General features: G+C 41.5%; 1 protein-coding gene across 1 annotated transcript; it reads right to left on the bottom strand.

Annotated features, from left to right (window-relative positions):
* Positions 1-21,735: 21,735 nt before the first annotated feature.
* ralyl (RALY RNA binding protein like) lies at positions 21,736-74,691 on the bottom strand. Its single transcript, XM_084566366.1, has 7 exons — positions 74,306-74,691; positions 37,445-37,520; positions 36,361-36,408; positions 33,882-34,060; positions 28,315-28,428; positions 26,449-26,618; positions 21,736-23,378 (listed from the first exon to the last, which is right to left on the bottom strand). The coding sequence occupies exons 1-7, from the start codon at positions 74,559-74,561 to the stop codon at positions 23,346-23,348; spliced, it is 876 nt and encodes a 291-aa protein (XP_084422492.1). The 5' UTR covers positions 74,562-74,691; the 3' UTR covers positions 21,736-23,345.
* Between the last annotated feature and the right edge of the window lie 69,488 nt (positions 74,692-144,179).

Consider the following 144,179-nt stretch of genomic DNA (forward strand, 5'->3'; position numbering starts at 1 on the left):
CGAAACAAGAGAGCGATGCAAAAAGAAAGAAAATGGTGACTGAAAATGAAAGAGCACTAATCCCAAAACGGTTACTCAAACCCCAGGTGAAGGTCCTGCCTGTGACTGGAGCCACCCTACACATCTCCAACCTCCTAATGTAGATTTCTGTTGGCCTTTCAAACCAGCTGGTACTGCAGCCTCATTCAAGTCAGGTCAATGTGATTATTTAAATAATGTGACTGTTTCACAAACTGCACTGAGGCTTGACTGCCTTTCAAATAAGATGCTACCGTAGAAATGCATAGTTATTATTATATATGCTGTATATTTGTGTCCACCATGTTTAGGGGATACTTTAAGTTCAAACTAAGTTCAAAAATAAGAGACTAGAGGGCCCTTCCCCAAATTTCCAAGTCTGCTCTGATTGGTCAGCTCCTGTGGCCTCAGCAGTCACTGTCTGTACACTTTGGCACCAAAATCGGCAGTGCTGCAGGCGAAGGAGTGAAGTAGGTGTGAGAGGGAAATGGATAATAAAAATAATACATTTTATTTATAGACACCTTTCAAAACCTTAGAGGAAAGGTAGAGGTGGGTGTCATCCGCATAGCAGTGAAAGCGAATATTGTATTTATGGAATATGTGACCAAGGGGGAGGAGGTAAATGATGAAGAGAACTGGACTGAGGACAGAACCTTGTGGTACACCAGAGGAGACGGGCCATGGCTGGGATGCAAAAGTTTTTAATTGAATGAAGTACAGGATGAGTCATGGACATTCTTCAAATTATTTGCAGGACAAGACAAACTCTGCAAACATTTTTTTTTTTTTTTTGTCATGTATAACATAGAAAAACCTTTAACGTCTGATGCATGATACAATAAAACCCATCACATATGTGCTTTTAAAAAGAACAGGTGGTTGCCAGGTTGAGAAGAGCCCTTCACAATGTTGTTTGCCCTTTGAGAGGTAACGGGCATCTGCGACATATTAGAGTGAGGGTAGAGGGCAGCTGGTAATCCTCTGGGCTGTAGGAAGAGATGCTGGCGTATAGGTGACACATACAGTAAAGTGCAAGGCATCGTATCCATCCACTTTTCAAGAAAAGTAAAGAAACATTTAGCATTCACGTCCAGTGCTCTTTCCATCAATTTATGGCCTGAGTTCTGAAGCTGAAATTCCTGTGGGTTACATTTTGATAGAAAGGAGGCTTCTGGGAACATAATATATATATGTGTGAAGAGTGAACAGTTTTTTAATTTCTTATTAATGACTGCTTCTCCCTTCGAGGAGAAAGGTGAACACATATCTGAAACTCGGCATTTCCATTTCTGAATAAGTAGTAGAGTTTCCAGAAGTGGGCGGCAGAGTGGCATGGTGGTTAGCACTGATGCCTCACAGCAAGAAGGTTCTGGGTTTGAATCCAGGCCATCTGGGGCCTTTCAGTGTGGAGTTTCTGTGTTCTCCCTGTGTCAGTGTGGGTTCTTGGGTTAATTGGTGATTAATTGGTGGTGTGCATGTGAGTGTGAGTGGTTGTCTGTCTCTCTGTGTTAGCCCTGCGATGGACTGGAGACCTGTCCAGGTTGTACCCCGCCTCTTGGCCGATGACAGCTGGGATAGGCTCCAGCCCCAAGAAAATACAATATAAGAAATAGGAAAGCGTACAATATGACTTGGTGTGTAATTAACAAAGAAACATAAATGCTCTTCCTCTTATCAATGCCAACTTTCATTTAAAGACATTTAAACTTTTGGAACACTTTTGGATTTCCTTTTATTTCACATTTTAGACTGTGTTCAATACCTGCGTCATACCATCCCCAAGAATATGAAGCTGTTGAATACACAGGTTTCTTTTTTTTTTCATTCAATGTTGTAAGTAAAATACTGATATTGAATTAGTAATGCATTTTTGATTTGCACCCCCGCAGGATGTGCTTTAGGAGCCTGCTGCCATCGATCAATGTTCCACCTAAAATGTGAGAATCAACAGGACATCTATTGGTGAATCGATTGACTTCACAGTGCAGATGATTCATTATTTAACCGTGTAAATTCTTCCGCGGATGTGCAACAATGAGGAGAAAAAGCTCCTCCGCTGGTGTTACACTGCAGGCTCCAGGACTGCCTCGCTGCCTCACAGCGATCCATCTGTGGTGTTCAGAGCCACAGCGCGGAGTTGTTTTTTGCCCGTACGCTGCAAGACTCCTCAGTGCACGCACACTGTATTTCCACATTTCTCAGAAGGCAGTCTAAGTAATGAACTGTGCGAAAAGCCATCTGTGTTCCATTTTCATCTTCACATCTGCAGAGCTATTAATGATCTCGCAGACACATTTGTATGCAACGTGAGTTTGCCGTGTAGCATCTTTTCACCGCACACAATTTATTGATGTATTTGAGTCACGGGATTGGATTTGGGGCAAAGTAGAATGGGGTGTAATATCGTCACGGACAAGACATTTAGAAGCCATTTTCAACACGGTGAAACGGTTGAAAACAATGAAATTACTTATGATATGAACTGTTCTAATAGCTTCATTTATTAACAAAGACAAAAAAAAACAGTTAAAGTATTGGAGTAAATATCATCAACAATATTTAGGATCCACGGTGTAAAGCTTCTGCAGAAATGGTGCCCTTTGTGGCGTCTTTAAAAGCAGCACAGTGTTTTATTTGAGTAATACAGTATTTTAGTTTGTGTCAGGAAATGATAAACAGCACCACCTACAGGCAGCAAATCCAAGGAAAAACCCTTCAAAAAGAGAGAAATGGAGTGTAAAAGACCGCATGCCAATAAAAAGCTCATTATAACACATAATAAAACACAGCTCTGGGTCTCTTAGTCAACCAAACCGAGCCTGTTGGGACTGCTGAAAGTAATCCAAAGCCGACTGCCTGGCATTGATTTGTTTATCTCCAGCCGGTTCAAGGGGGTGTTTCTGTTAAACTTGATCTTTAATGATGACAGAAAATCAATCAAAGGAAAAAAAAATAACATAATCAAGTTTTTATTTACTCCACATGGAGCATCAGGGGTTGTAACATTAACGTTTTCTGGAGGAATGACTGAATAAATGTCAGGTTATCTAAACCTAATGGGCAGAAAACCTAACATCCTGGTGGTGTGTGTGTGTGTGTGTGTGTGTGGTTGAGGTTTGGGGGCAGTGGCGTGCAAGCTGTAAACACAAGACTGGTCTTGTAAGGTTGTAGCGGAGGATGTTTTAGCTCACCTGTTTTGACTTTACACATCCAACAAAACGAGGCGACATTAGTATTCATTTGGAGTTGCGCTTCTGGTGCAGTTCAGGTGAGGTTTCCTAGAAACACAGTTAGAGAGCTAAGGCCTGGACACCGAACCCGGAGCAAAGAACTGCCGACTGTGGCGTCACCTATGTCTGAACAAAAAAGTTGTGCTTGAACGCACCCCAAAGACTACAGCCAACGACCAGCAGGCACATTCTACTATGCCTGCATGAGAGGAAATAACTCTCCATACCAGCAGGTGGCAGTAGTCTATATTCCTCATTCAAACTGCAAAACTGGAGGAGCCACGACTAGTTAGGAAGCTACCATTTTCTTTCCATTCCTGATGTTGTCAAGCTAAATAACTAATCAGAGTAATTTCTCTCACCAACATGCGTCACAGCGATTTGTTGGGTGTGTCATGGCCCCTTTAATGAATCGTAAACACTCTCTAGAAACTGCCAGTTTGGTTGATAAATCTGTAGATTCATGAGAAAGTCTTTCACCTTAGAAAACAGTTACTATTTGACCCACTATTAATTTAAAATAACAATTGGTTTAGTTTTAAAGGAGCTCTCAGGGCTTTTACATACAATCAGCAATTTGGCGGTGTCGGACTGGCTGTGGGCGTCTGTGACCCAAGTTTTGGCAATGTGTCCCGGACCCTGACTGCTTTCCAATCGAATCAGTATGTTGAATCAGAGGAGGAAAGAGTTGCTCGGAGAAGATCACTCTGACTGGCTGTTAAACTTGTCAACCCCATTCACGAGAAGAGAAACGAAATTGATGAAATTAGTTTTAATAATACACAGGGCTCTTCTTGTTTTTCAGCTTCATTACGTCTGAACATTCAGATATGCAAATGTTTTCACAACAATACGAGGAATAAATGAAAGAATAAACTGTAGAACAACTGATCAGCTTGATTCAGGAGAACAGTAGCTCTTCCTGTTTCAAATTTTGAATGAAGAATACAGACTACTGCCACCTGCTGGTATGGAGAGGCATTTCCTCTCATCCGTGTATGTTGATCATTGGCTGTAGACTTTGTGGTGTGTTCAAGTGCAATTTTTAGGTACATACAAGTCACAGTCTGTCTTTGTTGCCCGTAATAAATAGCTTCTAAAATAAGCTCAAGCCTAGCCTCACTTCGGAGAAACACGCGTTCTGTTTTCTTTCAAACTGACACCGTCTCGTTTCAGAACCAACCTTCTCAAAGTATTTTTCCACAAGGTGTTTTTCAAACGTGGCACCGCGCATTCGCAAGTTAAAAACAAACCCCATCACTCCCCGTGACACTGCAGAGTGATTGCAGGTGTGTTTGTTTTGAAGTTTGGAGGGTAATGTGAGCATTTGACTTGCAGCATTCAGTGATTGCGGCTACAGAGGTTTAATCCTATCTCGTTTAAAACAGCCCCGTTTTTCATCAAAACTGGAGCAGCTGCGTTATGCAGACAGACGTGTGAACTGATCACACGGCACCGCGGCAGTACTCGTCAAGCTGTAGGCCAACACCTGGATTTCTCTTCCCTTGTTCTCCAGAACTCACTCCATCACCTCCCCGTGAAGTCCTCCACATTACCCTGAGCAGCTGTTTGGGGGAAATCTAATTATGCATGGAGATATCATTTAAATTCAGAGGAACAACCTCAGTGCAACTCATGATTTATGGATACTTCGGAGCAGACGTTAATATTGTTGTCATGATTAAGACTCATGTGACACAGTTTATGATCGGCACCCATTTTGATATCTTTATCGCCTGCCCTTCGGTTTGCAGGGAGGTCAATCTCGCGTTGGGGGCTGCACTGATTGTCAGACATTGGTAGTTTGTACAGTTGGGCTTCCCTTGTTATGCCTAACCTTTTTGAAAAGGTTGCAGCGTTTCATTTGACATTTCAGAAACGGCCCATTTGCTTCGACGGGCACACCCTCACTGGTGAGCCGACTTCTTTCCTTGACCTGCTGCAAAACCTTGGAAACAAGAAACGCCGTGAAATGTTTTCAAAGCAGTAATTTGTTAATTAATGGTCTCCAATGATTAAATACTTTATTTCAAGAATTTACTAAATGCAATAAATATTAAGGTGACAAAAACATCTTGATAAACATGTTTTTTTTCCCCCTCAGTGCTCTACATCTACCCACTTTACACCATTTCTCAATGACAGCTTTTTACAGACTCTTCCTAATTGCGCTTGTTTGAACTCTGATGATTTTTCAGAAGGCTTATGAGTAGTCTAGTCGGGAAAAAAACATCTTTTAAATGAAGGAGAAAACATTTCCCGCACAAAATATATAAGTGCCATCACAGCAACAGAAAATATGAAACATGAACACCCACACCACGCTATTCAGTAAAACTTTGATTAAATGGTCGAATAACTGCACTTATACAGGGATTAGCCACGACATTAAAACCACTGACAGGAGAAGTAAATAACATAGCAATAACACTCCTTGATGGCAGCAGCCATTGCCAGCAGGATGCAGCCTGACACAGACACACAAAAACGGTTTAGGAACTAAAAAAACATGAAGAACGTACAGCACAAGGTGTTGACCTGGATCCCAAACTGATCAAGTATCTGTGGGATGCACTGGAACAAGCCTGATCCACAGAGACTCACATCACAGGACACCCTCATAAAGCCCATGTCCATTCTCTGATGAGAAGATCAGAAACTCTGGCTGTGATGATGTACTGTACTGAGCCTCGGGTTCACCCAAGGACACTCTGCTTCATTACCTGAGTCACAGCTGCCCTCAGATGAATTGTTAGCAACAAGCTAAATACAGTGGAGCACTGACAGCCAAGAATCTTGCTCAGGAGTTGGTGCAGACCAAAACAGAGCAAAAACTGTTACGGATTATTAATCAGCTGTCAAGGTCTAATCCTGTCTCCATGTGACTTCATTCAACCTGCTGTATTTCCCAGAAACAAGGAGTCTAAGGTGTACGAGTAGTCTCCAAATCATGCACAAATAACGAGTGGGAAAACTGTCTGAAGGTTCTCAGTCATCCTGTTCATGTTTTATCCAAAAAGCAAGCTGAAAGGAGGACAACTCATAAAGTGCTTGAAGACATTTTGCCACTAATTTAAGTAGCTTCTTCAGTTTTATGAGACTGGTGGGAAGCTGGAGTTCCTATTTAAACTACCCAGCTCTTCTAGGGGAAGAGGAAAGCAACATTAAACTGATGGTTATATTGTTGTTGGTGATCAAGTGAAACCTGTAAACAGAAAGTGCAGCGCTAAGGCTGGACGAGAGGGTGCTGTTAACACAAAGATATTAGTAAAACAAAACTAAACACGTAGACCGAGTCCTCTTCTGAAACCAAAGGAAAGAACCTTACTCCTCACCCAAATTCAAAACACCCCAAACCTGAATGTGTCTATTCAAAAAAAACGATCAAGAGTGAGAAAGTGCTTAAGAGCACAGCACACCTCTTAGGCCACAAGCCAAATCTAAATTGTCACTAACTAAATACTTCAGCTAGTGTTTGACAATAAGTACAGTGCACAACATACACACAACTCAGTCGATAAGTATCAGGAAAACTGTTCAAGTTAAATTCCAGTGGTGGTAGGGTGATGTCGGCAGGGCGTTTAAATAGGGTGCCTGGGCTTTTTTTTTTTTTTTCCAAAGGAAGCTACTTGAATGAAACGTCTTCAAGAGACCCTACAAGTCCACTTACCCCTTTTTGTCACCTTGCTTTTTGAATAAAAACGTGGTACAAGAGAAAAGGAACTGTTCCTGCTCGGGGTGCACAAAGGTGAGCCTCAGGAGCACAGGGCTAGCTTGACACTCCTGTTCCTGATCTACCATCTGAATAATCAACACAAGCTGCTTTAACATAGCCAGAAGTCAATATTAAGGTGACACTAACAAAAATCATCATACTCTCTGGGTACAGCTTACAGAAGGCATTCAGCAGCAGGGACGCGACTTGCCACGCAGCATCCTGGAATCCTGATATATAGTCTAACATGACCTGATCATTTTGTTGAGCTAACGATGAATTGCAAGGGATGATAGAAGATTGATTAGACCACTTGCACATAATAACAAAGAGTAAAAGAATAATACTAACAGCTCTCCCTGTGGCACTTGCACTGGCCTTGACTGTCTAACAGTGTGCATTGGCTCTACATTTTTTTCATAGCAGTTGCAGTTTTTCATCAATATCCTGATACAGTCATTAAAAAGAGTGCCAGACAGTGAGAGACAGGCCACAGACTGTGCGTCTGTCAGAACAGAGAAGTCGCAAGCTTGTGGAGACGGTCACAGATGATCCTTTGGAAGGATGGTTTACTATTACAGATAACATTGTGTGTGCTTGAGTTTGAGACACGAAACAGTGTTCTCCCTCCCAAAACTCTCTGCAATGTATGTGGAGAGTCTAAACATTGCGTGACCCATGGAGCCTATTCTGGCTTTGCGGCTCCACATTAACTGGAAATTATGGTGGGCTGAAATAAAGCAAAAGTATCTCATTATGTAGAAAAATTATCCTAATTGCAATATTATTTATGATGTATAAAAGTGCAAATAGCATTTTATTGATAAAGCCGGTTGAGGTTTATTTGCTCTGATAGTTTAATCCACAGCATCGTATTTTGTAAAGTGATTTTAAGAAACAATTTATAATCTTCATTAGCAAAGTAGGGAGCGACTGCAGCTGTATTACCCTCTGAATGGTGTGGAATAAAAATAAAAAAGCAAGTATGTTTAAAGTGCTTTAAAAAAAAAAAAATGTACTGGAGGTAATGTGCCTGCAAATACCAGGCGCTTTCTGTAATAGACTTCATAATTGAGTCACGTCGCATTAACCACACAGAAAACAGAAAAAAAATAGTGAAATGAAATTGAGATTTGATGTTATCCAGCGCCATTAAATATTTAATAAACACAAGTTAATTCCGTTAACTCCTTAGAGTGCAGTCTTGAAAGCTTGAAGCCTTCCCCTGTAACCTCGCCAGCAGTAATGTCACGAAATCGACGTGTTGTGAAATCCCTGTTCATGCAGTCACACGTCCAAATCTGTCCGATGGTTAGATTTGAACCAAAAAAAACAGTAGCTTTAAGTTCAGAGGGATTTGCGGAAATCAATCGCTTCTTATTCAAACCAGCGAAAGCCACGAGGCACAGATGAAAACTCTTTCAGAGAAAAAAGCAATCAAAGCGGCTGTTGTTCTCTCACTGGGTCGCAGTAGGGGGATTTTCCTTTCTTCTTCTTCCTTATACAATGCCACAGCCTAAATCCTTGCACCGCCTTAGTCACTGCTCCATCACTCCATTCTGGCACTATTGATTACATCAAGGCCCTCGAAATGAATGAGTGGAATAACCTTCCTCTCTGTATCCATTTCAACCGATGGCAGAAACACAGAGGCTGCGGTGAGGCCAAGGAAACGAGGCAAAAAAAGGATGGGTCTGTGCGGATTCCTGCTCTGCTGATCACGTGCATCGACTGCCAGGCTGACAGTAACCTCAGACAATCATCCTCATCCCCTTTCCCATCAACCTTGGTTTGGCTCGGCCAGCCGCGGCTCGCACAGAATCAATCAGCATTGAGATATGGGCAGCCGTCACGGCGGTGACCAATTTTGGCATGCAAGGCTCTCCCTTAATAGACAAAGAGACGGAGATCAATAGCCAATTTGGCCTTGGAATGAGGCTGGAATGGATCAAGGAAAACTCATTTTATTCTCCTCTTCTTGTCCTGGAGAAGTCGGGAAAAGTGTGATGAACATTTACGACCTGTACAGTAAAGAAGGGAATCACTCACCGGCTCGTGTATTACCAACCTTGGCAATGCGGGCAAAGATTGTGAGATTACTTTTTTTTGTGATCTGAGCTTTTGGTACGCGCTGAGAAAAGGCCATACAGAGTTTAACGCTAATTTCATCTGGCGCCTTTTGTCGTCTAGATTGGCAGATTTTTCCCTCCATGCAAAGTGAAAAAATGCTGTAAAAATGCTGTATTTAAAGGGGAACTACTGTTTTTTTTTGACATAAAATGCGATCTTTTACTCACCCATATAACTTTTGTGTAATTTGCAGTCGTTTGAGATATTTAGATCAGCGTATATCCATATAGTGGGAGTGACTGGGGCACCGAAACGCAGCCTATAAATAACGCATTATCTGCCGCGAAACTCACCAATTTCACCAATATTTTGTTATCGTACGCTAGTGCCATTCCCCGTTGAGTTCGGAGTTACCTGTTATCATCATCTGGGTCTGTACATTGACCCTGTCTTCTGACCTGGATGATGTCATCTCTGAGCGGTACCCACACCCGCGACGGTCGGCTTGTTTACCTGTAATTTCCTACTGCTAGTTTTTTTGCAACATGGCTGAATATTTTTCTGATTCTGAGGTTGTGGACGAACCATAGCAGTAGCAAATTACAGGTCAACAAACCGACCTTTGAGGGTGTGCGTGGCGGTTGGAGATGACATCTTTCAGGTCAGAAGACATCATCGGGGGTCTGTAGGTCAATCTACAGACCCCGGATTATGATAACAGGTATCTCTGGACTCGATGGAGAACAGCACTAGCGTACAATAACAAAATATTGGTGAAATGAACGGGTTTCGCGGCAGATAATGCGTTATTTAGAGCTGCGTTTCGGTGCCCCAGTCACTCCCACTATATGGATATATGCGGATCTAATTATCTGCTAAGTGACTACAAATTACACAAAAGTTATATGGGTGAGTAAACGATCGCATTTTACGCCAGAAATAAGGTCCAGGTTGTAAAAAATAGTAGTTCCCCTTTAAGCACTTAAGCTTATAAAACACGGCTCCTTTAAATATATATAAAAAACACTATATCTGGTTATGACCCCTTGTTCAAGTTTTAGATGTTTGTTGAGACATGTTAGCTGGTCCAGCTCAGGGCCTGGAAAACCAGAGGTGCGACTGTTGTTTTAGATATCAGAGCATTTTCAGACGATCTCTCCTGAGAAGCCGGCGTGAGAGAGAAGTTCAAACCCTGCATACATTACGGTATCACCTCCGCACAGCTGGTCGGTCGCAGTGAAAAGTGGCGTGAGGTCACCAAAGCAGTTCCACGCCATCCCACACTCTGCTTCTGATCAGATTGTTTGACTTAATTCATATATTCACATATTTAGGTGATAACAGTTGTGTACTTTTGCTCAAGCAGAAATCTGAATGCAGAACTTTTACTGATACTGGAGTTTTTTTGTTTTTTTATTAATTTTTTTGTCCACAACAGTATTATAGCATTTAGGCAAGAAAAAGGTCCCAGTGCTCTACCCAGCAGCTCTTATTTACACATTTTAATTAAGGGTTCAATCCACAGTTGTGGATTTGGAAACACCATCATTATCTTCCTCACCTTATTTGAAAGTTTTGTCACACTGTGAATTATAATCATGACAGTTGGGACCGAAATGACAGTAATTTGTGGCTGTGCATGAATGGACAGCGGGCCTCTTGAGAGCGTAATTGGAGCAGGAGCGGATTCAGTCAGGAAACCTGAAGGGTTCCTTTTCTACCCATTCACTGCCCGTAATCATAATGTGACAATTCTCTCCACTATGTTATAATTTCCCTATCGAGATGCATAATAACTTGTTTCCATTAGGAGCCTGTCGCCATGGAGAGTTATCAGGTGGCAATACTGCTCATATCCCGTCTTATCAGCGGGGGGAAACCGTGGCCAGCAGGCCCTGGAGGCGTTCAGGCCGTCGTCCTCGGGCTGTCCTCGAGCCTCCGCGGCCTTGCAAACATTACAAAGGAAGGGATTCAATTATGAAGTGACACCTTGGGGCATGTGTAGCAAAATCTTGCTGCTTCAAAGGGGATCACTCAAAATGTATCCTCTCTCTGTTTCCTCCTGTCTGCCCGCCTGTCTCACCCGCTCCCTCTCAAGTCAGCGATTCCTAATGCGTTCGTCTGGGAAGCATGAAACACAGATAAATGAGTCTCTCGTACGCAAGGGGCTTTCCAAGGTCACGATGCCCTGAATGTGACTGAGAACTTTTATTTTGGATTAAACAGTTTTATTGATTCAGAGCAATTAGTGCAGAACTGAAGGGATAACTCAGCCCACACAGCTGCATAGGTAATGAGGATTACTCCCTTCTTATTTCCAGCAGTCACATCTCCTACTGCACGGGGAGATAGAGATGTGTTTCATCCTCTGTCTTCCTCTTTTTTTTGTACGGGCTGTTTTCCATTTATTTTGAGTTTCTTTTTTTTTTAAATTTTGAGTTTGTGCAGTTTTACATTCTGCATTATTTAATTCCCAAATAGTCTGCTGTAACCATATACACCGATCAGCCACAACATTAAAACCACTGACAGGAGAACTAAATAACATTGTCCATCTTGTGACAATATAACGTTCTGCTGGGAAACTTTTGGACCTGGCATTGGTGTGGATGTTACTTAGACATGTACCACCCACCTAGACCAGACCACACACCCCCACCCCATAGCAATGACACTCCTTGATGGCAGCAGCCATCCCCAGCAGGATGCAACCTGACACAGATGAAAAACAGCACTAGGTGTTGACCTGACCTCCACATTCTCTAGATCCCAAACTGATCAAGTATCTGTTGGATGCACTGGAACAAGCCTGAACCACAGAGGCCCCTCTCCTCAACCCATAGCACCCAAAGGCCCCCACTAACAACACTCTGTTACCAGACACCACAGGACACCCTCAGAAGGTTAATGTTGCTCCATGTCTCCTGGATGTGTAAACAAATGCAAATACAATACCCTTAGGGTCAAAGTGCAAAAAATATGTTACTGTGGCTTTATTTTAAAAAACAAAAAAAAAAAACGTAAATAGGAAATAGGGGTGGATAAAATGAGCCCAAAGTTGGTGAATGCTTTGTTTTAGATTGACATATATTGTATTTATTCTATGTAATGTTCGGTCTTCAGCCTTGATTTTTTTTATTTATTTTTTTTATTGAGGAAGGTCAGATCGTGTTGCAGCAGTTTCAATTTTATTGTATAATCTTCCATTGTTTGCGAGCCATTCAGTGACAAAAACGAAATACAGTTGACGCAACAAGAACATTGACAAATGCCACAAGATTGTGAAGCTTTAATCTGGGGTCTGACGGTTAACTTATGACGAGAAAGTTTTCTTATCTGGTCTCCAAATGTCTTTAAAAATACAAAATAGTCTTTGCACAAATGAACACTGAAATATGATATTAGCAAAGAAGACATTAAAGGTGCCCTTTAGATTTTTTAACCACTGGCAGCGCTGTTGAGTAATGCCTTAGAACGTAAAGAACTGCTTTTCAGGTTTGAAGGATCTGATGAATGTAATTAGAAACATTCATTTTGTGGAAAAAAACCCTCCACCGCAGTGAACCTTTAAACTTACGGGATACAGTTTTTTTTTTTTTAACTAAACTTTAGTCTTAAATTTCTTGGTGTCCTATAGGTGTGATGGTAATTTATTTACTAGAAGTTTCTAAGCCCTGCTGCGTTCGCTCTTCTGCAGAAGGATCAATAAAGTTTCAGCTTTTCATCTCGTCCTTGTGATTTCCAGTTCCCATGTGACATTAAATTTCTGCAGAAACTGTAAATCCAAACCTCACCCAGCGCGTCCTCTCCGTCTTTTCCTGACTTTCCCGATCTAACAGGATTAACCTTTTAAATTCAACGTGTTCTCCACTCTGCCTTCCCCATGCATCACCCTGTCATGTTTTCAATTTTAAATTACCCCGTGATTGATTTCATCTGAACATCCTGATGACTTCTGAATCTCCGGCCAGGAGGAATTATTGTTCTTCCCCTGCTCCTGGATCAATGTCATCCAATTGGGCTAAAATGGCAAAGGCAATAAAACAATTTGGGAAGATGTACTGCAGCATTCAAATGATTTCATCCTTCACCAAAGCTAGAGCATCTACACCTTGTACACGTTCATACGGATTCTCATTAGTTCGTAATCATTCTAAATATATTATTTGATAAATAACTAACAATGTACACACTGCCAGATGTTTATCTATGCAGAGCTAAGGGCTAGCTAGGTTAGCGTCCTGTCTGCCAACTAAACTCAATGACTTAGCAGCACCCCATTTGTCACTGCTGTCAGAAATGCTACAGATTTCATTAAAGCCTCTGCAGAGATAAAAATTGGGACACTTCATTCCCGCTTTTTGCAGCCTGACACATTCCTGGCAACACACGCAGATTCATTTGAATATTTTTCAAATCAAACCTAGAAAATATGCTCATCCTGCCCCCCTAAGCTAATACAATATAAATGTTAATTAAGATTTGTGTAGCGGACTAGGGAGAACCGGATATTTCCGGGAAAAAAAAAAGCAAACGCTCTCCAACTTGTGAAATGGAATACTGAATCAGGGGCTTTTATATTGTATTTGATCAACTTTGACTGAGAAAACATGTTTCGATAAAAGGATAAAAAGGAGGCGGTCAGTGCGGAGCACGAGTTATCACCCAAATGCTGCTTCTGAATTCCTGATTTGGCTCTGAAAGGTGTTTACTTTCCATCACAGTAATCCACGTGGAGGCTGTTGTAGAGCTAATTCAGAGATGCAAATCTATACGCGGACTCTTGAGATGGAGCTTGAAAGTGAACTGATCGCGCAGTCGGAGAGAGACGGGTTAAAATCAGCTGTCACTTTGTGTAAACACGTGCGAGCTGATGGTTGTGAGCCAGGCCGAGTAATAAACTTTAAAATTAACAATATATACACACACGTTTCCAGAGATGCCTGCATTTTTAAACTGATGTAACGGGCAACTGTCCAGCAGCAGGAGCCCCAGCAACATTTTAATATATGTTTTACTTCTACAAAAAAATTCAATATTTCAGAAGCTTAACAGCTCCAGCGGAATTAAAATCGTGTAGTCGATTTCATCCTCAGGCTGGCTATCATGGCTGAATTAATATTATTTTTTTCCCCGCTCAGCTTCAAAAGCTTCAGTCATTTCTGTATAAATGAATATAGTCCGGCACATTAGGCAGGGGTGAAACATTTTCCCGCGGAAAGCTTACGAGAGGACAGTTGCGTGTGGTCGTGCCGGCCGCTGATGGCGCGGACTTGATACAGCGGGCTAATTGTGTGTGGCGTTGAAGTTGGCCCTCATTAACCTCACTGCGTTACCTTTTACTGTGGATAAATGGAGGCCCTTAAATCGGCCATCTGTTTCCACCCAGCTACCTTTACGGACTCGCTGGCGGAGTGGAAGTGACACGGCGAAACCTTTCAAGGACATTAGTGCTGCCGTCTAACAAGGAAGGAAGCTCTAATCAGGCGCAAAATCCCTGCAGAGCTCAGACCGGTTGAACTCTTACCAACTTTTAACTGGCTGCAAACGCTTGCTTATGAAAGGACTTGCTTTAAAGCGATGAGTTTGTTTTTTTTCTCCCCAGTGTGAAACATTTCATGCTTTCTATTGCAGCAGATGTTAATTTTATGTTTCGGAGCATTTGCAGAGCACCATATATTATGAAAAACACCCCATAAAAATTTGTTTTTATAAACTGTATGTGTTACTTTTTAGAGTCCCCAGAGATAGGAGGGCTGGACTGGAATGTTGGTGGTTTGATTTCAGCAAGAAAAAAAATGTAGACACAATCAAACCGGGGCAGTCCATGTGGACTGAAAATCTCCTCCAACTGGGGAAAAGGCTGTCATAGAGAACAGAGAGATTTCAGTGGATATTGTTGTTTACTCAACAAAGTTAAAAAAGAAAAAAAAGTGCTTCCCAGCTGTGACATTTCACAGTCAGAAGATGAGCGGCGCGATAATGTCAGTCGGCAGTCCACGACGCTCCGCTGAGTTTTGCGCGGTCACATACTCGCGGAGATCTTAAAAAGCGAGGGGCCAGATCAGGGTCATGATCAGCCTTAAAATCACGTCGTGCGTTCCCAAGTGGAGCCCGACAACCGGATTGTTTTGTCAATGTGACCGAGGGCGAGCGTAACGAGTTCGGAAGCCGGAGCAGAGGACACGAGTTTGAGTCTCATGCGTCCTGCTGGAGTGCCGTTGAGCATGACAATCACTATGTTTACATGCACAAAATATTCAACAGAAAGGGCTTCATGAACCTACGGAGCCGGCGGCTAATGAAATGTAATGCTCCTGCTTAGATGCAGCACTATTTTTCCACCGCCCACCGCAGCCTTGACCTTTCATTCCTTCGTTCTGGGAAAGTTTGGCTTTACAACAGTTGCACACATCCAAAAAAATTTTTAATTTCCAGGTCTTTCATATTGTTTAAAAGTCTATGTGTTTCTCCCTCTCACCAGAAATGTTAGTTTTGGGCACTGAGCTTTGCTTCAGGCTAGCAAACTGTTGACAAGTTGGTGTGTGTTCAAGGCACAGAGCCGTCCGTACACAGGGAGGAGGCTGTATAAATGTCCCAAGAATACCTCTAAAACGCAACTAACAAAAGCATCTGCTACACGTCTTAATGGGAAAACGCAACATTTGGGGAAAAAAAATCCAGATTTGGGATGTCAAAATAATAAAGGCAGAAATTCTGAAATATCGTTTTATGTGGAATAATATTGTAACACGAGTGTGCATGGAGGTATTGAATGACTCTCCAGCAGCTCCAGAATCACTACTGTGACCTTCTGAAAAGGATCCCTCAAAAACTATTTTCCTTCACAGGCCAATAGATCTCCCACATTATTAACTCACTCAAGGGTAATGATTTTATCCACCTGCTTTTCAGACATGAATGGATTTTTATTATTTCCATATGCCATCTGTTTTCTATATTTCTCTCTTTATTATATATATTTTTATATCCATCTTTGCCAAAAGAAATATCGGCCTGGGAAATGGCAGTTTTCAGTGAGAGTAGATGTAAAGGAACACTTAGATCAGAGAGATCACTCTGGTTGGCCTTTCGACTTAGAGAGACGGGGAAGAAGAAGTGGAAGGGATGAAAGTAAACAAATCAATGGAGTTCAATGGGAGCACACAGAAGGCTTTTGTCATTTTTCATCTTCCTCTAAACTGAGCATTCAAGTACACAAATATTTTCACATCAGTATGAATAAACTGTAGATCATCTGATCAGCATGATTCAGGAGTGGCCAACCCTTTACGACGGTTTATAAATCTTTCTAGCTTCCTAGCTAACCGTAGTTTTTACGCTTTTCTACGATAAATACAGACTACTGCCACCTGCTGGTATGAAGAGTTATTGCACAGTGGATATGTGCCTGCTGGCCCTTGGCTGTAGTCTTTGTGGTGTGTTCAAGTGCAGCTTTTTGGTTTCTGTTCCATGTTGCTCCTTGATGTTGGTTTGGCATGTCCGTACCTTAATATGGATAGTTCAGGAGGACAATAAATTTACATGTTTTACAAATAGTTTTAAATTAACCCCTTAAAAAGACTGGTTCTTCGCATATTTTAGTCACTTTTGCAAATTCAAATGTGCCATATGTTTTTAGGGATTTTTTCGTAGTCTGCCTGCATCAGTTATGGGTCAAGCCTTCAACACTGAAGAAATATAAAACGCTTAACTACACAAATATCCTATTTTCTTTCAGTTCTGAACCTGAGGAACCAAACTGGTTGAGTAGTACATGTCAAAAAAAAAAAAAAAAAAGACATGTCAGAGGTGGACGATTAGCTCCCAGCTGAAGGGTGCACGGTGACATAACCTGGCAGCCAACAAGACTGTCGCCATGGGTGAAACACAACGTGAAAAACTCCCATTACGGTGTCCAGTTTTCTGCTGACTGACACCGATTTGACGTGAGTTCAAACGCCATTCATTCCGACGGCAGCTGCGGCACACGCGTGCCGCCTCATCAGCCATACATCACACAAATGAGCAATCTCAGCCGAAGGAAGACGCGTGCTAACGAATGCAGAGAATGGATTTTTAAGTGGCACATCTTAATGATGCACCAAATATTTACACGAAACCATCTGTACGCCACCGCTCAGAATATATATCTGCAATAGACTCAAAAGGTTTCTTTGTCCTTCAGTTCATATTTATTTGTAAAATAAAGCAGCGATCGTTGAAACAGTTAAATATATGACACAAACATTTTCATTGACTGATAAGAACACAAAGAGGTTTTCTACAGTGGCGATGAGCTCTCTAGCCTTACAACAGTGAGAATATTTTTTTTTTTGTACATGAACTGAAAATACAAAGTTACAGTAAACATGCCTTTTGATAAAAATCTCTTTACAAAAAAATGTACATTTCTCTAACAGTTGTCAGTTATCGCACGATTGTGGTTTGAACCTGCAATGACTCCAACAAACTGTCAGTGTATTAGTCCGGTGTTATTTTCAACTTAATAAAAGTCTTAAGTCTAGCGTTTCTGAAATAAACATGATAAAGACTATTTACAGAGCCAGAAATGTTCTAAGTGACCCAGATAAGATACGACAGTTAAAAGCAATGAGGGTTATAATCTTTTTTTTTTTTTTGGCAAAATAAATCGACACATCACCATACTGCTCATTAAATAACAGGCTACCAGCAACAAAAAAAAAATTATAATAACAAAAAGATAAACATGTAGCAGAGCCATTTCCTTTAAACATGTTTCTGGATACAAAAATAGTGCTAAATATTACACATTATCATCATTCACCAGACACGTAGTTTGAATGAGCTGCAGGACAGTCTTTTTTTATTTTTTATTATTTGATGGGTTTTTGTTTTTTTGTTTTTTTTTCAGGCAGTATCGCCAGTATTGACTGGTGTGTTCAAGAAACTGAGCGGGGTGATGTTTCCTTCACATTTGAGAGATTCTCCGTTTAAAGGGTCAGTTTGTCAAAAATTACAAAACAAAAATTTCTTGCTTAGACCTGGTGAGATGGTTTTATTAATGGTTACACGACAGAGCAGGGCTGGATGGATTTATACAAATTCATCAATGACAACAACAACAATGACAACTCATAAACTGGTAGCAGATTTCATGGGAACTATTTGAGGTCAAAGAAAACAGTGACATACACTGATCAGGCATAACATTATGTGAATAACATTGATGTTCTACTGGGAAACCTTTGGACCTGGCATTCGTGTGGATGTTACTTAGACATGTAGCAGCCACCTAAACCAGACCAGACCAGACACCCCCAACCCATAGCAAGGACACTCCTTGATGGCAGCAGCCATCCCCAGCAGGATGCAGGCTGACACAGAGATACAAACAAAAACATGAAGAACAGCACAAGGTGTTGACCTGGCCTCCAAATTCATTGATCCCAAACTGATCAAGTATCTGTGGGATGATCCACAGAGCCTCCCCTCAACCCATAGGACCCAACGGCCCCCACCAACAACATCATGTTGCCAGACACTACAGGACACCCTCAGAAGGCCCATGTCCACTCTCTGATGAGTCTGACGAGACAACTGATTTGGAGGCCCAAAGGAGACCTACACAATATTAAGAAGGTGGTCATAATGTTATGCCTGATCTGATCTCTCAACAGGGGCATGTATGGACTTAATAGTTCAAGCAACTTAAACTTCTATTGATTGAACTGTGTAGTATTAAACCAACATCAGCAATGTAACCAACACTCATATTCAGCACTGCCCCATTTACATGGACAATATTTCCTCGACCTGTTTGGAATCATTCTGATTATAGAGTCCAGCTTTACTGTTAACAAGAACTCTAAAAAAAATAATTGAATTATTGAATTCCCCAAAATACCAGTCAGATAATGAGTTGAGAATGGCAAGAGTAAAGTGGTTCTGCTCACCGTGGAGCGTTAAGTCTGCTGGAAACAAACTATATATGAACATTGACTTCAATATTCAATATAATATGATGACCAACATGGAGCCACATTATCAACACCGCTGGCCACGTCGACTCCAGCTTTTTTCATCTTTTCGAACTCTAGTTTAAACAGCTGTCTGCTTGGTTTGCCACCTTCATGTTTCTGTAAACATGCACAGGCAGATTGGATCTATTCCAACCAGAGATAAATCATCAGATCAAGTGTTTACATGATCACTAAGAGCTATTATCAGGTCGGCCCATTCTTACTGAGGTGGTCACGTGAGGCCTTTGTGAGAGGATTACTAGCGTCCATGTAAATGCAGCGTCTGTCTGAACCCCGTTTGCTTCCGTGTTACTTTCAAAGAGGAGGACGGCGCACGGCAAATGGAAACCAGGTGTGTCAGCTAATTAGCCCCGGTTAGGCTGATGTTGCAGCGGGCGGCTGGCTGGCTACGTGACGATTTTAACAACTAACAGGTGATTCAGAGCAACATCACATGATAATGCTCAACTGAGAAGGAATTAGTTTCAGTTTTCTGATTATTCAGGTCAGAGTTTAGACTGCAATTAAGTTATCACAAATGCATATTTTTGTCTCATTTAATACTAATTTAAAAGCCAATTGCAGAATTGTATTGGGTCCGTATACTAATATTAACTCTTCTCATTTGGGGGGAATTGTTCAAGCACAGTTTGTACTTGTAGTTGTTGGTAGACCGTGTATGCGTCTCCAGCTTTAACATCTGCTTCCCAACGCCGACCTCCTCCCGATGAACTTGAATGAACTTAAGTACAGGGGATACGTCGGAACAGTGGGGAAAGGAAAACGGGAGCGAACGTGATTTGAATGATTAACAGCAGCACATTCTGACATCCAATCACTGGTGGTGACATAATTCAATTTGCAGCAATTTCTTTCTAATCAAGGTTAATTATAATTGCTCAGCTGAAGCTCCGGCTGCATTGAATTTATTTTTGTATGGCGGGAGATATGTAAATGATGGATGGGAAGTTCAACAAGAGAGAAATCACCTTCCGTCTTTGTCGGTAAACTGCACCACTGTTGAAATTTATAAAAGTCGAATCGTGGTTTCAGTACTTTGGAGGTATAATTTAAAATATAACAACTTCCACCATTTTGATAAACCTTGCCTCGCTCCCTCAGACTACGTGAGACTGAATCAATGCAGAAGGAGAAAGGCTCCTGAACAGCAGCAGCCCATGTTGGGATGCACGGGCCGAGCAGGGAGGAGTGCACCGAGACGTTAGGGCACTGCTCCCTGGCAGGAGGCCTGTGCCAGCGCTGGCTCTCTACCACAGGAAGCCCTTTCTGCTTCTGAAACTTGGCAGGAGTTGGAATATACGATGGAACAGCCCCACAGGGCATTTGTGTGATAAATGGGATAAAGCTGGATAACGTTGTGCTCACAGCGATTGGCTTATGTATGAGTCAAATCGGAAGCAGACGGCGGAGATGTCTCATTCATTTTCTGAGTTTCATACAGCGGCCGCAGATTGCTCTGACTGTCATCTATTCATCAGATATTTGAAAGGGAAGAAAATGACTGAAAGACAGTTTTACAGCGCAAGCACGTTTCATAAAAGCAGCGACAATTGATCAATAACTGTCTTTCAACATAATATAATTTAGAAATCAAAATAAAACCCTGTATTCCCTTCCCCTCAGTTTATTTTTTCTTCTTTCAGGATTCACGTATGATACTGTTGGCTTCTTCTTGTAAGTTAATATAAGCTGCATATGAAGTAAGTTCAGACCAATGTATTAAAATGGATATTTCTTTAGAGAGCACATCATATTTGGTTTGTGCTGCACAGTTCGGCTTCTAAACATGACTCGGCATCTCTTGAACACAACTTACAGTCCTGAATGGGTGTCTTGATCCCTCAGAGATCCGTTTCTGTCTCTGAAGGTGATGATGAATTCTAATGCCACCGACAGCGCGTGTCTGCCTCCTCACCCTGAAACGATAAGGAAGGAAACTTACGAAAAACACATTATAGCGCCGCGTCTCCTCCTCAAACTTGGTGACTGCTCATAATGCCGTAAATCTGATGAGGATTAGGCTGAGATTTAAGACTTGTCCATTCAGAATGGCCTTAGAAATATCTTGGGAAGTGCAGAAATATTTAATTTTTTTCTGGTAGCTGGAGCTGCTACTCTAATCCCTCTGGACATGACTTTTTCAGGTCCTTTCTCGCTGTGATTTTCCATCCTTGGTAGGCCTGCAAGCAAAACATATTTCACAACCTCGAGTGGGATTTTCAGGCTTTTAAACGTATGTGCTGGGAGGAGATTTTGTGAAATGGGCACTGATAGAATTTTAAAAAGACAGACATATGGAAAGGAAATGGAAAATTCAAGTGTAACGTGGTATCTCAAGAAGTGGGGCAACAGCTGCCTGGAAAGGAATATAAGGGGGGGGAAATGGTGTGGGGAAAGCTGTGAACAATTTTTTGCACATTTGGACATACATACTTTGAGCAATGCAAATGTTACTACAGAGTAGTTACTCTGTATAAGAGCTTTATGGCAAAAGTGTACTACCAATCAGGAAAACAACAGCAGTTGTCTAATTTGTAAGGCGACTGAACCGGCTGGTGTCAAGGAAGCTATGCACCTTCCTGTAGTGGTGTGAAAAAGCGGGGCAAAGTCATGGCAAGGGAAAACAGCTAAGAAGCTTACTGATTGGAGAAGTTTGTTATTTAACTTCGTGCAGGTGTCATTTTTAATGCAAACCATGATTATTTTTAAACCGAATTAAGTAGATCTGGAGGCTGACTCCAAAAAAAATAGTATCTGAAAACAACAGAAATATTCAAAAACTATCACATGTCGTTTCTGAGAAGAATTATACATGTTGTCATTGGCAGTCGACCTATGTTGTTGTTTTTTTACATACGAGGATGCCACTAGAAATCAATCACGAAGCAGCGTAAGTGGATAATCCACAATGTTAATAAGCTAAGCTAATGCTAACACTGCAACATCAAGCGCTGCTGATGTTGAGATAACTTCTAAGTCGATAGGAATGAGCACAGAAGTACACTCTTAAGCTGTCAACCGCAAAAACCTTCTATAAGTTCAAGAAAAATTGTGAAAACTATTCTCTGTTTTTTATACATAGCTAGAGCAGAAGAAAGGGAAAACATCTACAGGGGGATTCTGCTGAAGCTTGAAATCAATCTACCAGTTTGTAGGTCTAAATATTGCTACTTCTAATTAACATGTTATTTAACTTATATATTAGTAGCGGTTTTACTATAGACTTAAGTACCAAGTTGTAGTTATATAGGATACCATGTGGATGTATTAACAAGAAGTGGATACTGGTCTCACAAAAAAAATGTCAAGTTTGTTGGACTGTTCACTATGCTGCCTTCAAATGGAACTTGTGAGCTTGTGGCTACAACATGGGACATGTACACACTCATGTCATGTACACAAACTGCTTAGTGTTTAGGTGGTACCATCAGCCGTAAGTCACGTGAACACAACTGGAGACTGTTTGCACGTAGAAGCCACCAGGGCTAACACTTTAGCAAGCTAACTACGGTTAATGTAATGCAGTAAATGCAATGTATGCATGTTTTCCTCAGACATATAATTCAATTACAAAGGTAATGTAACCAACCACAGTTCAATCTGTGAGCTTGGACCTTTAAGAATGTTGCCCTTACGAGGTTGTGAATACCACAAGAGGCAACTAAAAGACATTTGCCTCAAACTAAAACAAAGCTAGGTATGAAGGATGTCAGTACTTTGCAGTCTCTAGATTTCCTTTACTAGTCCAGCAGCGGAAGAAGGCTTCCCCAAATCTTAACTCAATGTTATATCAACAGTCTGTGACTGTACACACTCCCAGGCACCCCTGCTATGAAGGACAAGCCAGTGCCAAGCCAGCTGATGATGTGGCTGCATCATTACCCACACCCTGAGAGGCAAGAGGCAGGAAACCCTTTACCTAAGGCCACACCATTCATACCCCCTTCCACACAGTTCAATTAGATGAATGTTGTTTATGGGCAGTTCTGGCCCATTGAAATGCCATTATTGGCCTCTCTGTCGAACTTGGTATTAGCCGCCCTCCAGTGAAGCTGCTCTTCCAAATGTCATGAAGCTTATGACTGATGATTAACGAATATTTAGAAATGCTAAAGCCACAGATCAGTGGCTACGGTTTTTAATGAGGACTGGATGTAAGGACTTTAATGAGGACAGGCTGTAAGAGCCCCGAGAACCCTTCGCAAACTTGTACAACAACCTCACAGCTGCTGTTATCCAAAATGACACTGGGATTAAACAGAAATCCAAAGCCCTTACCTGATCTCAGTTGTCAATATCCGATACATGGTTTTCTATCTGAAACAGAGAGCACACAGAGGAAGTTGGAAATTACAGATGTGATACGGGCTTTTTAACTGAGCACACAGATTGCATTTAATCTTTTCTAAAGGTCACTGCGGATATACGCTCAACAAGAGCAGCCATGCCAACCTGCGGAACAGTCTTTCTGGTACATTATCACAAAGTGTGATCAATGTGACCTTCAGGAAACAAATAAATCTCTTCCCCTGCGTCTCTGAAGAATAACCTCTTCCATTAGCGAGCACACAAATCTTTCATCAAGGATAGCACGGCCATGCTCACCTGGTTAATGGCTAATAAATATAGCATAATAAAGAAAAGCATGGGCCACACTGCACGGCTTGAACCAGATGAAACTGAGGATAATTGCTCTGATGTCACTACCTCAAAGTGAGATGTCAAATAAAATACTTAAATTTATACTTTTGAAGAAAAAAAATATGTTTAATATGTTCTGACTGCTGTATGATATAAAGCACCGTGGGTGTTATTAAGCTAAAGTATTATTCATGTTAAAAGGCCAGCCATTTGAACACATCAGTGTATAGATCTTTTAGTTTAAATGCACCCTTGACATTTGGCTTTTAATATTCCGAGCACAGGACTGGATGAATAACAGACTCTTCAATTAAAAGTAAATACAACATTCATGCTTTTGTGTCTGGAAGACCTTCAACAGACAGCGCTCGATTTGTATAGTTTATTTTTCCACTGAAATCGTTCATGTAAAAAATGTGAGCCCAAGCCACAGCTGACTGAGATCAACCGGCTGATTGAACACAATCAATGTAAGCTTTGTGGGAACCCTGCTTCTCTGAAATGTACTGGTTTCAGTTCTGCTGCAAGAAACAGTCGTACTTCATCTATAAGAGGCATAACAATACTTTGCGCACTAAAGATTCGTCAACACATGATTTACTCATCGCCTATCGTTTTGTAGCCGACTGTTGGTCGCTAGTGGATGCTCCAGGCTCTGGTTGCCTTAGTAACCCTCTTAAGTTTCAATCAGAACATAAACTGACATTACTGATCACCAAGGACCAGCTTTTCTCGCATCACTGGTCCGTATCTGAGAAGAAGACGCCGCTCCATCACCCAATGGTGGTAGCTACCAGAGACGTGGATGGTGTTAACATTTAGGGAACTATTTGTGTCACGTCTAAATTAGTGGTATCAGTTGCTCCCATTGGTCATCACCTCAAAGTTGAGACTTGTTCAACTTGGTACCCAATTGGTACTTGGTGTTGCCGAAGCTTCAACTCGCTGAATTTCATTTAAATTCCATGGTATCTAGTCACCACGTTGCTGCTATTGGGACGTGAGAGTTTAGAGCCCAAGTCATGAATTTTGTATTTGGTAAATCACAGATCCCTGACAGATTAATGATTAAAGATGCAAATATATTCATCAATATGTCTGTCATCCAAAAAGATTCTTTGCAAAATGTCATGGCTGAATTCAATTGAACTAGACAATTTCTAACGTTAGTACAAAAACATTAAACTTGCTTATTTGACTTCATCAGGATTTCCTGCTTCCAGCTGACGCGAGAATCTTCTGTTCCGCTTGATTTAATTGGATAACCTTTGGAGGTTTTTGATGCTTTGTTGGACAAAACAAGCAATTTACAGAAAGTATGCTGAGAATTTGATATTTTCTAAAGTATTATTTAACAAAATCACAACAACGGAATCCCTTTGACGGTTCAGCTTTTGTCGGCTGCTTCTTCACTGGCCTTGTGAAATAAAAGCCCCTTCTGTACTGCCCTAAATCCACCACTTCACAGTAAATCCACACCAGTTCATGTAGAGTCTGGCCTTAAATGTTCTCCTATGTGTCTTGAGTTCACTGTGCTTTAATTACAGCCCGTAAGTACACTACACTATATTGCCAAAAGTATGCTCTCGCCCATCCAGACAATTGAATTCAGGTGATCTGATCACCTCCATGGCCACAGGTGTATAAACTCAAGCACCTAGTCATTCAGACTGCTTCTACAAACATTTGTGAAAGAATGGGTCGCTCTCAGGTGCTCAGTGAATTCCAGCGTGGTACAGTGATAGGATGCCACCTGTGTGACAAGTCCAGTCGTGAAATTTCACGTGACTAAATATTCCACAGTCAACTGTCAGTGGTATTATAACAAAGCAATTGGGAACGACAGCAACTCAGCCACGAAGTGTCAGGCCACGTAAAATGACAGGGCGGGGTCAGTGGATGGCGCAGAGGTCGCCAACTTTCTGCAGAGTCAATTGCTACAGACCTCCAAACTTCATGTGGTCTTCAGATTAGCATAAGAACAGTATGTAGAGAGCTTCATGGAATGGGTTTCCATGGCCGAGCAGCTGCATCCAAGCCAGACATCACCAAGTGCAATGTAAAGCGTGGAGACGCGTTCTCTGGAGTGACGAATCACACTTCTTCATCTGACAATATGACAAATCTGGGTTTGGCGCTTGCCAGGAGAACAGTAGCCTACTTATCTGACTGCATTGTGCCAAGTGTGAACTTCGATGGACGGGGGATAATGGGTTGTTTTTCAGGACCTGGGCTTGGCCCCTTAGTTCCAGTGAAAGGAACTCTGAAGCCAGGCCTTCTCGTCCAACATCAGTGTCTGACCTTACAAATGCGCTTCTGGAACAACGGTCAAAAATTCCCATAAACACACTCCTAAACCTTGTGGAAAGCCTTCCCAGAAGAGTTAAAGCTGTTCTAGCTCCAAAGGGTAAGCCGATGTCATATTAAACCATATGGATTAAGAATGTCACTTAAGTTCATATGTGTGTAAAGGCAGATGACCACCTTTGGCAATTGTGCACGTGTATGTGTGTGGACCTGCAAAGAGTTATGCTTCCACTGTTTCAGCCAGGGTCGACGGGGAGAAACTGTCAGTCCGGGCGCCCTCACCATTCACTCATGTGAAGCCCTGCTCTCTCAGATATGTGGCCATGAATAATTCTGGAAAATTAACTTTCAGAAGGCAAAGACTTGTCTGCCCACTTGAGATCTCCCAGAGTGCCTTGCTCTCTCGTTCCCTGTCAGCCTTGTCAGCCGTTTCTCTTACCAGATGGTGGCTGCCCTCTTCGTCGTAGTCGTCCTCGCCCCCATCGGTCATCTCCCCCGCCTCCACGTCCAGCGCCCCTTCGCCGGCCTCCTCCCCAGAGTTTTCTGCTGTCTCTGACACAGACTCCTCATGAAGGGAGTCACAATTGTCCTCATACTTTCTTTGAGCCTCTGAGAAAAGGACACAGAGACAGAAGTCAGAAGGTGATCACGGTTTGCAGTTTTCTTTGGTGCACACAGTGGTAGCAAAATTTACAAGGCTGCCTTTTTCCTGTTGTGTTTCCAGTTGTGCAGTGAGTGATGCCCTAGAGACTTTTTCTTGCCCTGAACTGGACAGAGGCAATTTATACTGAACATACAATCAAGTGACTCTCATTCTGTCTACACCGGTCCCTTTTTAGATGTATTTTACAGGACAGCTATTTCATTCTTAGCTTCACAAAATTCAACAAGGATCTTCTTTTTCTTTCCACTTAACGCTAGTGCATAATTGAAAGCTGCAAGTGTAGACACTGCCGGGGGACTGCAATTGTTGCTAGCATGATGCTATTTTTGTCCGTGTGTACACAATGTGTTAGCACTCAAGCTGTGAAGGATAAAACGTTTGAAAACAATTGACTTTTGTCCAGACTGAAAGGGAAGCTAATTTTACTGCTGTACAGTTTACAGTATTTGTGCCAAAAAGCCAATATAGTGACTACACTTTTGCTAGCCAGCTAGCACCAACCAATCAACCATGTTAGTGGGAGTCAGACTGTAATTCAGGTTAGACTTCCTCTTTTTATCTCAGTTAAGTTTAAGAAGCAGATTCATAAAGTCTTGCGACACATGTTTGCGTCAAATCATGCTGCATTGCTGCACCTGGTGGATTAGCATTAGCATTAACATTAACCTTCAAAGGTAAATTCAAATAGCCTGAGCTAGGCTGATTTTCTTTTTTCCAAGCAATAAATTATAACATACTTATGGCTCTTCTCTTGATTTAAACAAATAATAAGTGTCAAAATTGCTGCTTAAAGTTCAGTCTTCTTAGTTTGATATCAGATTTACTGTTTGACTGTCACCGGCTAACGGTATTCCTCTTCTTTCTCTAGTGATTTCTCATTTTACAGTTTGTCATTTTTAAATATCACACGTCGATGGATGGTGACAATTATAGAACTGCTTTGCTGAAGAGAAATCATCATTCTTGGACTCGTCTTTGACTGCCGCCCCGGCGTAGATAAACACATTAAACGTAATCAATAATTTTCAAGCGTTTCAAAGATTAGATGGTTGGGTGTGATCTTGCAAATTTATCTTAGTTTTTAACAGAAACAAATGAACCATTGTTATTGTAATTTATTACTAAATCTTATAAATTACATTAATGGCCCTGAGTGTGACAAGTTGTATTTAAAAACAGATAAAGAGTCATCAAAAGTCAAAAATTTAAAGCCAAAGATGGTGTCGTTACAGTGCATGGCCACATTCTGTCTGCCCTTTATCTGTTTAAATTGTTATTCTCATTTCTAACAAACCCCACAGCAGTTTGCCCGAGCTTGGTGGGATTTGTTTGATGTTCAGTTGTAATGGAGGTAAAAAAAGAGCAAACTGTGGCATGTAGTCAAAACGACCTTCAGAGTGAGCAGCCCTCTGAGGTCGTCCTCTAGTGTAGGGCATCTATAAAGACCTCTCATATAAACTGAGTCAGCGTGGTGTTGACACCTGTCTGCTGCTATGACAGAGAGCTCTGCCGCTCTTATCTCCCACAGTGTCACTAAGACGTATGGCCGTTGTGTGTGCTCTTAATTTCCCTCCCACAGTGGTCCGTGTCCTTTTCCCTTCCTCCCCTGTCTGCCTCGTATTCTGCCGTTTGGTTTCTCACCGGACTCGGCTCGCTGCTGCTTCTCGATCTTCTCAAGGCGTCCCAGCAAAGAGTCGATCTTCATCTTGATCTGAGTGAGCTCTCGTTTAATAGTCTGGAGCTGGTCCGTCTTCACTGCTGAGGCACAGAAACACAAAGAGAAATGTCTGCATTTGTGGCTCCTTTAGGTTGGGTTCAGCCTGTAGTAATTCCATTCAACGACACACAGATTCTAAGCTGTCATCTGTTAATACTCTTATTTGGATATCGTAAGCATGAGTCATGTTTCCCTCAGGATAAAACATCTCAATCTGGCCAACTGAAAAGTTATGCAGCTAAAACTGTAGACCTGCTGCTTTCAATTAGAGGATTAGTGCACGGCTTACGCCCACCACGCCATGCAGTGCTGCTCAAGTTTTTCACAGTGGTGCCAAATTCCCAACAAACTGTGTGCTATCTTTCAGTTGGTATTAGAAGATTCTGTAGCCATGCATCTATCACACCTCATTAAGAGTGCACATACTGACATTTGGTTACAGAAAAAGAGCATCATTAGAGCTTTTATCCAATCATATTTCAGCCACAATGTGCTGCCGGAGTCAAAGAAAGCTGCCTGGGCCTTCACAATTAAAACTGCAGGCGGCTGAAGCTTGAAACACATTGAAACACACTGTAATGACGCTGTTCCTTTAACCAGTCACATTTCAAGTTTGAATTCTTAGGCCTTCTCCGTGGAATACACCAACGTTTTCGTGTCTTCTGATTGGAAGGTCAGAGAGCTGCTCCATTTTAGCCAAGCTAGCGGTTCATGTTCATCCGTTGCAAGCTGCACAACCAAATTGTCCCCGTTAACGTTTTGATAGCTATTTTTTTAACCCACGATGGTGAGAGGAGGAGAGGCCATCGATGCGGTTGCAGATCTTCTTAGAAAGCCATCTTCACAACGGACTTTGAAGGAAAAGCTGGCTAGCTAGCCCAATCTCGGAGCTAGCTAGCCTGACCCAGCCGGGGAAAGGGTGTATCCGCCACTTTCAAGTAAGCAACTATGAGCGCTATGAGGAGAACTCTAAATTGTTTCTTAAGTTCTGGTGAGTAAAATGAATTATATTTAAATCTTTTATGTATAGTTTTACCATTTTATTGGGTCGACATTGATGCTTCTGCTAGATTTTACGTATGTGGCGGTGGTGCGCAGCTGCAGTGAGAGAGGGGAGACTTTCTGAAGTGTTCTAAGTGAGTTTCTTGCTCTAGTAATGGCATTCATCTCGATAACGAGTTGCCTGTCTACGATTCAACGTCCTATTTTATTGCGTATCCGTATGATGTTGATGGTTTCTATCGCACTGGTGTCATAATGATCGTATTAGGAGGGGTTTTTGAATTAGGTTGGAGAGCGCTGAAGGCCTAGGTGGAAAATGCACGGCCCGCCACTGTTACATAGTTAGTTATAATAAGCTTTCTATCAAAGTAATACATTATCAAATTGCCCTGGAGAAAAGTAAAAAATTGTGTGATCCATAGAGTACAGGCAAATTGACTTTGAAACTTTGTCAATGAAACAGTAACTACATTCATTCATTCTATATTACCGCAGATTTCTTGAGGTTCATCGGGGAGAGGATCTGATCATTCAAGGCATTCACAAAATGTAATATTAACAAACTTAATATTAACACATTTAACAACGCATGTTTTTTTTTTCTGTCAATAACGCAGGATACGTTTTAAATTTCATTATTACTATGTGCATATTAAGCTGTATTGAAAAGACATCAATCCCAAATACATCCTCGCGTTCCTGTCTCATTGTTACATCTCATACACTTGCCTGATCATTGCCTTACGAACAGAAACCGCAGGAGAAACGCAAGGAACAATTTTCCCTCCCACAGCTTCTGTTTACTGCCTCATGAATAATTGCTCTCCCCTTCCCGCTTCGCACTGGCTCTCACTCAACAATATATTTCTGAGGTCTGGGTAAATGAAGCGTAACCCCATCATGTCAAAGTTTGAGTCTTAACCTTAATATGTCATATGCATATAACAGCCGCTGAAAGAAAAGTATTTACGTGAGGGACGTCACCATTAATTCAATCTGGCTTGTCTCACGGCTGCTAAAATGAGGGCGTACTCCTCAGAAGCTCGAACTGAGCAGATTAAAGAATTTAGACTATAAAGTAATAAGATAATCTTCTTCCTTAACCCTCGGCAGCCGGAGTGTGTCATCTTTTGAGATGATGGGTGGAAAAACAGACGAGCAGAAGTTGAGAAGAAAACATAAAATCCTCTTTGACACCTATCAGACTGTGTCAGGGATGGAGAGAGGACAGATGAGCACTCGGTAAACAAACCCACGAGTTCTTGCAAAGCTTCGGCTGGAAAAAAAAACAAAAAAAACAGGACACACGCACGGAAATCTAAACATTACTTGTCTGGGTGACGTGCCTCCGTGTGGCTCTTTAAGATTCTTTGATGTATATTTACACCCACATCACAATGCGGAGCCCCGTCCAACTTTGCATGATCTAAACCGCTGCATAAAACATAAACATCTACATTTAGACAAGGTGTCAATGTGTGATGTAACATTTCTGACATATTACCCCGCAGTAAACCAGATTCCCCAAATGGACGTTTTAATCTTTCACCAGAATTCATGCTGAAAAATAACAGCGGCCCCAGTAGGACGCAAGGTATTTGTCAATGCATGACGATGATTAATGCGTCCGTGGATAGTAGATGGGGGAAAAGCAGCATATAATGCCACACTGAAGGCAACATGCCGGTAATATGTGCATGGTAATGAGAAGACCTACTTTGATGTTGCGCTGTAAAGCAGCCATCAACCCCAAATCTGTAGAGAAGCAGGAAATTGACCTTACTGGAGGCGAAGGCGGGGGAAAACAGCGGATGTATAATAACATCTCGATGGGGGACACACCGAAGTGTTTCTATCTCCCGCTTCCATTTGCCGCGAACCAACATCCGCGAATGGGCACACGTGCACCACTTCCTCATTCCAACGCTCCCCGAGCTCATTCTGGGCAGCTTACTAGTCGTCCTTTGATGATAAGAACGCGTGGAACAGTTTCTAATTTATCAAAGCCTCCAGGCCTTTCTTCCTTTTGTGCTATCAGCCGCGTAAGCCGCGGAGAGGAAAATAAAAAACGTACACACCCTAATCCGACATCGTTTCATCGACGCAGCGTCTTTAGATAGCTCGGGCTGAAGCAAAAGAGCGGAGGAGACGAAAAAAAAAGGCCATTGTTATTTAATAAGCATTAGGAAAGATTTAGGGAATGAGTAATAGATCTAATTTTAGGACCTCGCGATGAAGCAGACATTTTATCTTGAGGATAGCGATGCTCTCTCGAGTCACTGGCCTTAGGTTTAAACTGGGCAAACGGGGCTGTTGATGCCGATGTCATTCAGGCTCTAGCAGTTGTTGAAAAGCTACCAGTTTGGATATTAAGTATGGACACCACAGGGGTTTTCTTTTCACTCATATATATATAACAAAACATACATTATTTATTTGTATTTCTCTTTCCAAATTTTTAGTTTAGTGCTGGAAAACATCTCATCACACAGGACGTGCCCTTAGGCATTAGTTCAACCGCATATTTGTAAGTATTCGATAAAAATGATGCGAATACGCCCCTATATGGATCTAAACTGGGTTTGTTAAATTATTTACAGCGGTATAAGGTAAAGTCTTCATCCAACCTTGACAAACTACTTGAAAGTTTGAAAGTTCTCGCTCGAGTAGCTTTAAGATCCCAGCATCACCGATACAGAGGTAACGCGTGCATGCAAAGCAGTGAGAAAGAGAGGAGGATGAGTCATTTGTTCTTCAAAATGTTGGGAGCAAAGTGAGAAAACGCCTGCATCCTAGAGGTCGCGGTGACACTCTTGACCGTCTGCCGCCCGAAGATGATTAGTTTGTTTTTGAAATGTTTCCCATCTGAGCAGCTGGATTCAGTGAGTTTGATCACGACTTTGTAAATGTAGTGTTGATGGGACAGTCAGTTAATCGACCAATGGTTTCAGCCTAAGATCACAGTGGGACAGAAAGACGGAAGGGAAGAAAGACAATGAATAAAAGACAGAAAAAAAGACACAAAGAACAGAGACAGAGAGAAGAAATGTCGGAAAGAAGGAAGGAAAGAAAGACAGATAAAAGAAAGGAAGAACACACATAAAGACAAAAAAGAAAGATTGAGAATGGAAGAAATACAGATGAAACGAAAGAAAAAAAGAAAAATTAAGCAAGCAAAAAGAAAAAGACACAAAGAACAGGCAGAGAATAAATGTTGGAAGGAAGGAAAGACAAATAAAAGAAAGGAAGAACACACAGATGAAAAGACAAAAAAGAAAGGGTGAAAATGGAAGAAATACAGTAAACTGCAAGTCAGAAACAGAGATGGAAAGAAAGAAAAAAGAAAACGTGAGCAAGATAGAAAGAAAGGGACAGAGAGATAGAAAAAAGAAAGGGAGAAAGAAAGGAAAGAAAAAAGGGAGAAACAACATCAGGAAAGAACATCTGAATGAAAGGCAGAAAGATGGAAAAATAAAAAGGAAGAAAGACCAAAAGACAAAAACTGAGGCAAAGAAAGAACGACGGGAAGGTTGAAAACGACTGAAAAGAAAGACAAAAAAAGAACGAAAGAAACAAAGACAAAAAGACAGAAAGACAGAAAGACAGAAAATGAACTGACAACGAGGGTTTCGGTTTATCCGTCCTCATCCGATCCGTGCATCCGACGGCCGTTTCTGTGAAGTCAATTATTACGTGTGCAGCCCGGTGCGGCTCCAACAACCTGCGCTAGCCCGCCCCGTTGTTTGGACAAGCTAACCTTATTTTGCTGTCCAATCTATCTAGGCCAAAGTCAATACAAACAGTGATTTTTCATGGTCCTGGCAGGGCCAAATTAGTCTCCCAAACATACAGCGGCACTGCTTAGACAGAGAAGAGAATTCATTGACTCTGTCCAAAAAGAGGACGGGCGATGGGATTTTTTTTTTTCCCTCCCCTTCTCAGTAATACTGCAGCTGGGTCCTCCTGACAGACCTCACCAAGCTGCTCACGCTGATAACACCGGCCTAGACGGGCAACAATGAAACAAACACTGTAACCAATTACACAGGCTACAGATAGAGACCAACGTTTAGGAAAACACAGCTGACCACAGCTCCACTGAGATGCTCCCAATCTCACATTAATTACATTTAGGACGTTCTAATGCTTCGCCAGTTAATCAGAGGACCAAATGAGATCCAGATGGATGCTGGGTGACAAGAACAGTGCCGCTTGCCGAACGGGCGCAGCTCGGATTATATCTGCGATTTAGTGTTTTTTGCTCTACATTGCAGCGCCGCTTGAGTGAATTAAATAGACGTTTTGGTTTTTTTTTTCATGTTTGTTTTCCGTCTCCGAGCTTTCGAGATTTGCATTAGGCTTTCAGTTTTTGAAAAAAGGACAGAACGCCATTAGCGTAATTAGGCCTTTGAAAAGTAAAAATGAAATAAAAAGCAGAATGTGACGGGTCCGGTGTAAACACAAGTAAAAAGCAACTCGTTGTACATACGTTTGAGGCCGGCGGAGGAGGATGTGGGAGGTCTGGAGGATGAAGAGGAGGAAGAGGAGGACGTTTTGAGGGGGAAGGAGGTCTTCCCGCGGCGGGAGGAGGGAGCCAGCACCCTGGAGCGTTTCAGGGGGATCACAGCTCTGGGTGGGGGGGCCACTCTGCCGTGGTAGTCAAAAAGCCTCAAGAAAAGAAAAAAATGATAATATTACACTTCAATTTTTACACTTTCTCTTTAAGCCACCATGTTTTATAAGAGAGACTATAGCATTCAGAAGCTGTCCGTCTACTGGAGATAAAAGGGTTTTCGGTTGATCTCACCATCACCTTTTCTCTAAATCCTCCTCTCTGTTCCCTGTATTGTATTTCACGATGGATTTTCTATGGATTTCTCTCTCCTCTCAAACGGCACACACAGAACAAAAAATTTACCAATATCCCTCCTTCGGTATCCAGGCCCTTACATGGGAACAACCCCGCCGCATGTCCTTTAAAAGTAAAGAGGATGAAAAGAAGAGGGTGCTAAATGTCAAACGAAGGTGTCAGCTTTGACTGTTCTCGGTGACACAGAGACTGTCACAGCTCTCAACAAGTTTGACATTTAGAAAATAGAAAATGTCCCCGCAGATAAGCGCTCTGATCGCTGGGGGATAAATGAGAGAGAAAACGAGTGTTCCTTCATCAGCATGTTTCGAGTTGCTTGATCTGCTCCGCCATTTTGACAAGTTGACTGTTTCGATGTACCTCTGCGGGATGGCGGCTGAATTGGAAGTGACAAGCGAGACTTTTAATGAGGATGAGTCAATCACAATCGTTCCTATGTACCATTTGCTGAAACACGTCCCTAAACAGACACCGTTTTATTTATTATACAGCTCTGTTGGCCTGTACAGGTTTGGATTTCTCTACGTAAGTAAGAATAATACTATGCATTCAATGACTATGGAGGGTTTTGCTTCAACACATGATTAAAAGTGTAGTCACCGTAATGTTGCTCATTTGCTTCTGGGCTACTACTGATCTGAAGCCTCACGTCTGGCTGTTTGGCCGGCGCCATCTTGTTTTTTTGGTAAAAAAGAGTGAAACTGCAGAGGATTTGATTTTTCTTACAGATTTCTATCCAGATGAAGTTCTTTTTGCAACCATAGGCCTCCTGCTACGTCCACGCAGAGTCTGCGTCCCTATGCGTCCATGTATCGTGTTTCATGCGTTGATTAGAAAACTCCATATGAACTTGTTTTATTGAACACAAACAACAGAAAGTGAAGTGTGTTTGAAGATAATGTATTAGTATACGTAGTATTAATATAATAAAGGACAAATTCCTTTAAACCAAATAAATTGTTTTATTTACGACTTTCAGGACAAAAAACGGCAATTGGCCAAAAGGGACCCCTTGAACAGAGATGGTCATTGGCTGCATTCATTAGCTTCTGTGTTTCTAGGAGGTTCAGACTGAACATACAGACAGCAGACGTGTGTGTACATTTACATGGCGGTTAAAAACAGAAATTCAATTAATTTAAGCCTTCTTAAATAGCCCCATCTAACCATAACCGTCCAAAGCTGTTTTAATAAGATAAAAATGATCCATAAAGCAAACATCCTGCATAGTTCCTCGACTTTAATAAGCAGCAATTGTAAAAAAATAATAAATTAAGTGAAGAAGTGATTACACGCTTGCGGGCTTTCTTCTTTGATGTGTGCATGCAATCGTAGCATTCGCGTGGTTACGGCGCTACTATTTCACCTGGCAACGAGAAATACTATTTTCTGATTGGCTGATAGGTCGGCGATTCAAGCAGAGGAGTCTGCTTTCGCCGCATCCATTCATAGATTACTTATCTCTTTTTTTAAACAGTATATGTTAATAATGTGCGGCGAATTTTATCACTTCTCAGCGCGAGAAATGTCATGTCTGGCGTGTTAGCGTGTGAACTTATTGAAATGTGTGAGACTTGAGAGCCCTGGAACAATATAATAAAATGCATGAAAGACACAAAAAACATAAAGAAAGAACATTGCGTAACATACGTAACATAAGCACAGTAATAGTACAATAATATATGACATATATGGCATAATATAAAAGTGCTAGTTATTATGGTATTAGTATAATAACCATGATGATAATATGAATACAGGTAGGTAATGACTGATTTGTGTGCTATGCACATACATATACAAACATAGAAACATCTTGGGAGGTGGATGACAAGTTAATAAATCGTAAAGTCTTATAGACTTTTCTTTGACTTTATAATTCGTCTGAGGGAAACGTTAATATTCCCAACAGTCTCGTCTTTTCATTATATTATAGCCTCGATTGCTTCTAGGTGTCAGCCGTTGCCAATGGTTTTCTCACCACTTAAAGCTGACGTTAGCATCTGAATGCCAAGCTTTTCGTGTACAGGACCTCGCACATCAACACTAGTTCACAAGTCTCCTTTAATAATGTTGGAATAATGTGAGTGATACATACCTGCTGTAGAAATCATCCCTGTAGTACTCGTAATCAAATTCATAACCGCTGAGAGTGAGGCAGAAGGGGATGAAGGCGCAGACAGAGACAAAGATAACAAAAAAAAGAGAGATGGATCGTATTAGGAGGAGCCATTTCAGATCTGTCAAAAGTAAACAGATCAAACTCAAGCCGCTTCGACTCGAACGGACACGCTCTGGTTTACGCCTAAAGCTTGTTGCAGGTTAAGCAGCGGGCCGCGCCGGCGAGCCGACACCTCAGATCTGGGAAGATCAACAGAAAAGTTTCAGAGGGCAAACGCACTCGGAAAATGAAAGAAAAAAAAACATTCTTAGACCCCGGAGAGGAAAATCAATGTTCCACGCTCAGGATGGCAACCGATTTAGAATTCAGAGAGAGGAATAAAATAAAGAGAAGAGGGGCAAAGAAGGATGTGTTTTTGAAATGCTGCTGGTCTCACAGGAATTTTAATTAGGATTAATGTATTACTATTTCAATTTAGCACAGTGTAATGTTGGTTCTCGCCTCTCCTGTTCCTGTTCCATAATCACCATATTACATCGAGGCTGTATTCAGTTGCAGCAATAAAATGCAAATGAGGGTCTATAATAACACAGCGCACAAACTAATAAATTAGTAAAATAAGACGTGTCATGAAACAAACCAACAATTCAGACAGGAGTAAATTGGTGGGAATATAAACTTTAAATGAACATACGACCACGGGAAAGTATCCGTAGAAAAACATGAGTAGACCTCTCGTCACACCGGACTGCGGTAAACACACGCTGCTTTGATCAGTTTGTGACCAGGATGTGTGTACGGGGCAGAAAATCAGGGTCATGCTTAATGAAGCTTACACAACATCATCTCCACTGAGATTTAAAGGCTTGTGTCGAATAAATTCCAGCGAAGGCACGGGAATGTGGATTGCATCGCATTAAAAACTCAATTAGAAATTCAAGGTTCAAACTTAATAGGAATATTCTAAAAATTGCCGCACATTTACGTCAGCGGGAGCAGCGGGATGGGAGCGCTGGTTAATATTAATGACAAACATGATGGAAAGAGGGCAAACTCTTACCTGTATACGGCTGAGAGCGGCCGTTTGGAGCCAGCTTTGGGCCTGTATGGTTTGGGCTCGCCGGCCATGTTTATGTCTGTGAAAACACACACAGGAACAAAGCACAGTTTTGTTAAGTGAAGTGGGTTTACGTGAAACAGGCATGAGCAAAGATCAAGTGGCAGCCTCCAGGGCTAAAACAATGACACCAATGTGAAGTAGGGAAAGCTGCAGTTCCTCAAATGACCACTTGATCCAAATGAGTCAATCCCAACAGATCTCCATTTTCAAACGTCTGACTTTAAATTGCATCAAGGCAGAAATATGCACACTTAAAAGTGTGTCTACTTTGAGTGTCAAGTGGGTGCCTTACGGGTTGCTAGCTCAACGCCTCCACCTGTTTGCTCAGTTTTGAATTAGGCAAGACTCAACATGGATAAGACACTGCCAAGATGGCAGCCACCAGAGACACCAACATTGAGCTTCGCAATCATTTTTCAGGAATTCTCAGGAACACTTTTTGCACAGTCGGTGACAAAGATATATCTGTAACACTATAGACATAATGGGTTATAACACACTGAAATGTCTTTGAATATAATTTTAAAGGGGATCTACCGTTTTTTACAAGCTAGACCTTATTTCTGGCATAAAATATGATCGTTTACTCACCCATATAACTCTGGTGTCATCTGGAGTTGTTCGGACCATATTCGAACCATATTTAGATCTGTGTATATCCATATAGTAGGAGTGACTGGGGCACCGAAACGCAGCCTCTAAATAACGCATTATCTGCCGCGAAACTTGTTCATTTCACCAATATTTTGTTATGACACGCTAGTGCTATACCCTGTTGGGTCCGGAGTTACCTGTTATCATCTTCCGAGGTCTGTAGATTGACCTACTAACCTCTGACCTGGATGATGTCATCTCTGAGCTTGTTTACCTGTAATTTGCAACTGCTAGTTTTTCGTAACATGGCTGAATATTTTTCTGATTCTGAGGTTGTGGACGACGACTTTGTTTATGATGCACGTCCTTACCGTATTGAGCCAGAGTATACGGATGAGGAGCTCCTTGAAAGGAGGATGCGGAGGCAGAGAGAGGAACAGCTGGCCAAAGAACAACAAACTGCTGCACACGTCCGCGAATAGTTAACGGGTAACTCCGGACTCAACAGGGAATAGCACTAGCGTATCATAACAAAATATTGGTGAAATGAACGAGTTTCGCAGCAGATAATGCGTTATTTAGAGGCTGCGTTTCGGTGCCCCAGTCACTGCCACTATATGGATATACGTGGATCTAAATATGATCCGAAACAACTCCAGATGACACCACAAGTTATATGGGTGAGTAAACGACTGTATTTTATGCCAGAAATAAGGTCCAGGTTGTAAAAAATGGTAATTTCCCTTTAACCACTAATGGAAATGTAACGTTGAAATTCTCTTTAGGTCTGAATATATGTAGCTGCAAGTGTCCAGCCAGCGTTGCTCATGAGAACCTCTCTTTACGGATGATTGAGTTGGACATTTTCAACTTGAACGAGGTTTCTGAATTTCAACAATCCAGTCTGAGCAACTTGATTTGATTGACCTTCAGTGCATGCTTTTGAAATGTTTAAATCTGAAATTCTGAATATATACAACATATTATGACTAAACTGTAAACATATTAGTCATTTGTAATAATTAATGTGCAGTTCTATATCTATATTTACTAGTGGACTACCTCAATCTTATTTTATAATTCAGTCACGCATCAAGTCAGAAACACCCTTAATGACAAAAAGGAAGACCATGAGATGTGTTCATTAGAACGTCAATGCAATTAAGTGCTTATGAAAGATAAATTGAGAGGTTAATAAAGTGTTAAGGTTAATATTGTGTACAACACAAACATCTTTCAATGAAAGAGACTTTTTTTCTTCACAAGTCCTCACACGGAAAAACGTCTCACAATGGCAGCATTGGTACTGTATGGAGTTGAAAGCAGTGCAGAGGCACAGAGAGCATAAAAGTACTACTTCACAATAAAATACCAATTCATGATCCGTGCCGCTTCTGCTTCAAAACTGAACTTTTTAAAGGGACGTTTACAGCTGCAACACACAAAGCTGCAGTACCGCAGGACACATTGACTAAAGTCGAGGTGCACCGCGAGAGCCAATTTTCTAAAGGCAAGACTGGAGACCTTGCTACGGTGAGCTGGAAAGATTACAAAATGAAATTCTCATCGCGAGGAGGGAGAGAATCCTTGAAAACGTAAAGACAATAAGAAGGAATTAGCATATAACAAAAAGCTCCCCAACAAAAGCAGGATGCTCGGGAAGCTTAGATTTATAGCTGGCTCTTCATTCTTTGTGGAAAAAATACGTTCTTGTCAGGCGTTCGGATTTGAAATCCAGTCAGAATTTTATATATATATATACATTTTATATCTGCTATCTACGCATTGCCAAGGGTGTTGCAAGGTCCTCCTATTTTGTGCATAGTCTGAGTGGATTCCGGGCGAGCAGCCAGTCGGTCAAAATCGGCACCAAAGTACTCGAAAGGCGAGAAAGACCAGCCAGCAGCGATATAGATACGAGCCTGAGGTTATATAGCCCCTTGCTTGCTTAAATGGAGCATTGTGCTTCGAAATAGCACCTTCAACCGAGCTTTACTATAAGAAAAAAACATTCTTATTCTTATCTGAGGTATATAAAGTATAAGCAAATAACATAAAAATTAATAAACAATGCAAGCTGAAGGAAATCACTGGAGGCAAAAAAATACTTTCTGCATAGTCTGACCTGAAGGCAGTGTAAAATCCCACTATCATCACAATCTCTTGCTTGCAGCTGCACGCTTAAAAAAAAACAGCAATTCACAAGAAAGATTTCATGACAGGCAGGATACGAGTTTTAAGACTGAGCCAATCAACAAGGTGTCCTTGAGGGAATAAGCCCAAACCTCCCAGTCTAAATAAGAGCCTCACAGATGTATAGATCACTTTAAAGGCTTCTTGTTTTTTTTAGTTTTTTTTATATGTGGCCGTGTTCTCACATCATTTTGTCCCTTCCTGCTACACACATTTACTTAATAATTTATGCATCTACTCTGTGCCCCCTTCACCCTCTCCAACAGCAAACAAGTGAGAGCACCACCATCCCCAATCGTGTGTGTTGCATCGGGGTGAAAATAATCCGCTGGCAAACTCCCGCCTCCTTCTCCCAGTGGCTGCTCTCAGGAGAAACAGGATTAAAACCCAGCCTGTTTGTATACTACCTACTTAGACATGCTAAAACACGGACTTTATTTTTTTTAACGCAGAGCCGTGTGACCAAATGAGTGTATGCACACTTTGCAGCGTATGTTGGGGTCGACCATGATGCCGACTTAGGAGATAATTACAGTTTTGCTCATTAACCTGAAGGATTATTTACGAATATATCTGCGCAGAACCCTTAATTAGCCCCAACTAAATATAATTGCCGTCCAAAACCTCTCCACGCAACCAGAAAATCTCAGAAAGAACCACCACTCTGGGAGCTGTTGTTTATATCCAGTGCGGTTTAAACAGAGTACGGCCGAAAGACTTGGTATTCCGTCCTGGCACTCTACCTAAACCTGGCACGTACTGCCTCTGCTAAAAAGTAACGAGAGCCTCAGCCGACTTTGACTGAAGCTGTCAGGATAAGTCTGGTTCAAGAGTCGAGTTCAGTGAAGCGATCAGCTCCACATTTTTATTCATTTTCACTAAATCTAGGCGTGGAGCCGAAACAATTAGTCAATTAGTCACTGACAGAACGTACTCTGATTAAACGCCGGTAAAGGCCAAACATTTGCCATCAACAGCTTCTTAAATACGACTTTATATTTAGTACACATCAGATATTTTGTAGATGAAACGACCGTCAGAATAATTAATAGCTACAGCTCTACCACAGCTTAAAAATATTGCACCCATGTGGCAGACAGGTTCTTTAGCAGTGCCTCAAGTTCAGGGTTTTCTTCCAGGAAGCTGTTCAGACGAGGCTGTGAGCCCTGCAAGTCTTGATGAATCCCGTCTTATTAGCGAATACAAAACTCAGTAAATATAAGGCATTTACAGTTTATTTTATTAATTAGTTTACTTTTCTAGAATTTTGTTAAATACCCAATACGGATGGACTACTTTAAACCAATGTAGAAAACCGTGCAGCTTCTCTGCTGTTGCGGTTTTGCCAGATATGTGTCAATTATATCTTTATCTGTAATAAATGGACTCTTTTGTTGAGCTTTTGATTGGTCTGCTGACCACCAATCAGAGGACTCCTAGCCTTCGTCTGGATTTCCTATGTTACTGTTGCTAGGTTAGACAAACAGTAACAAGGTCGGGGTCCATTCCCATAGAATAACCTAGAAACCTGTAATAATATAATCTAGAGCTAGCATAGAGGCAAGACTGCCAATGCAGTTAGCAACCATGCTAACATTAGCCGACATAGGAAAAAATGATCAGTGTTTAATGATACTTATTATATATATCACAATTTCTTGAAGTTTTAAAGCTAGCTGAGTCTACACGATTTCAGTGTTTTTCTACTTGTTGCTAGATTACACAAACGGTAGCCATGCGGGGGTCCATACCATAGATTGTATAAATATGGACGTGTCACCACTTCCTTGCATTGGCCAAATTGATGCTATTTTCACGGGGATACGGGCAGCGCCATCTTGCGAGTTTGGCGCCAGAGTCTGCGCAGTACGGCCCAAGAGTGGAGCCACGCAGAGCCACGATATCGATGACCCGACCACTTACTCACGTTTTCATTTAATTAATACTACACTCTGCTTCACCTCCACCAGTTACAAGGAAATGTTGGATTATACACTGTACATATTTTTAATTTTTTACAGCTCTGACCGGACCGTTTTCCAGAGCACTTGGCATGGCAACTGGTGGTCACCATCATGTCACGTCCTGTTTCTATAGCGTCAAATAACTAAAACGAAACTTATCCAAATAAATGACACTTGAACATTCATTAACATTACATTGACTACTTAAAATGACAGAAACCATCCTTGAAAATGTATTTGACGTATATTTTAGTGTTTTAGTTCGGCCCAAGTCCCTCCACGAACATGGAGGGGGTGGAGCTTATGACCTATATTGGAACCAGCCACCAGGGGGAGCTCTACTTAGTTTTGCTTCACTTTTGAGGAGCAGTTCCCTGTCTATGGTCCATACCCAAAGTTTAAGCCATGACTTAAAGGCACCATCTGGTTGGTTATCAGCAGACCAATCAGAAAGCCAACAAAGAGTCAATTGTTGCATCAATTACATTAATCTGAAAAAGGACTTGATAATAACAATATTTCTTTCATACAAAAGAAATAATCTTTTTTGCCTATTAAAGTATTTAAATCTATGAGTAGAGATAAAGTTTGTATCAAACTGCCACGTTTTCATACTACACTCACTTCTGTTTGTGTGAAATACGCTTGAGAGGAACTAATTGCAGTTCACGGTGTTAAGAATAATCTCCGATGCCATTTTGGGTCAGTGAAGCACTCAAATCTCATTTTGGTATGAATGAGATGTTCACCGGGTCAGGGACAGATATCTAGAGTGTTTTTGGTTTGTGCCGTTGGCTTGTTTTCTCGCTCTCTCTGCAGCGGGGTCAGCCAGGGACTGGGGTGGAGCTGTCCGTGGTGCTGAATGAGTTACAGAGGTGTTTTAAGGTCGGCCGCTCCTCTCGGTCTCGGGTAGAGAATAAAACAAAAAAAAAAAAAAAAAAGGGGCTCGACCTGGCAGCCGTGTGAATGAACACATGATTCAATTTGAATTTTGCAGCATTGGAATTATTTATACATACGTTTGAGCTTGCTGCCTATTGTGTGTGTTTCTCAGAGAAAGAGGGTGTCTGCGTCTGCAGATGCTGAAACGAGCACAACCCCGGCCATGAATAAATACTTAAGGTGACGTTGTTATTGGCTGAGGAATCGGGTCGAGAAACAAGGTTCTCGAGGTAAACGAGCGGAAAGACAGAGGCACAAAGCATAAGTAATCACTGAAGACAGACCTGTGTTCCTCTGTCAAGAAAACAAGGATCCGTGACTCCCTGAAGGAACCCGCCTGTGTGTTTTATTGGTCTCATTTGCCGCCTTACATCTCTGTCTCCCTCAGAATACTCCTGCTCATGCATCCTGTTCCGCCCTCGGCCCTCACCCTATCCCTCAACGTCTCTTCCTCCGTCTCCATCCCCCTCACTTTCACTCCCTCCCTTTTCTCGCACTTGCGCTCACACAAGACGTCGTCTAACCCTCCTCGCCATCCGTCACTCTCTCTCTCTCAGATCCCGTATTTCTTGCCGTGTCTCAGCGCGGCGAGGAAGCTCATTATGGGACATTTCAGTGCCGAGCATCACCTGTGGGGCCCCTTTCTATATGACACCTGTGCCGCCAACAAAAGCTTTGCAAGTCTCTTTTCTCCCCTTCCCTTATTAGCGAGGGATGAATAACAGCAGAGCAGGGGAAAGCAAGGCTTTGAATAAATCAAGGCTATAAACTGCCATATGGCGACACATTGCACGGGAATCACTGGAAATGAGAAAGTACTCTTGTGAAAATTGACAAAAGGGGGGGATAGGAGAGGGTTAGTCATGTGAGAATGCAGGGAGACAGGAAGACGCCTTTGTGTTCCAGGAAGGAATATGAATGTACTAATCGAGCAGGCACAAAACCTACCGGCCCGGTTAAAGCCACAACTAATCAGACTGTAATCTTTTTTTTTTTCCATTCTCCTCCATAAAGAGATCGATCCACCTTTTCTCAAATAGAGGGAGAGGGGGACTAGCGAATAGCTGATGCTTCAGACGAGAGCTAAAAATGTGGGTAGCAGGGGTCAACGCAAGGTCAGGAGGAGGAGGGAGAGACAGGCTGTGGCTCAGTGAGCCAACAAACCTTTTTGTATTAGCAGTAAAGATTCATCTTTTTTTCTGTTTTTTTTTCCCCTGCACCTTTTACAATGATGATAACTGACTCACTTGGCTTTAAATAGCTCATTCTGCACAGGATTTTCTTTAAAAGGTGGGGAAAAAGACTGTTGTCTAAAGATGTCGCAAATCTCATCCATCAATGTAAGAAGTCCTAATCAAGATAAACCAAAAATCCAGTTTTTAAAATACGGGCTCAATACACGTAGAGCAAAAGTCCGGTGCAAGCTCTTACGACCAGTATCCACTTAAAATGACTCATGCCCTCGTTCTGAATAACACTCCATTGAATGGCCAAAAACCCACCAAAAGCAGCAATTTGCATGTCAAACTACCTTGTCTTTACGCAAAATTTCCTTTCAGCGGTGGCGGCAAACCCGGCAACCCAAAACACAGTCAATTTCGTCGGCTTGTGCAGCTGCAAATGACCTGTTTGGACACCTGCTGCGGTGCAGCACAGAAGCTATAATTGAGGGGGAAAAAAAACAATTGATATGAGCCAGTTATTATACGTGTGAGCCATCATACAGAGGGCAGGAAATAAACAAGTCTTTTCCTTAAAGACGTATGACCTCACAAACGTGCCATTTACAAACTGCTCTGGTAGAGCTGCTGGATTTTTTTTTTTTTGACAATATATGATTTGTTTGAGAGTATACCTCAATAAAGAGACAATATTTTAGGCATGATGACTTTTCCAGATACTGTCTATATGCTGTTTCAAAGTCTACAATTAGGTCCAACACTTGTTCATTTTATGCATACAGACGATGTTAGCTGGAGGACTTCCAAGACCATTTGGCGAGAAAGCCAGTCCAGTTGAGTCATCGGCAGAAACGATCACAGCTGGATGAGAAAATACCTTTAACAAAGCTAATGCTTCAACCCTGTTTGAGTACACAAAGGGAGAGAAGTCAACTGAATTTCCCAAGGCACATTTCTTTAAAAAGAATCCAATAGTTGATCTTAAAATTCTTGGCTTTGAAAGTAAAGCGGTGGCATGTTGCGCTTAATGGTGACACCAAGATGTTAATTACATGGTTAGCTACCATCTTAGTCGAGTTAGCTCACTATTGTTTGTCAAGTAGTAGCAAAAGCAGAGGCATTAGGGTACATTTTCCGTACTTGCATGAGTGCAGATTTGTGCCAAAGCATCCAGTAGGAGTGAAGGTAATGTCAGTAATTCACCAAGTTTAGACTCCAACCTCTGGGAACCACACACTGATGAGTTGTTTCAGCAGAATCACTTTACCATTTCTAGAGCCACCCAACTAGTGTGTCTAAATCTAGTACATTAGAATCTGCTGCTTAAATTATTCACTGTGGGTTATTCTGCAACTGTACGACTATATTTTGGTACCCAAATACTTAGAGTTTGCTTTAGAACCGATTTGCAGACTGGCTTCTTCTCCATAGCAACAGTGTCCAAGGCTCACGGGTGCGGTAGTATTTTGAGACGCTGGCCGTGGCAGGAGGAGAGCTGCACGTCAAACCACCTTTATGCTACGTGTAAAATAACCTCGACGACCAGTAACAGCATGCAGCGTAACGATACACGGAGGCATCTTGAGGCAATTTTTCTGTTACCGGTGCTGTCTGAATGAACTTGAACTGAACTCGTGGAAACCTACAGTGGCGCTACGTCATCAAAAAACTAATCACTTATCCGTTGTCATTGTACACCCTGAGAGTGAAATCTGGTTTTATTCGATTCACGTGGCCGTCTCTAAACTAACTCCCTGCTGCCATCGAGGTACAAAAGGTCTTTTCCCCTCCTGATTATCTAAAAAGCTTTGGCGTCGGCTATTGAGTCACGGTGCAGATGAGCAGCACAGGTGACTGACTGCAATAAACTCCCCGCAAAAACCTCACGTTCTCCCTTTTTGCGCGTTCCTTCATTTCGCTCCCCTGTTCTCGCAAACGGCAACCGCCTATTTGATGAGATAAACATTAAACGCAGAAGGCGAGAGAGAGAAAGAGGAAGGCTGAGCGGGACGCGGAGGGAGCTGCCGATCATCTCCTCACGGAATGAGCCACCGTGGCGCCTATCTCCCCGATGACTTAATTAATTGAACAAAGTAACTAATCATGCAAATTGTTCCTCAGCAGGAGCGACATGAGCAAAGACAAAGAGGCAAGGGAAGGAGCTGAATCATGCAGGTGATGGACGTGCAGAAGGGACAGGTAGGGATGGGAGGGGGGCGTTGCAACTCAGCACCAGATTCGGCTCGGCTGCCTTTGACATGCAATCCTGGCTGAGTTGTGAAGCTTCATCTGTCTGTAAGGAAGGCAGGAGGTCTGAGATTAAAAAAAAAAAAATGCTGCATCTAACGCCCAACACTGCACCACCATGACCTGTAGGCTGGTGAGGACATCTTAAAACTACAGATGCCCCTTTCATCTTCGCTCCTCTGAACGATTTCCAAGGGCTGATCAAGGCCACATCGCAAGTAGAGACTGACAACTTATAATTGACAGATTTCCTCAAAAATCTCACACTGAATTACAATCAAATTTGCCATCAGAGTGGATCCTCAATGTGCCCCGGACAGGCTTTGATTTTTACAAAGGACTTCCAGCTTCGTTCTGAATCAGGCCGCACATTTCATTTGCTTAATGCTCAGACATTAGCCCTGTTCGCATTTCCCCGCGCCCGTTGAGCCGTCCATCAAGGTCACAAGGAGCCGCAGTCCCTTCCAAGCGAAATAACCATTTACCTTTTTCCCTTCCTCGGCGCCGCGGACGATTTAAGCACGGGCAGGAAAACTGCCTGTTTACCGACACCTCTCAACAGCGGGAGGAGTCGCGGGAGGGCTAACGCTGCGGACGAGTGTTGTCTAATTACATGGAAAAAGAGTGGCGAGGAGACTGAGGGAATATCTGCATATCAAAGGTGCTACTCTAGGAACCTTTGAAGATCAAACATCAAACGTGGCTATTCAGGGGGAACCGTGAATCAAAGTTCAAGGTGAGGTAATGTGGCTCGCTACAGTTTTCTGTTTGAACTCACAATCGCTCTTGACATATTGTATTCTTTCACATCCGGTTTGTTTCAAAAATAAAACATCCTATGGGGCAGTTTAATTAGTTGATGTTGACGATCTGACGTTTTTTCCTCCGCTACTTGAATCAAGGCGGTTATTCAAGGGGGTTTCTTCTTAAAGAAGCATATTTAAATGAAACACACTTCTAGCCGTCATCTTAAGCTCTGTGACTTCATAATGTGCATCTTGCATTTTTTATAGACCTGATAATTAATCAGGAGCAGATTAATCTTGAAGATTCGCTGCACCCGCAACAGGAATAGACTCTTTCTCTATTTGCTAGTTAATTCAGATCTGTTCCATGCGTCATGAGTCACATTTTGAAATGTATTGCAAGAATAAGTACAAAATTAGCATTCACGACATTATATAAAGGCTAAACATTTTCTAATTAAAAAATACAAAGTACAATGAATGTTTTTGGACAAATTTAGAGTTTGACCTAAAGACGACGGGGAAATGCAAAAAAAAAAACAAAAAAAAAAAAACTGCAGTTCCACACATGGCCACTTGGGGGTGGCCTTGAAAGTGAGTCAGTCTCAACAGAACTTTACATCCTAAAGAAACATGTTTACAGCCAGATACAGGGAATGATTTCGGTCATTATAGTCAGTTTTCCCTATTCACAACAACTGTAGGTGGTGAATTAGTACGTAACTCACCTGTTTACATGGTATCAAGGCTTAAAGTTGTGCATAAATTAGGGCTCGGCCGCTTAGAAGTGTCGTCTCAGGTTGCCAGCTAAGTGCCTGAGCATCACGTGCCCACCTCAGATCAATCAGCTTCAAGTATTTCTGAGTTAGCTGGGAGTTAGGCAGAGTCACAAGATGGCGACGGCTGAAGCCCCCACGCTGTGCTTCAAGACCACTCTCCAGGAAACCGAATGGTTATGTCAAGAAGGGTTCGTCCATCTTTCTACTGTAGTTTCAGGACGCTGGTGCATATTTTTAAGCTGCAAGGCCCAACACAACAAGCTTTTATCCCAGTGAGCAAATACTATTATCTGAAGACAAATATTATCTGCGTTTGTGCACAATGTGATAGAAATTGTAAAGCCGACTGCTTCCCTGATATACAGAATAAACAAAGTGATTATTCTCAGATACAAAAGTAAGGATTGTTCAATTTTGTCTTGATTTTAGATGCTGAAAGCAGCAAATCTTTGCTCACAAATGCAAACAAATAATTTGTTGGTTTCTATTTCTGTGTAACCCCAACATATTCCCTTCCTCCGCTTGACAGCAACGACCAGTGTTTGGTGAACACCCCTTTTATTACATTTGACTGCCGCATCCGAGTGAACATGCCATCACAAATGGGAGCATCTCTCCTTCTGTAAACACTCCAGTGTGACTTTCAGTCTGCCGGCCTGCCTCAGTGCCCCTCTCAGCGGCTGCAGGGACCAAAGTCCAAGGGGATCAGCTCATAATCCCCGGCCCCTTCAGGGGCGCCGGCGGAACAGATAAAGGCACGGCGTTGGTTTGAGATCACATCCCTCTGCGTGACCTGTAAACCCAGCGAGCTGTCTCACGCAAGTCAACAGCGATGCACTTCAAAAAGCGGGCGATTCGGGCCGCTGGACAGATGAGCACGCGGCTTAGCGGTGGGGAGCGAGGCGTGAAAACAAACACCGAGCGGTTATTCGCGAACGCATTTAGAGCAAGTGTTTCCTCTGAGAAACAGACACGGCAGTCGTTGATAATCGCGTTATTGCCATGGACTTTCCTCGCCACTAAAAATAGCGTTAAACCCGAGAACAGAAATCTTTGACTTGCGCTGGCATCATGCTGCTTTGAAATTCCCACACAGCCATCTACACTCCATTTTAGACAAGAAATTAGAAATATTGCAGGCCTACATGCATGAGAATGTAATTCTGCGCTCGCCTTTCAAATGTCATCTCTATATAGGTGCGCAAGAAAGAATGAGAGCGACAAATGCTGCAGAAAGAGAGAAAGAGTGAGACATTACAAGTCCTCTAATTATTTCAGCGCGCGTGCAATGACACTTGACAAGCATTAATTTCATTATTTGTCAGGCTGGTACACGCAGGCTGTCAACTGTACACCAAGATTCAATATGAATATACGCCATTCACTGAAGCCTGTTGCTCCAAAGACTCTGCTTCGTCACAATAAGAAAAAAATCTTCCATTTTTGCAAAGTGTCCCCCAAAACCTGATTTTTTTATTTATTTTTTGCACACAGGAATGTAGATAATAAGGTGTCATTGACTTGTGAGCATCCGTGTTTTCTCCATATGTCAGCCAGCACCCATGAAATGTGCAGATGCCAGTGCGTGTGTGTGTGTCGCCGCTGAACGCTCGTCTTTATGTCACGGTGATTGGTTTTTCTCTGCTGCAGGTGGGAGAGACAAGGACCCCCGGGGGGGGGGGGGGGGGGGCGACACCTTGTGACAACTCTGTCACGTTATTTCATCATCGGTACAGGAGTCTCATTAGGTCCTTTCTGACAGATAAAAATCACAGTTCCAGGACAGGGTGGAGCATGATGCTGCTGCTCGTCCATACACGGAGCAGGCATAACATTACGACCACCTTCCAAATATTGTGTAGGTCTTCCTTGCGCCTCCATAACAGTTGTGACTCATCAGGGAATGGACTTGGGCCTTCTGAGGTTGTCCTCTGGTGGGTGTCTGGCAACAGAATATTGTTAGTGGGGGCCTTTGGGTCCTGTGGGTTGAGGGGAGGGGCTTCTGTAGATCAGGCTTGCTCCAGTGCATCCCACAGTTTGGGATCTAGGGAATTTCGAGGCCAGGTCAACACCTTGTGCTGTTCTTCATGTTTTTGAGTCGGTCCTAGATCGTTTTTGCGTGCGTGCCTGTGTCAGGCTGCATCCTGCTGGGAATGACTGCTGCCATCGAGGAGTGTCATTGCTATGGGGTGGGGGTGCCTGGTCTGGTCTAGGTGGGTGCTACATGTCTAAGTAACTCCCACACAAATGGCAGGTCCATAAGTTTCCCAGCAGAACACAAGATGTCACAAGATGGTTGATGTTATTTACTTCTCCTGTCAGTGGTTTTAATGTTGTGGCTGATTGGTGTATATATACTATATATACACACACACAGTCACAGTCCTGTTGCCAGACACCACAGGACACCCTCAGAAGTGAATTTAAACTGTTGCCACTAAAGTATCTGGAACAGATTATGTTCTGTAATTGCTGTTGATTTATTCAAGAGAAGCAGAGCAGCGGACTCTAAAAAGCTCCACCAAGGATTGTGTTGTGCATGATTTGTATTCCTTCCCATGGACACGCAAACTGAAATTTCTGGGCAAAATGGAGCTAAGCCGAAAAGAAGTGCAGTCACGGAGGCAGCGAAAACACTCTTCCACACGCAAACTCACACACTACTGCCCTTGACACATGTCTTGAGATACACGGGAAGACGTCTGACAGAGGACGTAACAGCCCGGACCGCTCGCCTCGCCTCGCCTCCCTCCGCACGCAAACATCCACAGAGCAGCAACCGCGGCACACAGAAGACACACTCGCTGCGGCACCCGCTTGCGACGGGAACCGCAACCGAAACGTGGCGCGCGAAAAGGGCCGCAGAGAAAAGTTTCTCTGCATGATCGATTTCCACTAACACGTATCGGACATCTAAGTTTCCCATCGCATGTTGTATATATAGATGAACATGCATGCACACACACACACACACACACACACACATACATGCACAGAAGACAAATCTCTGAGGTTCAGAGGGCCAAAGCCGCATTTGATCTCCAAAGATCTTCCTGGCCTGCGAGAGCTTAAATATTTATGGGATTCAACTCAAATGCTCCAATATTTGTGTCAGGCCTGGCAAGAAAAAGAGACTTTCTTTCTTTAAGTATCACATCAGGCAACACCATGAGTTCAGTTCTCGACACAGTTCTCCAGTGGACATTGATCTTGTACATCTTAATTAATTACGCGAACAATGCACAATAGAATCTTTCACATTTATTTCCACAGAGCACATTTCAAAAGTCAGGTGCCGGGGCATGAATAATCAATCTCAAGCTAAGTGATTCCATAGAAGTTACCCCTACACAAACCTCTTCACAGCTGCATGCCACCAACACATCCATTGTTGGAGAATGTGCTGTATGTTGTTATTGCCAAATGGAAGCCCCCTTTTTAGGAACACATTTTTATTCATCACTTACAGAAGGCTTTCAGCAGTTTTCTGATCATCCCTCCCGGACATCAACGCTTCATAGTGCCCATCCTTCAACCAACTGCTCCTATGTATTCACAGTCTCCTCCACCATCTCTGCAGAGAGGTCTGATAAAGTCGTTTTTTCATTTCAGGAACATCAGGTTTCCCGTCTGTCATCCGCCTCAGACCAAACTCAAATATAGCAGCACAGGAGAACATCTCCATGCTGTGGTCTGTAGCTGCTGGCAGTCTATCTCTGGCCTAATAGCTGGCAGATAATGTTCAGAACAACCTCTTAAACTATCTCTTCACCAATTTGAGCCCACGCGCAGATTCACTGGCTTCTTCTTCTTCTTTTTTTTTTTTTAACTGTCTCCTTCGCTCTTTTGCTTGGGAGCTCCTGGATTTCTTTGCCTGCTCTGTCTCTTGACACGTCTGTGCTCGCCGTCCAAATTTGGGTTTCCTCCCACATTGTCGATGCACAAGCTGCAAATCCGGAAAGTTGTGCGGCGGGGATCTATTTCTATGCGGTGCACATTACATTATTTCCATTTCCTTTGTTGAGGAGAGAAAGCAGACGTTCCTCTAAAGCAGCACTTTAAAACCTTTATCACACTCTACAGATGCCTGGGAGACGGAGAGAGGGGGGCGTCATTGTATACCTGACTGTGGAATATTGTGCCAGCAACAGGTGCCAAGTGGTAATTAGCAAACCAGCGGTTTTACACATCTCCTCTGTTAAAGGCATCTTTTCAGTCGCAGCGTGGCGCGATCACAAATAGTATCAGAGCTCGCTTTAGGGCAGGATCTTTTCAGGGCTCTGTTCAGTACGAACAATTGTCATTATTATTTAATTTGCTGATTATTTACCCAATAATTTGTATCATCAGCCACGAGAAAGATCACATTAAAGCACCTTAACACAATATCTTCTAACATCTTGCTTTCTTTTCTGATGCACAGCCCATATTCACTTTACGTCGCATTAAAGCAGCAAAAACTCGCAATTAAGAGGCTCCAAATGGGTAATTAGTGACCTTTTTTTGAATGAAATTACCCAATTAGCTTTTAAAATTTCTATATTTTTTGGCTAAGTCAAGTTTCTCATGAGAGGACACATTTTTTTTTTTTTTTACACCCAGGCTATACATTACTACTACTGCATATGAAGTGGACCCCAATTATAAATAGCTGCCTCGTAGCCTCGATAAGTCACACCATCTCCCGGTAATGTGTGCCCACTTCAGCAGAATAAACAGATTACAGCGGAGCAGGTGCGAGGCTGGCGTTGCAAAGTAAAACACTGATGCAAACAGAAAAAGGATAAAATAAATACATTTAAAAAAAAGGCTTACAAAGATTTAACCGGAAATTGAATGCAAACGATAACAAGTTAAACAGGCATGCGCCCGGCCGTTTTTTTTTTTAAAAGCGACCGGACTGCAACCTTGCATGCACGACTCAGTTATTTTGCAACTTAGTATTTTATGCAAAGCGCAGGGCGACATCAGCGCAAATAAAGCGCCCTCGGTGAGTCACAGAGCCCCCCCCCCCCCGTACTAACGCCGTGTGAACTTACATCGATGGTTGCGACGCTTCCCCTTGTACATGGTCATTGTGTACGGGTCCAGCTTTGCGCTCTTTCACACACTACAGACACGGAGAGAGCGTCAAGGGTTCGGCGAGCGGCGGGTACTTTCTGACTGGGAATAAATGAGCCCTTCAGACGGGGGAATCGGAGGCACTTCTTGAGCGAGGAGCGTACCATGCTCGGAGACCGAGGAGGGGGGGATGCCGGCTCGCCCACCCCACAGACACCAGGACAGTGCCAGTAACGGGCAAAGGATACATATTTTTCCCAAAGTTAAATTAATACACCTTTGAATATTCAAGCTGAACTGTTTACTCGCTGTAAATAATTTATTTTATTGGGGGATAAAATATGAAATATCCCTTAGTACAAAAAAAAGAGTCCGCATGAAAAATGAAGTGATAAATGGTTGCCTACTAAAGAGAGATAAAAGATCAATCCATTGGTTTAATGGTGCAATAACTGTTGCGGATAATTACTGAATGGATACCAACTGCTTTAGTTTGATTTAATTTATACTGTATTCGTGCTGTATGAATTAACAAGAGATGTTCCAGGAGTTTTAGAGTTTGCTGTTTTACCCAGTGGTGGTCGTAGATTCTGTGCTATGCCCCCAATTCAAACTAGCAAAATCTGTAATAAGGTAGATGAGGTGCACTGTTGGTCCTTTGTAGGTTTAAGTGGGTTTATAGTTGTTATTGTAAAATAAGCCAAAAAGTAACCATCTGAAGGCCCAGTTTCTACTTTCATTTAATAGTGTCCCGAACTTTGCTTGGTTAGCTTCTCGTGACAACGCGCCGTTGCTTTCAGCTCTGTCCCACTCCTTTTAATTTAAAAGGTGTCTCAACATGTCCATGTTAACTCTCCGTGCTAGTGTGTGACCATAGGGCTAATGTCTTATCTTAAACTATGTGAGGGATATACATGGTGTCCGTGTGTGCTAAATGCTAACACTAGTGACCTTCTCGAAAAGGTACACCGAAAGTTTCTAATTAACCCTGAACAAGGAATACAGATGAGACTGATTAGCAAAGGTTTTGACACATTTAGAACACTGCTCTTCAGGTGAAGGTGCCATGTTTCAATTATGTGGCAGCCTCGGGGGCTAAAACATGAAACTGGCGCTGACGTGCTAAAAACTGCAGTTCCACAAATGGCCACTTGAGGGTGGCTCCAAAAGCGAGTCAATCCCCATATACCTACATGGTGAAATGACCAACTTTACAGCAGAAACAGACATGTTCACAGCCTGGCACCAAAAAAGCTTAAATTATCCATTAATGGAACCTTTTTTTTTTTAATAATTCCCTTGTTTAACTTATATCGATGCTTAACATTATGCATGAGGGCATGGCCACTACAAGTGACAGGAGGGTGCCCTCACAGGTCACTAGTTGCATGTTTCAGTTTGGGTTATCTGTACTTATGTTCTTGTGGACTGCAAAAGGAGGTAAGTTGTGTGGATCTGGTTCTGCCAGGTATCCCAGGATGCATTTTGCAAGTGTCATCAAGCGCGGTTGTTCCATTTACACAATGGCTGAGTCCTCCCGTCCTGTACTTCAGATTCGACCTCAAAACTGAGCTACCAAGGATGCAAGTCCCAAGTTTGCTTACTTACTGAGACTATTTAGAGAAACCCGAGCTGTCAGCTTTGGTGTCATCTGCCTGCCTCAGCTCCACTCATGCTCCACCTCTTTTCCCATTTTTAAATTTTCCGAAAATTTGAAGGAGAAGACGAGAGCCATCACACTTAGCTTCAAAACTTCAGAATTATAGTGGATAATCCACCTTCATACTTTATATAGTCAGTAAATTCAATCTATTGGGTTGAGATATTTTCTTCATTTCAACAACCTTAGAAGAGAAAGTAAACTGTCTGTTTTAGAGATATACAAGGCTGGACTAAACTGCCGGACTGGCATTGCCAGCTTTATTTTTAGCTTAGTTATAAATGCAAATTCAATTCAAGATTATTTTTCTACTTAATATTCTTCTCGGGAATAATTTTATTCAGATTTATTCACACTGCACACAGTTTGTAACCTCTGAATGAGGACCAAACACAGAAGTCCTATCCTGTCTGTGACCTTTGTGGTGACATGTTCCCGCCCATTTTAGCAGCAACGTATCCTTTTCTAAATTAAGACAAGAATCCAGTCGCTAACACTGAGCATTATTATTATTATTATTATTATTATTATTATTATTATCTTCTTACACATGTGCGTTCAGTGTCATTGGCACAAAAATAATATTACTCTCCCTCCACTACCTCTGGGCACACACGAGAAAAGGTGCATCTCATCTTACTTGCAAAGGGGATTGTGTTGCTAAGGAGACAAGGATAAGGAAGCAGGATGGATGTTGATTTCATGCGATTTATTCCACTATATTACATTATTGTTGTGTGGGTTGAATAACAACATTTTTTGGGGGCGGGCGTAGGGGGGCTCAAAATGACTTTTGCGGTGGAAACAAACAACTCTGAAAGCCAAGCGCATAGGAGCAGGAATTCAATCAATACGGCTCTCCTCTGAAACTGTAGCTGCTGCTCTCACATGCTCCAGAATGACAAATGGTCTTCTTTATGCTTTCACTTTGAGACTTGGATGAAACAATGAAAACCCCCAAAGTGGATTCTGTGAAAATGGCCAAATCAAATAAATCAATATGGAGGATGTGATTACTGGTTCGCACACCGGCCTGTAGGTCAAAGTCATTTCTCGTAAACACTTCTGTGAAATATTTTCCTCCTCTCATTTAAAACTGTATTTAAATAGAGGAGGATGGAAAAAAATATCTGGTGATGCTATTTTCAAATGCAGCCAGCCGCGAGTCGAATCTGTGTTTAAAAGTGTAACAGGGACATCTGCTGTCCGTCGTGGATTAATACAACAAGAAGCCTAAAGAAAACGTAAGGAAGCAAGTGCTACAAAATTAGTACATTTGAATTAATTACAGTGAATCTCATGATTTGCTTCGTTTTGGAACTTATTTCTCTTTGATTTATTTTTTACACAGCACGAGCTGTGTTTAATACCCGACTCAAGGCCTTTATAATAACTGCCTGAAAGGATCCCCGAGCAAAACTAGATTTCGCATTTAATACATTTTTTTTTTCATTTTAAGAAATATACACGTCGCAGTTTTCTTTATAAAACAGTCTTGTCGACCTTGTTGGTTGATTGAAAGGGCAGAAACTCCATTTTTTTTTTCAGAACAGTCACTACATTTGCAGTTTGAAGTGATTTTGGAAAGTGCTGCCGAAAAAGGTCGACCAGAACGACTGCAGCCAAACTGGATGAGGCGTTAATTGTCCTTCACTACTGTCGCATCATTTTTTAATTTTTTTATTTTTGGAACTGGTTCAAATTATTGAATTTAGGGGCTAGAGTGGGTTGTTGACAAACCAGAGGGTGAGCGGTTTGACCCCTGGTACATAGACCACACGCGGAAGTGTCCTTGGGCAAGCCACTGAACCTAGAGTTGCTCTCAGTGTGTGAATGTGTGAACAAATGCGTAGACGTGTCACTGTGACTGTAAATCGCATTTGGCCACTGATAGATGCTATGTAAATACAAGACAATTTACTAAATGCTTCTGATCAGAGATTCCAACTTAGTTTTTTGTGTCTTACACAGTCTTTTTTGACATTACAAAGAGGTTCATCCCGGTGTAGAGTGTTGAGTCTGCCAGAAATATGATGGAAGAAGAAGAAGAAGCCGAAAGAATATTTACATGGTTACTAGGGGCCGGTATTTTCCTACCGAATGGATCATCTAAGGTTTATTCCACCACCCCTCTTGAAAGTCTATCTGATCAGGTCAGTCTGTTCTGATTGAGGTGGCTACATGAGACATTTGTATTGTGGTTGGGCTGTTGTTCTGATTCCTATAAATCGTCTGCACGGTACTATCCTTCCATATGTAGATTCATATGAGGCTGGTATTTACTCACTAACTCACTGTTTTGATTGAAGTGTAAAATGTATGATTTGTGTTTTCAAATCCTTTCAGATCTTAGTTTGGTGACGAGGCCAAGGAGTCTTAATGTTTTTAAAAATCACCACTGTCTCTTATTCAGTGTGGTTAAGGGTTTAAATGAATGTGAAGGATTTCCACAAGGTTACTATAGCAGTTATACTTGGCAAATTTATACACAATCAATGAAAATGTTTGTGTTTAATGTAAAAGGAGTTAGACAAATCAATTAAACTGATCTGCTAACAGTTTTTTTTTTCCAGTTGGCAGCTTTATCAACTTGTTTCCCCCCTCATTGATCTCTCTGAGTTATTATCAGCCGTGGGGCATTTAGTAGCTAGAGTCCGATGTTTCTTTCAGGATCTAGCAGAGAGCAACAACATCACTAGGGGAGTGAATATTTTATTTAAATGCATCATGGGGCCAGAAGCGTGACTTTGAATGAATACTAATAATTCTCTAATCTGCAACTCTAAAAACTTTGTCCACACTCGGTTTAAACTCTTTGATAGAAGATCCAAGCATTACGTTGTTTAAATGTCCAGTACTTTGAGAAAAGAGAAAAACCTTAACATATACTGTACATCTTCCAAATGCCCCCAGTGCTGCCAGACATCCACAGCAGTGACTATCCATCTCTGCTGATATTAAATCACAGCCACTGTTCTTTCCTATGTTCTCCTGCACCATGGGCCTGGTTAAATCCAGTTAAAGTGATTTCATTCAACCGGCGGAGACAGTTTTTTCTGCATACGACGGACAGATTAATGCGATCAACAGCAGATGAAATTGGATGTGGCGACTTCCTAAAGAAGAAGAATATACTCTGTTTCTGGGAACATCATAAAAGTCCTCAACGCACTTAGCACACCATTACCCTTTTAAAGATGCAGAGAGCTCTGCAGAATATGTGCATGCGTCAACTTCATGCAAAGTGCTTCACAGACGATCTCTGCCCACATCTGAAACACACAGCCTGTTAACAAATGACCCTCATTTGTGGACGAGTCGGGAGAGAAGCCGAGGACGCCCAGGGGGAAGATTTTCTACATGATGGATATAAATCTGCTCAAGCCATCACATCTCATTGGCCTGTGACTTACAGCCTCTCTTAGCTCATTAGACAGGCACTGCTTCTGGCACAAAGTAATTGCAAACGTATCTAGTGTGTCAACTCAGAAAACTACTTAGCAGTCCATGGAAAGTATCCCTCTTTGCCCACGCTATGCTTACAAAGCCTGAACAGCTCATTTGTTTGGATTCAGTCCAGCTTGACAAACTTGTGTTAAGCGAATGTGTCCGCGGTTAAAACCACTTCCATATTACCGACAGTGCTTTCCTCACTTCTCCTTCTACAAGTCCATGCATGCAGATTAACCTCCTTTACTGATTTCCATTTTGGAAGGATTAATGGAGGATTAATGGTTTTAAGATATATTTCAAAACTGAGATTACAAGCTTTACAGGGACAAATCAGGCATGCTGTTGCATGTTGTCAACTGTTACTGAAAACATCCCCACTGCAAACAAAAACGGTAGGAAACGTCCCAACAGGTTTTCTGCTTCCAGTGCTGATTGCTACAAAAAGGGTAAGTTGCACCCCCTAGTGGATAGTAAACAGTATGACAGTGGCGGTTGCTTCTAGCTGATAGACTTAAAGGGAACATCAGCCTCTAAAAACAGAATTCAGCATACACTGATCATCAAGTAAATAACATTGACCATCTTGAGACAATACAATGTTCTGCTGGGAAACTTTTAGACCTGTCATTCATGTGGATGTTACTTAGACATGTACCGCCCGCCTAGACCAGACCAGACCAGACACCCCCACCCCATAGCAGTGACACTCCTTAATGGCAGCAGCCATCCCCAGTAGGATGCAGCCTGACACAGACACACACACATAAACAGTTTAGGAGCAACTAAAAACAGCACAAAGTGTTGACCTGGCCTCTAAATTCACTAGATCCCAAACTGATCAAGTATCTGTGGGATGCACTGGAATAAGCCTGATCCACAGAGGCCCCTCCCCTCAACCCATAGGACCCAAAGTCCCCCACTAACAACATTCTGCTGCCAGACACCACAGGACACCCTCAGAAGGACCATGTCCATTCTCTGATGAGTCACAACTGTTTTGGAGGCACAAGGGAGACCTACACAATTCTCGACAGGCAATTTTAATGTTGTGGCTGATGCACGAGTGTGTTTTCCCATTCGGCTGATTAAGTCCTAATTTAAATAAACTTGGCTTGGGACACTGTTTTAGATAGATAGATAGATAGACAACTTTATTGATCCGTTTGGGAGGTTCCCTAGAGAACCCTAGAGAAACTCAAGTGATAGTCAGGAATATTTTCACAAAGACGTACGTATTGTACGTGCCCGCTGGTTGTAGTCTTTGTGGTGTGCTCAAGGGCAATTTTTTTGGTCCAGACCTGGGCAACATGAGACAACATCACAGTTGGCGTTCGTTGCCAACAGCTTGGTGTATCAGAACATTTAAAAGAATCACTCAGGAAATCAATTCCCAACCTAATATTATTCTCTGATTTCTAGTTGCTATTGTAGTTTAAGGCAATAATATAATAGTACATAATGGCATTGTACTCTCAAATCCCATGAAGTGGACAGAATACATTCTGGGAGGATTTTGCTTAATATCTCCTAGTTTTTCCTTAATTGACATGAACAAATGTTGACCTGTCCATCAGTTTAAAGTATTTGCATTTTCATCATGCAGCGACTCGAGTATATCCCAGAATTCCTCAGGCCAAACGTAGGAAAAGTTGTTATGGAGTCAGAAAGACACTGTATGATACATTGGAAACCATAATGAGTGTGGGGAGCAAATCCAGAAAAATCTTTTATTACATAACACTGGTTATTACTAGTCCAACTTGACAGATCAGTATCTCATAAATAAGTAGACTGTTCCTATAAATCCCATTTGTAACTAAATATTTTATTGTCTTAGTAAAGCTGACTAAACCTCTGAATTCCTAAATCCTCAGCATATAGTTTAATCCTTTTTTTTTTATTATTTACTAAATTGAGGGATTATTTTCTAAAGCTTTTCCACAGACAAGCAGTTCCGCCCATTTGATGTACCTCAGATTAATCATGCATAGATTCATCTATTCATACACTACATGATTTACATTTATCTAGCCGTATCCTCTAGTAAAAACGCATTTGGTTTTTATTTAGGCTCTAATCTGCATTATCCCCTCCTTCCCACTTCCTTCCTTTCCCACATTTCCCTCTCTCTCTTCCCCCATCTCTCTCCATCTGTCAGGGTCAGCAGAGTGCAAAGAATCACATTAAGAAGTATTCAAATGTTGAACTAGTCGCAATTGGTATTCATACAAGCATTAAAGGCTGACAAATCTAATTCGGCTCTGACGCTATCAGTGGCAGGGCCGTTCACCCAGTCAGCGGAGATAATGCAAACCACACAGGGTGGCGGGGGGTTAGAAAAATCCAATACACAGACAATAAAGTCTCTTGGATGTAATGGAGCCACAACCGACTGAACCATTGGCCACGGAATGATTTTAACCAGAGGGTGGCAAAGGGAGAAAGCCCGGCCGATGGATTTCTCTTCATTTCTCCATCTATCTGCTTCATCTGAGATTAACAAGGCTGTAAATTCTTGGAAAGTGGGCGATAAGTGCAAGGTTGCCGGGTTTGCTTCTCAGTAAAGACCTTTACCCAAAGACAGAGCACAGTTCAGACGTGGGGTTGCGACTGCTAGATGAAATGTGCACGGAGGTGTTCTACATCTGTCATGTAACTTCTCAGAAGATTGAACGTTAATGCTGTTGTCACTACTAACTTTTGTGTTGCCAACCCCACATCCGATTTATATAATCTAACAAGACATTTCCAGGGCAGAAACAATCATGCCGCCGAGGCTGCGTGAACTGACAGCTCGCAAAACGCAGCAGCAAACGCAGCAAACATTTGGACTCCAAAATGTCACGTTTCTAAGCCAAATAAGTATGTTATCAAAATCTAAATACCTCCCAAGACATTAGCAACATTTTTTTTCCTAAGAGGTAGATATGATCATGATTAAAACTACTAATGTCATAAAAAAAAACACATTTGAGTCTCTTGAACATGTAGAAAATACCATCCACACACAGTCATGTACGGTATATAAGTCACATAATATATTGTGACCTTAACCTTAACCCAGCAGAGTTATGCATCAAATTAAACTGAAAATCTCCTTTTGGTACATTTCATCTGTGATTCTTGAGGTAAAAGTAAAATCTAAAAGCTTGTCTCTTTGTGAGGTCAAAGAAAACGCAACGGGAGGTAAGGTCACGAAAAGAGGTAAGGACGACATCACTAGATGACTTTGAAATAAGGTTTGCAAACACGTGTGAGGTGAAATTTATCTTTTGGAGACGAGTTTGAATTTTTGTTAAAACAAAATGCAGCGATGTGGTCCAAAACACTGACAAAAGCATTCACAAGTTTCCATCTGAATTCTGCTAGCTAGCGTCTGGTAACTTAAGACTAGCTAGCCTTAGCTACCAGAAGACAAGTGAGCCATCTACTAGGGAGACAAAAACAGAGTGTGCGTGGCGCGTATTAATTCTACATTTCATTTACAAGAGAAGAAACATGATTTTTTTTGTTTCGGATGTTATATATTTCTGTATCACCCAGTGGGCTGCCGGTTAATTTTAACCTCAAAGTCTAAACTCTAAAACAGTCTTTTGGAAAAGTGAAGCAGAAATCTCACTTCTCAAACATCTACACTTAGCCACACGTATGACCACAGCACTTTGACATTAGAACAATGTGTTTTAATGATTTATAATGAATAATACCGTTCAAAAAGTACCAAGAAACAGAACAGAGTTAGCTAAACAGGGCTAACATCACAGACGGCGTGACAGCAGACAAAGGGAAAGGCAGAGTTATGTAGACAGTCACACACACACAAGGGCTGATGGAATAACTAGAGACAGGTGAGAGCAATGAGGGGAGGAGTGCACAAGGAGAAAGCAGTCCAACACACAAGTAAAGCCAGACAACACACACCAAGGATGAAGCTTACACTATAAAAACAGGAAACACAAGAAAAAACAGTTACACAAAACATTCAAAATTCAAAACCATGACATAAAGTACATGCACATAAAGTCACTCTAAAAACCGTAAGAATCCATTTACTCCATTTTTCCTCTCTCACAAAAAGGCAATTTATCAAACTGAAAACAATCGCAATTCAATACAATTCAACCTCCTCGTATATCTTATTGGATTGTGATGTCAGGCACAAGTGGTAATAACTGCAGAGCACCACAGTGTGGAGCTCAGTGACCACGGAGTTAAAAAAAACAAGGAGCCTTTCCAGTTCCTCACTCCCCTCTCCACAATCTCCACGCGCTCCACACACACGCAAGGAGACGAAAATTACGCTGTCTTGACCCATCATCTCAAACCAAATCGACACCTGATGAATTTCCCCTCTTTTGTCGTGACGAGCGCTCGTCTCGGGCCGCGGCTCAAATTTGCTTTGACAGGCCGGCACCCGCAACTCAGAGGGATGAAGGCGGCCCATCTTCCCTTGTTAGATGAGGTGCATAAATACAGACACAGTTCATTAATAATTCTGTCACACAGGTAGGCTACAGAGACAATGGTGACACACTTTGCAGCTCGAGTCCCTGAACTCATCGGCTGCAAAGGCCCACTTAGATGTAGATATATACCTGAAAACTAAGAGGCTTTATGTTGTCACTACAGACTAAGGACTTACTTATCATCCATCGTGTATTACATTTAAAGTCTTCTGAACATCATCTCCTTGCATTTACCGCCTGTTACATACAACGGCCGTTCCTGATTGTATATAATCATTAGTTGTGCAACTTGTTTATCACTTCTCCACCAAGGCTACAGGCTAATAAGGATGTGTGAAGAAGCTACAAGGAGTCGTCAAGGTCAGGATTGCTCTCCCTACCAGCTGCTATCTATTTAAAACAGACCCAGCCCACCCAGACATGTATAAAGCTCGCGTTAGTCATTCTCTCCTTGGAGACACAGAGCAAACATCTGTGTGTTATGCCTCCCTCCCCCTCCGCAGATGCAACGGTCATCCTGTCAGCCCAAGTACACCGTCAACCTATTAATGAGCGCGTCTCCGAGTTTCTAACAACCGAACTCTTGTCCGACGCAAGTTTCTCCGAGCAGGCGGTTGAGTGTCTTAATCAAATCTTGTGCGAAATATTCAGGACACTTTTTGCAGAAGAGGTCGATTCAGGTAGAAGTCATTATCTCGCACTGATTTTTCTAATTAAATCTATACCAGACTCAAAGGAAGAGGGACACTGATAAAGAAGAAGAGAGAGCTGAGTTGGAGACTTTTAAGCTTTGAGATAGGAGCGCAAAGACGCGCTTCGACAATCACTTTCTATTGAATCAGATGACTGTTTTTCAGTGGACCTGAAAAAGAAAAAAGAAAAAATCAGTGCCCTCTCAGTCGAAGAGTAATCCTTGTTTCCTCACTCCTCAAAATAGCAAAAGCTTGAGGTCTGAGAAGGCCAAGTGGCCAGTTTTGTCACGCACCGCTGCTCTAAATAGTGCTCCGAGTACCTTGGGACAGTTATGGCCTGACTGTAAACTGTGACTGGATGGTGTCAGTGAGGTTTCTCCTGGCTACGGAGAATGCAAAGTGTTGACTACAATAAACTTGCGGTAGTAATCCGCCATCGTTTTCAGTGCGACCTTTAGTGGCTAGTGGAGCCCAAGGCGGGGTCCCTAAGAATTCCTTACAACAACTGGATGCCATGAGTCACAAAGCCCTCAGTGTAATTAGGATGAAGGAAGAGTGGAAGCAAACTGGCATGAGCGAGCAAAGAGATGGAGGGAGAGTAATTGCTAAGTCAAATAAGGAAATCAGAGAGTAGGAGTAAACAGATGAGAGAGCAAGACATCGCTCGGGGCGAGGTTCGGGGCTGTTTTTAATGTTATTTTGTTTGTACTGTCCATCTTCATTCAGAGGGGCGAAGTCCCCAGCGAGTCTGTCACAGCCATTCTTAATTCATGCACTAAGCAGGGGCAGTCAGAGGGGTTACGCTGCGGAGCCCTGCGAGCGCGTGTCCACAGAAACGCTCCGGGGTCGCGGTAATTATCACTGCATGTGTAATCACAAGTCATGAACCATTACCCGCACAATACGTCACCTTTTATCGCATGGATTTCTCCTTTGTCGCTCAGCCCGAGGTGCACATCGACAATTACGGTGCGAATTAAGCGGCAGACATGACTGACTGGATCAATTATTATGAAGTGTTAAAGGGCAGATTTTCCATTCGAGGGGGACCGTGTCAGGCCTGGTGTAGGAGTCTGTCTGTTTGGCTGACGCTCTGTGTAAAGGTTGCACTGCAGTGGTCTCTGTCAAGACTGTACCTGCTGCAAACACACAGCTTTCTTCTTGAAGCATTATCTCTCAGCGTGCACAAGCAGAGCAGCTGCAAGAACACTAATCCTACACAAAACGCTAATTACTCTTGATACATGATGCTGAGACTCTATTAGATCAAGTCAGAGTGAAGTCTCTTCAGTTAATGTGCGCATTCCAAATCTAATCACAATGAACATGCAGGCCTATTGTACGATATCACCGTTTTCTCCGTTTCAGGAAAAGATCCATTCACGCAAGCCCATCCTGTCTGCATCAGCATGGACTAAATCTGAACCTGAACTCTAAATAGTACACAGTACACATCTTTAATTGTGTATGGAGAACAATTATCCAACTATTCACCCTTTCCTTCCTTTTTTCTCCAGATGTAATGTTAATGAACACATTCAGGGTGCTTGCTAGGCTTTTCATTAATAATCACTGTCCACATTGCTCATCTCAAAGCGTGCCCCCATGGTGGCTCTGTTTACTAACCGAGTATTGGCTAAAGAAAGGGACAGGAACTTCAGAGAAAAGGAGACGCGTGGCCTCAGAATCCGAGGTTGGTCAGCTGGAAGATATGAAGACAGGAATGAAAACTGATGTGTCTTCTGCTGACTAATGTCATCATCAACTTTATACTTTATATCATGGCATGACCTGAAGTCATCCTCCAGACTGAATACGTCGACGCGTTTGTTTTGTTGAGGTTGGTTTTATCTCATTCAAACCTATGATATAGAAAACTGTCCGAGTCCCACCTTTGCCTTTGCCGTGAACTGGTCCAACCAAAATGCGTTTAAGCAGTTGGTGCAGTGTTTAATGCTGTCGCCTCACAGGTAGAAATTTAATTTTGCATTTTCTCCCCGCGCATTTGTTTATTTTCTTCAGGGGCTACCACTTCCTTCCACCATCCAGAGATATGCATGTTAGGTTAATTGGTAATTCTAAATAGGCCGCAGGTGTGCACAGTGAGTGAATGATTGTCTCTTTGTGTTATCCCTGTAATAGACTAGTGGCAAGTCCAGGGTATACCCTACACCCTCTGTGCCATTGACAGCTGGGATGTCTCTGGACCATAGACAGTATAAATATGGACGACGGAACTGCTCCTCAAAAGTGAAGCCAAAGCAAGTAGAGCTCCCCCTAGTGGCTGGCTGCAGTATAGGTCATAAGCTCCGCCTCCTCCATGTTAACGGATGAGACTTGGGCTTACCTGAAACGCTAAAATACACATCAAATAAAATTTTTTTCAAGGATTGTTTCTGTCATGTTAGGTAGTTAATATAATGTTGATGCATGTTCAAGTGTCAATTTGTTGGCTAAGTTTCGTTTTAGTCAGTTACTTGACGCTACAGAAACAGGATGTGACATAATGGCGACCACCAGTTGCCATGCCAACTGCTCCGTAAAGCGGTCTGGCTCCAAAGTCGCAAGATGGCGCTGCCCATATCCACGGGAAAATAGCGTCAGTTTGGCCAATGCTAGGAAGCGGCGACACATTGTCCATATTTATGCAGTCTATGGTCTGGAAGCAATTGCACTTGAACACACCACAGAGACTGGTGGCACATATATTCTACACCTGCGTGAAAGGAAATAACTCTCAAACACAATCTGGCCTGTAGATATAATACTTTACCCATCTTCATCATCTATAATCTATATCATACGTAGCCGTAACTACACAGTATGATAATTACAGTTCAGACATTTGCAGAAGAAACATGCAGAAACACAGAGAAAAGCTTGATTCCTTGTGCATGTGAGCATATGCACACATACACACACACATTTGCCCACACAGCTTGCGAGATCCCACCGAGCCCTGTGCTCTGACTCTGATTCACAGCTCTGTGTTTCTCTGCCTTCTGAACCCAGGTTTCTAATCAGAGAATTAGCCGCAGTTTCCCCCTGCCAAAATCCACACGGGAATCCATCTCACTTTGCCCACACAGTGGCTCAAGCCGCACACCAGCATTTGTCGGTATGTATGACAGAAAGAGAGAGAGACAGAGAGAGAGGGGGAAAGGGACAGATTTACAGACAGGAAGATCCTGGCAGCTAGTATCCAGGCTGGCTTTATTAAAGCCTATTAAGTGCACAATGACAACTACTAAATTTCCACGGTGTTGTTTCCACAAAGAATCATGATCTTTTATTTATGTATCAGACACATCCTTGGCCATACTGCTGGTGTTACTGCATGAATGTGAGCGTGTGTGCTGCTCTGTACCTGCTGTTATGGATGCTTCGGCTGAGAGCTGGGTTAGGCCAACTGTGCATTCAGCGTCGAGCCCAGTCTCTCAGAGCGTGATTAATGAGCGAGGAGATGGACGACCAGGGTGCATTCTAATCACCCACAAGGACAAGGGAAGATATGGAAGGGAAGACGGAGAGAGACTAAGAGAGGAAAGTAATAGATTATGTATTGATATTGCAATTTGCGTGAAGTGTTTTTGCTCACTTTAAAACCCCTCAGGGGAGCGCAAACCTGAATTCGCTAATGTTTTCACATGGTCACACAGGCTGAATATTCGTACAGCCTCAGAAGCGAAACACAGCGACATGAAAATAAGGAGAGGGCCTTACGGGTTTAGCTCTGGCAAGGCTCAGTCCAGTGGATCAGGAGGAATTGGCCCATGCAGTCGCATACTGCAACACCCACAGGGCCTCCCGCTTGCGCTTCCAAACCTGGCTCTCGAAATAAATTTGGTGAACTGTGCCGTTATTGTGGGGATAGTTGGAATTATCTATGCAAATTTGAAAGTGAGAGTGAGCTCCGTGAATGCTAATGGTGAGTGATGGAGAGAATTACAGCAGCCAGGTGGAGAAAAAAGCAGGAGGATTTGTTTGGATAGACTTTAAAGAAAAAAATTAAATAAATCCAACGTGGATGTTCACTTACAACGTTAAGTCTGTGATATTCAGTGCGTTCAAGGAGTCAGGTATTATGTATGGAAGTGTTGCAGTTAGGCTTATAATCTCATCTGCCTAATATTTGTCGAAGTAAGTTACATATTTCCTTTATTTCTGGATTAATGAATATATTTTAAAGCCAGGCACTGACACCAACATTTAAACTGAGGAGCCGATAGATTGACATTTTATTTGACATAGGCTTTTATGTGAGAAGGCTCTAATTCGGATACAATCTTAATCAGACTGTCAATTATAAGTTTTAGGCATGTGAAATCAAGTAGTGAACATCTGCTGAACCATAGGATGACCACACACACTGACAGGAGAAGTAAATAACATTGACCATCTTGTGACAATTCATTGTTCTGCTGGGAAACCTTTGGACCTGGCATTCATGTGGATGTTACTTATGCTGCATTCCAGAAAGCTGGGATGTCGGATTTATCTCACTTGGAGTGTACTAGGTGCGGCCTCAAAGCGTTCCAGGAGAACGAAGTTGAACATAAACAACAAACATGGCCGACTGCGATAAGATAATTTGTTTTGTTTCAGAAGTTACTGACAATGATCGAAATTGAGGTCTCCCAAATTTTTAGGTAAATAGGTAAAATACTTTCTCTCTGTGCTGAAAGCTAACGGTAGACGCTCAACAAACCTCCTCTTTTTTTGTCAGACTCGTTCGTTGCTGTTTTGTTACGTTACGTTAGGCTACACTTCATCTTCAACTTTATGCAGAGAGATTATAGTGACATATCTTCACGCAAAAGTCATGTTGTGTAATAGGACGATAGCTATTATGACCAAAAACAAACAGATAAATGCATTTTGTTGTCTAGTAAATTATGTTTTAACATTCACGGTGTGCATGTCCGTGGGCGCCGCCATTGTTCTGTGACGTCAGGCTGCTACATCTCGTAGCTCTTCAAGTGGCATTCCAGAGCACTTTTCCTAGTAGGAGGTTGGAAATTTCCATTTTCTGGAACGCAGCATTAGACATGTACCACCCACCTAGACCAGACCAGACACCCTCACCCCATAGCAATGACACTCCTTGATGGCAGCAGCCATCCCCAGCAATACACACACACAAAATGGTTTAGGAACAACTCAAAAAAACATGAAGGTGTTGACCTGGCCTCCAAATTCACTAGACACCACAGGACACCCTCAGAAGGCCCATGTCCATTCTCTGATGAGTCACAACTGTTTTGGAGGCACAAGGGAGACCTACACAATATTAAGAAGGTGGTCATAATGTTATGAGGAGATTAAGAAGCCGATCATTGGCTGGGAAAAAAATAAAATGCTGTCTTTGCAAAGTGTGTTCAAAGTATGTTTGTTTTTAGTGTTATGTTAATTATGTCCCATTCTTGTCTTTCCAGCAGCTCCAAGTCGGCCTTCAACAGACTCACAGTACGATTTCACTCACAAATATCAACTTTTGTTATGTAAACCGTAAAATTGTAAAGGGCCTTTAAAACAAAATTTTATATCAAGAAATTCCACTGTATTAATGTTTCATGCACTGCTGTGAAAGTAAACAAATATATAAACCTGACATGGAGCCAGAAAAACAACATATATCTCCAATATTTGCGGCTTCACTTTAAGCCGTGCTCCATCTACCTGTCCCTACTCATTCGTCTCCTTCTTACCACTACACTTTACTTTCTGTGTCCTGTGCTGCTTGCTATGCATCATGCTGGCCCAAAATGACGATTGATTGCAGTGCCACTGCCTTTGTAATCCGCTTAGGATGGATTTTGCATCTAAATCACTTTATTATTTATGTGCCTAACTCTTGCCAATGCCATTTGGAGGCAGTATGATTGGTGATCCATCACACATTATCCTTCACCGTGGTCATTAAAATTGTAATGGGATGGACCTTCACTATGAAACTTCCAGGTGGAAGGGAATGCAGATCTCTTGAGGGAGGGTCAAGCTCCTCAAAATAGGAGTCAACAGAAAAAGATTATCAGGTGTGTTTGCAAGCAGACAGGCTCTCCAGAGATGTTGTTAGTTTGCCCTCTCCCAGCTATCATCCTCTCTCTGCCGTTCTCCTCCTCCTCCTCTCTCCTCCTCTGCTGCAGAGTTGCACAGCAGCTTGTATCTTCATACATGGCCCCTCTTAGAAAAATACAGGATGTTATTCTTTCATTGTCCTTTTCCATCAGGGCTTCAATCACCAACTGCCAATCACACACACAGCTGCTGCCTCCTAGCAGACACTCATAAGGACACTGTGCCACATCAGGACAAAGTTGAAACAACCACCCCTGTAGATGAGAATATCAAGAAAAGATAGATACTCATCTTACCACGTAAAGGGAAAGAGTGACATGCATTGCAAATATTTGTTGTGACTACATCAGAGGAGTCTTAGGCAATCAACGTTTCATAAAAGCTCTGAGAAGCTTTTTTAAAAAAAAAAAAAAATCTGAGTTTGATTTTAACTGACGGCTATACAAAGTGCTGGATGGTAAGACAGGTTATTTATAGTCGACTCTATAGATACGGAGACTCGGCATCGACATGATCGGGAGGCTGCTGGGACAGCTCAGGGCAAAAAGTCTGTCACTCTTTGTCGCCATGGCAGCCCACTGAGGCCGCCGAAGAGCGAGGCCATAGAGATGCAGCAAATAGATCTCAGCGGGTGAAGAGGGAAACTGCTCACATGCGTTTGAGGTTCACGGATGCCAGCAATCATCATGTCACCGTGTCAAAAGGAATCCCCCCTGTCAGCCTTTCGCCAGAGGGAAGGGAACGCAACAAATGAGACATAGAGATATTTGCACTTCATGTGCCTCATCCTACAATACAGCAGCTGACCTCAGACGACTAATACTTGTCTGGTTGTGAGGGACTAATGTCATTCAAACATTTTTGGGAGGCCGTGGAGAGACTGAGGCATTGCACTGACTACAGACAATTCAATACTTGCGAGCAGGATTTGACTATGTTAGGCATTCACCCCTTTTAAAGCTGCAATAGTCAATAGATGAAATGTCTTTTTCTAAAGGCTAATATTGGCAAAGCCACGGCTAATTATCATTGTCTCTGCAGTTTCTCTCCATTCTGTGGAGCAATTTAGCGTTGTTTAACTCGTTGTTTATTTACTCATTTATTACCCACAACTTTACCGTCTTTGTTCGGTCTCAGTGCTCTTCTCTGGGTCGTTTTCAGCAACAGCAGGCAGCTGTATTCAGTGGAAACTACTAGCACCACCACTAGCATCAAGCAGAAGAATGATGCGCTAAGTAACCGGCTGGTGAAACATAGTGGAGCGTTTTGCAGCTAGTGGGCCAGATGTTTCCCTCGGGAGGTGGTGGAGACCAAAAACAGAGCTAAAAGAGCGTGAATTTAAGATGTACATTTGGAAGGTGGACAGAAACATGACTCGTTGTATAATAGCTACTAAAGCCAAATGCTATATACATTTTAATGCTTAGGTACCATGGTGAGACACATAAAAAATGAAATGATGGACTTTAGTGGTCTTTCCAGAAATAATTACTTGCAAACTAACTGCCAGAAAAACAAGTGTACTATAGCTATTCTTGAGACTTAAGTATACTAAAATGCTTGGTTCCACATACAGTAGGCAGAGGACACACTACTCACAGTTGAAAAATATACTATTCATTTTTTTTTATTATTTTTTTTGGGATGGTAATGAGACATATCCATGTGAAAAAAATTAAACATTTAAAGAAACATTTAGTTTTTCCCTCAAGTTTCTGCAGGAACCTTCCAAAACCACATGCTTGATGGGAACAAATTTAGTATCACTGCCAAAACTGTTTTCCCTGCAGGTTTTCTGTGTTTTATAGTGTTTATCGGGACACGTTTTAAATGTTTCAGCGCCACTGAAAGAGCGACAAGAGGGGGGAGAAAAAATGTCTGCTCCCATTCAACATTCAACATCTGTGCTCATGTGAAGTGCTTTCAGAGAAATGCCTTCGTGCTTGTAACTCTGAATTGCACAGAGATACAGATTCAGAATAGCATCGCACATACTGTTATTTAGTAATGATTGCCTGTGCTCACAATCCTAGATATGATCTCATGAACTCCTATTCATATTTGATAGGGTAATAGAGCATCCATTTTTCATTCAGCAGCGAGGGGAGGAAGGTGCTGCCAGCTGTGTCATTATAGAATTTTTGCATTTGTTTTGCAGCTGTTTGCATAGGCACACATACACAGCACATACAGTGACAGTTTCATCTTGAGTGTTGGCAGCATGCTAGGACCTTTGACCTGTGTGTATTACGGAGTACACGGATTAGTCATCGCCAGTGTGTCTGAGCAACTGAAGTGTATCTGTGCGGCAGCAGCAGCAGCAGCAGTATGATGTGATTATTCCAGTGACCTCTTTTCCAGCGACCATTGCCTTTTGTAAAGCATGCTTTTCAAAGGTTTCTCTGCCTCCACAACAACATGTTTTGGAGGAGGACAATCACAGTAAACACAGTCAGCGCCGGGCTAAAACACTAACATATATGAACGCTTTTCCTCCTGCACCACGGCAATACGAGCTTACCTCTGAAACCGGTGTGCAATCACCTTGCAGGTAATAACACTTTAATGAAACGTTTTCGAAGAGGAAGCCACATCCTTTGCGGAGGTCATTCCTCAACTCCAAATCATTATGTGGCTGATTCATTTCTCTGCCATGTTAATATAAAAAGCATCAGCTTGGGAGGATGAGACCGAGGGTGGGCCTTAATTGTCAATTAAGGATGTATCTCCCAGTCCGGCTCCCGCCACATGACTTGCAGATTGAGTGATAGCGGTGAGGGCCGGGTCGCCTCGCTCCGAGGTTGGTGTGAAATGAACTCTGAAGTAATGAAAATACTTTCCATTATGTTTGCCTTCTCAACCAAAAACAAGCAATCGCACATGAAGAGAGTCAAACAATTTGCAGAGAAGTCACAAATAAATCACCGACACTCTCTCCACGGATATGGCAGAGTGCTCCGTGATGGGCTTGGCTCTGTCTGGTGATGGACCTGGTTGTGAAGTGTTTTTAATAACGGATGTGTTTTTTCTGCTTATGCGCTGATTGCGGCATCCATAACACCAGATAGCAAACTAATGAGCGACTGCGCAAGCAAAAACACATTAGCCCCCATTAATCAAAAAAGGGGAGATTATCATTATCAGCTATTGATGTTTTGATAGAGAAACTGTAAAATGTAAAAATATCTTAATTTCTTCGGCAATCACAAGAGGTAATATCCAAGAACAAACCCAACAAACAGGTCTTAATTAACAGCAAAAAATCTCTTGGAAGGACGAAGAGTCAAGTCTAGTTTGGTGTTTACGATCATACTATATGCCGTGTAGAAACAGGAGACAGACCATCAACTCATCGTGTTGAGGAGGAGGCGGAGGAACCAAAGCAACCTCGCAACAATTTGCTCTCTTTTAACATTTTTATTCTGCACATAAATTACGTTTCATGTAACGTTCATCAACGAGTAGGCAGCCGTCTAGGCGATCTTATCCTCTCGGAGCAGTGCCTCAAAGTGATTGCTTATCTTTGTTGTCCTCATTATGTTATATTCAATAAAACAATTTCTTTCAATGCCAAACCTAACCCAGAAAGCTGCCCTGAGGATATTATTCTTTCACTACCAAACCTAACCCCAGAATCTGCCCCGAGGATACTATGCAATGGTGTATGAGCAGTTAGAAACATCTACTTCAGACTTAAGTTGACAAAAACATGTTTTCCGAATTGTCCAAAAGGACTCTCAGCAAAAAACCACGACCGAACTCCGTAACTTCTTAACAGACTCAATAACTCCATATGGCTGTTGCGCATTGCTTTCTCTGATCATCTGCTGCTGATGTTCATGCTACAAAAGGAGCATCTCACTTGAATCAAAGGTGGCCATATGTAGTATTATCCATTCATGATCAGTTTAAAATTAGCATAGCATAGCAGCAGTGTCTAGGAGCATGCTCTGCAGAAGCTTCGCAATTCATCCCTAGGCTTCACAAAGATGTTTTACTTCACAAAGATATGGCCCCAGACAATGGCCTTCACATACAAAACGAATTCTACATTCAAACTTCAGTGGTAGCTTTGTTTCCTTCTGCTGGTGAAGTCGCAAAACTGTGTAAGCCGAACGCTTTCCTAAATTTCCTCAAATTGTCTAGAAAGTTACCTTCTGACTCATCTCTTTCATTCTCTCAAACATTTCGCCTCCCAGCCACGAGCGAAGCAAATGTGAGCAAAGAAAAACTTTTCACAGCCAACATCCACAAAAAACAACCCGCTACAAAGTGCCCGCAGTGGAGAAAATCAATGCTTGCACAGCATATTGTAGCTGCATCCCAGGCCACTTACCATATTCTGTTCTGCTCTAAATAGTGTGTCACAAGAAGTTTGACATACTTTTCGCAAGTTGCTGCTCAGTGAATGTTAAAATCAAACTGTGCTTACATCCACTAGTGGATCAGTTAACGGATTCAACAGGGATTTTCTCCAAAACAGCGTGACAACAAACGCAGACACTTCAGCATTTAGGAGCCGAGGGAAGGTCTAAACTAAAACTCTGAGAGATGCCCGAGGCATTTTGTGTTCCCGAGAGAGACAATCCATTCCTCCAGCAAAGATCAGGCTTTAACAAAACATTCTGTATTTCAAGTAGAAAGTTTTTGAGCAGTGTCCTAAGACGGTCTCTTAAAATGGAATCTGCAATCCAAGTGACACAGAAATATCTCACAATAGGGAGAAAAAGACAAAGATGACTCACCAAGAGGCTGTCCAGCGATGATGCGGGCGTTTTCTCCCGCCACGGCCGCTCTGGCATTCCTTTCGTTCACGTACTGTACGAAGGCGTAACCCTTGTGCACGGAGCAACCCACTATCTTGCCATACTTGGCGAAGATGACCTCTATGTCGGTCTTCTTGACGATGGCTGTGTTGAGGTTGCCAATAAAAACTCTTGAGTTGAGGGAACGAGGGTCATTCTTGTTGGTCACGTTGCTGGTCTGGGTTTTACCAGTCATTCTCCTCCAGTTGCCCTCCTGGGACACAGACAGAAGGGGGGAGGATGGGAATAGCTTTAGAGGTTGGACAGGCCAACGCCGGCTAATTCTGCTCCTAAAGAAAGTCCCTAAGTATTCAATATTAAACTGATAAATGTAAAACTACTAAACTGTGTTTGATGTGAACTGTATTGAGAGAAATGCAATTAACCGGTAAACTATCCAGTCTTTCAAAATGCCACTTTTCTAGAGTCTTTTCTTGACAGTGGAGTCTTCAACAAGTGACCACTCTGTCTGTGAAGGTTCTCCGTCATCCAGGTCATGGTATATCCAACAAAGGTTCAAAAAAGGCAACTGGACTTGTAGAGTTTTTCTGAGAAGACGTTTCACCACTCATTCGAGTAGCTTCTTCAGTTCTAGGGGACTGGTGGGAAGTGTGAGGTTGAAGGAGGTTTGAGGAGTTCCTATTTAAACCTCAGACTTCCCACCAGTCCCCTAGAACTGAAGAAGCTACTCGGATGAGTGGTGAAATGTCTTCTCAGAAAAACTCTACAAGTCCAGTTGCCTTTTTTGAACCTTTGTTGGATAAGTGACCACTCACCACCTGCTTTTTAGCTAACTACCTAGCTCCTGTTAAACAAACCAGATGTTTACTTCACTTCCAGGGTTATATCCTATTCTGGAAAAATAGGAATCCCTTTACTGCCACACAGGTCCATAATGCCATCCATTGCCTTGTGTGGATGAATCTGAAAAAACGTTTGTGCTTATATGCCAGTTAGGATATGTAAAAAACAACTGCTAGCACAGTTAGCCACTTAGCTTCTACTAGCTTTCCTACTCAATAGGAAAGCTAATTTTGAATGCGCTGTTAGCTGTTGCGCACAAACTGCTAACCTTTATTTTTTAACTACTTTTAAAGCCTAAAAGGCTCCACATGCTAGTCATGTAGCCAGCTTAGTAGCTATGTTGGCTTGTGACACTGGATTATTTGCTTAATTCAGTTAAATTGTTCACTTTAAATATGTTTTTAGGCTCACTGTGGTTTGTATAGCAGTTAGAGCTAGCTTAATAGCTAGCTGACGGCCACTACAAATGGATGTATTACTGGGCCTGTTAAGTGGCTAGGTGCGTGTGACTGACCATTTTCACAGCAGACATTTTGACTTATCACAGCAGGGAATAGCAGAGGTGTAGGCAATTTATGATGGCTGCGTTCCACTAAGGGGAGACCTTGCTTTTGAGCATGCTGCTTCGCTATCATGGCTTACCCTGACATTTAATAGAACTTAGCTGCGCTTTCCCTACTGTGACAAGTCAAAATGTCCACCATGAAAAAAGGTCTATTACCTTATGACAAATCCACTGTCATGAAAAGTGACATTATGGAACAAAATGCAGCATGAATAAAAACAGGCATAAGGAAATAAAAACAGACTTTTGAAAAAGGAACACACATTTGTTAATACAAGATGCATTTGAAGTGGTCATAAATTAATAAAGTGAACCATGTTTTATAAAATTAAGATGATATCTGTTGATTTATTTCATGATTAATGTTTTTATTTATTTAATATTGAACACCCGGAGCATAAAAGTACAAGGTTAGTGATTTTTCTACTTCCCTGTTTTATGATGGAGGCTTTTGTTGTTGAAGGCTTACTTTACAGTGTGTAACCAATGTATTGAAAAGTGCAAGGTCACTGGGCAGTCAACTGCTTACCTAAGTCACATTTTTCATGGTTGAAATGCTACCGCCGGATGGCTGAGGCGGGGGAGAATTAGAAAGAGCAACAATATGTGAATGTCGCAGTAGTTTCCTCTCGCTTTGTGAGAAACCAACTACAGTGGCTGTCAGAGAGACTGCTTTGCTATCTCAATACCCATATTGTTGCATCCCTAATGCTTTGTGTGCCATTTCACTGATCAGAGAATGCGTAGGTTGTAATTCGTGTTACAGTTTTATTCAGACTTTTTTTTTTGTGCTGTCATGTTATCAGCATACATTAGCATCAGCTTTTGTAGGCCTCCCCTGCAATTATTTCTAAGTGACCTTTTCATTGCGTGAAAGTTGTTTTTTATGAAAGATGAGTGGCTGCAGGATCAGGGAATTCCTTCCCAAGGAAAGGATGTACAATTATAACTGTTTATTTAACTACCATTATCATGAAGTAGACAGGCACACAAATACATAGATATATCCTACATATTTACGTTTGATTTGCTTTTCACTCCAAGTGCATGATTTTTGTCTTTATAGCTGTATAAATCCAGGTTTTCATTACAGTTCATGTTCCAAAATGGATTACACTTAGTGCATTAAATACTGTGAAATATTGTGAAGAAAACACTGAATATTCAATATTCGCCTGCTCTGAGCCTCTGTCTCTGACACACGGTGATAACAACTATTCAGCTTTGAGACGAAGAACCTGAATAATGGATCCAATCCTCAGTAAATAGGATTAGTAACCAAGGTAACACTGATGTTGTTGGAATATCGCACATGCACACACATTTTCTCACTGGCAGTCCCCCCACCCCAACCCTTTATCCAACATTATTTTCCACTGCAGATTCCTACAGCTCAGCCACTTTGACACAGCGTAGCCGCGGTCTCTTCACAAACACACAATGTGGTTTTATTGTGGAGAGCTATCCTGTAATGGGTTTGCTCAGCTAATTATATGGCGTGAGATTATGCTTAAAATACAGAGAAGGGATGTAATTCACAAACTGAACGATGATGACATTCTGTCTTGAGGTTGCCTAATCTAAACCTACAGGAGAAGAAGAGAGCTGCCCAGTCATCCAGAAAACTAGAGCAGCCAAGTGATTTACAGAAGAGATATTCTCTGCCAGACATCCTTTACCCCTGAGCCTTAGATCATATGAAATATTCTGCTGCTCTTTCAATCATTTCACTTGGAAAGCACCAAAATCGTAATGGTATTTTCTTGTCTATTAACACCCACTACGTCCATGTGACGATTCATGTATACAGCGCTGCATCACTGTGTTGTTTCTGCATGTGGGCTGCTGCTCGCCATCGCTCAAGTGGCCTTGACATTTATCAGCAGCAGCCACTGGAAATTAATGTGTTGCAGGCGCGCAGACGTACAGTACATGCGCCAACTCGAATGAGCTCCACAATGACCACCTAACAGTGGTTTAAATCCCCAGTCTGACACCCGTCCCATATTGATGTGCGCGGACAGGTCACGGGGAACATGACAAATCAGTGCACAAGCGTTAGATTGCCTCTCCTGTCAGATAAATCAGGTCATGGAGTCTTTTTACAGCTCCTCGCTGTTGTATTTCATGTTGTCTTCTCACTTGTTTTCTTTGGACCAGGACACTAATTTATTCCATCAGTGGCTTTCCTGCTGACCTTGCCTTTTCGCAAATTTACAGCCTCCATTAAGCTTCTCATCCTATGAGGTGATAGCGTCATGAGGAGAAACACGGGAAAGCCGGACAGGAAGAGATAGGGAACGTAATTGGCAAAAGAATTGTTTTAGAGGACTTGACATTTGTTATCAAAAAAGAGGAGCACAAAGAAGAGCTCCAACCCAGAAATGCAGTCTGCAAACTGCTTTTAGAGAAAAAAAAAAAAAAAAAAAAAAGATGACCCAGTGTTCAAAGCCCACTCTTTAAAAATGATTACAGCTTCTACGGTGCTGCCTTTTGTCAGTTAAGAGCAGAAGACAAATTCATTTTCACTTTCATGCCGGTGTGGTCATGTCAGAATAGGTGACACATTTTTCAAAAGGGGGATGTCTCCTTTCGGAACGAAACACTTTGCTGCTCTGGCATTACAGAAAAGACTGGCAAGCTTTGACTTTAATACGCCACGGGGCAGAATTCCCAATCTCATGCCACTGATGAATAAATATGGATAAGGTCAGCGGAAAAAGCAACAAGGTCACAGGTTTGAGAGCATTGCCGTGTTGAGATAATGGTTGAGTGAAAAAAAAGGAAGGATTTAGTGCAGGAGCAGCCATATTACTGAGTCCTCCCTGGCTCTGTAATGCATTGTGCCTTGGTAGACAGGCTCTTAAAAGGTTGTTGTTTGGGTCTGGCCACCTGCCTGATTTATAGACATTTTTTCATGGAGGGAGGGAACTCATTGAATTGATTCCTTTTGTAATTTCCTACCACTCCACCACTGTACATTTCTCTTCGCCATGCCTCAGCCACTCTGCTCTGATTGTTGCCTAGGCAGCTTGACGGGCTGAGAAAAGGCTGGAGAAGCTGCTCACTGAAACAGAACCGAGAAAGGTAACCTGATACACCTTTTCCAATGGTGTTGCTGCCATGTACCGCAGAGTTGGAATAATTGCTTCACGGATTCCTTCCATTTATATCTTGTCTTAAAATGTGTCTGCCTGTGAAAGCAACGGCAACAACTGAGGAAAAAAAAAAATCTCTCCGTTTGTATATCAATGCAACTATTTGTATTGGGGGCTGCAGAGCATTCCAGTGGTGCAGCCAGCCATACATTTGTGCCCTTCTGTGAATTGTGGTCAGAGGCTGAAACTGTTCCCCCCCGCAAAGACAAACTGCAGTCACAACATTTTGTCTGATCTTAAGGTAAGAGAACAGTCGCGGAAATTAAATTTAATATGAAGAGAATAGAGGCCATAAACAAATTAAATGTCATATAGGACGTTCCACGTTTCTGCCTGCCTCTTGAAAAATGACTCCAGCCTCCAAGATAGAGAGACATAAACCTAATTTCCCCCACATTTTCAATCAGCTGCTGCCCTTTGGCTTTATGAGGCAGGGTACACAGTGCCAGGCTGGAATTCAATTCAGAATTCACAGACAGCAAAGATGGTCTATAAAAAAGAGGATGAGGAGGAGGAAGAAGAAGAGCTCTAATTGAGCCAGCCAAATGAGTTTAAAGTGCTGTAAACGCAAATTATATTTTGGTCAATGGGACGTTTACACAGCTTCATTATTTATGGCTATCACATGACATTATTGAGGATTCGTTTCCTCAATAGCTGCACAGAGCAAGAGAGTAAAATGCTTTTGAGGTAGTAGTTATTAATAAAGTTACTATCAGTGTTGATTACTATTTTATGACAAGCATTTATACATGTATTCAAACAGTTTTATAGCCATTTTCAGCTGTGTTCAGCTTTTAATGTTGTTTTTTAGAGCAGCAACATTACTGTTTTAGCTTGCTGTCAAATCTGTGGTCTGTTTTCACACCCACCTAGCCCCTGTATATCCGGCATCCACCATATATATCCAGCATCTAAACAGAAGACAAATGAAGGTGATGACGAGCTGCCAAACAAAGTGAAGTATTTAGAAAATGCCAGAAATTCCCTCAGGAGATGTTGGAGATCAAAACTGAGCTACAGGAGAGTGAATGCTGGACTTGCAAGCATTCACGGAGAATCTGTACCAAGACTATATTGTGACTGAAACTGTTGCAGTGATAATTATCAATTTATGTCGAAGTTTTCATCAGCTTGACTGACCGTTTTAGCTTTTCAGCTAATTGTTTTGGTTTGACAAACAGCAACTTTTCTGTTTTAGTACTCTCTAAGCCAGAAATGCTATCTGCCCAGCACCTAAACAACGGACAGGCAAGGTTTACAACTAGCTACTACGACTGTGATCAGTGATCACTTAAACGTTTGGTGAAATCAAACCGAAGAAAAACAAAAGTAGAACTCAGGGCTATGTTTAATAGTGAAAGTAAGAGGATTTCCAGATGTACAATGCGAAGGGAACTCAAGAGATTGGGACTGAACAGCTGTGTAGCCTTAAGAAAACCACTAATCAGTGAGGCTAACCAGAAAAAAAAATGTCTTCAATTTGCTAGGGAGCATAAAGATTGGACTCTGGAGCAATGGAAGAAGGTCATGTGGTCTGATGAGTCCAGATTTACCCTGTTCCAGAGTGATGGGGGCATCAGGGTAAGAAGAGAGGCAGATGAAGTGATGCACCCATCATGCCTAGTGTCTACTGTACAAGCCTGTGGGGGCAGTGTTATGATCTGGGGTTGCTGCAGTTGCTCAGGTCTAGGTTCAACAACATTATGTGCCCAAAGAATGAGGTCAGCTGACTACCTGAATATACTGAATGACCAGGTTATTCCATCAATGGATTTTTTTCTTCCCTGATGTTCACGGGTATATTCCAAGATGACAATTCCAGGATTCATGGGGCTCAGACTGTGAAAGAGTGGTTCAGGGAGCATGAGGCATCATTTTCACATGGATTGGCCACCACAGAGTCCAGACCTTGACCCCATTGAGAATCTTTGGGATGTGCTGGAGCAGGCTTTGTGCAGTGATCACACAGCAGGTCTCCCATCATCAATACAAGATCTTGGTGAAAAATGAACTGGATGGAAATAAATCTTGTGACATTGCAGAAGCTTATAGAAACAATGCCACAGTGAATGCGTGCTGTAATCAAAGCTAATGGCGGTCCAACAAAATATTAGAGTGTGTGACCTTTATTTTTGGTGGCGACTTTTTTTTGGCCAGGCAGTGTGTGTCCCTCAAGACTTGGTGGAGAGATAAGCAGAAGTAAAAACAGAAAACGTTGCACCAACATTGACCATTCTAATGTATGTTACTGTTTGTCTGCTGGGTGTGTAAACAGACAAATGTTTGCTAGCATGCTGTTGCTTGCTATCGTTCATCTCTAAATAAATATAGACTAAAATTAATTTCTCTAATTCCATCTCTAAAGAAAAGTGCTCGTTTCACCGTCCCAATTTCGGAGTTGCTGGTGGTGACCAAAGCGGGGAGTAAAAATTGGAAAATGCTAATGTTAGCAATGTAAGCCAACAAGTTAGCCATATCTTCTCAATTTTATGTTTGGTTTTCACTGCAGTTCAAGTTTATGCGCTTGACAGCATCAGAGCAAAGTAGCACCACAATGTTTGCCCCATTTATCCATCCATTCAGCTATTCAAAAGGTGAAAATATTCAAGTCTCACATTCAAGAACACTCATTTAGTTTGTTCCCTTCAGTTTGCATTTACTTGTGCTAGATAATGTCAAGTCAAAGGAGATCTAGTAAATCTTTCTTGGATTCTTATTAGCAATTGCATGCAGCATTTAAAACAAATATGTTGTACTTACTAAATATTCATTATTTCATATGTGCTAGAGAATTCCCTTATACTTGGGTGGTTATGGTCTCTGGAGAATTGCATATCCTATGAGAAAGACATATCATATGCACCTCATACATCTTATCTAACTTCAATACCACAGCCTCTTACAGCAGGGCCCTTTTTTCTCTTACCTGCAGCAAATCTCATTTCACTACAAATAGTACCTATATGCTTTGCAGCTCCAGCCATTTTTATTCCCCCCGAACTTTGTTCTCAGAAAATCCATTGGCTATTAGAAAGCCTGGAGCAATGATACAATTAGCTGACATGCAAATGGAGTCATTTCTCAGCTGGCCCTCATTCACCTGCGCTGGGGAGCCGGGTAATATGCATTTGGAGAAGCTCCTGTGTGCCGGGGCATAGCAGACATTGGATGATATACAAGTGGAATTTCTTATTGTCCAGGAGGGAGTCGGCTGTTTGCGACAGACAGGGGAATGCTTCACCCGAAATGACAAGATTTCATTTCTTTCAATGGTGGTATACAGCTGCACAGAGTTGAAACTAATCTGGTCAAACACCGTGAGCTGTCGAGCGCAGAATAGATCAATCTCAGTCTGCTCTTAATCCAATTTGATTGGTAAGGATAGCACCAGGGTGATATAAAACCCACTCTGCATGATTGTTTTGAAAGCTTCCTCTTCACTATGGAACATAGCTCCACGGGATGTTTAAAAGCTTTCTATCCATAGTACAGCTAGATATTCCCATTTTCTCAAAATGGACAAGCAGACATGCAGCCTCTAAAATCAACATCGAGACACTTAATGCTGAAAACCTTCACTTAAGAAAAAGAGATAAATCACAACTGCTCTAACTACTTCCTGTATTGTTGGTTACAACGGCAACGCATCTGGTTTTATGCGCTTATGAGATGTTTTGAATGCAAATCGTTATCTTTGAGATGTGGTGTTGTGTAAATGAAGGCTTACAAATTAGAAATGGAAATGTGCCAGTGTATAAGTACCTTCTCCGAGGAATAAATAAAATTTACATAAAGTTTATGTGCTTATCCATCTCCATGCTAAGTGCACGCTGACTCACTCCAACTTTTAAACTTGCATGGTAATCGCATCCACTCGTCTTTTTTTAAACAGAAATGAAGACATCATGTCTGCTACAGTTTACTCTTACTATCTGGAAACTCTGGTTACTCTCAGAGAATATTACATTTGAGATACAGTCAGTCAAGGCTGTTTATATCAACAGTATCATGCACAACTATTGCACTGACTATGACTATAATAACTACAATTTGTGAAACCTTTGCATAGTTGCTGGATGTTATTACAATAATGAAGATAAATTTAACTTTCATTCTTCTTTCATCTCTGTTTTTGGTGTCTGCCAGATCCATACCAAAATATCTGGATCTCTAGTGTTCACCACAGCAGGTAGTGTACAGTAGAGTTTTATACATATGGAATCAGACATCAGTGGAAAGGCATTCAAGTAGTATTTTTGATCTAAAACTGGATCACTTGTTCACTTGACTACAGCCGTTTGTAGTGACACGGATAATTATCAGCTGAATTTGCAGCGTCCCTGAGCTTGACTGAGCGTCTCAGCTGTTTTCTGATGATAATTTTAGTTCCAAGAGCCGTAACTTTAGTGGTTTATCTCAGTCTTAAGTCTCTGCTTTCAGCCCCATCTAGCTGTTGTTTTCAGAAAAATAGTTAATGACTAGCTGGCAAACATTGTGAAGTGTTTAGCAGTTAAAAAATCCGATATTTCCGAGGTGGTGGAGACCAAAACAGAGTTACAAGGAGAATGAATTCAAGCAGAATCTGTATGTATTATTTGACTATAATGTGGTTGAAGTCCTTTGCAGTACAATTATTAGAGGCTAGATTAGTTAAAGTAAGTCTAATGTTCTTTCACCTTTTACTTCTGTTTTTGGTCTCTACCAGATCCTGAGGAAAATATCTGGGCCTTCAGCTGATGAGTGCTCCACTATGTTCATTATAACTTTCTTTCTGAGGCTGACACTGAATACCTAGAATACGGTAGGATTTAGAGCTTTTTCACTGGAATCAGCTTTCTGATGCGACCAATACCGGCAACATGAGAGAGGTGAGAATGAACCAAAACTGTAAAGTAGTGGGTCATAAAACTTGCAACTGAAAGATAACATAAAGTTCAGCAGAGCTGATGGAAACTGCTGCAGAGCTGGGTAATAATTCTCTGTGGGTTCATCACTATAGGCAACCACCAGGTGAATACAAAGATGTTGAGTATAGCGACTTTAAAGCAAAGAACTGTGAACAAACTGCAGAACAGAGCATATTCTGTAGACAGAACTCCTGTTTGCACTACTGTAAAAAAAATAATAATTTAATTAAAACTGTAAACACTATCCTACTGACTGTAAACTACAAAGTGTGATTCCTCCTTAGGGGATGTTAATAACATTGTTCAAGGAAATATTTTAATTGGTAACTGCATTAAAATCAGTACAACACAATCAATAACATAAATGCAAAGTGATACAAATAATCTAAAGTGTTCAAACCTACTGAAATTTCGTTAAGGAATGCTTTGATTCTGTGGATATAACATATTTGGCCGGTGACCGTTCCGCCCTCCTCATTAAATCTGGATGTGTCATCATTAGCGCTCCAAGTTGCAGCTGCAGCTGGGACAAATTTTTAATGGGGGCAAATTAGCATTTGTTAACATCCACTCTGCAGGAGAGGTAAAACAAAGTCCCAACTCTTCATTAGGAGCATTAATCCACACCTTAAAAAGTGTTTGACTGCGACAGAAACACAAACTGCAGCCGGGGTTTTGGTATCTCAGAAAGTCACACAGCAGAGCATTTTGTCAGCGTTCTACAATTAACAGTTTGCAGAAGGATATTCCTTATTTATGGACGCCCCTGCCAGCTACACTGTGCTCGATAGCTTGTATTGTGAGAGGATGACAGGCAATTTTTGGCTTCAAAGGCTTGGCAACAGCTCAGTTGAATGTAAATGACCTTAAAATTCACAGGTTTCATTTATGGAATTACTATGCAGAAAAGCAGGGATATTATCTGTATAATGTTATCAAAATAAGCTAATTTTTCACATTTTATGCATTTTGCTCTCTTTGTGGGTTGTGAATATGAATGCGCTGCGGTGTGCTTCCCTTTTGAGTCAAACTCTGAGAGGGTATAGGGAAGATATATTTGGCAACCCTTCTTCTCTGGTGGTTTTGCACAGAGCGGCTGGTCGGCCATCTGTAGCCTTGCCGTGACCTAGGTGCGAGTGCAGACCATCGTACGGCCACAGCTGCCCTTCCCCGTAGCACCGCCCGGCGCCGAAGCGGCTTCGCGAGAATCTCACCCTCCTTTCCGCTGGTGCGATGACTTGAACGCACTGAAAGGCAAAGTCGTGCTCTCCATCTGCTGCGAGGCGCAGCTGGCCGGACCATACGTTCACACCGCGAGCAGCACAATCAATCAAGTCTCGTCATGTTGAGGTAAGCAGCCAGGAACACTCAGACTAGACCGGGGGAAGTTGGCCAAGAAAAAGTTGGCCATGGCTTTCCTATATGTGGCCACCAGGCTTCAACGAGCAGGTTTTCCCTCGTCGCTGTTTTCCAATGTCAATTTCATTTTTATTCATTATCACTTTGCCTGCCAAGTGTAAAATGGAAGCAGAGTTTACTCTAGCTAATCATTGCTCTACATGCAAAGTATAACTATTTAATAGCTATTGGTATTTAGGACTCAGGGTCACTTTGTAAAATCTAAATTTCAGAAAGCATTTGTTGGTCAAACAGTTTCAATAAGTAGATGACGGTGGTTCTCCCACTGACTTAAAATAACACTGGCAGTTCAGTGTGAAGGGGCCTGTGGGAAATGTACACTGAAGACGTCAGTTTGAAACACCTATCAGATGGACTTTGATGATACAAATCTCCATCATGTAGTGTTTATGCCTGTGACTGCTCCCTCTCCTTATTGCCGGGCTAAATGTTCAAAGCTAGCAGAAACTTTGCGTCACACATTTTTTTATTTTTTTTTTAAAAAAAGGAAAGAAAAAAAAAAGAAGAGAAAGCTTGCATTGCAAACTTCAAAGAATCCCCACTTCAAAAGCTTCTTCATGGTTCGGCGACTAATCTTCAAAGTCATGCCAAGGATTGAACTGATTGCGTCGCTGTGTACGGCAGGTACAAGCATTCTTGTCGGTGCCACTGAGGTGTGAGGTTCAGAGAAAGGAAGAAGGAGATAAAACAGAAAGCTAATTGAGACAAAGTCTGTCCCTCTCTCCTGTGTGAAATACAAAGCTGCCGGCTGGAGATGTTTGGTAATTACAACTGCAGGAGAGCCAATCAGTCAAACGCATTCGCCATTAGAGGTTGAAGGCAGACATTAAGGTGAATTGGAGAATTATTGGTGATCCTGGCGGTTCATCTCAGTCATCGCGGAGCTTACGGTGGATCTGTCTTACCCTTTTGCCGCCTCGCTGGAATCTCAAGAAATTATGTGGAGAAGGATGGCCTTTAGAGAGATATTTGTTATGGGTTTTCTACAGTTTCCCTTCCATGGGCTGTTAAATCAACATCCCCCCTTCGGCCAGCTCGCTGCCAAACTACTTTAGTTGTCATTAGATTTTTCAATGGCTCTGTATTTTATCTTTGCAGCAGTAGAATGGCTCAGACATCATTAACACAGCAAAATAATCCTAAAAATGTACTGTATATTTACAGGGCAACACAAGATAGCAACTTGTGTCCTAAGCAAACCTAACCTAAGCAAACGGAAGTGCCAAAAACTACAGTTCCTCAAATGACCACTAGAGGCTGGCTCCAAAAGCGAGTCAATCCCCATTGGCCTCCATCTTTACAGCTGACATACATGTTTACAAACTGCTGCGAAAAGAAAAGCCACCACATGGTTCATCCATCTTCATATAGACCTAATGAACAAACCACATGCTGAGGGGGATTCAGTGTGCTTTTAAACAGTACAATAAAACAACATGGTGATAATTAACCCGTTATCAAACAACTGATATGTTTGAATGTTGGATTCAGTAAACTCTCTCACTGCAACTGAACCAGCTAGCTTGAGCTTGATGAATGCTGCTTCAGATGTGATCCTCAGCAAAACAAACTCCTATAAATTCCATACAAGGCTACCCGTTTCGCACGATTTGTGAACCTGCTGCTGGAAAACGAAATTGCGAGACTTGCAATCCATCATGGATACTATACTTAAGTGACTTTCTTTTTTTTTTTTCTATTTGAATAAATGCAGAACATCTTCACATTCATAAGAGGTCTGAATCTCTATGGGAAGATTCGAAACGTGTACAATCGTGTTCAGACTCACATGCCCCAAATCAAATGTGCATATGGCTTTTTATTATTATTTAATATTTTATTTTATTATTATTTATTATCGCATCCGGTACTGGCGTGACTGTTTTCCTGTGCGCCCTTTGAAATTTTGCACATTTTGAATCCCACCAACACTGGTCCCAATGAGAGCTACTGTACAGAGAGCCGCTACACGTATATGCCAACACATAAGGTCTGATAAGGTCTAAGCACAGAACTTAGAACCTTGTAAAGCAAATATGTAACTGGCGAGAGTGTAAGACTCAAACGGTATAGGGTTTGGTGCACTACAGCCAAACAACCTGGTCCCCTACACAATTTTAATTCCCCTCATCATCATGCCCTCCAGTCTTGCCTGCATACAAAAAATAATTATCCATACAGAAATAAAAATACAGCGTTAATTAGTTTTAGTCAAATGATTGTATATTCATGTTTACGTTTCCATTATCCGAGATCAGACCAAGCCTTATCCCTTTAGGGTTATAAATTGGACAAATATGGAGGTGTGTAAATCAAGCATGAGTGAAATCCAGACAATAGCAGAGCTTGCTAAGTGTTCAATTCCATTGATTTCCTTCAGTTTAAAATGTGCATATCAAAGTGGCCTCTTGTCGTGACGGGGTCTCTTGGCCACGGTTCCTTCAAAACCAGAGGAGACTTAACAGGCTGTGCATTTAAGGGCTGAATATCAATAGCGCCGCAGTATGAATATAAATACAAAGCTCGGTATGATGCAATGATATGTCTTATGGAGGGATATTAAATCTACAGCAGCTATATTTAATTGGCCGGCTCCGTGTGGCGTCTTCATTTAAAATGGCTCCCACCCTCTCCATCTGTAAATAGACACTTTATCACGCCCCCTCAATTCATTTCCCTTTAATTGCACGGCATTTGTAGTGTAACAGTGAAGTACAATTAAAGCAGTCTCAATATTTGTAGACAGCCACAGTCTTTACAGAGTTTACGCGATGTATAAATAATTCAGAAAGAAGAAGAACCGCAGATTGTTAGATACGCTTGATAAAGGGGTTGATGCACCCCTTTTCTTTTTATGCCTCTCACAAATGGGCAATGCAAACACACTTGCAGCAGCACGTAGTAATTGCCGTTAATTCTACCTATTCTCAAATAGCTCAATTACCTTAATAACTGGCAAGCCGAGGCACACATGCAGATATTTAAAACACTAGCTGCTCGGAGCCCAAGGGAACCCTCAAGGGCCTCCCTGGGCAATGAAGCCGTCATCGTACTCCATGAAGTGTCGCGGTTTCTTTTCTCTCCTTGCCCTGGCACATTTCCATTTATCAGGTCTACTGACGCGCAGTGTAAGAGCCACAGACTCCAGTAAAATGGATCAGGGCGCACGGTTTGCCACAAAGAGGCAGACGTATTGAATTCACACAAACGCGCATGTGAAGCCTAGTCAAATGTGGACGCAACAAAAAAAAAATAACCCCAGCACACGGAGACTCATGCATAATCACTCATACAGGCAACACATGCATAAAGTCACTCTCTGTGCTCGTACGCAAACACACACGAAAGGGATGGAGAACCTCACGCAGCAGGCCGACCTCAATCCTTGAAGTTTAAGCTTTGACAGTTTGACAGCGCCTGCTGTCTTTCGTGCAGCGGTGGCGACCTGGAGTCTCGATAAATCTTCTCCTCTTGGATTAATGAAATAAAACACATGCACCTTACAGGTTCATGCGCGACACTGAAAAGCTTGCGAAATTTCTCTTGCATGAGGCAAAACGAACATTCAGACCATTCAGACAGTGGCATTATTAGCATTTGAAGGGTTCCCGTTCAAAATAAGACCTCAATCATGTTGGAAAACCTAATGACACCTACTCTTTCAGAGTGATTTCTGTCACAAAACAAATGCTCAGATGTTACTAGAAAAGATTTTAAACCTCACATTTGACAATTTATTTATATCTAAGCAGCAAAGTATCATTTCTGTTTGATAAAAAAATAGGGTCTATAGCGGCTGAGATGACTGAAAGCCTTCAGATCCTTTAGCTACACACTGGATGACATGTAAGCCTTAAAGCGCTGAACCAAAGCCAAACCACATGATGACATACTGGCTGTGGATGAACGCTCACATCCTCTTAAGAGTGATACATGAACTCAGACACTCAAATGGCAAAAGTTCTTATGAGGGGAAGGTTGCTTTGAGGATGACGGGCCACCTTTAAAAGGAAACCCCTCTGGGGCTGTGTTTCTTTTCTTTTTTTTTTTTTTTTAGCCGCGCCAAGACAACATCTGTGGCTGTGACAGCTATTTCTCTTTCCCAAAATGAAATCCATCTCCATATTCCACATTCGGAGCAAAGATTACTTAAAGTGATTTTTCCCAAAAATATCAGCTCACCGCTCAGTCGTGATAAATGTTGACACACGAAATCTTATCCACGAGGATTAGCGGCTCTAGATCTGTCAAATACTAAAATAACTTAAGGTGAAGTGAACTGCTAAACCTTTGATCCTCCTCTCCGGGCCTGTATCTCCCTCTCTTATCACATCATCCATTTCCTCACTTGTTTGTTGCTGTGAGTGACACCTCGTACTCAGCCGCATACAATGTCTGTCAGATTGCATTATTAATGCTGATGGAGAGCCGGATGGATGAATCGTCATGTGAATAAACCTCCTTGGTGGAGGAGGGAGGAGGAGGTCACGAAATGATCAAAGGATGGAGGGGAAAAAGATGGCAGATGGGGCATTTTGCCTGGCAACACAGTCCCCAGGGAGTTTAAAATACATAGATAAACAGCTTTTCATGGAAGGATGAATCCTGTTAATTTGCGGTGCCGGTGGAGTAACTATTACACAATATTATACCTCCCGTGTGGTTTCTCTTTTTTGCCACTTGCTGCAGCGTTTACAATCCTGTAATCAGCGTAAAATGAATCACCTAAAAATCCACGTGCTGTTAGTTTCCTGGTCGCAACGGATATACCTATGAAAATTATATAATACGACTATAAACAGTCATGTGATAATCGCTGTGCACTGATTCCCTACTTTGCCTTGCAGAGTTGAAGAGGATTAGGCCTGGGTCTGCTTAGCTAACCCAGTAATATGTATGACAGGGCTGCAGGCGGCTTAGTGTTTACTGCCTCACATGTTTCCGTGGAGCTCCAATACGGCATAGACGGGGCCTTGTGTTTTTCTCCCCGTCACCTCTGCTCCTGCTCGAGCTAAATCACCGCTGATACCTACTGCACCGCGCCCCCTCCTTCAGTCCCCGCGTCACGCCAACAGCTCAGTCTGTCTGCAGTGTTTTCGACTTGCCTCATGGAAAGCGAGGGTGCACGACGCGCCGCTTTGGCTGACAGACACAGCGGTGCTTCCGCAGAGCACTGTTATTGACAGAATGTGTTGCAGTCTCTTTATTATATACCATCTCATGAGTAAACATCATTACGGCTGAATGATGTTTACTTTACGAAGTTAATGATGTTTGAGAAAAGTTTTATTAACGAGCAAACACGCGGCGCTGTGGCTGAATGAACGCGCCACGAACACACCGTAAGAGCGAATAAGGAAAATCATGTAGCACCACAGCCTCATAATATTCCAACAATGCACAAAAACATTTATTTTTTCTCCCTAAATTGTAAAACAAGAACAAGACAAATATGCACCGCCCCACATTTAGCACACGCTTAATGTGAAAGCCCAGCCTTTATAATGTAACCAAATAAGGAGCAAACAGTAACAGCCTCGAGAAAATGTGTTTAAAATGAATAAACATGGAAAGTAAAACTGATTATTTATGTATGCTTTAGAGTACTAAAGTTTATTAGTGAGCATCATAAAATATTAATAACTTTGTGTTTTTTAGAGTCTGTATAACAGCAACAACGGTGACGTTCAACTGTGCTACGAGGCACTCTTGGAGGTTTCAAAATATTCCTGTGACGCCTGTTAGTGGCAAATATAATAGAAATGTGCCAACAAATACAAAAACTTGGAGAGAGAAAAAAAAAAACAGGGTTAAAATATAAGATCATTGTTTTATGGCAGGAGATGCATTGAGATTGTTTGTCTTTAGATTGTGGATTAAACAACAGAGAATTAAGCGACAAATGGATGGATTAAGACTAAATCAATAGATCTATCAGCCACAACACAATCTGAATTTATTCATCCAGTTACCCAGAGACAGTTCTAGTCCAATATTCACACTCCTTTTAGCTCAGTTTTGGTCTCCACCACCTGCGAAGGGAGATGTCTGGTTCTTTAGCTGCTAAATGCGCCATCGATTGTTTGCCTTTAGATTGTGGATTGAGCAATGAAAAGTTAAGACGCAAATAGACAAGATTATAACTAAATCAAGACATCCATCTGCCACAAAACAAGCTGAAATTATTCATCAATTACCCAGAGACAGGCAAGTTTTTACTTTTCTAGTCAAATATTCTCTCTGCTTTTAGCTCAGTTTTGGTCTCCACCACCTACTAAGGGAGATGTCTTGTTCTTTAGCTGCTAAATGTGCCATTGTTTTTTTTTATTGGCTAATCATATTTTAAATAAAACAGATCTAATTATGTCCTCAATTTTAAAGTGGTAAATTACATCTGATAAGCTTAAAATGTGTTTCTTTTATATGCAAAATCTCCCTGAAGTGGAATGCGAAGTATACGCTATTCAGTTACACTATGTCACATGTGTAGTTCCCAGAGCAACTCTTCAGACACAAAAACCAAAAGAAATTTTAGGATAAATTGATAAAAGCAGCTTGGGGTGATTTATTCACTCCATATTCACTCACTGGCTTCGGATTTATTTTGGTTGTGGTCTGTCTCCCAGGTTAGGCATCAGAAATCCTTGGCTACATGACATACTTTTCAAATCTGTCAGTCATGACAGTGACAGCACACACAAACCACAGAGGAGAGATTCTTCTTTTTTTTTTTTTTTCTTTCCTGTGACAAAAATGTGATCCTTTCTAATGAGTGTAAAAAAATAAAAGAAAAGGTGAACTGCACTTTGTGAGATCGTGACGTACGGCGCAACGAATCTGACTTTGTCAACGGTACGTGCAAGTAAGTCCGACTCTGGCTCACCCAATTCCCCGGCAGCACGTTTGTCAAGACAACAGCCCAAATGGAGAGAACATGACAGGTACTTGTGGAAAAGATTTAGTGGGGTTAAAAACTCGACAGCACAGATTGTCCAAAACAAGCACGAGGAGGTACAAAAACAAAAGTGCACTGTTGTAAATATAATGCCTATGTGTCTGTGACCTATTTGACACTGCTGTCATTCCAGATTACATCCTCCGAACAGTCATCCAAAACAAGTCTGAGACGCGAGCAGCAATTTTACAATCTGCAATCTTCACTGATGATACAAAAAAAACATTTCAATCAATCTGAACGCCTTTGTGTTGGTTATGAAGCAGCTAAATCCAACACCGCAATAACTGAAGTGTTTCGGCGGAGAATCTGGAGTATCCTGCTGAACCCATGAAGATTTTAATGACAAAGGCAACATTAATATGCAGAAGACATGTAATAACTTTCTCCTCCGACTAATGACTCAACCAGGGGCGTACTGACGAAAGTGGTGTAGACAGGCAGTGGAAGAGAAATATGATGAAAAGGACTTAAATGTCACATTCAGAATAACATGAATACCATCAAAAAGTGTTTTTCTTGGTTAATTTGCCTACTTTGGATTGTGCAGGTAATTACACTAAAATAAGGGTGTTAAATTAGCAGTGAATGCGCAGCTCACCAATAAACAGTGTTTATCTGTGATGACACTCAGGTCCACGCTGCAGCATTTCTTTGTCTTAGAACTCAATAGCTTAAATGTTCACAGTGATGTACAGCAGCTAATCATTGTGTCACTGAGTTGCTGATAGAGTGGTTAAGAGTTCCCTCTTAGGCAGCTTTAAGGTTGATGTATTGTCTAATTCTGCACACACTGATTGTATCGTGCACATCTTATCCCAGCGCCTCATTACATGCGCATACTGTATATTTGAATTTAAGACTTTATGAAATGCGTAACTGTAATAGACGGCTTGCAGTTGATTTTATGCACATTACTCCATCATTCACTTTAACGTATTTCTTTGGGATCTCTGCAACAGATCACATTAAAGGTACATTAGAGTTTCTTTGAAATGAAGCTGTATGAGCTACTCATCCATCAGGCGTAACATTATGATCACTGACAGGTGAAGCGAATAACATTCACCATCTTCAGTGCGCTGCTGGTAAACTTTTGAACCTGGCATTTGCGTGGATGTTACTTAGACATGTAGCACCCACCTAGACCAGACCATGCACCCCCACCATATAGCAATGACACTCCTTGATGGCAGCAGTCATCCCCAGCAGGATGCAGGTTTAAGAACAAATCAAAAAATATGAAAAACAGCACAAGGTGTTGACCTGGCCTCCAAATTCCCTAGATCCCAAACCAATCATGTATCTGCAGGATGATCCACAGAGGCCCCTCCCCCACTAACAACATTCTGTAGCCAGACACCACAGGACACCCTCAGAAGGCCATGTCCATTGATGAGTCACAACTCATTTGGAGGCACAAGGGAGACCTACACAATATTAGGAAGGTGGTCATAACCAGATTGGTGTAGCAGATAGGAGTACTGGTACAGAAGCCAAGCAATGAAACTTTGTGGACAGAATCAGCTGCAAAATATATTTTAGCCACCGAAAACAAGGTCATCCTAGTAGTATCAATATCGCATTTTAAATTCAAAAGGGTTTCACTGGTTTACCTTGCTGTCAAAGAGACTTTTCTGATGGGGACCGGAAGCCTTCACATTGATCTCTTCAAGCACCAGACTCCATTCAAAGAAACAGCAATTTTACTTTTCACAACAATGGAGTTGCTGGTCTATAACCAGCATTTTAACACATTATTTCGCATCCAAGCTAACGTGTCAACAGACCAAAGTCACACAATAACACAGACCCGCTAACCTATCAAGGCCGCTAGCGAAGTGTGAAACTTTGCCCTTCAGCTAAATGCGCTGCATCATGCTCACAGTAAAAGTGCCATGTTTAGCAGATAAAGTGTTACTGCTCACATGTTTACTGATTCTGTTGCACTTGTTAACACGCTAACAGTTGCTAATTAGCCTGGAAAACAAGCTGCAGCTGAGAGGTTGATGAAGGTATGATTTGTTTTGCCGGAACTGGGTCATTGTTAGATACATCTGCCCGTCCATCACCGTTTGCTCCGGATCAGCTATCAAACAGGACAGTAACAGATTGCAACGGACCGTCAGGACTGCAGGAGAAAATCATTGGTGCCAGCCTGCCCTCCAGGAATTATACACATCTAGAGTCGGGGAATAAGCAGAAAACATCACTGCGGATCCATCACGCCGTGGACATAACCTGTTTTCTCCTAGTATATCCGTCCCTAGTATTAAAGTACACTGGAAGCAATGTGTAATCCTTGTTTGTGTGTTCATACATGGCCAAATTAAAGCGTATTCTCGTTCTAATCTATTAAACAACATTTTACATACTGGTGGAGAATTTGACAGCTAAGTCAGTGCTTAATCATTTATACTTTTTTTCTCTTTAAGCAGTCAAACAAGAAACTCTAATTGCTGCAATAAATACCAACAATATGACTGGAACATATACATTTGTAGACAAGTCAATCAGCATGTTATTCATCAGTACAAGCTCATATTGCGGGCTCAGGTAGAGCTCAGTCATCCGCGTAATAAGGTGTAGAAGCAAACAGACATTTAACTTCCTGGTTCGGGATAGAAAGCATTTCGCTGTATGTCTTCTGGTGCCTTCTTTCTCACTTTCTGCATGTAACGTCATGTTCCCAGGTCATGTCCCGCTACCTCGCACCAGGCCAGGAGCCCCGTTGGAAAAATGCCAAGGTATTGATTTTATGGCAGTTGTGAGAGTTGTAACAGAGTTGTAAGCAGGAGACTACAGCTGCAGCTACCATTCACCCTCCAGCTTGACATGCAATATAAAGGCTGTTGAACTGTTTGTCTTCTTTTTCTAAATAGTTTTCATGGTAATCCTCGGCAGTGCTGTCCCCCGTCTTCGCACTGGAATGATTTGCTTGGGCACACGTTAACAGGCTGTGATTGTTTGCTGTGGTTGAATTAAACAGCTCTTATTGTCATAGCTTGTTTCGACTGTAGGTTTGAAAACCAGCAAAATACCCCTTACTTACCTTATGTGTTTCAAAATAACCAGCCAATTAGAGGACAGGAATTACTGAGAAGGAATACTGAGTTTTACGTGCCATCCAGTTTTCTTGGATCTCTTTTTTTTCCTTTCTCGATACTTGTATGTGCATCTGTTCTCACTTGGCTTTTGAGTTTAACCAGGTGGTGCTAAAACACGACCTGGATGATTTGCACTGGAGAGTCCAGTGCAAATCAAGGAAATTCAAGCAAATCCCAGCCACCAAACACGGCAGTCGTGTAACCACCACGTCCTGTTCGTGATTTCATTCAGGGCTAAAATAAATGTTACATTATAAAACTCTGCACACAGGCCTTGAAGCAGCAGTTTCCAGACTACTAGCGTGGTATGAAACTGAATTTTATCCTTTGTGGTAACTGCAAAACTGGCAACCGTCCTGTTTTTTTTTATTATTTTTATAAGTGGGTGATAATGCCTGGTGTTAAACATGGCACCTATTTTAAAAGTTTTAATTTAAAACGTTTTATCATGAAATGTCTCCTTCACAAGTATGAAAATGATACATCTATTGTGCTGTGAAGTGCATCAGAAAGAAAAATCATTTTCAGCTGGATTTACTTGCCCATTTCCAAAGGGGATATGTTCATCAACACTTAACCGTGTCTCCAGATGCCACATTCTTTATTCTTACGCCGGTAATCAATATGAGCGCTGAAGTACGCTGGTTTGTGCCGCTGGGTCGTGTTTACTATGCAGTGTATATAGCAGACACAAATCTCTAGATGCCGGCGTAAAGAATTCTCTTTGAACAGCACAGAGTAGGCAGAAACTGGTGTAGCTGCTGGCCTGCAGTTCAGCGTCTGTGTAAGCGCTGCAGTTGTCTTGTATTCAAATATGACGTGTGGTAATTGTAGGACGACAAGAGATGCGGGAACACGTGATGATGAAGCAAAAACATCGTAATCTGTGCTTACAATGCTTCTGTGGGTGCAGTCTTACTGTACTAACGTACATGCACCGCCCTCTTAGCTGAAAAACACTGCCGTTCCTCAAAGAACCACTTGAGACTGACTCACAAGTTTCAAGCCTCACTGGATCACCACATACCTCCATGTGAAAATGTCCAACTTTACGGCAGAGAACGTTTAAAGTCTGGTGTAAAAACTGCCTTTGAGCTCTGTAGCTTACTTCCTCACTCATGACAACTGCATTGGGGTGAATTGTTATACAACCTATCTGTTTAATTCATATCAAGGCTTAGAGTCATGCATAATTTAGGGCGTAGCTGCTTTGAGCGACAGGTTGCTGCTGTCACAGGTCACTAGATTCCTGCCTCGGCATCACCTGCCCAACTCAGCTCCCCACACACACCACCTCTTTGCTTATCTTTGGAGTTAGGTACTGCCATGATGGCAACGGCTGGTTTCACCGACACTGAGCTTCACTGACTTCCCCTCAGGGAACAGTCAGTGGTTACATGCTGATATTTTTTACAGCTTGCTTTCCACACACTGGTTACTGAAAATAGAAATTTCACCTATGAGTGTGCAGTGGTGGACATGAACAAAAGAGCGCTGGTGGTAACCTTGCAAACAAATAAATGTAGACTTACTCTTCCACTACTGAGGAACAACTTCACATGTGTTACAGGAGTCACTGCTACAACATCCATTGCTGGTACAGGAAGCGGAAACAGATTTTCTTCACGCCTCTGATTGACAGATATGACTTTAGGGTCGGGGTTATATCGCCACCTGATGGTGTGGCATGTTCTTGGCGTGTGTTTCAGCTGTGTTTTCACATATACATGTAGAGATTTCTCTTAAAAACGCTGCACACGTGGACTGTAATTTTCTTTTTTTTGCATTTTTTGACTCCGTTATCCGTCCCTGACTTGTTTCCCGTGATTTGTAGATGCTAAAATATCGCATGTCACTGTACCAACGTTTAGAGTTAGTGTCAATGAAAGGCTGCATCTGCATCTCAGCTGGTATTATTTTAATCATTTTAAAGGTAAGGCTGTAAGGTAAGGTAAAGATCTATCTATCTATCTATCTATCTGTTTACTACGACATTAGAGGCTCAAGATTAGCTAATTAGCTTAGCATAAAGACTGAAAATGGGGAAATGGTTAGTCTGACTACCCAAAATCCACCTGCCACTGACTCCTTTGTTTGATCTGTTCTTAGACCAAAATGTAAAATCGTCAAGTTGTGATTTTACAGCGAATTAGGTGCTGTAACATTTTCTCGCTAGTTCCTGGAGTCTTGCCAGGCAAAACCCGGTTGTTGACATGAGAGCCACGACAGTGAGAAGTCCTGTAATCTCTCTCTGCAAGAAAAACTCCCCAAGAGCTGGTTTATTCTTTTAAAAACACTGCCATTTCAGTGTCTCAGAAGTTTCACTAAAAGTCAGTGGTTTCCAGCTAGAAATAAAACTGAACTTGACTTGCAATCGATTCTATGTACATCATGTAATATTCAACAACACGTTTCCAAAAAGGCCAAGAGTCAAGGCAGAAAGCCAGAAACGTCGGCACTAAAAGGAGTCATCATTAGTATTGTATAACAACCATAGCAACACCCCCATGCTGCTCTATTGTACACATTTTCTGCCATAGGACAGTGGAAATCCTGTAGTCTTTCTGAATCCATGATAGGAGCTCATGAAATATTTATATATCCGAGCAAACAACAGGATATGTAATTATCATCAAACACAAGAGTACACAATGGCTGCAATCAAGCCACTTCTGTCTCTCTGCCAGTCAACCCGAAGAAAGGTTAAGTTTCCCTCCTACTCCACTAATTTCTGCTGACCTTTCCAGTGTGACGTCTCTAACCCAGTGAAGTTTCTCCAAATTTCCAGATACTTATTAAATCACTCAAAATACAATCAGCGCTAGGGCTGTCTAAAAATAAACAGGCTCCTGATGCTGTGCACACACAGCACTCCTCCAGTCCTGTACAAAGAAAGCATCCTTTAACATATTCCTCAGGAAAGTGTTGCCTGGATAAGACGATGACACATCCTGACACGTTACTATGACACTGGCAAAGATCCAAAGCAGGAGACGAGACTTGAAAGCACAACAAGGCCGCGGAAAACCATCTTGAGAGTTAACATGGTGCATTCCTGTCGCTGCTCATGTGTTGATTTCCCACATGAGAGGCCATGATTCAGCACTGCTTGAAAATGTTTTGCATTTTCACGCCGCTTAAGAGGCAGTTTGTCGGGGAAATGAGATATCGCTCTGGTTACAAATGTGGGCAGCAGAATTGACATATCTGATCAGAAATGTATGCATGAGTGGACACGGAACGAATTGAGATTTTGGCTATTTTTTGAAGCTGGCTCATGCTGCGAGGTCAAAAACTGAAAGTTATATAACAGTGCAGCCCTTGCCTGGCAGATCTAGTTATAGATTGGACCTGATATTCACTGAGGGCAACTTTTTACACACAGTATGTTTTCATGCCTCCACATCAGAAACAGCAGTAGGTGGAGGCACAATGCTTCTGTACATCCGTGTCTCCATACCATTCTTGCGAACGTGATATCTCTCGGAAGGCAGAAACATCCACTTGGGCTTAAGGGTGAATTGATACAAATGTGGTGTTTAAAGGTCAAATGTTACTATGACTTGCAAAGACACATTTTTGGAGTCTGAGACACTGAGATAATGTTCTACAAAAACACTTTTATTTAATTACTTCAAAGTTTTCTGTACATCCTGTATATTACAAGTGTCTGGACTGGAAGTAAAGTGCAACCCGACTGGATAGCGGAGTCATCTGCATGGCTGCAGTTTTAGTTCCACGCGGATCAGCGTCATCCTAATGACATTACTCTCGTTGTTAGAGCAATGAATTTCAGTAGATTGTGGAGCATGGGCTGTTGTTTGCTGCTATGCTATACGCTTGTTTGGCTCAACTTCTAAGGCAATCAAATAATCCGTTTTGTGGCTGATATCCATTCATTCTTCCATCCATCCCTCCATCCATCCTTCCATCCATCTTCATCTGCTTATCTGAGTTCAGCGCGCTGCACTCTAAAAAATGAATAGCTGAAACGTTTCAGTTCGTCCCCCTTTGAGCTATTACCATTTCCAATAAAGGTCACGTGTCTTTCTGGAATTCACATCTGACAATCAAGGTTTTTTTTTAAGAATGTGCCATAAATATAATGTGTAATATGATATATAGAATAAATGAAAACACTGACACTGGGGATTTAATAAGAGAAGAGCTGAGTTAAAGTGATTTAGATTTGATGTACATTGGGAGTAGTGTGAGAAGCAATCAAAGTGAATTCTGTTGGAAGAACGTCACTTTTCTAAGGCTCTCTATATATTATTTAAACTTTTGCAAGATATCTAAGTAAGACACAACAGCATATTTTAAAAAGCAAAAGAGTAAAAAAGTAAAGAAAACAAATAATACTTTATTTATTTATTTATTTATTTATTTTTCATTTAATGTCTGAGACTCTAAATGTCTGGAAGGCAAGGCCAATCCCAGCAAACCCTCTGGCACATGTTCGAGCTGCCCTTGGCTATATTATACTGCCCTGGGTAAAATGATTGTCTGTTTAGTCGCCACATGCCACTCAGAACAATCTGACGACCCTCCAGTTGATCTGAAGCATTCCTGCACAGCACTCCAACCTAGAAATCTCTATGTTTAAGAGCTTCTCACCTGATTGATATGGCCACATAATAACAGAACTGGCCATTAACCCTCAGCCATTCTTTCTGGGTTTCGGTCAAAAGAAGCATTAGCTTAGCATAACTGCAGTGGAAAACAGCTAGCCTGGCCACAGTAAGTGCAAATAACTCAAAATCCAACAACCGGCACTTATAAAGCTCTTAAAACACAAAATTAACACATTATACAGTAATTTATTTGTTCCATCTGCACAAATAGTTGAGTATGAAAACAAAGGAAAGTGGTTTTATAGGAGGTTGTGTGTCAAGGCTGGTTAAACAAGCAGGATCGAACACGGTAATTAGCTTTATTAGCGCTAGAGGGCAGTTTCTGTTACCTCTGATTCAAGTTAGCGTCGCGTTAACCAATGCTAACATCTGCTTGCAGTGTCTTTATACTACTGTATATTTAGAGTACAAACATAAGTGGTATCAATCCTCTCTTCCAACTGTCAGCTAGAAGGCCAACGGTATTTCCCCAAATGTCAAGCTCTGTGTCTTTAAAGGACCAAGCTGCAGTGTAGCACTGATAAAAAGATCCACTCTAAAACTCCTATTCATTTTTGGTATTATGGTCATCTAAATGTCATATGAATGACTGAGTTTTTAAAAAAAAAAAAATGTATTCCACATCTATCAGGTTTCACTTTAAAATGAACTCCTGAGAAGATATGCTTCAACTGCTGTTTTCTCCACGCAAGCGATACCGTACTGTACTGCACTTTGTCCAAACCCTACAATAGTATTCCATCACTCGACAAATTGGAGGAGTCCCATAGTGCTCCTGAAGTGAAACTGATTAAAACAACTTTGTTTGGGTTTGAAGTGTTTTTTCTTCCTCTGAGAGGCTGTAGCCAGTAAGGCTTTTTCTATTTCCTCCTACTTACGTTGAATGGCTGAAAGGTTCATGCTTGAGCCATAACGCACACTATGGTAACACATTAAGCTTCATACTGTATATACAGTATGTTTCACAAAGCACTTGAGGAACACTCACACTCTACTTATTCATTATCCAATCCGTCTGTCATGTGTCGTAATGTATACAGTTACACAGATACCGGAGCATTTCTGAAACTACTGCTGAGATTTTGACGATCACGATCTCTACAGTTTACACAGAATGGTGTGAAAGACAAAAAAAAAGAGGAGCTAGACTGGTTGGAGTTGACAGAAAGGCTGCAGATAGACACCCACTCTTTACAACTCTAGTGAGTAGCAAACAACACGTTGAGCTGGGTGGAGGAAGGTGAACAACAGGAGAAGACCATGTCAAGTTCCACGCCTGTCAGCCAGGAACATCAATTTGATCATGTGATCGGGGCAGGTTCACCAAAACTGGAGGGTTGAAGACTGGAAAAATGTTCTGTGGTCTGAGAAATCTCAGCTGACATCAGCAGCATGAATCCACTGATCCAAACCTCCGTGGTGTCAACACACCAGGGTAGCAGTGTCTGAATGAAATAAATATTTTGTTGGACACTTTCTCTTCTTGCCAGCAAGGAAAAGTCACACATAGGAAAATCAGTGTTTGTTTCATAGAACCGTAGTTACATTTGTAACTTTAGTAACTATAGAAGCTGAATGCTGTCTCTGGTGCTGGTTGCTTCACTCTTATATTCTGGCAACAACTATTGCTGGTTGACCAAAAAACATTTTGACAAATACCAGATTAAAACTGGTATATATTGATGAATCCTCATCAATGATGGTTTGAGTGTCTGAGTATTGTTGCTTACCACATGCATCACTTTGCATCCACAATATACCGTCCTGTAATGTCCAGCCTTTTACGTGCAGAACAGAAAATTTGCAGCATGCATTAATATTCGCAGCAATCATAACCATGTGGACCAAAAACTCAAAGGAATTACGTCAAAATTTTGTGGAACCCCTGTTTCCAAGAACTGAGGTAGTTTCCACCATGGCGCTCCTAATAAAAGATCTTAGTGCGTGTATTCTTGTGGATTTTATCCACATTGTTTTTCATTATTAACACAGCAAGTAAACAAGACAGGTTAATGCACTGATGTAGTGCAGCTGTTCTGTAGTTATTGCTCGTGCCATTGGTTGTTTAAGGCCTGTGCTTTCTTTTGTGGAACAGGAATAAAAGAGTTCAGTTTTAGACACACAATAGACTCCTACTAACTACACTGTGTTGTCTTTAAACATTGATCTGTGAATCACAGCGGCAATACGTTCAATGTTTCCGCTCTCCGTTAGCTCTCGTCACTAAGCCCTCCTGTTGAACCTCACTGCTCCTCTTTGCTCTTTGTGCCACTGCTTGCTAACAATCTCACTTGAAGGCAGTCGAGAGGGAAGACTTCAGCTCTCTCAGTGCACTATTTTGTTCAGAACAAAAGTATAAACTAGCACACTGTATAAGGAAAAGACTCTTACTACTACTTATACTTTATAATACTTTAAATAAAGTATATGAACCTCAGTACATGCACTTCGCACCATTGTTTGATGGCTGAATTTGGCCAAGTCTGTCAAAGAATGGCAAGGCTGGGTCCTGCACAAAAGAAGCCCTAGATGAGACAGTGGCAGCGGCAGAGAGAGAAAGTTTCTTGTGTGCTTGCATAGAAATGGATGGGGCTAAATTGGTCGCTGCTTCGCCCATCTGCCGTAACAGCTGGTGACGCTCAGATATAAAAGAGGGTAAGAAAAAGATAGGCGAGAAATAAAGCCCAAGGGCTATTGCTCCCATTTCTCTGAGAGCTTAACTTTATGTTTTCACAGGAAACAGAAACAAAAAAATAAAATTGCATTGTGGTTGTGTAGGCGGTTTAAATTAATTTCTTCATCGCACCCAAAAGCATCCTCCATATATCTCCGTTTAGATTTGTCCAATATTGTTATGCAGTTAACACACATTTGTGATTATTGTTTTTTTTTTCCTTTCTCCATTAATAGAACCTTATTTAAACCAAAATCTGGCAGGTCAATCTCTTGGAACTCTTTCCATTGTTTAAGACAGTCAGGAAGATATTCTTGGATGCGACTCTTATCTGCGGCTTTTCCGCTGTCCCGATCTCCTGCATCAGAGCTAACACTGAAGAAGTGGCTTGGCATTAGATAAAGCGGGAAAGACAGACAGCTAAATAATCAGCGCGCAAAGACCTGGCAGTGGAATGTAATTACTGAACGAATGGACAAAGCATCTGTCTTTCTGGAGCGTTCTGCTGAGATCTCTGAGGAGGGAGCGCGAGGCAGCGCTGTGGGGAGGCCGGAAAGTGAGAATGAGAATAATGTTTTGGGAGAGGTGAGGAAGTAAGAAGTACAGGAGACCTCTGAGCGCACGTCCTGTCAATCTCATCTTAGTTTGAAATACGAAATACACAAATGCTTTTATTTCTGCCAAAGAAATGAGTCACTATTCTCATTATGAAATCATGATCAGGGTGTTGAATTAAAGAAAATAAACAAAAAACAAACAGACAAACGGCTAGTTTTGCTTTGCCTGTCAGCACTTCAATTTCACGGTCATGGCAGAAGATTTGCGTCTCAAAATTTTCGTATTCTTTGAAACAATGGGTCTCCAATTTCACACATAAGTAAACAAGAGCTTGCTTCTCTAGCCAACAGCTGTTAATTTTGTTGGCTCAGAGACTGTCTTACAGATTTATTGGCATCTAGTTAGATGGAGTGTTTTCTGCAGGAGTTGGTCTCCAGATGACTTTTTTTTGTGTGTGTGTGTGTTTCCAGCTGATGATAACACCTTACAAACGGGTTAGATTTTTACATAAAGACAAAGTCTGCGTATCTAAAAGAGCGTACACACAAGAAGAGACTAACAGTGATGTGATGACAATGGAATATTAATGTAATTCAGCAAATTGTGGCGAAAAAATGTTTGGTGCAGAGAAGTGGGTCATATACCAACTGTATCAGTGTTAATTTCCTTAAGCACCAAATTCGGAAGCCTCTTGGCGCCAACATTGACGTACCAGTCCTGAACAGTGACTTTCAAGCATCATATTTGAATTCATGAAGAAAATATTGGCTCATTATATGACCTTTAGGCTTTGGAAGAAAGAGCAGTCCACTGCTGTTTAAGCTACGGACATGCTAACTATTGTAGTTTATGTCAGTGCAAATAAACACAGTTTTTACAAGCTGTTGTAAAACTAATGTTCTCATTAGAGCCCCATGCACACAACATCACCATATAGTGAAATCCAAAGCTGGACATGCCTGCAGGCCTTGTGATGGCTTCCACTTCATGCACATGCAATCTGGTGGTAGCCGTTTGGCTAGCAATGGCCGGACATGCTAAAGGTCAACATGTAAAAGAAATTGCGATCTTAATTGTGGTTTTAATGTTGATTTAGAATGAAATAATACTGTGATAATATTGAACTCTGACTGACCTGTTCATCTGATGGTGTTTTTGTGTGTTTTTGCGCTATGCATCTGGTTACGAACTCTACTGAGTGCTTTATTTTGTATCGGAAAGGTGATAGAGTGTTTAGCTTTCATCCCACACCATTCAGCACTGGAGCACGAGATACTCCCAAGCTCCACACAGACCGTCGGCTCTGAAAACCTTGAAAAATAACAACTGAGGTTCAGGTTTTGAGGTAAAAGTGTTTGTTTCTGTCAGTCTGGTGCTGGTTATTTGAAAAGGGTTACTATTGCTTCACACGTTTGCTTCCTATGTAGCTTTCATTCTCTTAGTCAAGAATTAATTGGAAAGTGAAATTGCTTTTCAAATTGTTTCAACTTGCATTGACTGACCTAATTAGTTCAATGATTGCACTCGCTGGGAAGAGATCTCTGCCTAAATGATGTGACTAATTCGAAGGAATATTTCAAACCCATGTCTGCAATTAATGTCATTTACATATGTAATGTGTCTGCTTGATTACTTAATGATGTTTGTATTCCCTGATGACGTCACTGACAGGTGTCTTTAAGAGTATTGTAAAATAGCTAGAGGCCCGAGCAGATGTCACACTTCATTCGACTCATGCCAGCATTGCGCTGCATGCACAAACTTTAGCTCAACCTGCGTTACAGAGCTGTCGAACTCCCGTGACTTGCTGCAACTTTAAATCTACCCCTGACAAATTTATTCACTGTCATCCACTGACTCGTCAACCTCTGACAGAAATGGATTTTTCTACAGTTAACTCCCCATGGCCCCATATAAACAGAAAGTCTTCCTTATATTGTAGATGTCTGGTCACAGCAATTACAGACAGTCGTGTCCAAGATTAGGAAGCGACTGCCATAATAAAGGGTTTATAGAAGATGTTTTATTATGAACTAATATTGTAAATTCTTAATAAGACAGTTTATTCACAGGTTTTAGTCTTTTGGATTGATGTCATTCATCTGTCTGTTAAATACAAGGCCGACAGCCAGTTAGCTTAAGTTAGCATAAAATCACTGCATCTGCCAAGTAAGAGTCCTGGCCATAGCCCTCAATAAAACTTCTCCACTGAGGGTTTTTATACCAATTAAGCAGAGGTTTGTGCTTTAGAAGTGCTGGTTTTGACATTTAGTTTCTTGTGAAAAGAGCCTGATTAGCTGTTTTCAGTCTTACTGCCATACTATGCTAAGCTAAGCTAACTGTCTGCCAACTACAGTCTTTTATTTGATGGATGAGTATGAGTATGAGGTATTGATCTTATCATCTTGTCAAGAAAGAGAACTGATGTGTATTGCAAAAATTTTAAAAGAAAAAAGAATGAACTGAAATGACTGGTTAAATTACAAGTGATTTGAACACGATACTATATCCTCTCCCCCTTCCCAATACAAGGCCATGCCCAATAGCCAGTTAGCTTAGCACAAAGTTTGCACATGCCACATTATATTCCTGCTTTTAACCATCAGTGAAAATCCCAAATAATCCACACTACTCACCGAACAAAGTGTTTTGTTGCTTTAAGCGAAAACATGCTAAGCTAACTGACTGCAAGCTACTCGGTTTGGTATTGACCAAAGAGGTTGACTTGAAAATGACAGAAAACTTATTTAACTGATGAAAATTAATATATCAAGCCGTTAAATAAAAGGCTAAATATAAACAACTTAGCTTAGCTTAGCTTAGCATAAGGTAACTGCAACTGCCAAGAAAACAGTCCTCCTCATAATCATCATTAAAAACCAACAACTACACTGACCTTGCACTGACTAAACCAAGATACAGTATATCAGTGATGTTGTGCCATCCCATAAAAACATTCATATTCCCAGAGTACATGACCATGGTGATGGACAAGGCTAGATTACAAAACAGGCAAAGCAGGCTACTGCTTCAGGGTCTTTGACCTTCACCCCTTATTTCCATAGCAAGCCTCTATATTGCTTTCCGCCTCTGTTGCAGCTCCAGAGACAATCCATTGCCTTTCTACCTGGCTCTGTCACCCCCTCTGCTATTTTCTACTTTTATCTGTTTCATTTGTTATTTTGTCTTAACAAGTTTTTTGTCTTTTTTTTTGCGAGATATGGGGGAAAGTCACTAAGGGAAGAAAAACAAAGAGGAAAGAGGGGAAACAATATCTTTTTGCCTGGTGTTTCTCTCTCTCTGTGACCGCCTAACAGTGTTTTAATAACACTAAACTAAATTAAAGAAGACAGGGCCCAGGATGGGGTCCCGGCCCTCACTTGAGGGTTAGTCTGGCCCTGCCGATGAATAAATGAAGAGGAAGTTTGTTGTTTACAATAGTGGCTCCAAATCTGAGAAGCCTAACGGGGTAGAAAATCAAGATAAAGGCACTTACGCTACACAAAATGACCTATTAATTGTTGTTCGATCTTTGCTTATTGTGAATTGTTGGGTAATTTGGTTATGACCTGCAGTACTGATGGTGATGGGTCAAAAGCAGCCGTAGCTTTGCTTGAAGGAGTCACCTAAAAAGCTGTTAACCACTTTATGGAACATTAAATTATAATATCTTAATGGAGTTTTAAATGCATTACCGTCTTTAAACACTATAAACATAACACAGAGGGATGTGATGAGTGTAGGCTTGTGACATTTATTAGAGAAAATGGACGGTAACAGGAGTAAAGGCCGTAATAGCCGCAGGTATTGTGGCGAACATGCAGCAATGCGCTCCTTGATTTCCTCTGATGTCAGAAAAACCTGGAGGAAAAAATCAATATGAAGAATGAAGCCTTATTTACACACGCCACCTGACAGGCTGCAGCTCACTGCAAGATGTCAACAAGCCATTAATGTTGCAGCAGAAGATTGTTTTTTTTTTGTTTTTTTTTTTTCGTGGCTAAGTGGGAAATTAAATAGTGGGAGTTCTATTTTTACCCACAAAGTCACTGGTGAGCAGGGCTACATTTTAAAGACAGATGTTTTTGCCGTTTTTTTTTTTTCTTTTTGTTTTCCTCAGATTTAGCACGGACGGCCTCTGAGCCAGAGCGTAATCAGACGGCCGTGCCGTTCTTAACCTCAATCCGAAGAGCGTGCCCTTCTCTTTGGGATGCATAATAGAAGGGACATGCACCCAGAAACACAACAGGGACTTTATTTCTCCCAGTTAGTAACATTTCTGCAGAACTCCATTTAAATAACTATGTCAATTTCTCAGAGATTACCCGTCAGCCTCAATCAAACTTTGAATGTGCTGCGGAATACATTTTTGCCATCTCCAGCAGTCCCCTGCTACCGCTGAGTGAACCGTTTGTTGAGGGAAACATAAAAGGGTTGCTCGGTGGACATGTTTTTGCCCTCGGGGGTACACAAACTCAATAGCTAGCTAGCTAGCTAGCCGTCTCTATTCTTGAGTGCACCTGTGCTTTCCTAGTGGCAGACACTGAAAATTGAGGTCACGATCCCTGTGAGTATGTGAGTCAAGATGCCTCCATGTTGAACCATCTCTCTCTTTTTCCACTCTCTGTTTCAGTTTATATCTACCTGAAATATCTGTTTTGGGGGAATTTCTACAGACCTCTCTCTCTCTTTTACTGACCGCACACAATATACGGGAAGTCTTCATCCTGTGCGTGTACTGCTTGTTCGTGCAGATTTAATACTGCTTCGGTTTTAGGTCTGACTTTTCTATTTGTCTTTTCCACTCACGAGATGACTTTGATTTCAGGTGCATCATGTTCAGTGTTGTGTAAATTAAATGTCATTTTAAAAATAAGTCATACTGTCTGTGGTAGTCATTGCCAAATGAGCACATTTAATCATTTTAATCTGTAACGGTGAACCCAAATCCACTTTAATTTAGTCATGGTGAGTTTAATACAGAAAATTAAAGTGCATCTGATGCATCTGAGTGAATCGCCTTAAAAACGATGTGCTGCAAAACCACCACCACACCCCTTCATCGTGCGGTTTAATGTTTTAGGTTTTGATGTCTGACGCAGTCCCACCAACAGGAAAAGACAACCGGAAACTTAACAGCTGCTGCGCTCCAGCCGAAGGCGAGCAAACCAACAGGATTCTGCTGTAATTCACCTTTTGGCCTCCTTTTGTGTAAAGTCATCACGGGCTGTCCTGGTCGGGGAGCAATCCTTTGTGATGTGACTCTGTTTCTGAATATAAACTTCAAAGATTTTAAACCTCTGCCTCCCGTTAGAACTGCCTCGCCAATGCGCTCCTGGGCATGTAAAAGGCCCCCGAGCCCCCGCAGCACAAGATGAAGATGCCCAGAGTGAAAGGAATGAAAAACGATTTGTGTTCCTTTGGGGTAGTATTAAGCATTTTGTGATTTTAATTTTGTCTCTTTGTGGTTTTGTTTTTCCTTGTGCAATCAAAAGTTTTTTGTTTTTTTTGTGTGTGTCCAATTCAGGTCTTTTGTGGTGGATTTGTATCTCTTTGTGGTCATTTCCTGTCCTGTTGTTGTTTTGTATCTGTAGTAGTTTCGTGCCACTTGGGGGTTGCTTTGTGTCTCTTTATTGTTGTTTTTTTATCTGCAGTCGTTTTGTGTCTCTGTGAATTAGATTTGTGTCTCTTTGTCGTGTTTTGTCTCCCTGGTTTTGCATTTCTTTGTACAATCATCAGTTTTGTATCTCTTTGTGGTCATTGCCTCTTGTGTTGTATCTTTTTGACATTATTGTCGTTCTTTTGAGGTTGTTATTTTTCCTCTTTTTGTTGTCATTTATTCTCCCTGTAGTTGCTTTGTATCTTTTTGACATTATTTTGGTCCTTTTGTGGTTGGTTTTGTATCTCTTCTGTGGTCATTGTCTGTTTCTTTCTCTTGTTTTTTTTCTTACTGACATTATTGTGGGACTTTTGTGGTTGCTTTGTATGTTTTTGACATTATTTTTGCTTCTTTTGAGGTTGTTTTGTGACTCTTTGTTGTCATTTATGGCCCGCGTAGTTGTTTTGTGCCTCTGTGTATCAGATTTGTGTCTCTTTGTAGTTGTTTTTTGTCTCTTTGAGATTCTTTTACACCTCATCGTAGTGGTTTGTTGCGTTTTGTAGCCATTTTGCCATTTGCGATTGTTTTCTGTCACTTCATGGTTGTTTACATAGCTCTTGTGGTCATTTTGAGTCTCTTTGTAGTCAGGCTTGCAAACATGGCTATCACTGCATGGCAGGTACAGCACTGTATACTGTATAATGTCTGTTGAGGCTGTGGTGTTCATCGTGTCAATACATCCACAACAGGCTACAAGCAGGTGAGAGACAGCTGAGGCAAGCAGGACGACAGCGAGAACAGCTGATCCCTGCAGAACCAGCTTGGAGCTGACCCAGATGAGGACTCTCCACAGTAATCGGGGTCCCAGAGGTAATCTAGGCAGGACATTATCTGCTTCACTGCTTGTGTGCAGCATCTGGAGGGCTCTGCCACCTGCTTTGAAAGCCTTCACGTCACTCCTCTGCCTTTTTTTTTTCTTTCATATTTGTTTATTTTTCCTCTCACGGAGTCAGCAAACATCACACAGCCACTTAGGCTTCGCTCAGACTGCAGCCAAATCAGATCTTCGGTTAAGATGGACGGTCTGCACTGTTATTCGCAACAGATCAACTTAGTAGGTCCAGATTCATCAGAATTTCTGGGCTCGTGATGCAGGTCATGATGTAGGGATCGGTAACTGTACAGCTATGCTGGGGATACTTCTGTCCAGTGATAGGTTCCTTCCTGCTCTTCTTGTACAGCACCAGCGGACCCTTTATAATGGGCTTTTCCCCACGGACTGATCCATGCTGTCCTCCAGTACTGATCCTCTCAGTACTTCTATCACTCTGAAACTGATGTTGTTGTGTGTCATGCTGCGAGTGATGCAAAAGACACTTTTGCTAAAACATACCAGATATGGGCCTTAAAAGCACTGATCACGGGGCCGTCACTTTTACCAATAAACTATGCACAATAAGAGTCCTTTGAATTAAAGAGGAACTACTGTTTATTACAACCTGGACCTGATTTCTGGCATAAAATACAGTTGTTTACTTACCCATATAACGTTTGTGTAATTTGTATTCCTTCAGGAGATATTTAGATCTGCGTATATCCATGTAGTGGAAGTGACTGGGGCACCGAAACGTAACGCATCTAAATAACGCATTATCTGCCGCGAAACTCGTTCATTTCACCAATATTTTGTTATTGTACGCTAGTGCTATTCCCAGTTGAGTCTGGCGTTAGCTGTTATTATCCGAGGTCTGTAGATTGACATACAGACCCTGGATGATGTCTTCTGACCTGGATGATGTTGTCTCTGAGCGCCGTGCACACCCGTGACGGTCGGCTTGTTTACCTGTAATTTGCTACTGCTATTTTTTTTGCAAAATGGCTGAATATTTTTCCGATTCTGAGGTTGTGGACGAAAAATAGCGGTAGCAAATTACAGATAAACAAGCCGACCGTCACGGGTGTGCGTTTCGGTGCCCCAGTCACTCCCACTACATGGATATACGCTGATCTAATTATCTCCTGAAGGAATACAAATTACACAAAAGTTATATGGGTGAGTAAACGACCGTATTTTATGCCAGAAATAAGGTCCAGAAATGTTCAACGTTACCAAGAGAATCTGCCCAATTACATGTTTTATTCACAATGCAAAACATACACAACCTACTATCTTCATGCACTGGTTATCTATAAATTGTCAGTAGTAAATCTTTATATTAAATGTACCTTATACGTTGCCTCAAGCAACAATAAATGCGTTAAATCTTTGTCTCTTATTATGCAATTTAGATTTTAATCTCAGCAAACTGACCTGTAAGACTCTCTGATCGAGTCAGTATTTTACTGCGCCTTTTGTTTAATGAGTGTCTTTTTGTTCTCCTTTGTGCTTATTTACGCTCTAGTAAGGTCAGTAAAGTATATTTCATCCTTGTGCGCGTGAATAAAGTTCAGTGCTCTTCTGAATATTTGACTGGCTTGCCTTTTCACATGGCTCCCCATTACTCATCTTAACACAGAAAGGCTAAGAGTACTCTGAGGGAGAAGCTGGTTATCGGGAGTGTTGAAGAGGATATTACAAGCTCAGTGGAATTAAAATAAATGCACACACTTTGAGAAAAAGAAAGAAAGAAAGAAAAAGCTGATGATTCTGCTTTTGAAATCCAGAAATTCTTAGATTTGCCTCAGTTTCCTGCTCTTCCTTTGTGTGTGTGCGAGTTTGCGTATATGTGTGAATATCACATTCTTGCCGCCTTGTGCCAAGACGTTTCAGGCACATTTCCGCAGCACTGACAGCAGAGATTTTCCATCATTCTCAGAAACGGCAGGCGCGAGCGGCGAAAGCTGTTGCGCCGTCTTTAGCGCGGTCAACTTCCTGCCTCGGGGTTAAACTTTAATGATGATGTTTGGCAGACTGATGTGGGGAAAAATAAAAATAATACGTATTAATATGCCAAAAAGTTGAGTGTGATGAAACAAGCATGTGTACCCACAATGAGAGTCACCATTTTCTAAAATTACAGTTTAATTAGGAGGCACTGGGGGGAGGGAGAGGCTGCCACTGAACACCCCATGATATGAATTTTGATTTACTCCACGCTACAAACACTATAAATATATACACCAGGAACAGCAATGCTGAATTTACATGTAGTGTGATACAGCTGGCCTGGAGGCTTTCAAGTTGGCTGCAGCAATAACTGCACGCTGAGCTACTGACATGCAGTAAAAACATATAAACCCTTATTTCTTCTTGATCATGTTGTGAAGTTCGGAACATCTTCCTTTGTGCGGTTCGCTTGCTCCTAATCAGACAGAACGGACCTCATTTCCTTCTAAAAATAGAAATTAAAAAAATCCCCTCCGGGAATTAGTTTGCTCCCACTAAGCACAAACAGAAGTAATTATTGTCTAACTGGCCATTTTTAAACTGCTGGGAATTACTCCTATCACGCAAACACATGCAAGCCCACACCAGCTCCCTGTCTGTGTCTTGTTTTCTAAATTTAATCGCGCAGACGCACGCGCTCTAAAGACCAAATGTTAATGAAATATAACTACAAAACTTTCATCCGAGATTCTAAAATTACATTCAGGCTTCGGCAAGTCTCCTTGCAGCGCGAGTGCTGTAACTCAAATGGTTCCCGTAATAGACAGTGGAAAGTCATTCAGCCTGACCCTATTCTTCAGATATGGGTTTAATTGCCCAGAATATGAAGAGTGAGATCCCTTCACTTATCGAATTAACAGCTCAGAAAAAGGACAGTGAAGTACTTAACAGTGGTTTCAGAGGAGTGAGGCACGACAAAGGTAAGCTGTTTATCTGTTAGCGGGTTTATCTTGTCGAAGGAGAGAAGTAAAAGCATTTTAGTGCGGTATGTAGATGTTAGGAATGTTGTCCAGCTGCCAAAATGCAAATGAAAGGAGCTCAAGTCAATAAAATACGAATATACTCTTATTTGTTGCCTTCATTATTTTGTGTTTTTTGAAGAAACCAGTGCTTCACAAACATTCTCGCCCAAGATTTTGTCTCTCAGGCAACATGAAGGCCGTTCTTTTCTATCGGGGCCAAGAAGCAGCCCGAGTATCTAAAACAAAGGCAACTGGACTTGTTTGAGTTTTATTTTTGAGACGTTTCCCCGCTCATCCAAGAGGCTGCTCTGGCTCTAAATGACTGGTGGGTCCTGGGTTTGTATTTTTGGAACATCCGTGGGCGGTGCGCACTTGAAACTCGCATGGGTCTGTTAACATCCCAGCACCCACCTGCAATCAAAGGACGTCACTTAGATTAGCCTGAGTGGTATCTGCTTTTCATGGTTAGTGGGCTCTCTAATGTGGGCTTCACTGTGGCCAACGGCGGCAAAACATTTTGGGGAGAGATCTTAGGACAGTGCAAGTTTCAGGGTGGCGCCACCCACCGGCCATTTAGAACCGAAGCAGCCAACTGGATGAGTAGCGAGACGTCATCAAAACTCAAACACAGTCAGCTGAACTTTGGATATGCCGTGACGACTGAGAATCTTCACAGACCCGATGCAGCCTAAGAGGTATCCAGACACTATTTGGGTTTGAAAACAGCTCTTCAGCAATTCAATTAAAGAGTTTTCATGTTTATATTCATGGACTATAGTGTAGCAAATAGCAAAAGAACATTTATTAGTATTTTAACACCATTTTTAGGTGTAATATTGTATAAGAAACCAAAAAAGAAAGCAACCAAGCCTTATAATGTGAGCAATAGATAACCATAATTGCACTTTCTGACCAAACTTGTAAATCTAAACTTTAAACTGACTTTGCAGCTAACTTACAGTCAAACCTTGACCTAACCAAGTCCATAAAGCCCCACTGCTGCCCCTTAGACATCCTAAAACATGTTCCAGGCTCCCTTTCCAATATCCTGCCTGAGATAAAAGTCTGAAAAATATGTATGTACTAAAACTGAGACTGAAGCAAGATTAGAGGACGGCTTGTTTAAAATTCAGCCCATAACACGGTTTATGTGTGCTTAAGCCTCAGGTTTCAGTAGAGGTGATACAATCTGCACTAACTCAGTATAAATACGCTCGCGTTCATGCCAGCAAGCGAGCACGAGGAGGCACACAGCCCGTAAGTTAAGCGCGCGTTTAGCACGGCTTCCTCTCGTGCGATGTTTTATTCATGCTAGCAGAGGCACATCCACACATGAGCCACGTATCACGCTCGTCTGCGAGTCTCCTGCGCAGCTCTGGCTTGGCCCAGATAACAGAGAGAACCTGCCTGGAGGGGAGACACGGCGCTGCAGGACGTAACAGAAGCTATCATAATGCTTAGCGGGAGAGACGTCCAGGAGCTCGTACGCCAACCTCAACCAGAGGCGTGGAGGCATGTTGTGATGCGGTGACGTGAAGCTTGAAAGCCGACCGGCGGGTTAAGCAAACGTATGGATGATGGGATGTGTCGTGAAAGCTTCGTTTGGTGTTGAATTCAGCAAATGTTTAGAGGCAAACGTGGGGAACGTGTGTCATCTTGAAGAAGTCGTTAATAACATAATCTAGACACTTTTATCTGGTTTCAGGCTACAACTGAAGGACTCTGGAATTTAAAGTCATCTTTTCAACTATTTTATTTAGACTTGTGGAAGAAAAGCCCATTTGAATCGTGGCTGAGATGCAACCAACCCCTGGTGACAAGCAGGCTATCTGTATCAGAATCAAATTGAGGGATCGAATTGTAACACCCCTTCCGCAATAAGTGACAGACTCTGCTGGCAAATTCACACCCATGCCCCGGCTCAGACCTGCTCGGTGACAGCCCCGTCTCCGAGGAGGCGTCCACGCGGCCAAACACCGGCTCCCCCCCTGGACTCTGACATTCTGTTTCTAAATTGTCTCACAAATTGAAAACCATTAAAGCCTCCTCGTGGCTCTTTATCTGCATCTGCTTTATGGCCTGCACCGATTTAACAGGGGGCAGCGCAATCAATACGTGATAACAGCTTTTCAATACATGATAAAAGGCTTCATCTTAATTGCTCCATTCGGCCTGGTTTATTAAAAATGCAAGTTTACCTACTGCGGCGCTTAGAAACATCTCATTTCTCCACGTTAGATTGTTTTGATTTTGATCTGATGTGCCAGGATGTTTAACGACACCGAGACCCAACAGTCTATACTCAGGCTTAATGATCCACTCTTATATGTTTTATGGGCGTGCAGTATTACACTGACAAAATCTGTTAAACTGGCGGATCAAAATGAAGGAAACTGATGGGCTCCATTAACTCCTCTCCTGCGACAGAAAGCTAATATCAAGGAAATGACTTAAAAACAGCCCAGGAAATATTTCCGAACTAGTCGAGTAGTTTTTGATTATCTCCTCTGAGACTGAACTTATTCAAGATTCATGGAGAGAGACAAGCACACACACGCAAACACACACTGTAAACAATTCCCTGGTCGCAAGCCATGTCTCTTTTTCTTTTTTTTTTTTTTAGCTAAGGCTATGTGATATCTATTTACTCATGTCTGCATATCCTGCAGCACACTAATAATCTGCAGCTAAACCTTCCTCTTGGAGGATTAAGCCCTCCTTTAGACGTCCTCTCAGTGACCCTATTCATTTCCACGCAAAATCAGATTTGACGAATCCAAGAGTATTTATGCATCCAGGCCTGCACAAGCCGATTTGAGGGCACTTAAGTGTAGCAGGATACTTGCGTGCGTGACACACTGCTATGGCAGCCTAATTATTTCCCCCAACTTGGCAGCTCAAAGACTGCTGCGGCGAAGGAAACTGTTATTTCTGCACCCCTCCAAAAAAAATAAGAAATAAAAAAATAAATGGTACATGGACAGAGTTTGGATATCTGTAGAAGATCATTACGGTGCATCCTTCCCAGGGACCTGAATGCAGCTACTTACATTTATTCCTCAGCTCGGACGACATGGAGACTGGTGAACTCAAAAGAAAGGAAACATTTTGATCAAGCGAGTGTTGATGAATCCCCAAATCCGTTGTTGTTGAATTGTTTATGAAACACTGATCGGTGGCAGCAGGTAACCTTCAGGTAACATTGGTAAAGAATGCTTTTTTTTTTTTTCCTAATGAGCACATTTTTTGTTTTGTTTTTTTGGCCAGCCTTACAAAATAACACGTCAGCCACAGGTGCGGATTTCTGTCACCTCATTCTTTATTGCAACACACAGAATACTTATCCACTCATATCATATACCTGCAAGTGGGGAAATGTCTGTTCATCCTCGTTGATATTAGAAAACAAAAACGCATTGAACTCCCCCAAGAATCAAAACTCCCCTCGTCCACCCAGCATCATCTAGTCAAAAAGAAAAAAAGAGAAAAAAAAAACCAACATCCAAAAAATACTTGACACTGCCACCACCAGCAAAAGTATAATGAAATCGGAAAAAAGAGAGAAACACAGAAAAAAAAACCCAAAACAAACCTGCGAGCTCAGCTGCAAGAAAAGTAGCACGTTAAAACGCCATCGCGCTTTAAAAACGACTCCCTTCTTTTTCTCCCCCTCTCTCTCTCTTTCTCTCCCTCTCTCTCATAAAGAAAAGAGGAACAAAGTAAAAGCAAGGGGTGTGATCGGTGGGAGTCACCGAGACATCAAAATCACAAAACTCGAAGGCAACAAACAACACTGCCAAATGCAAACCAAAGCATAGCAACAGCAAAAGTCGACAGAAACAAAAAAAAATAAAAACAAAAATTAAAAAAAAAAAAAAAGAAAAAAAAAGAGAGATCTCAAAACCCACCAATGAATGTTTGAAAAATCTCAATACTGACAAGAGCTGCTTGGTTTCGACCCTCGAAACAAAACTGCAAGCAAGTAAAGGCTCTCTCAAGACCGATAACGCACCCGTTCACCCTCTCGGCACTCTCCATCAGAATAACTGCATGCTAAAAACTTGAAGCCTGGATGGGAAAAACGCTCAAAACCACCATGTCAATGCTCAAATTCAAACACCAGCAAAAGGAGGAAAAATAAAAAAAGGGGGGCAATGAAAAAGACAAAAAAATGCTTACAAAAAAGCCATTGGAAATGTACTCACCGAGCGGGAGTAAAATGTTGCAATAAAAATGTGATATGGCTCAAAATACAGTATGGCGGTGCAAGCCGAAATGCTGTGCCTTTTCTCTAGATCTCTGCCTCCAGTTCTGTCATGTGACTCATTCAGCCCCGACTTCCAGCAATGAGAGACCAGTGTTGAACAGCTGATGCTGAATGCTCTCCTAACGGCTTGGCTCTCTCCAAAAGTAAAAAGAGGTAGTCCTTATCATCCCACAGTTATGACTGAGCCGGTTGTGTGTTTTTCTTTGGCTTCTCTCTCTTTTTTTTTTTTTTTTTTTTTTTTTTTTCTGTTTTAAAGATGCAGAGCTCGCTCCGTGTCAGCGCCACGCCAGGATCCAGGCACGCTTTCATTTCATTCAGGGCGAGTATACGCGCCGCTTATATACAGCCTGGCTCTCTGGTGAGGGATGGAGGAGCCGGAGTGTGGGTCTTGTGCGGCAAGGTTTGGTCGAGGCGTGCAACAAAAAAAACACAACCGCATCGTGCTTCGTAACAGCGGCAGGCGCGGGGCTGAGACCAAATTCGGGACAGGCGGCGTGCAAAACGACGAGGCAGCGCTGTCCGTGGTCCTGAAAGCAGCCTTACTGAAACACAATGTGGTGCACTGATGACAAACAAAAGCATTTTATTAATCATAGTCATGCAAGTTGACTAAAATTAGTGTTGTGTCACAATAACATGACCAAATGCAGCAATATATGTGCATATGTATGCTATATATACGTGTATATACACAAGAAAACTCCAAGCATCTTCTTTTTTTAATATCTTTCTTCTGCATACTAATACAATTAGTTCTCTATAACACATGCTGTGTGCAATGTGTTCGTGTGTAGATTGAAACACAGCTACGCTCCTCTAATCACACAGGCATCCTGGCATCATACTGTACATGAGACCGAGGCAAACACACCACTCGGCCACATATTAGCACGCTGGCACGATTAATGTGGTGCATGCAGTAAAGCATTTGTGTCCACGCTGGGAGCAGAGACGCATCTGTACTTTGCATAGTCGTGGCTAGCTGATTGAAATGCTAAATGAAGCACTTCCAGGGAAAAAAACAAAACAAAACAAAACAGCATTTCCAGTGCTTAAAACAGAATACATGTTTAAATTTATGTTTTACATGTTACATTTGTGTTTGTTTTCAACTTAATGTGTTGCTCACTGCCATGCAACAATGGCAAAGGATGCATGGCAAGAGGAGAAACCCCATTTTACTGTGCAAAATAGAAATGAGCATCCTAACTCAGTTAATACATACTGCACAGTACTAATGGATATGAGCAGAGACACGGCTGTATTTTTAATACCACACAGTCCAGGACACACAAATGAAATTGTTAAAAGTAATTCTTCAATTAAACTACTAGTGAACATAATTCAGCCATGTTCATAGTGCTGAAACATAGAGAATGCTGGGACCCAATGACATAACTACTGTTTACATTTAATCATACGCTGCCTGGACAAAAAAATTAAAAATAAAAGTCGCCACCTGGATTTAACAATTTTGGTGGATTTAAGTAAATAGGTATGATCCTCCTATTGGATAATTACTGCATGGGTGATTATCTTTCAGCTGGCAACAAGTTATTTAACCCGTGGTCGTGGAAAAGATGTTTGAGAAGGGTCAAATCATTGGCATGCATCAAGCAGAGAAAACATCTAAGGAGATTGGAGAAACTACTAAAATTGGATTAAGAACTGTCCAGCACATTATTAAAAACTGGAAGGATAGTGGGGAACCATCGTCTTAGAGGAAGAAAAAAATCCTGATTGATCATGATTGCGATCACTTAAAGGTTTGGTGAAATCAAAGCGAAGAAAAACAACAGTAGAACTCAGGGCTATGTTTAATAATGAAAGTAAGAACATTTCCACACGTACAATGTGAGGGGAACCCAAGGGATTGGGACCGAACAGCTGTGTAGCCTTAAGAAAACCACTAATCAGTGAGGCTAACTGGAAAAAAGGCTTCAATTTTCTAGGGAGCATAAAGATTGGACTCTGGAGCAATGGAATAAGGTCATGTGGTCTGATGAGTCCAGATTTACCCTGTTCCAGAGTGATGGGGGCATCAGGGTAAGAAGAGAGGCAGATGAAGTGATGCACCCATCATGCCTAGTGTCTACTGTACAAGCCTGTGGGGGCAGTGCTATGATCTGGGGTTGCTGCAGTTGCTCAGGTCTAGGTTCAGCAACATTATGTGCCCAAAGAATGAGGTCAGCTGACTACCTGAATATACTGAATGACCAGGTTATTCCATCAATGGATCTTTTCTTCCCTGGCATATTCCAAGATGACAATGCCAGGATTCATTGGGGCTCAGATTGTGAAAGAGTGGTTCAGGGAGCATGAGACATCATTTTCACACATGGATTGGCCACCACAGAGTCCAGACCTTAACCCCATTGAGAATATTTGGGATGTGATGGAGAAGGCTTTGTGCAGTGGTCAGACTCTCCCATCATCAATACAAGATCTTGGTGGAAAATTAATGCAACAGTGGATGGAAATAAATCTTGTGACATTGCAGAAGCTTATAGAAACAATGCCACAGAGAATGTGTGCTGTAATCAAATCAAAGCTAAAGGCGGTCCAATAAAATATTAGAGTGTGTGTTGTTTTTTTTTTTGGTGCCAACTTTTATTTGGCCAGGCAGTGTAAAAACCCCTATAACATAATTCAGAACTGTCCATGGTGCTGAAACAGAACAAACAGGGACTAATGAAGCTAAACAAATCACTATCGATATTGTCTAAGGGACTAAAACTACACCAGTTAAGAACAAACTACTCTGTCACAGTGTTAACAACGCACACTGACGGCGCCCAAATTGAGCGAATAAAGCACGACCAAAGACATCATTGTATACCGTGTCCCAAATGGCTGTCTTATTTTCCACTCAGTACTATTCTAAAACAGGCGAAGGACTGCACAGTGTGCAGGATGAGACCAGAAAATGTGATAGCATCAAATATCTCCTATTGTGGTTGGTGTTCAGACCACGAACAGCAGCACAGGAATTTTCGAAGGTAAAGAAGTGGAACACTCTGCAGCTGTTGAGTCACACAATCCCCACCCGGTCAAGCATGTGTTTCTCTCGCCGAAGACGAAATAATGAATAAACAACCGCCGCGATAGCTGCAGGAAAGGTCGGGCGAGGCGTCACCAAGGAGGAAACCTATTCTTTAGTCGTGCCTGTGGGTTTCAGACTTGAGGCCGTAACTCTCTGCAAAGAATTCTACAGTTTATACATTTATTATTATTATTATTATTATTTTATGTTTATTCATCCAGTCAGCCTTGACCACGAAAATGGTTGTAAAACCTTGGCTCCACTTTGGATGCGAATACCCTCAAAGTAAATTTCCAGCGTCAGTGTTCAAACAAATGTGGATCCAACTGTATAGGACAGTTTTTAGTAGACAAACAACTCTAGAATAAATGTTGAACACAATATAATGGGCACTATTAAAGAAGTTAATTAGGTTGAGCTGCAGCTAATGTGTGTCCATAGACACATGCATAGATACTCTCGGCCAGCCCATTTTTCACCAAACCATTGGGATATAGTCTTACGATTCTTAATAATATAATGTTTTTGCAACAACATGGCAAACAGCCTAAATCACTTCCTATTTAATAGAAACCCTGCATCTCCTCCATCATCATTCTGATATACATAGAAAACGAAACAGTGGATGAGTGGGTCAGTTTGGAAACAGCACTATTCTTAATATAACTATGTGTGTTCCTGAATCTGAGTGATTGTAGCACATTTGGGCCATGCAGCTGTATTAAGGTGGCGCTTTCATCTCATACTTCTTGTGCACAAACGCACGATATTAAGAGAGACATTGCGCGCCTCACTTCTTCAGTTTTATCTGGCTTCTCAGCCTAAAAAGGCGGAGTGAACAAACAGGTAACTTGTGTGTGTTTAACGCCATTTTCAATTCATAGCACCAACACGACTTCCTGCAAACACCCGCTCCCCCTCCTTCCCCTCCCCCTCTCATTTGCTAAATAAATACACCTGAGAAATGTAGGTTGTTGCTGATTGCGCCAGACAGGAAAGTAATAATGTGTTATTGACGCGTTAGTGTTTGACTGCCGTTGTCAGACGAAATCCAGCACAAGTTCACGCAACGCGCAGCGCTGGAGACAACTGTCACCATTCATTCATCATAAGCGCGGTGGGTGCACTGCTTCCACCTTAAGCACTGTCTAATTTAATTCGCTTTTCAGATCACATCCGAGCCTTTGGGAAGTGCAGCGGAAAGCGCTTCGCGGCCTCCGAAGAATGCACTGGGTGTCCAAGAACAGCGATCAAACTTTCCTCCGAGCTAATTCCGGCACCTTCATCGCCGAGTGTGTTTACCTCTTCTTTCATTAAGCCATCCGAGACTGTTAAGTCCCCTTGGCAACACACTGTACTCCTTTTTTTTTTGTCTCGATTGGTGTGATAAGTCAACAGAGTCACCTCACACTGGTCACTGTGCCTATAAACTAAAGGCAGCCATCAGCTTGTTGCTGTGCACGGCGTGTAATCGCGGTGGCCCGGGGCTGCTCACGACCTAACTCGCCGTCAATGATTCATGTTCAGAAAGATGGTCTGATTTAGTAAATACCCGGAGATAGGTTCCAACATATGGGCAGGGCAGAGGTGACAAAAGAAGTGTTGCAATTAAACCACAGCCAGCGTAATTCCTTCTAATCCAATGCCACACTCTATAATAAACTATGACTAATGTGTGATATTGACAGTCATTTGACTTGGAATCCTCCCAGTTTTATTGCCGCAGAACTTGTGATGTACAAATGTAGTCCCGGCCGACATGATTTATACACGTGTGACTGTAAAACACCAGAGGGGCTGTCATATGTGTGGTTCTCTGTGATATTATCGGTCGTGGTGCAGGTGCCTCAGAAAGAGGCTTGTGACGATTAATGACCTTGGTGAATAAACGAAATGAAAATATAAATCACCACAACCTCTCGACGTGCTCTTTGTGAATGATCAGGAAGCTCGACGTTACCAGTTGTTCATTTATTTACTTATTTGGATTAAATAAGACATGAAGCTAAAGAGAATCATAATTTATCGCCCAGGATGAAATCCAGATTAGCATGGTGCAATACGAGGGCCACATACCGCCTCTGGCCATGAACATCCAATCAGGGACAGAGCTCAAAACGCTGAGGCTTTTGGGCCTCGCGGTTACCCTTGAGGTGCGTTAATCGATATTTGCGAGTACATTATTCAAGGATATGCGCAACGAGCAGCGTCATGGACAAGAGAGTTGCAATTCCGGTACACAGCCGCCAGTTTTCACGGGCCAGGATATATTTCAAGAAGAACATATAACATCACATTTTTCCACATCCTGTCTGACATTTTGATTGAAACAGGTTGAATTTAAAATGTACTCACAGAACGCCCTTCCTCCACACAGCTGAGGTCCACTCCAGTGTGTGGCAAAAGAAAAAAAAAAAAAAAAAAAAAAAAAGAAAAACTATGGACTGATTTAATTTTCTTTATTAAAGCAACGAATGGATTTTTTATTCTTTAATTACTGTTTTGTCAAGGAGTCTGCAGAAATTGTGTGGGATATTTTAATCAAAAATAAATGGAGTGTGCACACATAACTGTAAGGGGATTTAATGCTCATTACAATAAATGGGTTACATTTACAAGTCTGGAGCTCGAGGTGGAAGGATTATATCAAATAATTCAAAATATACTTGAAAGCCTTTTGCCTGTATGTGGTATTATCAGCGCTGGGATGCGGGTTTAGTAAAACCATTACAGGAAAGAGCTTTTTCTTCCACCATTATGCATATTTTAAAGGTTGGGACTGTGCTTGTGTGAGCTGGGCCGGTTAGTGAAATGTCACACAATGCCTTTTAGGTATTTGGCTCTACTGAATGCATCTCCCTTGTGTTTGCGTGGCTTCTTCGTTTTCATTCTTCTCTTGTCTTCTCTGTCCCTGTCAATAGCTGCATTTAGTCCAAGCTGACTAACAGATGACATGAATGACCGTAACCCTGCAGAGAATCGTCATACTTGACCTGTACAAAGAACCATACGCCTTTAGCACCGTCTAAACATTTACTGTAGGCTGTAAGACCTACTGTAAAAAGGTTTGGCTGAATGAATTAGGAGACAAATGGCTTCAATTTACAGTAAAGCTATAATCTTTAAGCTTTTTATCAATTGCCAGTATGCAAACATTCGAGTAATTACGTCTCTCTGTGGTAGCTTTCCTTGTTGCTGGTGGGGTCCGCCATTCCCTCACAGAGTTTAAATAGCCTTTGCATATAAAAGGGGCATTCACAGGAAGCAATACAGTGTAATTCAGTGATTACATGGTTCGCTTTCTTGTCCATATGAGCCTTGAATAGTTTGCTGTGGCTGTAGCCAGGCCAGAGCCATGCTTATAGAAACCTTACACTTCCTACTGCTTCACATTAAAAGTGTTCAACTAGTGAAACGAAGGGTGGATTTTATTGTGAAGCTGTCACAGCAAATTCAATATGTGCCTTTATTTGAAAAGCAATGCCGGCGAGTATTAATCGAAACGGCATCTACAATAGAAGACGTGGAAATGATTTATCAGATATCAATTTTATACCCGACTGTGTCCTGTTGTCGCGTGGAAGGACGACTTGAATCGCACTTGTTTGTTTGCGCTGTAAAGAGATTTGTGAGCTGCTCTTACATTTCAGACAAAGTAACCGTCTGATGACGATTTGCGGTGATGCTGAAGTGTACTTGTTACCAGGGTAACCACAGACATTGTGAATTGTCATAGCAGGTAGACCAGTTGTCTTAATTATGGCTGCATTTCACATGCGGGGGAGGTCTTTCTTTCTGACATTGACATCCTGACATTCTGGTTCACTGTCATGGTGACTTAATAGAATACACCTGTGCCAAGTCAAAATATCTGCTGAAGAAAAGACTAAGTGCCTATAAATACATGTTAAGAGATTTAGAAAATTATTAAGAAGAATCAAATACACCCACAAGCAGGATTGGAAGCTCCAACCGTATTTTGCGCTGCATTTTATAGTTTCAGGTTTAAAGGACTACTGTGCAGGATTTAGTGCCATCTAGTGGTGAGATTGCAGACTGCATGCAAATAAATGCCCCTACCTTCCCTTTCCTGTTGCCTGTAAAAGAGCCTATGATGGCCCTCTGTAGATGTAAAGGGCTAATTCTAAGCTAATGAAAACTGATTGTTTCTTAAGGGGCGCGCACACAGGTTGAAATCGGTATGAAATTCTGCAAGCTGTAGAGAAAAAAAAACTTTGGGCACGCAAAATGTGAAGCTGTCATCTTGAACTAATCTCTAGTCTCAGGCAATGACCAATGGGAGCTACGTTTCCAGTTGACATATAATGGAAACACCTTCCACAAGTTTGTTTCCTACCACTAAAATCACGATGTTGCTAGCAGGCTTGGGGATTCAGTTGAACGGACATGTAGGGGCGATGTCGCTAGCCATATTTCCTCTTCAGATAGAGGATCCGTACACCGGATCCGTAGCAATATTTTTACGTTCTGCCCGTTTCACTTGGAAACATTTGGAACGGGAAGTATACAAGAGAGGCAACCAGAGCCTGCAACATCCACTAGTGACCGTCAGTTGCTCATCAGTTTATGTAGATGGGGTTCATTTCTAGGTGATTATACACCAGTGAAAACATAATTATGAATACTATATGCCGTTTCTACATCCTATACAGTTGTCATTTCAACCCCTACTGAACAAGTCTTTCTCTTTTTCAAAGCTTGCACACAAAGGAATAGTGCTCTCTCTCTCTGAGCAATGTAATATTTAATGGGATTGTCATTAGTATGCAGATACTACAAAAGGACTTTGTCTACTCTATCAGAGAGAGAAGCAAAGTGAAATTTGAGAAGTGCATTATTCTTCACGGGACAGCATGTTCCACTATCTTTGTTCTTCTGTCTAACCTTCAGCCGTAGCTTATGAGATCGGTTCCTTATAGTTTTGCGATAAAGAAAAAAAGTCATTATAACAAGAGGTGGTTCATTTTATGACAGGATCCTGCGGCCTTACAGAATGTTTCTGTGCATTTATCGGCTGAAGTGGGAACTAGAGAGTAATGAAGCAGATGTTAGAGTCAGGACAGGTTTTAAATTAGACAGGCTGTCTTTTTGACTTTCATCTTTGCATCAGGAAACACATTCATCTAATTGAGATGATATCGGCGTTTGGAGGCACGGAACATAAGCTCTTAATTCATAAACCATAAGCCAGGTAAATAGAGTAAAGCCTTTTATGTGGAACTTGGCAGTGGTAATATTAAATAATGCTGATTAATCCAAATCTCTGAGGATATATTTTCTGTTTAATTTGTATTATGCTACGCAAGTGCAAGGTAATTTTTATGTCACATTAAACCTGAAACTCAGAAGGTCGCATTTAATATACCAGCTACTGTATGTCGGACTGCAAACTAATGGAGCAAAGAGCATTTACACTTCATATCTGTGCTCTACAAGCCAAACAGGGAACTCTGGGTCTTTAGTCATTGCAAAAAAGCCTACTACTAGTGACATCGCCTCTCCTCGCTTCTGTCTGGACACTTGCACACACTGCAAAGTTGAGTGATCTCTTTACCGACACACTTCTCTGCTCATTCAACACGCTGAATCGGCTGAAAAGCTGCTACAGCCAATGGCACAGGACACGTCACGAAAACTAGAGTCACAGACGCTCACCGATGGCCGACTGCCGGCTTGGCGCATCACGTCCTTTAAACCTTTTATCAAAACACGCCATGGAAGTGTTTCAGGTTTTCTCTTTAAAAAGGGGAACTGCACCAGATTTACACATCATAGTCTGATTAAAAGTTGTAGGAAGAAATGTGCGATGTCGTGGAGCATACGAGCTCATTTTGCATGTCTTGGAATTTCAGCTTTTTGAATGTCGTTTAAGGGCATAAAAAGGCAAATCGTGACATGATTATCAAGATTACATCAAGATCACACAGCATGAACAACAATGGCTTGGCATGTTACTCCTACACTGTTAGATTGTTAGAGTGAGAAATCTATGGTCTCGGTTGGACAGCAACTAGATGGCAAGTATGAAGACCTCTACTTTGCTTCTATATATGCATTGCATAAAATAACATGTCCAAATCTCTAAGTTTGGTCAGAGATTTGGCAAAGAAAGAAGTATGTAGTGAGTGAGTAAGTAAATATCTGATGTTCTGCTGTAACTTTGATGCACTACTGATCAGCAATCACAATCAAACCACCTGAAAAATATTCCTGTTCCACCAGAACAGCTCTGGGACCTCTGAGGTTGTCCTGCAGAGTCTGACATTAGGAACTGGACTTTAAAATTGTGCAGGCTGCAGGTTGCAGGGCAGAGCCTCTGTGCATCATCCTTGTTCCAGCACATCCCACAGATGCTCAGCGTCATCGTTATGTCATTGTTTATGGAGGTGTGGTTGCCATTAAGGGTTTTGTTCTTGGTCTCCAGATGTCAAAGAACCCAAAATGTATTGCAATGTTTGGTCGTGTTCTTTCAATTATTACTTTTCTCTCAGATTGCTTGCACAGAAATAATTCACATAAAATGTGACTGTATTTGGAGCATGCTATGCTCCATGAACATCAATCAGTCAGACAATTTAGAGAGATTTTCTTTAACTCTATAAATTACTCCAAAGACTTATCTTGTAGTGCGGGGTGCTTTGTCTGTATGTGGCGAAGCAGTTTTGAAAGCTCTGTGGCCTTGACGGATAGCCGCTCAACATATTAGAGTGGCTTTGGAGCATGTGAATCACCTGCTGCGATAAATCCGTAGTTCAAGCAGGACTCTTGGTACTTTCTTTTAAATACAGCTTTCTTTTTGCTGCTACTCTTGGAGACTTCTGCTGTTTCATCACTAGTTCTTTCCCTGCTTTCAAAGAAGGTCTGCCGAGACGTTTGCTTTTTGGTCACTTCGGCTGGGGCTCGCTTTACGGCCCCGTCTACTGAGCCCAACAACTGCAACAAAGTGCAAAAAACATGACGAGATCGTTTTTCAAAATAAAACTCAGATGGTGAATAAAACAACAGATGCACAAAAGACAAGGCATCAACCACAAGGCCAGGAACTGGTCTCCAACCACCGGGCCCCGGACCAGCCCCTGCTGCTATAGCCTGCACCAATACAGGTGGCATTTCAAGAAGATGAAAAATGAAGTAATTTATTGATTTTTACATTTGAGGATTTGTTCATGGTTTCCCAGTGGAGTTAAATCAAAATGCTCAGACATCCCAAGCTTCGATTGCTATTCTTTTCCAGACATCCCCACCCCAATGGAGTGGATTAGTTTTTGGTTGTTTTTTTTCCATTTGCTCTCTTTCTACACATGTACCAGATTTGAAAGCTCATCAAAATAGTCAACAGTTGTTTTAATTATCATGCAAAAAAAAGAAGTGATCTTCTCTGCGTTGTCTGGCTTTGAAATAAGACCCAATTACAGACATTCTGCATTCACTTCCTTCCCCTCCATGTAACACTCAGTTTGATGCCTTGTCAAGAGAGGTAAACAAAAGTATGAGTTGACAGGTCAAAGGTTTAGACGCTCGCAGACAGTCAAATAAGCCTCCAGACAGACACGCAGAAGTGCACACGGGAACACTAAACTCAAGTTTGACAATTTTTCGACGGTATGCCGCATCTTACAAAGCATTTACGCTTCCAATTAAGTTTAGCGAAAAAGGAGTCTTGAGGAAACCGTCGGCCTCTGCACTGAATTAATTGCACTCAGTCGGTGACAAAGAGCAGGAAAAAATAGCCTGCATTGTTACATTCTGATGAACAAAATAATTGGCTTTGAAAAGAAGGTAAACGGAGTCGCATCCCAGCGGAAATGCAGGGGGGAAAAAAGAGGTGGGAGAAGACGGGAGATGAAGAGGTCTCCCTGAGAGGACGCACACACATATCATGTACTTACCTTGTTAACAGCTGTCGGATTAATTGTCACATCGCATCGGGTCATTTCCATTTCAGTGCGACTGCCACGGGCGTCCACAGAGAGTGAGGCAGGATGACCTTTCAAAACAAAGTAGCCGGGCTCTCTTGGCCACCGCGCGTCCAGAAGCTTTTTGGAACTGAGGCCGTTTGATTGTGAAAAGTGCTTTGACAAATAATTTGCATAAGTACATGACCGTTGGTTTGTTTTCATATGGAGTCACTGTTCTTCTTTGTGCACTGCCCTTTCTTCATGTGGCATGGACATGATATGAATAGTATTGTATTGAAATTCAAATCATGGACATCTCATTGCAGTTTTAGTTTTTATTTTTTTGCAGATGATAACACGTTTTTCTACTTTGTTCAATCACAGGAGCATGAAATTGGTCCTACTGGGACTGTGTTTAGTTCCGTGTAGCAGAAACAACACGAGCTAACTGGATTTTAATGCATTTTTTGAAACTTTTAACCTGCTGCCTACGTTGCTTTGTGAATAGCTGAAATTCACATTTTCCCAAAATCATGTGGACATATTTGAACACTCAGAGGTTTGCTGTTGTACAGTTACAGCTTTGTGCTTTTTTGACGTTTAACAAAGATTATGAACCAGTGTTATTTCTGAAAAAACACCTGCGAAGCAAATTTGTTCTTCAAAGTTTAAACCCTGCCCAGCAAACAGTTTTCTTTCCTCCCGTGGAACCTTTATACAAAAGATGGGCATAGCTGAAGATTGCCACTTTAGTTTTTCCACATAGTAGGATGTTTTACCACTTGAAAGGCAAGCAGTTTGTGTAAATGAACCTCAAACTCACAAGTTTCATTTGATGGCGGCATTGCGACACACAGTACTTTTAAATGTTGTTGATGGTGCTGAGTTGCTGCCTGTTTTTATACAGGCTATACATATCTGCAGCGGACAGTATGTAGCGCATGAGCTGTCCGTTCTCGGTGTGTATGTATTCAGGTCAAGAATATAGACTTAATTTTTACTTAAGTGTTACTTTCTACTGTTTTGTTGTGTTTATTAGCGATGTCAACAGCAACTAGTCTGTGTCGACTAGACTTTCATCACACAACAGTCGACTTAAAACAAATCTGAACTCGTGCAACCCCTACTGCATATGTGTGTACCATTGCCTACTTTTTGTGTGAGTATAGTTTCGGTCATATACCTCCAAATCACCTCCTGAGAACCTTCTTACGACCAACCTATCCTCTACAGCACTGCCTTATGGGATTGTTTTAGCATAATACATAACGTGTTAGCAGTCTAATTGTTTCATATGTCTGCTTAACATTTCCTCCCAACGGCAACATATGGGCAACTTTTAGATGAGAAAATATGGTAACTATATATATATATATATATCCACACACAAACACACACCACACACACACACTGATGGACATGATTGCTGCTCTTTTTTTTCTGCGCTTTTCTGAGTACCTTTAATAGCATAGAAGCTGCTAGGTATTACCGAACATATTGCACAAAGTGAGATTACGTAATGGTCTGTGTCATTATTTGTCTGCAATGGATGTGTGTGTGTGTGTGTGTGTGTGTGCGAGGGAAAAAAATGCCTTTTTCAAAGCCATTTGTGAAATGTACAGAAAAATATTTGGTATGCAGACCCAGTGAGCTTCCCATTTCTATGTCTGCGTTCAAGTGAGAAAATAAACCACTCTGATTTTGATATATTAAAGACCTCTGCATGAGTCTTCTCAGGAAAAATTAGCTTGGCTGAAGTTAGGGTTAGAGATTGTTTCCTGGCGGTCGGAGTTAAATAGAAATGCTTGTCCACCAGAAATAGAGCTACACTGACTTTTTCAGAAAAACACTAAGGTCATGCTCTGCTGTGTTATATTTTATCACCAACTAGAACATCAAGCTGTCTGTCATGCAGAGCCTCAGCTTATATCAAGGTAGTGCATCGTTTATGCATGAAGACTTCAAGTTCCCATTTCTATGTCTGTAATTACTCGATTTGATTACATAGTTTGCGACTGACCAGTTTTACTTGTTGCTGAAGTTGGTCTAAACCCCCACTTTCTATGCAAGGGATGCGAGCACAGTTGGCTCCTGGTAAAACATTAACACCAGCGTAATGGCTAATTAAAAGGTCTTCTGTTTGTTAAGGGTAAATTGAGTCGAAGGTTTTCTCAAGCGACAGTCGGTGTTGATGAATAAAGCCGCTGTGGATATATGTCGGAGTCATAATCTGAATTTGGAAACAAAACTGCTTCATTAACTGCTTACTCTTAATTTCACAGCTGAGCGGAGCTACACTGAAGTCTAATTGTTGTCAGGAATTCATTTATAGCGCGTCTATCTATATGTGTTTTACAATATTCCTGACAGTTACTGCAGAATATATACTGTAGTTTTTTTTTTGCGTTTGATGGCCTCGTGTGTCCCAACTCATTCCTGAATATAAGGTTATTTTATTTTATTTCATGCACCTAACTATTTAAAACTTGACCTTGGTTTGATTACATACAGTTAGTAATCATTCTGGTTATTTTAGCAAAATTCCCGTTTCTCTTTCTCCACAGACATCCTGCTGCTCCACTCTCTGCATCTCCACATTCTCAATTTCATCATTCTTGCCCTATAATCTTGTTTTTTTCCAAAATTGTTCAGCCCGTTCTGTAAATTCAGTGCAATTGTGTCACTCCGCCTTTCCAGGGGGTCTGAACTAAAGCCTCTCAGCATGTCTGCTCCACCACCACCACCATCAAAAAACCTACATGACCTACATGTGATACAGAAGACAGAATATTATACAGTTTACAGTAAGGGCCATGGATATTTGGACACAGACATTTTTATATTTCAGCTTTTTATTAAAGCTAATGATGAAGTGAATGCGGGCTTAATGTGTAGACTCTCGGCTCTGAGTTCAGGGTATTCTCATCTAAATCGGGGGAAAGGTGTGAAAATTACAGCCATTTTTACACACGGTCTGTTATTTTCAAGGGCTCAAAAGTGATTCGGCAAGTGGCTCAAAAGTGGTTTGATGGACAGATGTGAGCATTATTCCTTCATCGGTTAAGCAGGTAAGAGATCTGTATTTTACTTTCAAAGAGCCGCATTTGCATTCGGAAACTTGCTGTGCACCTGCGACGTGTTCAAAGGAGCTTTCAATACAAGAGAAACGGCTCATCCTAACAAAACAAATCCCTGAGACGGAGAGATAGATTAGACAATTTAAACCAGCCTCTCCTGACGTTCCTGCTGTTTCTCTATTTATACGTTCCTCTCCGTATAATGCATGCAGATAGTAAATACTTACTCCTACTCATGTTAATATATTAAATATGCTGAAGTTTGTCATCGACACGTGATGCACAAGCCTGAACGATAAATATAAAGAAACAGAGTTTAAAACGTGGCTGTATTGAAGCTGTTACCAGGCTAAATAAGTAACTGTTCAAATGTATGAGCGATACTCTGAGACTAATGATCATAATGAGATCATTCATTAGACTCACCAAGTCAAGGTGACATGTAAGGTTAACTTAATCAATTATATAACCTGTTAGACAGGGTGGACCATGATTGCCTCATGTTAATAGTGATCAGATGGAACAGTTGTTTGGTTTTATAGTTACCCCACCGAATCATATTTTAGGATCATTTTGCTTTGGTGTAGGGACAGGAACTGAAGATGACATGCATGGATATAGTGAACGCATAAATAAAAAAGGTAAACGAGGGAATTTTGAGGTGTGTGTGTGTCCTTAAGCTCATTTCCAGGCTACAAGCTCTCTTGCTCCAGCCAAACCAGAAGCTCTCTGGTTAGGAGGTACAGGTGCGATCTGGAAGAAGAGCTCCCAGTGGTCGAGTGAGAAGCCATGAAAATCCTCCTTAATCAGATTCTGCAGAAGCTGATAGTGACAAAACAGGCTTCCAAAGTGGCCAGCAGTAGCCTGGCAGCCATGTAGGTCTCCCTTATACACATCCTGCAGAAAGCAGAGGGCAAGAGAGTCTAAGGGTGTTTGCTCGCTATTGTTCTTTCCCATGGAGCCTGTCAGCGGCAGTGAATGGCTTTCTGGCGCTTTTGGCATGTGAGGCTTGCAGCGAGCCGAGCGGCTTCCAGCCCCAGCTGTCTGCCACGAACCTCTCAGCTTTAAAATTCACAGCTCATAGTGCTTTGCAGATTTGCTGCAGGGCCTCTCGGACTTGCAGGATCAAGCTGTACCGACATGACTTTAATTTCACAACCTGCAGACTTTCAAGATAACAATCCTGTAATATCGCAAGTTCTGTAAAAGTGAGAAAATGGAAAGCGCAGCGTGAGGAAACTGTATAGGACCAATCGTGTATGGCAGTAAAAACACATTTTTTACAATAATATCATATCGATTTAGATTATTTGGAAGGGGAAGAGAATAAAGCGACAGGAATGCACGATGTTTCATGAATATGTAAGCGTGCTAAAGCTTTTGAATGGAAAGCGAGGGACATGCTTGGATGTATTTTCTCTAGCGTGTGTCAAAAGTAATGTGGCAGCATACTCCTCTATACCGAAACATTAATTTCCATTTTTTTCTAATAAAAACATATTTTTAAGAGACACCTCAATTCCACAGGGAAACACTACATTGACCTCTTGTTTATTTGAAGAAAAATCCATTTGTTTTTGTGGCCTTGGACAAAATCATTTCCGAGTGCCTCTAGCTCGGGGAAGTGAAGGTGTTACAAATTTCCAAAACCCACATTTAAATAGTATTCAGGATGTCATTCGTTTTTCTCCCTGAGTGCCCACGGTGTGCGTTGTGACATGTCAACAGCAATACGTCGGATTCTAGTATTTCACGTGCAGGGGTTGAAGTGATCATGAGCATTAGGAGTTCCTCAGGGTAGGTGTTAATTTGGATCTCTGGTCTTATAAGTATATGGATGAACAGTAAACAAGACAATGAGATTTTAAGTTCAGGTCACACGGCTGAACACTTTTACTCAGTTGCTGAAAAAAACTTCATCATTGCAGTTTTTATTTTGCTGTTTGTAGACGCAGTTTCTCTTCAGCAATTTAAAAGTCCAGAATAAATTATTCATGAAATGATTCATCATAAATGAAATTATTATAGCAGCGCTACCCCAGGCTCTTCCATTAACGCAGCTAGGAAACTGAAACAAAAAGTCTAAATGAGACAAAACTTGTTTTTAACTAAATTTCATTTAAGCATGTAATGTGTAATTAATGAGGCAGCTCTGATTGAGAAAAAAAAAAAAATAGGTGCTTATTTATCACTGGGCATGATGTACACACTGATTACTTGGAAAACCTAAAAATATCTGCACTTACAGAGTCCTCTGAAAATGCAACAGCCATGAAATCTCTTCAAGACAAATTTATTCACGCAGCCATTTCTTTGAGCTGTTGAGACAAACACTGTTTTCATCATCATCACAAAATCAGGTTCAGACGAAGTATGATGCATGTTTCAAACGAGAGTGTTTTAACAGATGCAGTGTGTTGTGGGAACTTAAGTCTCCAGGTTCCTTCAGTGCAGAGATGAGATGCATTCATTGCAGGATTTTTTGGTTTTATTGCAGGAAGAGAGAAGGCCAGAGATGGTAAGAGACTCAGGTCTTCGGCTTTTACACAGAATTAGCAATACTGACAGGTTCATCTCACAGACCAGGGGTGTCAAACTCATTTTAGTTCGGGGGCCACATACAGCCCAATTTGGAGGTTTGGCCCACAGGCCGTATGCTTGACACCTCTGTCACAGACAGTATAAAGATGGACAGTGGAACTGCTCCTCAAAAGTGAAGCCAAAGCAAGTAGAGCTCCCCCTGGTGGCTCGCTGCAGTATAGGTCATAAGCTCCACCTCCTCCATGTTAGTGGATGGGACTTGGGCCAAACTAAAAGACTAAAATACACGTCTAATACATTTTTTTTCAAGGATGGTTTCTGTCATTTTAGATAGTTAATATAATGTTGATGAAAGTTCAAGTGACAATTGTTTGGATAAGTTTAATTTTATTTTATTTATTTATTTTGATGCTATAGAAACAGGATGTGATATCAAACCACTACCTCACCAACTCATAGTTTTTTTTCTTCAAAGTATAAGCAACTATTTATTTGTAAAGTTTACTTCACCACCACACTGTATATACAGAATGTCTTTATATTTCTAGTTCTTTCTGTCACGTTTTGTCATGTTTTCTGTTCGATTTCCTGTTTTATTTTGTTAAGGTCTGGTTTTCCTGTTTGTGTTCCATGTCATGTCTTTCGTCATGTCTTTCATGGTTTAGTTTCTGTCATGGTTTCTGTTTATTTCTGTCATGTCTTTTGTCATGTCTTTTCTCAGTCACGGGTTTAGTTTCTTGGATTTTCTGTTGTATTTTGTTAAGTCTTGGTTTTTCATAGTCATGGTTTAGTGTTTAGGTTTTCTGTTTCCTGTTTTATTTTGTTAAGTTTTGAATTTCCTGTTTTCTTACTCCATGTTTTCTTTTGATTAGATTATTGGTTTCACCTTGTGTTAATTCTTGATTTGCTTCACCTGTGTCTCGTCACCCCTGCTCCTCGTGTGTGTTTATAGCCCTGCCTTCCCCTTTGTCCCTGTCGCGTCATACTGCTTGTTTCTCATGTTTCACGTTACTGCTTGTCACTGCTTGTTCACGGTTTGTCTACCATGTGTTCCATGTCAAGAGTTTCCATGCCATAGTTTTTCATGCCACGTTTTGATAGTGTTTTGGATTTTTGTTTGTTCTTTGGATTTCCTGCCACCTCGGCAGCGCTATTGGTTTTTGTACGTTTGTTTTTTTGTTAATTAAATATCTTTTTTTGCCAACTCCTGCCTCCTCAAGTCCTGCATCTGGGTCCGTACTCCCAACCCCCGCTACCCCTTTTTGACACTTTCTCTCTATATTTTTTCAGAGTATTGGTATTTCTTGTATATATTGTTCAAAATATTTGTATTTGTGTTTTTTTGGTAACTTTTTCCCTGTCAAAGTTGTCACTGTTTTATATATATATATATGTATATATATATTTTTTTTTTTGCCAAATATCATGCTACTGTGACAAGGAAATTTCCCATACGTGGGATTAATAAACATATCTTATCTTATAATGGCGACCACCATTCGGCATGCCTACCGCTCCGTAAAGCAGTTCCGAGGGACTGTGAGAGTTGTAAAAAATAAAAATTAATAAATAAGTGCAGTGTATAATCCAACGTTTCCTTGTAACTGGTGGAGGAAGAGCAGAGCGTAGAGTCAATTAAACGACATTAAACGTGAGTGAGTCTGGCGGAAATGTGGTCAAGTCATCGATATCGCGGCTCCGTGTGACTCCACTCTCGGACCGCACTGCGCAGACTCTGGCTTCAAACTCAAAAGATGGAGCGGCCCATATCCCCAGGAGATTAGCTTCAGTTTGGCCAATGCAAGGAAGTGGCAACACTTTGTCCATATTTATATACAGTCTATGGTTCATCTAAACAGAGGAAGGGCGAGGTTCAACAGGGCCATATATGGAGTCCTATTATTATCCTGACAGTTATAGCACGTGCATGGAAGCCATCACACACACCAAGTGTACCCATCTCTGTATGCTCCCTCATAACTACACTAATCTAAAAGAGAAGGATATATGAGATTATATAGATTAGTAAATTTCCATTAATTGTCCTTGGACGCAATCGTTCAAAACAGAACAATGATTTGAAACCTTCTCTCAAGTTCTGACCTACTCTCAGTCGGTTTACGGATTCTTAATTTTTTTTTTTTATTATAAGTACTAAAATGAAGTGGTAAATGCTGACTGTGGCTCTTTTTGCTTGTTTCTCCACATAAACAGCTGCTTGTGACAAGTCTGCTGCTCAACAGGGATTTGTAGCTTATATTTTAACTACATGAATATTAATCATCAGCTTCGAAACTATATGCCTCACACGAGAGGCTTAGTCTGCCTCTAATTAGCACTTCCATCTTAATTCTCAAGCCACTTGGAAGGAGTTTATTTTAAAATTAAATCTGAGATGGCGCAGATGAGAGGAGTAAAGAAACACAAAAAAAAGGGCTTAAACTCAAACTGTGTGTTACTCTATAGGAGACCAGCTGTGGGGCATTACACACTGGAAAGTGCTGCTTTTATTTATTTGCTGCAGCCACAGGTAGACTCATTCTACCTTGGAGGATGTTTATCCCACTTGGTGACAAGGTTTCATGATGCTGAACACCTTATGATGTTAAAGGACAATTCAAGCAAGAAAACAAACATTTAGTAAGGCATCTCTGTACTACATCCCACATCCATGCCAGCATATCTTATTTCTTGTGTGTGTGTTTTTATAATGCACATTTGTGCCAACTTTTGTATCCAATTTAGATAAGCATCATTAGCGGTATTGATATTTTCTTTCAGCTACACACATAAAAACAAACAAATCCAAGAATGCTCCAGTTCTCTTCATCTTTGTCTAATTATTTATCTGCAACAATGATTTCTTTTCCAACGCTGGGCTGCAGTTTGTCTTTGAAACCCAGCTTTCCTCTGTGCTGTTCGCAGCAGACTCCCTCATCTACTGCTGTACATGTACTATGAGATTATGACTGTAAAACAATAGTATATAGACACTAGAAATACTCTCAGATCAAAGGTGTATGAATAAATATAAAGGTTTCACCAATGGATGTATAAATACAAATAATATGAAATATTTTTTACATTTTTAAGATATTGTCTCTAGTGGTGTGGTGAGCCACAAGAAGTTTAAAGTATGCAACAATCTAAGCAACAATCATTTTGTTCCCACATGTTTTTAATAAAATAATTCTTACTAGGCCCATCTGGATGTGTTTTTACCACAGATGACCTTGTACCCACACAACATCGCGGCCTTGTTAATAGTCTGAAGATAATTACTGAACATCTTTTTTTCTCTCTCTTTACACCGCTGTATCTGCACAACAATGTTAAACTTCATCTTGGCTGCATTAAAAAAAAAAAAGACCGTTCCCGTGATCCTTTCTCCACAGTAAATTTACAGTCCCAAGATTAACTTCATTACATTATTTACATGACCTGCTCAGTCTTACATATAAATTATAGTTTTAAATCATTGACCTGACTATAAGACAAAAGCACACATAGAGCTTTGGAAAGGGATTAAGGGAGAGGACGAGTGTGAGCAGTTGGGATCATATTCCAATAAGCTGATAATTAATTAGTTCTATATGTCATCTTCGTGCTGTGCTCTGGGACCAGACATTCGTTTTTGTTAATTAGTTTTGTTTTTGAGGCATTTATTGACACTGCTCTTCGAAGTATCAGCATGTTGTAAATATAAATGAAATAGTTTGATTAAAAAATTGCTGTTTTTTTCACACCATCAGTAACCATGCGAGTTTACAAGTTATACTTTGTACCACTAACAGTACATTCTTACAGATTCTTCTATTTTCTTCTTTGAAACACAAAATACAGATGAATGCTAACACAAGCTAGAATCAGGGGCTTCACATTTCTTTGTGCAAGTAAGATAATTATGCGAGGACAAGGCCAATTTTGCACATCAAAGTCTATCACAATGAGCTTTCAAGCGTGTAGAAATGTAAGCAACTGTATTTTGGTTGGAACTTTTGCTTGCAGATGAGATATTCTTTAACAGAAAACCTCCTACAGGTGAAGAGTTCGACATTTACCTGCCAGGGAAGGTCTGCCACTAACTAATAACCTTTAAATAAAATTGTGATTAAAATGGAAAAAAATACATTTCATTTTACTAATTTTTTTAATTACAAATCTATTATTATAATAATTCTAGAATTTGAATTTGGAAAAACATTCAATACGTCATGTCATGGCCACACAAAAGGCAAGTGCCCAAAAGGAGAGGACCAAGCATTGAGCCTTGAGGAACACCACATACTGAAAAGGGCCCAATTAAGGTTGTAATGACATCATCTTTAACATTTTTAGCCAGCTCCATATTTTAAATAGTTAAGCGTTTATCTATTCTAATCAAGCTCAGAAACCAAGGCTTCACTCAAGACCAACAAATATGAATTAGTTAGGCGACTAAAAGCTGACACAATGCTTGATGCAATACACTCAAGTAACCAGCTTGTGTTTACAGTAATTTGACATGTAGGTTCAGAGACAGCTAGATGTAATAATAAAAAACATATTCCCCCATTCCAAAACTATAATTTTTGCCTTCCTTCATGATTCCACAACTCCAATATGGTACTTTTGAGATGAGATATGTGACCTGCATATCAAATCAGAATAACTGGTACAGTCAAACGGAAATAATAAAGTAAAACATCTAGAAAATATGAAAAACAACAACAACAAAAAAAACAACTTGAGGGGAGATGTGTACCCAACAAAAATCAAAAATACTTTCATAAAGTGGTGTTCCTGACTGTTCAATCTATCAGTGCATGTTTTATTAATGATATCGCTTATTGTATCTTAACACATCACAACTGTTGACCTTTCTGAACATAATTGGAAAGGATTTCCTTGTACCTCTGTCCTTTCACACATATTTTCTCTTGTCTTCATCTGTATTCCTCACTGCGCTTCCTCATGGCATTCACATTACTATTTGCTTTACCCCCTGTTGTGCCTCAGCTGTTTGTCAAGGCACGATGAAAGGCACATGCTGAACTCTATGTAAACCCGCTGTCATTTCATTTGACTTTTCTTGTGGAAGATCTGGGCTTTTTGATAAGTTGGTGCCTCATTAGAGGGTTTCTGGTAGGGAAGTGAAATCACTACCTCTACCAGTGAATAATCATAGCTTTATGCCTTTTGAGATGATAAATTTACCCCCAAGTCACTGCTACAGAGCCTGCATAACAACTTACACTACAGACACTGAACTGCTTTATACAGTGCAAGGAAAACTGAAGTGAACGAGACGTGTTCTGTCAGCTTCCTTGTCCAGTTAAAATAGCAGGTTTAGGAAAACAAAATGACATTCCGTTTGTATGGATTAAGTTCAATTGAAGACCGAACTTCTCCACATCAACACACCCAGCCGGACTCTTAGATCATCATCATCCATCAGCCTCACCAACCCTCTTGCCCACATGACCACCATGGGGTCCAGAGCCTTCAGCCGTTCTGCCCCCCGCCTCTGCAATTCCCTTCCACCCAACATCCAGAACATTGACACATTGGCTATTTTCAAATGACATTTCAAAACCCACCTTTTCCTGCAAGCGTACCCTCCCTGACTGTCACTCTCTCCAGATTTTTTATTTTTTAAACCAAATCTTTTATCTTTTTATCTTCTCTTTTAGTGTCTTATACTTGTAGTTTGTTAAATGCTTTTGATGTCTGTTATGATTTTAAACCCTGTTTTACTTGTATGGTGACATTGGGTGTTTTGAAAGGCGCCTATAAATAAAATGTATTATTATTATTATTATTATTATTATAATAAGTGTAATTAAAAAGTAGTCGAGCACCAAATTACATACATTTCCAAGTACAGTATGTACAAATACAAAGCAGACCTCTAGGGAAATAAAAATCAAAGCCTAAAATGTCAAACTTTTACATAGAGAGGACAGAAACCAAAATGTGCAGACCAAGTATTAAACCTTGAGGAAAACATTTTTTTTAGTTTTGTATGGAAGTGACTGAAGCCATTAAACAACCAATAACACTTTTCATATAACAATCAACCCTCCATACACTTCAGATTAAATAAATTTTAACTACACTAAAAGATAAAATAACTAATTCATATTAAAAAAAAACTACCCCGCCTCTCGCCCGATGACCCTTAGCAGGAATAAGTGGTTACAGAAGATGAATGAATGAATGAATGAATATTAAAAAAAACGTGTTCAAGTTAGGCCTGACATTCAAGCACTGCAAAGCCAATTTTGTGCACTCCAAATTTCTGAAGAACATAAGGCATACCGATACCTCTTTTACATATCAATGTGTGTTCAGGTTTTTTTTTTTTTTAAATCCCTCACCTCCCCCTGAGTAAATCACAACACTGACAATAAATGCAACACGATGCACACATCTCTGCAGTATGTGCTCATTACTCGACTGCATCCTTTCCCCTCAAAAAGTAAACTGTGAAGGTAATGATAATACTGTGATGATCTTCACAGTATGGGAGTGGATTTCTTTAGGATAATTCCCCCCATATTGTTTTCCAATCTCTACTTTCATTGTCATACTGAAATAAAAGGAGAATAGTGTTGGTTAGGAAGGGTTAATGATTCATTTTTGGTTTTATCTTTATTAAACTTAAACATGTTGAGTAAATGGGGCAAATTTGTTTCGAAAATGTCCCGTTACATTTCTTCTGCATTTTATTTTGGCTTTGTACATGTTGCTCTAGTAAGTTTTTTTTTTCTTTTCTTTTTTTAAAGTGCACAATATCACAACACAATATCTGAATGGCAGTATTTTCTCTAAGCTCTGCTTTACCCAAGGCGGCATAACTTGAAAAGGAAACACTTAACATGAGTGAGCAAAGTCAATGTGATCCATAGGCAATGGATTTGAGAAAAGATGAATTAATTACACGTCTTCTCATTGAAACAGTCTGTCAGGCATCCCTGTGGCATGCTGAGCCTTTATTATTTTGCCATTAATGACAACTTGCTATCAATCACAAAGAGTTTCTCAACTCCAAGCTGCTTGATTACGGACTGCTCATCTTCCCATCTGCAACAGTGAGTAATTGTCTGGGATCAGCGTGGGGAGTCTGTGACAAATGAAGCTTAACAAATGAGGATTTAGAAGTGTCTCATCCAAAACAGATTAACAGCAAGTTGACAAGTCGCGTAACGGGACAAGAGTAAGACATGTATGTGGTCAACATGGAAAAACAGGACGTCCAGAGATTGTGATGGCGCCAACATGTGTCCAGTGTTTAGCTGATGATTAGCTTCCCAGAGATTCAGGCTGAGGGAAGATGGGCAGAGAGGAAGAGGAAAGCGAAGAGAGATTTCTCTACAAAAGACGTGAGGACTGAAGGGAAGCTCTGATAAGACTTCTAAACGTTTAAGTCTTTGCCAGGACTTGTGCTGTGGTGAAAATTGAATCATAACAGACAGGAAAAGATAAGCTCAGAAAATAATCACGCTTTTCATTCTCGTGGCAACAACATGACAGAACCATCAGTCTCACCAGCGCAGCTATTAAGACTTAAAACACAACACAAATTACACTTTAAACAAGCCCTTAGTGCATATAAAGAATGTAGAACATAAAATGAATGTGATTAAGCAAGAAAAAAAACATTAGATAAACTGTGTTTTTTTTTTTTTTTAACATTTCTTAGATCTAACAGTTTTGTTAATCACTACTGATTATAATAACAATTGATTTGCAAAGTGTGTTGCATGCAATTTCTAAACTCTTTTCTGTCGTGGTTTGAATTTTGACGCCCCTTCTGTTTTTCTATGACTACCGGGGCCATGAATCTGAAGCTAAGCGACAGACTTATCAGAGTTTTCCGTCAAAGTCAGCGGGGTTGAGTGAAGTGTGTCAGAAATTGCCGGGGACTTCCGAGGCTGCTGTCACGCCGTTTATTTTTCAGAATATAGTTTTATTTCATTTAATAGAACAGATTATAGGACCGATGTCTCACGGCACATCCAAAACAGATAACATATGGCTTTTAATAATACAATGAGACCAGCACACACAGTAAAATGTATTTTATGGGGGATTGGTGGTTATTTATGAACATTATCTCCCTTTTATATTTCGCTGCGAGTCGTGATAAATGTAAGATTTAAAATAAAATAAGAAGAGAGAGAGGGGGTCACTCTACATCGCTTTAGCTACAGATCACTTCCATTTGCACAACAAGCACAGAAAGACTTTGCAATAGACTCCCAATAAGTCTGAATCAATGCCATGTGGTATTCTTTATGGGATGACTGGAGCCTGCTGAACAAACAGATTACATTTTAGTACTAATATCAATTGTGGCACATTAAGTAGATTGCTTGAAAATGCCTAGGCATCACACCAAATAATAATGACTACATTTCAACAAGAAATAGCAAAGAAATCCATAAATATGTGGCGCGGGAATATGTGTGCGCATGAATATAAAAAGGCAGAGGTTTAATAAGCATAATAGTGTCTGAGGTTTATGCATCAGCTGCCCAACTCAAGTGTCCCCTTGTCAGATCCGGCTTTGCTGGATAAATGACTGCGCCCTCTGCAACAGTAGAGAGGAAGAAGAATGTCTGACAGTGTGATGATACTAAGTAGAATGAAAGCAGAGACAGAAACTGTGAAGTATCCGTCTGGCTTTCACCGCAGAGCTGGTGACTCAGCACTGGCCGGCAGTGGATTTCAATAAATCAAAAAGCTAACTGGACTCAGAGGGTGGCCATGGCTGAGTATTTCTCATTACAGCTGGGTAAGTCAACAAAGAGCTGAGTGACGGTTTGGATAGGGGCCAGGGAATAATCTACACACATTTGTGCCTGTAAGCAACTTTACTGCAGATTCCATACTTTACCTGCTTTACCACAATGTGTCAACACTCCCCTTCAGTTTGTCTCTTCAGTTAAACCTGCCTCAGTTCCACTGTCCTCAACAGGTTTGAACTTTCTCTTTCATATTGTAACTTTAGTTGGGGCTGTAATAGTTGCTTTGGCCCAGAATGGTCCACTTGGCTGTACAAAGTCTGCTGGCACCAGCAGTTGAGCTGTTTGGGTTGTTAATTATTTTCAAGAGAAGTAATCTTTTTCAGCCATTCTAAACCACAAAGATGATCCAATCTATAATACAATTTGATTAGAATAGTGTGATTTATAGGAGACACTTTTGCTGCCTCAGTGTTTGCCAGGAGTGTTTCTTTTTTTAAACATGAGTCTGGGGTTGATGGACGGGTGTACAAAGCACAGGAGATGACATGCAGTTAATATCTTGTTCGTGTAAGACTGAAATTCAGCATTAAAAGCTGCATTCATTCTTTTTATTTTTTGGGCCTCATACATTCGACAAAAGGTCGATCACCATCGATGCTAAAAACGACATGATTGTCTTCAGAAAAAAATATTTACGACCGTGTAAACCCCCCTTCTACAACTTCCTGGATACTGTAGGTTAAGGAAACTAAACTGATCTGATAAGTTTAACACAAACATTGCAAAACACGTTACAAGACAAACTCCTCTGATCTGCAGCAAGCTTCTCCACAATTTGCTTGGCTACCATGGTGATGAGTTTCACCTGGGCTGTTTTTTTTAAACCTTATAAAGCTTGAGAATGTTTTAGCAAGCATTTGCCTTTTTACACTTCCTGCATCCTTGGAGCAACACTGACCTTCACTGTGGCATTTAGTGTTTCAATTCAATATTTGCTCTCCTCTCACCTCATTTTTAGTCTCCAACACTCCTCTGCATAAGAAAAACTGCCACCTTTACCTGTTAAATGCGTTATACAGTGACCAAACAAATATTAAAACCAGCAACCTGTGATGTAGAATAAAAATGTGTTACATCAGAGCAGGCTACCTTCATCCATTGCTTCTTTCTGTAGTGGACAAGCATCAGCATGGACATCCTGATTGGTCTGCAGCTACACAGACACAGACATACAGAACATATTGTGATGCACGTGTGTTCTGACACCTTTTTATCAGAACCAGCATCAACTTTTTAAGCAATGGTAGTTCATTTATTGGATCGGACCACTCAGGCCAGTATTCACTCCCCAAATGCATGAATGACCCCGTCATCTGTTCACCGTTTATACTTCTTTGGACCACCTTTGATAGGAAGTGACCACAGCAGACCAGGACCAGGATGCTCTGACCCAGCCATCTAGCCATTGCAATTTGGCTCTGATCAAACTCTTCACCCTGTACACCTCAGACTTCAAGTACAACACAGAGTTATGTCACCTGCAGAAGTTATCAGATGACACTGCGATCGTGTGGTGTGAATAACTTCATCTCATGGTGCGAAGCGAACCACCTTCTGATCAATGCACCAAAAACCAAGGAGATGGTAGTAGGTATCTGGAGGTCCAGGCCCCACCTGTAGCCCGTAACCATCAATGGGTTGTGTGCAGAGGTGGTTCAGACCTATAAGTACCTGGGTCTACAGCTGGATCACAAACTGGACTGGTTGGCTAACATAGGCTCAGTGTACAAAAAAGGTCAGAGCCGTCTCCGTTTCCTCAGGAGGCTAAGGTCGTTTAATATCTGCTGGAAGCTGCTGGACATGTTCTACCAGACTGCTGCTGCCAGTGTCCTCTTCTACACTGTGGTGTGGTGGGTAAGCAGCACTAAGAAGAAGGATACCTCGCGGCTCGACAAGCCGATACAGAAGGTGGGGGCAGAGCTGGGGTTCCTGAGATCAGTGGC

The sequence above is a fragment of the Chelon labrosus genome, assembly GCF_963514085.1.
Source record: "Chelon labrosus genome assembly, chromosome: 18".
NCBI classification, from domain to species: domain Eukaryota; kingdom Metazoa; phylum Chordata; class Actinopteri; order Mugiliformes; family Mugilidae; genus Chelon; species Chelon labrosus.

What these genes read in the sequence shown, in the direction of transcription:
- ralyl (XM_084566366.1), bottom strand. Translation starts at nt 74,561, where the DNA reads ATGACTGGTAAAACCCAGACCAGCAACGTGACCAACAAGAATGACCCT. An exon ending in CATCGCTGGACAGCCTCTTG is followed by an intron (nt 37,521 to 74,305) that starts GTGAGTCATCTT and finishes GTGTTTTCACAG; the next exon opens with ACATAAACATGGCCGGCGAG. An exon ending in AAGAGGGCAGCCACCATCTG is followed by an intron (nt 23,379 to 26,448) that starts GTAAGAGAAACG and finishes TCTCTGTTTCAG; the next exon opens with ATAGAAAACCATGTATCGGA.